Source organism: Rhinolophus sinicus, linkage group LG04 (genome assembly GCF_036562045.2).
Source record: "Rhinolophus sinicus isolate RSC01 linkage group LG04, ASM3656204v1, whole genome shotgun sequence".
In the NCBI taxonomy this organism is placed as follows: Eukaryota; Metazoa; Chordata; class Mammalia; order Chiroptera; family Rhinolophidae; genus Rhinolophus; species Rhinolophus sinicus.
The window spans coordinates 188045688-188156509 of NC_133754.1; the positions used below are offsets into that span (position 1 = coordinate 188045688).

The following is a 110822-nucleotide window of genomic DNA, read 5'->3' on the forward strand; positions in this document are numbered from 1 at the left end:
TGGATGGTAGCTGCACTTGCTGTGGTCACCACTTCACAGTATGTACACATAGCGAATCACTATGTTGTATGCGTAAAACCAGGGCCGTGTTATATGTCAGTTATGTCTCAATAACACTGGGAGGGAAAGGCCGCATGCTGCATGATTCCAACTGTATGACATTCTGGAAAAGGCAGAACTATGGGGACAGTGACAGGATCCGTGGTTGCCTAGGGCTGGAGGTGGGGGGTGAACACACGGGTCATGGGATTTCCAGGGCACTCTGTGTGATACTGTGATGGTGGGTACATGTCATTAGACGTCTGTCCAAACACACAGAAAGTACACCACCAAGGGTGGCCCTAATGTCAACTGTGGACTCAGGGTGATCATGACGTGTCAACATAGGTCCATGAGCTGTAACAGATGAACCACTCTGGAGGGGTGTCATGATGGGGGAGGCTGTGTGTGTGGGGTCAAGGGGTTCAGGGAACTCTGTACGTTCCTCTCAATATTGCTGTGAATCTAAAACTGCTTTAAAAATAAAGTCTATTAAAAAAGAAGAACTCACACCCTGTACTCTTTAGCTATTACTCCTGACCCGCCACTCCCACCCCTTGCAGCCCCTGGTCTGCCGTCTGTCCCTGTGGATTTGTCTGTCCTGGACAGTTCCCATAACTGGGGGCAGTGAGCGCGTGGCCTTCCATGATGCTTCCAGGCTCATCCATGTTGTAGCACAAGACCCTTGCACTGGGGTCTTGGGGAAACAGGGAAGGCAGGGGACGGTCCACCCATCCCTTCACGGGGACTACATTCTTCTTTCTCCAGAAGGCTGGGAAACAGTTAGTGTTTAAAAATCAATAATAACTCCGGCTAAAACCTGTGGCTAGACAGAGACGCTGAAGGGAAGTGACACAGCCCATCCTCATCACCGCTCTAAAGACACTTTTAAGAGGTGCCTCTGGCGTGGGCATCCTGTGGGTGGCCTGAAATCTATTCTGAACGCGCACTTGGAAATTAAATTCTCTTTAGCCAAACCGAGCCTGGCTTCAATCAGCCTGAAGTACCTCCGTCCTCCCATCCTCAGCCCGCCCCCACACCGCGGCATCTTTTAAGCATGCAAATGGGGACACCTTGCTAAATGGTCAGCCAGATTGATCCTGTTGTTTCATCGGGGAAATGAAATTAAAACGGAGCCTTGCCGCTGGGCTGCCCCTTGCGATTTGCCCTTCAGCTGCTTGGGTATTCTCCAGACGCAGCCCTCCAAGGCTCCGCCTGGCCCCTGACCCACTGCCACCGGGAGGGTTTGGGCCTATCAGTGGATGTCCCCGACCTTGACAACTTCTAGAGGGCACAGTGGGGGGCTGCCTGCCATGGGACCCCTAGCTGGGTCAGGTCCCACGAGAACCTTGATCCCTGGCATGTGGAGGCGGGTCCCTAAAGTGAGGGTTCAGACTAGATCTGCCTCTCGGGGTGCATTCGTGGCCCCCCTGATCAGACTGGCCCATGGCGAGTGAGATAGGAATTCAGGCCCCAGGACCCACGGAAGACGCAGAATGGGGTGAGGGTTTGCAGGGGACCCATGCTTCCCGTCTCCTGGGGGTCAACACAGGAGGCCTCATTTCCTAAGGTGCTATTCATTTATGTGCCCCTCACTCATTCCACAGATGTCCAGGGCTCTGCCCTGACTCGGGCCTGGCACTGAAAACACAGAAAAGATGGCCGCCGCCCCCCAGCGCTGATCGGACCGCAGCTTCCAAAGAAGGGCTCCTAGGGGAGGGAGCGGTCTGTAGGACCCACCGGGATGGCTGGTGGTGGCATTTCAGGCTGGGGCGTAGAGGGGTCATGACCACGCCTCTCCCGGTGTGACACACAGGCCAGGACGCAGCTGCTTCTGTGGGCAGGAGCGACATGAGAATGTTGGAATATACCTGCGACGAGGATGGCCTGAGATGGCTCCAAGGGCCTCCAAGGCTGTGGTCAACTTTTCTAGAGCCACTTGGTACCCGGTCCTCACTCAGGCTGACCTGTGCTACACCGGTCACGCCCACACCCACCCACGTGATGAGGGGCAGCACGGAGATGCGGTGTGGAGGTGCCAACTGGGAGAGACAGGATGACAGCCGACGCTCACCCCCGCCTCCTGGGCACCTCCTGTCCCCACCACAGGGACTTTGCACTTGCCTCTCTCTCTCCCAGCCACCTGTGTGGCCGGCTCCTTCTTGCCACTCCCAGGTCACCTCCTCCCTTGTGGCCGACTGGATCAGCAGTGGCCTGTGCCCTCATCACGACACCCTCGACTTCCTGGTTGTAAATATTGCTGTCTGCCCCACCCCCACCCCCACGTCTGTTCTGTGAGGCTCACTTTGTGCAGAGCAGAGCTGCTCCCAGAACGAACCCTGCGTGTGCATCTCAGCCCCACGGCCTTGGTTCTGTTACTGCCCAGTTTGACAGGGCAGAACGTACGTGAGCCCCGCGGGCCATTCCAGGAAGCACTAAGGCTTCTCTCCCCTGAAGGGAACCCACGGCCAGCCCACCAGAGGGGGTGGCGCCCTGGAGGCTGGTTCTGGCTGGCCCAGTGTCCTGGGTCTCTGGGGAATCCCTGTGAGTCTCCCTCCTGTGCCAGGGCGGGGTTTAGAGCTGCAACCTTAATTATGATGCCTGATTCTCACCACAATTAAACTGATTCATTCCCAACAATCCGGGCTACACTGCATAATATATTTAATTAGTCAGATTTCCTGTGCATGTCGGTGGGATGGGGCTGGCACGTTCTTGGTGTAATACACTTAATTCTGAAATAAATCAATGTTTGGAGAGAGGCATGCTCTGCCCACCCCCTGCAGGGGACCAGGGGCCCTGGGGGGCTCCCAGCTGGAACGGTCTGCTCTTCCTCTTCCCAGGACTATATTCTGGGGTGGAGTCCTTCCCGGTGGTGTGGGAGGGGGGGCAGTGAAGAGGGCTGGGGTCCCTGAGGCTGGTGGATGGGGGAGGTAGAAAGAGCACAGCAGCCATGTGCAGACGGGGCTCTGCCCTGTGGCGTTCCCTAGAGCCTCCTAGGGCACTGAGGCCAGGAGGTGTGCCCAGCCCTCAGGGCTGCCATTTCAACAGCTCGAGGACCAGAAAAAGTCTTGCAGGTGTCAGGGCTCTGGGATGCAGGAAGAGGAACAGGGGCTGCGCTCAGTACCCAGGAGGTCATGCTGGCAACAGGCGTCGCCCCACATCGTGCCCTGCACCCCCACGGCAGGCTTTGGACCTGGGCCCTGGGGGCAAGAGTGCCCACTGCTGCTCCCAAAGATGCAAAAGGCAAGATGTGCCCCCCTCAGCACCCCGCGTTCTCTTCCTGTCTCACAGTGACTGAGCATCTATCTAGCCCCAGTGTCTTTGCTCTCACTTCCCTGGGAAACACCCTCCCCCCTGTGAGTGCCAGAGGGATGTTTATGACTTTGGTGTTTCAAGGAAAGACAGGTGTTGCCAGGCTCCCCTGGGGGCTGGGAGCACCTAGGGACAGACAGCACCGAGTCCAAGGACAGCTGGGTATGGGGTCCCTCATCCCAGGCTCATCGGGGCAGACTGCCCTGCTACAGCCCAGCCCTGGCTGCCCAGCTAGGCGGACACCTCTCCCAGGAGACCCTGGGCGTCGGCTGGCAGCCTGCCTCCCACACCCTTCCCAGGCAGGGCCAGGAGCCGCCTTTTGGGTGCCCGCATCCACACCTGAGCTTCGTGAGGAAGAGGCACCTTCCAGAACCAACACCGCGTCAAGACTGAAAGCACAAGAAAAGAGCGAAGAGGGACATCCCTAGGCCCAAGCTTGCAGGCTTTGTCCCTCCCAGTGGAATCCCAGGACAGGAGGGGCTCCTGTGTGTCCACTGCCCCCTGGGACAGGCAGCAGGGGGCCTGGTGTGCCCCCCCTCCCCACCGGACTGCCTGCCTGCCCCAGGCTCTGGTTACTGTGTGCATCGCCAGCTGCCACCCTCGGGGCCGGGTCTCGTGCATAATTCAGGTGCCTTGACAAGGCCCCAGCAAATGGGTATCGACGAGGCCCAACCAGTCGGATCAGATGTCGCGACATTGGACACTTGATGAACAGGACATGTGTCCTTTTGCCCTGTTTGTACTGTGGTGACAGGCCAGGCAGAGGGCAGTGTGAGTGGTCTTCCCGGGCCTGGTGGGGGGGACGCGGTGATGCCCCAGGACACAGTAATGTAATCATTGGGCTGCTGGGGGGTGGGTGGGGGTGGGTGGCGCTGCACTCTGATCCCAGCCCCGCCCCTCACCTGCTGTGTGGCCTTGATTGGGTCACTGCGCCCTCAGGCCTCAGTTTCCTTATCTGTGAAATGGATCCAGGGTTGAAGGGAATATGAAGATGACCACTGAGTCAGGGCTGCCTCACGGTGCCCTGCCAGCCATGGCGCCTACAGGCCAGCAGGCTAGCGCTCAGCTTGAGGCTGGAGTCCTGGAGACCAGGGCTGCACCCTGGGGCTGCTGCTCTGGGCCCTGGGCACCAGTTGCCCTCCCCACGCTGTCCTCTCGTTCTGGGAAACTGGAGAGGCAGTTTGGCTCTAGGATGAGGTCTCAGGCTGTGGTATTGCACCTAGAACCCATTACCACCCCACATGGCCACCCAGCGTCTCCGGGGGGACCCACTGCTGCAGCCGAGGCCTGTGTCACACACTCTGTGGGATGACCGGCAGCTCACTGCCCCTCACTCCATGGAAGATATAGGGCAGGCAATGACCCCAATTACACTTTCTGCCAAGCCAGAGGAGAGAAGGGACCCTCTGGCACCTCCCTCTCTGTCCAGTGGTCGACTTGAAGGGCTGTGTGAGGATCAAAAGACATAGATATGGGGGGGGAGAGGCTCACCAAGGACCCACGGACACTCCCACGCTGCCCAAGGCTTGGGTGGCTGTTTCTAGGACGCTGACTCTGACCCATCGTGGCCGGGGCTCAGCCCTCCCGGCACCTCTCTTGTCAAGTGGGCACCTGCAGAGCAGGTAACCTGAGCCGGTTCCTCTGATGCTTTTTTAAGAAAAGGGGGATCTGTCCCTTAAATAATTGATGACAGCGTTAACAACCGACCCTGGAGGACATCTGGCAGGTAGGCGGCTTTCACCGTCAGCAGCATCAGGTTAAACTGACTGCTGGCTGGTGGGAGGGGCGCCTGAGTTGTGCCCACTCCCTGCCCCGCTGCCTGCAGGGTGGGGGTGCCTGGGGCAGGGTGTTTATCAGCTGTGTTCCCAGCGATGCGTGTGGGCTCAGACAGGTGCTCCGCAGCACACACACTCGCACCCTACATGCAGACAAACAGGTCACACGCATCACACGTGTCCATGTGCATTCCCCCCCACACACAAGCATACCACACATGTGCTGTGCTCTGTGCACTGTGCATGCCACCCACGCGTACTTGCTTGTCCATACACACATCACACGCATGGCGTCACACACGTGCACACATTCCCTTCCATGAGTGACCTCCACCTCCACCCTGACTCGGGACCTCAGGGACCCCTTCCAGCCCCAGCTGGAAAGTTCCCTTCCCTGTGCGGCCCTGATAGGAAAGGAGACTGGCAGGTCTGGCCCGGGCCTGCACCCTGGTGCAGGAGCAGCAGCTGGCAGACCTGGGCGGTGTCTCTCCTGCTAAGGTGTGCCAGCACCGGACCAGCCAGGGCGAGGAGGGGTCCAGGCGGGGTTTGGTGACTTCCAGGGGCTTATAGATGACTTGACATGATGTAGCACCTCGGTGCGAGGGCCAGGGGGGGCGGCCAGACCCCGGGGGGCACGTGGGTGTTGCTGCCCACTGTTCCTCTGGCAGGACTCTCCTAACCTGCCCGACCAGGGACGCGGTCCTCCAGTTCCCACACAGGGAGGGCCTTCCCCGGAAGTGGTCGTGCTCGAGAGAACGAGCTGGCACCCGAGCCAGCCCCTTCTGCTCATTCCCTTCCATTCAGTCCTCACAGGCCGGCCTCGTCACCCATTTTACAGCTGAGGACACTGAGGCTGGGGTAGGGAGAACCTGCCGAGGCGGCCAGGTGCCCGAATCCTCACTCTTACCCTCCACCGCCTCCACCCTGCCCAGGTCATGTGGCAGATTCTCACCAGCTGGGCCTGGAGGCCCCAAGGGCAGGCAGCCTGAATGCGGGGTTTGCCACCAGAGGGGGGGTCCCACCTGCGGGCTGAGGGGCAGCCTGGCTCCGGAACCTTCTGGGGCTCGGTACTAGGTCTGGGAGAGATGTCCGTGGAGAGGAAATGGAAGAGCCCTCCAAAGCCAGGCAGCACCCCTGCTTTGGGGGGAGGGAGGGTGTGGGGACAGAGCCAGGAGTGCAGTTTCCAGGCTCTCGGCCTCACGTGGAAAGGTGCTGGCTCAGGTAATAAATGGCCATCAGCTGTGGCTAGTTGGCCGTCAGCTGTAACCAGTGAGCTATTGGCCACTAATATAACTGCTGTGGCTACACTAGCAGAAAATGGGGGCTAGCAAGAAGGTGGTGGCTGAACTGGCAAGCGCGGATTGCAGTTAGCACGGCGGGTTGCGGACAGTGTGGCTCCTGCTTCATGTGTCTCCAACCCAGCTGCCAGTGAGAATATAGTGGTATGACTCCCCTATCTATGGCTCCGTGGGTGTTCCTTTTTGGCCTCACCATGTCCTGCGTTCTTATGTGGGGAGCGGGACCAGAGACCCCGCCTGAGTCCCTGCATGACAGAGGGAGTGGGGTTGCACCCTGAGCCCAGGGGGCCAGAAGGGGAGTAAACGACCCAGCGCCAAGGGAGGGGCCTCTGCAGTCTTGGCCTCAATTGGCCTCAAGATGCCAGATTCTGCCCAGAGCGCCTGCGGCCTGGGGGCCTAGGATGGCACCCCTTCCTTCGCCACCCCAGTCTGGCCCCACCCCAGGACATCTCACACTCTGGGCCCTGCAGGACCTGCCCAGCAGTGGCAGGAGCCCTGCCCGCCGTTACCCTGGCTCCCCACAAGGGCCCCCCTTCCAGTGTGCGCCCCACCTCCCCACCCCAGCCCCGAGTCAATGATTTCTTCATTACGGAAATGCTGCCACGGCATCCCTTAATTGTGCTGCCCTGCAGTGGAGCTGAGGGAGAGCAGCAGGCCTGGCCACCGAGCCCTGCCAATCCCCTCCAGTTCCAGACCGACTGCCAGAGCTGGACCATGTGTGCACTGGTGAACCGGCCAGGTGGCCATTTCCTGGCCCTTCCAGGGGGCCAACCGTCCCAGCACCCAATTTCAGTCAGCCCAGAGGCACGAGCCCATTGCACTGAAGGGGAACTGAGGCCAAGGGCTGGACTCGTGTGCTGGGGCGACATAGTGGGCAGACCTGTGCATCTCATCTTCCTCTGTTCCTCATTGAGACCCAGGTGGACCCAGCATCCCGCCAGGCAGACTGCTCGTGTGAGGGGCACAGCAATCACAAACAAGGCCCACCCCAGGGACGTCCTCCCGCTAACATTATAGGGTGTTTGGATTGTGCCATTTGAACCCAGTCAAAGTACTCATGGCAGTGATGCAGGTGTTTTGGAGGTCGGGGCGGAGCGGGTTAAGCTTTCAAGCATTTCCCAGGGTGGGCAGTGAGCTTCTGTGCCCACATGGCTCAGCCACTCCCACCCACTCAAAACAGGGGTCCCCAGAGTGTGAGACGGAGGTGGGGCAGGCCATCCCAAACACCATCCTTGCTGGTTGAGAAATGCCCTCCGTGCTCTGAGAGCCTGCCCCCCATGGGACCGGATCTCCCGGGAACAGCCTGCCCTATAAGAGGGGGATATGGAGGGCTGGGTGGGCTTCAGAAGTATGCAGACCTCTGTGGAGCAGGGATTCCAGCTGCTGAGGGGCCAGGGCACCCCCACAAAGGCCTGGGGAAGGACCTCCGCTCAGAAGTGGTCCATGTCTCCAAATGGACAGTTATGTTGGGTCTGAACTCATGAACCCCAGACAATCCAGGGAACGGGCTGGGGCTGGTGGGCAGAAGGCAGGACATGCCCCTTGCCTGCCACACGTGGGGCTTTCCTGGGGAGGGGGTCCTACCCCAGCTTTGTGGAGGCACTTGGACATTCCCACTCGGGCCTAATGGGGCTCAGAGATTGATTTCCCACAACTGGTCTCAGCTGAGCCCAAACCTTCCCAAGTGATGCTAATGAGCCGTGTGGGTGGCGGCCTGCCCCCCCCCAGAGCACTGCCCAGCCTTGACCCCCCACCCCCACCCCCTGTGTTGGGCCCTGGGGAGGGGCTGGGAGGGGCCCCTTCCTGGGCCTCAGACTTGGGAGGGACAGGCCTGGCTTGGTGACCATTGTGCAGTGGGGGGTCCTGCCATGATCTCCCCCTCCTGCAGGGCTGGGGGCAGATCTGGGAGGCAGAGGGAAGGGGGGCATTCCCTGTTTGTCCTCTCTTGCTCACCCCCACACCATGTCCATTCTTGTGAATCGTCTGCCTGCCCATCAACTTTAAGGACCCAGAGCTGTCTCTTGAGCGCCCACAGCCTGGAGCCCCAAAAGGTGGGAGCCTTGCTCCAAGTTTCCTGTCTGGGCCACTGCCTCAGCTTCCCCTTCCTGAAATGGACTGGCGCTTCTGCTGCCCCTGGACCCTGGGAGACCCTGGGGTCAGAAAGGCAGCCAGACCTGGGGGTGGCCTCCATGTGAGCAGGGGGAGTCCTCCAGACTAGGTGTGGGGAGCAGTGGGAGGCACTCCAGCCCATCAGAGACGCAAGGCGGGACCCTTGTGGTGGCTTGGGCTGAGGGCCTTGGTGCCTGAGAGTTTCTAGGAGGCCTCCTGGGTCCATATCCACACACAGGGCCGGGGTCCACAGAGGTAAAGATGGTTTCCACCCCCGTGCGGCCACCTGCTCACATCCCCCTACTCATCCAGAAGGGAACAGCACCAGGGCCCTTCTTCCTGGGGCGGCAGTCCCATCCTCCAGACCCCGCCCAGTGGCAGCCCTCTCCTCCCGGGACATCTCCATCCTTGGGGCCCCAGTCGGCCTCTGAGGTCACTGCGGGTGGAGGCCGCCTAGGACACGTGCAAGCATGAATCACATGTTTAGAGTCTCCCAGTTTTACAACCTGGAGACAGGCTTTTAAATGGCCTCACTGGAGGTGAGAGGTGGGGTCTCACTTTATGAGGGAAGCCTGTGGGCCCCAGGCACGCACGCCCAAGCCCCCGGGGAACCTCTGGCCATGAGCGATGACGCCAGGCGGCCCAGGGGACTGTCCCTTCAGCTTCTAGAATAGTGATTCCGGCTCTCACTCATTGATCTCCCTGAGTTTTTAAAGGAAATTTTATTTGTTTGGGGTTTCTAGTCATTAGGTTAAAACCAGTAAAATAGAGCCAGATCAATACCTATGGGACACAGCACAGCCAGCCTGTGTTACGATGCAAAGCAGGCGGAATAAATTGCAGCCAGGATCCAGCCTGGGGGAAGGGCTGGGTGTGCGGGCGGATGACCTCAAGGGGAACCGCGGGGTGGTGGTGGGCCCGCCTCAGAGCCGGTGCCCTGGGCCCTCTGCTTGGCTGGGGACTCTTCAGTCCCAACACCAGGTGTGAGTTTGGGGACAGAGAGTCATGGGGACAGCTCCTTAGAGTGTGGCCTGCTTTGCAGACACTGTCACCTGCACAAGCCCACATCTGCCTCTGCGTGCGGGCGCCCAGCCACCGTGGGCGTGGCAGGAGGCCCGACCCCATGTTGGTTCCACCAGCCCTCCACTGGGTGCCAGCCATGCACCAGGGCTGCTGTCTACTGCTGTCCACTCAGTCTTCTCGTCACCAGGTGCCACGTGTGCTGCCAATAGGAACTGGCTGGAAAACCCATGACCTCTGGTTTCTAAGCTCAGCCTCCCACAGGGCAGGGGAGGAGACAGGGCAGCAGCTGGGACCCAACCTACTGGTGAGTCACACGCCACACAATCCACCCAGTTAGGTTGTATAATTCAGTGGTTTTTAGTATATTCACAATGTGTGCGACCATCACTGAGGCCAATCTGAGAACATTTCAGCACCGTGTAAAGAAACCATGGGGGATTCTGACACCCGCTACCACGTGGGTGGAGCCTGAGGACACTGTGCTCAGTGAAACGAGCCAGTCCCAGGACAAACCCTGTAGGACCCCCTCACAGGAGGTCCCCAGAGGAGTCATATCGATAGAGACAGGAAGTCGATGGGGGCTGGGGCTGGGGGAGGGGTGGGTGTGAGTGTTTAATGGGAACAGGGTGTCAGTTTGGGGAGAAGAGAAAGTCCGGGAGATGATGGAGGAGGTGGCTGCTCGACAGGGTGACTACACCTAATGCCACTGAGCTGGCACCGATACGTGGCTGAGATGGTCAGTGTTACATTGTCTGTATTTTTACCACAATCTAAAATAGAAGCCGTGGGGGACCCTGTCACCAGAGCTGTGGAAGCTCTGTGCTCTTTGTGTGTCTATCTCCAGCCACCAGAATTTGGGAGTTCACACGATAGAAGTGTTTGGCACTTGAATTCCACAGGAAATTAAATCAATTACCGAGTCTAATGAAGAATCCCAGATTTTAATTAAACTAAGCTTAATTAAATGGCAAGTGCAGCGCTGTCGATGCCCTGATCAGGCCCAGTGGGGGGGGGGGGGCTGGAGCGTCTGAGGAGCCCAGGTTAGGGCTGGCTGGAGGGACTGATGGGCCACATGCCCTAGGGCTGGCAGCAGGTGTGGCATGTGTCACTGGGCAGCCAGGCACTGCACGCGTGTTCCTGCCCCACAGCACCCGGCCCTGCTGAGGGACTAGAGGGGCCAAGGGGAGACCTGAGAGCCAGCGACACAGCAGCTGGGACTGGGGGTGGGCTGAGGGCCTCGCCTCTACTTCACCTGGGGCAGCCGATGGCCTGGCTCCAGGGTCTCACTGATGCCCTCGCCACAGCGGTATTCACAGGCATGCAGCACGGGCTCTGTGTCCAGCCCGGCCTCTCTGCCCACAGCCCCCTGCAGAGCTCTGTGTGGAGAGGATGGCCCCTCTGCCCACTCACCCCGCCCTGCCTGGGCTCCTGAACCTCCCCAGCCCTGAGCCCGGGTCATAATGGTCGGTGCAAGCAAAGGTCTGGCCAGGCCAAAGCGGTGTGTTTGCATGGACACTGGCAGTGTCAGCTGGCCACTGCTGCCCACTGGGCCTCAAGCCTCCCCCTGCTCAACGCTAGGTGACCTGGTGGCCAGACAGGAGGGGGCAGCTTCCTGGTCTGCTGTGGGCTGGGGAACAGGCCTGGGGCAGCTTTTGGGGGGTCAGGAGCTCAGGGTACATGAGGGAAGCTTTGCTTCAGAGCTCGGGGAGGCACCAGCAAGGGCCCATGTGGGCAGTGAACGGACCTGTGTTGGAGTCCTCGTGGCCTCACACCTCAGAGCTTCTGTAAACCCGGAGGTGGAATCAGTGGGATTTGGGCCCATCGTGGGCACGGAGCCCCTTCGCAAGTGCCTGAAAGGGCGAAAAGAACAGAAGCTAGAGTCAACAAACCCAGCAGGCCGACCAAAAGACCTCCAGGAGGACCCCTCCCACACCAGCCTGAAACGCCAGGGACACCAGGACACTTGTGTTGTTTCCAGTGAATTGTCCCCTGGGCAGCAAAGTGGCCCCTCACCCTGGGCATCCTTGGCTCAGCAGGACCCACCCAGCAGTTTGGGGTGACTCCAACTCCTCTCTGCCTTGCAACTCCAGCTGTAGCACCCCAGAGGGGACCCGACCTCCCTCCCCACTGGCGCCGCCCACCCAGCTATGGGGAGCCCTTCAAGAGCTGCTGAGGCCACTTGGGGCCTTCAAGCCTCACCCCTGCCCTGCAGCTGTGTTGCGTGGTCTCTTTCCCAGTTCTCAGTCTTGTGGCTTACGAGCCCCACCCCACCCCCACCTCCCAGACCCCGATTCTGATGGATGTGTGTCGCTGTGACACTGTGCTGGAAGCAACCTGCCCCAGGCACCGAGAACCAAACTGCATAATAAAAAAGAACCTTCACTGCGATTGTCTGATCTATATTTATTTCATAACATGCAGCATTAATAAGACGCCGGCTTTAAGGCAACCATGGCAACCGAATGCACGAAGGCTTGTCCCGGCAAACAGATGCATTCATAAATAACTCTGAAGTGCTGATATCAACAGTCGGGGGACCCTGCTGCAATGCTAATGCAGCAGGGGCCAGGGCCACTGTGGCATGTCCCCCAAGGCTCACAGACCCCAACTGCTACCTGGAGCTGGCCTGAGTAGGGTGAGTGTTCTACGGCGGGTCAGACGGGAGCTCTTGTGGAGCTCTGTCCCCCGTGGGGACCGGGTCTACAGACAAATGGTCCTGGGGGTGGGAGGGGTGGACACAGGGGGCCACGCCATCGCTCTACAGCTCTGACAGCCAGGTGGCGGGGCCTCTGGTCCTGCCTTCCAGGGATGCAAGACGATTCGTGTAAGGAGGCATTCCTCCATTCATGCAGTCATTCATTCGTTCCACAGCTGTCTGAGCCCATGCACAGGTGCCACTCACCACTGACTGCCAGTGCCGTGTGGACTTCCCTGCCTGCACTTGACTGAGGGCCACCGTGTGTCCCCCAGGGCCTACTGTTTTGCTGCCCTGTCCCTTCAATTAGCATTTGAACAACTCAGTGGGGCTGTGGTTCTGCCCATGGATATGAGCAGCCCACTGGAGGGGCCACGCGCAGGACCTGGGGAAGCCAGACTTCCCAGGTGTGTGTCCTCTGCCTGGAATTTGGGCACTGCCATGGGTGGAGCTGTGTGCCGACGTGGGTGGTCAGTCCTGAGGATGTGGGTTTCTTCGCCCCCGAGCCTGCCTCTCCTCATCTAAAGAGTGTGAATCCTAGTCCATCAGGCCATATTCCCATGAGAGAATTCAAATGAAAGGGTGAAACCCAGGGTTGGGGGGGCGGGGCGGGCAGGTGGGGCACAGGGGACTCTAGAGCAGAGACTGCTCTGTGTGATGCTAGAATGGTGGGCACAGAACATGAGACATTTGTCCCAACCCATAGAATGTACACCAAGAGTGAGCACGGTGTCAGCTATGGACATGTCAACATAGGTTCATCAACTGTAATAAGTGGGCCACATTGGCAGGGACATTGACAGTGGGGGACATTATGCATGAGTGGGGGGAGGGGATAAACCGGAAATCTGTTCCTTCCTCTCGATTTTGCTGTGAACTAAAACTGCTCTAAAATATTGTGTGTGTGTGTGTGTGTGTGTGTGTGTGTGTGTGTGTGTGAAGTGAAACCCTCAGGGGTATAACCCTTCTGCCATTATTACTTAAAGGCTTTTATCAGACCGTCTCCTATAAGAGGCTTTTTTAAACTCACTGAGTGGTCCCCCCACCCAGACCTAATGGAACTGTCTTTCCCAGGCATCGCAGGTCTGCGAGCGAGGCACCGTTGTGCCAGGAAGACTCATTCACTCAACAGATATTTGTCTCAAACCCAAGGAGCTAAGTGGGACAGACAGGGCACAGTGGGCCGGATTGGGGCTGCCTGGGGGGTGGGCAGACCCAGGTTGTGCCCCAAAATCCCCTGGGGAGAGGATGGCCCGAGCCACTCAACGGGGCTGCAAGACTCCAGCAGCTCTGACCACCTGCAGGGAGACCCTCGGGCAGCAGTGCCAGCGGCCAGGCAGCCGCTCAGGATGGAGTAGGGGGCATCCCTGGAAGGCTGGCAGCTGGTCCTCAGGACCACTGACTTTCTCAGCAGCACTGCCGGCAGCCAGGCGGAGGGCTCGTTCAGCACCCAGCAGCCTGAGTGGCCAGCCACACTCACCTCCATTAACAGGGGGTCATTTAATGCCCATCTCTCCCATGCGCCCCAACCCTGGGCTGGGGGACTCCATGAACATGCTTCTGGGCCCCTGACCTCGCCCTGTTTCCTCAGTGGGTGTCCGGTGCCAGCCTTACCCATCCTCGCCCTGTCCACAGGTAGGCTTCTCATTCAACCTCCATCTTCTCACTTGCAAAGTGAGGTCTCCCGCCTCTTTCCCTCTGTCTCCCTGTCTGTTTGTGTCTCTCTATCTCTGTCTCTCTGCTGTTGATTGAAGGATGAACCTTGTGCTCAGTTTCTGAGCACACACAAGCCGCAGCTTGCAGCCCCTCCACGCCCCACCTGATGACAACCTTGTTTCAGGAGGAAGGCAGCGGGTGCCCCCTGCAGGCTGCTAGAGGGGCACGTCTTAGCGCTGGGAGCGGCGGCTGCAGAGGGAGTCCTGCCACCCCATCCCCACTATGACCACCCTCACTTCCGCGGCGCGCTCACCAGCGCCCCAGGAGCCGGGCGGAAAAGGGAACGGCCGCCCACTAGCACGGGCGGACTGGGCGCGGCTCGAGGCCCCCGCTGACCGCCCAGCCAGGGTGTCCGAGCCCACCGGGGGTGTGGGGGCAGAGAAGGACATGGGCCTCCAGGGATGAGGACTGCCTGGTGAGATCCTGCAGACCCTGGTCAGGCGGTGGAGACTCCGGCCCGAGACTCAGGGAGTGGCCTGGTCGGGACGCACAGCCCTCCCCTCGGTGTGGCCCAAGCCCCCCATACCTGTGTTACCCCTCCTCTCTGCCCCAGGCATCAGCATGTAAGAAGGTGCACGTCCCTTCTGGACTCAGCGCTCTGTTCACCCCTGAAAAGGGGGCACCCAAGGGGCTCCAAGGAATCATGGGATCCCAGAGCAGCTGCACCCCGACCCGCAGCGGCGCACCTCTCCCCCGAAACGTGCTGACTCCCTGAGCCAGGTCACACTTAGTTGACCCCAGGAGGAAACTGAGGTGCCCCAGGATCCTGAGCTGCCCAGCGTCCGCGCCGTCTCGGCGAGGCGCTGCCAACCCCGCGCCCCGGGTGACCGAGGCTGGAGCTACGCGCGAAGTCCGGGGCGCGGCGGACCCCACGCTATAGGCGGCGGAGGCCCGAGCGCGCATCCCGGCCCGGGGGCGCCCCTGCCGGCCGCCGCGCGCCCAGCCAGGCCGAGGGGAGGCGGCGGGACCCAGGCGCTGCGCGAGATCTTCGTTAGTCCTCGCGTGGAGCATGGGTGTCGGCGGCCACCCCTGCCCTCAGAGGGGTCTTCCTGTCCTGCGGCGCCGTCACCCACGGCAGTGGCGGCGGTAGGCGTCAGGGAGCACTCCTGCCGCACTGCGCAGGCGCTGAGATGCGCACCTGCTCCTGTGAGATGCACACCTGTCGGGCTGACAGCACCTGCGTTCTACCAGGGCAGGGGCGGTGTTTGGCGATATGTTTCCTTTCTCCGGCGATGTAAATCGGCGGTGGGCCTGCGGTCCACCTGGTCTTTGGTCTATGGAGTGGGCAGGCTCCGAGTGCTGCGATTATTCGCTTTCACCCGGAGAACCTGCAGGAGGACGCTGGCCTGCGAGCGGCGGGATCTCCCACACGTCCGACCCACTCCCGGGAGGGGTGGGGCGGACTGTGGGCGGCCTCGCTCCAGACCCAGACCCGAAAGGGAGCCCCGCTGAACACCCTGCCCTGCACGACTCGCAAAGGTGTGTGCGGAAGAGCCCTGGAGCCACCCATCTCGTGAGCCCTGGGCCTGCCGACCCTTGGCGCTCCCGGGAGCTGGCAGCGGGCCTCTTCCGGCCCAAGGACATGGGTGGGAGTGACGGGAGGACTTCGTCTGCCCTAACATCAACCCCACGTGGATGACTTAATGCCCTTGGACATCTGACTTTTGTCCTGTCCCAAGAGCACTTGGTCTTGATTTCACTGAGGGGAAGCGACCACCCCTCCAGTGATATGGAGGGCTGCCCTAAGTGGTCTGTGCACACTGACCCCCTCCCCCCTGCACAGAGCCTATAGCTGGGCCCCAGGGGTGGCAATATCCAGGGGTTTCAGCAGGATGTAGGCGCCCCAGCCTGAGAGGGTCAGTGCTTGGGAGTGTCCTGTCTCAGCGGACACTGCCATGGGGGCACAGGAGCATAGCCCTGAGGCTATGTCCAGGGCACACAGATTCCACTGCTGTCCTCAGAGGGGCAACAAACCGGCTTCCAGGGCCCCTTTCTTGCTCATGATGCCTCCACTCTGGCACTTCCAGGGGCTTCTCTCCCCCATGGGAGCTGGGGACCCCACGAGGACACTGCCTTGGTGACTGCTCCCCAGGCCCAGGCTGCTGCCTCGCCCAGCCAGGGACTGGAACAAAGCCAGGGGTCCCCCAGCAGCCGAGTCCCTGAGCACTGCACAGTGACATGCTGCGTCTGTCCCTCCCTAGGCTCAGTCAGGATTATTTCCTCTACCCAACCCTCAAACCGCAGAGGAGCTGGAAGGCCTAGGACCCTTGGTGATACTGCCTCTCTCTTTTATACCCAAGGTTGATGCTGAGAAGAGATGGGTGACATTCGACAGGAAGAGTCCGGGCAAACGGGATAGCTACATGTCCTCCCACATGGCCTCTATGTTCTCTTCCCCAGCATCCCAAGAGCAAAGCTTCCTAACCCCACTGCCTAGAAGACCCTCCCTCCCCTCTGGCGTGGCTGAGCCCCCACTCACCCTCCAGCCTGCCCAGAGCTTGTTCCTTCCCCGACTCCCTGCTCCCTGTCCTCGGGCTGTGGGGCTGTTCTTTCTCTGGACCTCCCTCTGCCCCCCATCCCTGGGCAACTCCCCCCACCCCACCCCCACCCCAGAGGCAGGGCCAGCCTTGTCTTGGCATCCAGGAGGCCAGCCGGGATGGGGGAACACGGGGTCTGGGCAGGCCTCTGGAAAAGGCGAATTGCTTTATTTAGTGGGCAGTGTAGAGACAAGAAGGAGTTAGGGAGGCCACTTTTAGCGGTTCCTTGAGGGTGAGTTTTTGCTTGTTCCAAATGGGGAGCTCAGATTCTGCTCAGGCAGCCTTGGGCCTTTCCTTCCAGAGACATCCCTGAGGCCCCAGAATGAGTGTCACACCACAGGGCATGTTGGCAGGTGTCCATGGAGCCCGCCCCTCGCTGGTGGTGATGGGGAGGCGCTCTTTTCCCAGGGGTTGGGGGTTCTTTGTGGCTTGTTTTGGAAATGACAGGAGGCATGATTTCCTTGGCTGGTTCTCAGGGGACTGTCTGTCCCAGGAAAAGCCCGTGAGGGTGGCGATGGCAGAACCTCAGGCGGGGAGACCCCAGCCCAGAACCTTGCCCCTCAGTTGTTGGCTGTAGCTGGGCAGCAGGGGGCGGGGCTTGCCATAGCTAGTATCAGGAGCCTTAAAAAGAGCCCACATCAGCCATCCATCTGGAGGGACATGAAGTGTGCGAGCACACAGCATTGTTTATAGAACAAAAACTGGGGCCAACACACATGTCCAATCGGACAGGGCAGGTCAGGTAAGTGACGGGGCGCTGGGTATGGGATGCACGTGGCCCTTACATGCCAGATACGTGAAGAGTGTTCACTGGCATGGGAACTGTTCATTATATGAGGTCAAGTGAGGGAGAAGCACCAGGTGTGCAACATAATGCCTATATGGACAACTAAATAAAATAAAGCAATTTGCCTGCCAGAGAGCAGGTGCCAAGAAACGCAGGCTACTACATTGCTGTCCAGGGTTCTAGAGCTGAGCTGGCCTGTCCTCCTGGGAGGTCCTGCAGGCACCTGGGAAGTGGGGGAGGCAGAATGTGTGCTGGTGGCTTAATAGAAACTCTGCCAAAATGGGGGGAAAGGGGTACAGAGGGGCCTTGGGGGTGTGGTCATGGCCCCAAGGTAGGGTCTTAAGATCCGGGTGGCAGTGAGGAGCTCAGACTAAACCAAAGAGTGATCCAGCCCACCCATGGTCAGCTCCAACGAGCTGCACACGAGCCTCCTGTCTCTCTGTCTCTGTCTCTCTGTCTTCGTGCTTTCCCTTTCTTGTAGGCTAGAATTACACAATAAGCAGATTTGGTTCTAGTTAAAATAGATTCACCAAATTTTACAAAAAGAAACAAAATACCCCAAAAAGCTTCAGTTCCCTTCTTAAAGCACAAACCCTTGTGCGGGTCTCAGACCATCTGTGCTCTGCTGAGGTCTGGGCGGTCCTGTTGGACCAGAGCAGGCACTGAGTGAAACCTGGTGTGCGGCCTCAGGCAGACAGGAAGCACAATGCATGGGTCCCCCTATAGGGACCGCCTCCCCTCTGCGGTCCTGCCGCGCACTTGCTGGTGGTATTCGGCTCACAGTCATTCATCATTTCGGGCCTGCAGATTATTCCGGGGCTGATTAAATTAGCAAATGCAATCACAATCTGAAGGAAGTTAATTGAGAGGATTTATTTGGGCCTGACAGTTTTATGCATGTTTGATTAAGTATTATAAGGTTGGTTTTTGATTTTGCATAATTTAACTTTAAATTCTGCACTGGGGGGCCATCAACCATTAACGACCAAAATAAACCTCTTTTAAGATGCATCTATTTATGATTTATTTCTCAATGCAATATCTTCCATGTTGGTTTTTTTTTTTTTTTTTTTTTTTGGTGCTGTTGCCAAAGTGACAAATATGTAAAAAGTAACATTTTGAGCCATTGCGTTGGCTCTATAAATCTTCTGGAATGTATGCAATTCATTAAAAGTTTTGAAAGAAGTACAAGTTAGCATTTATATTGCAACAAGTGACATATAAATGCGTATGTTTGTCTTCTGAGCGTGCTGTAAAATACATCCTCCTGGCAGTGCTCCTGGGACCAGACAGGTCGCCCACGCTCTGGGTGGTGATAACTTTGCCACAGATCTTGCCTCCTGTCAGCGCAGTGCTGCTCAATCAACAGGAGGGTGAGTTGTGTCTTTAGTGAAATTAGTGCGAGAGGAAAATACAGCCAGGGCATGTGGGCGGCTGGAAGGGGCCAAACCCGGGTGAGCGCTAACCTTGGACGCAAGCCTCTCGGGCCCCCTTCACTGCCTGGGTCTGGGTTTTAGGAGGGCATAGCCATTAAACGACCAAGGGGTTGCTGCCCCAGAGAAGGTCAGAGCCACCGAGAAGCTGGGCTGTGGCCTCCTCCTCACCACCGTGAGAGGCTGGGGTCCAGGTGCTGTCCCTTAGGAAGGTGAAGTCGTTGACCCGTCCTCAGAGCTGCCTCTTGGAGCTTGGGGGCAGGTGAGGGCACACTTCTGAAATGAGGGCAAACCTGTGATCTATAGACTATAATCTAGCGGCCCTGGGCAGTCCCCAGTGTCACTCACAAAGCCCCTAGACGTGGGTCCGATTCCCCAGCGCCCTGTATCCTGCACTGTGCATAGGCTGCGTGTTTGGGGCCTGGACTGAACCTGGATGGGTTAAATGTCATGATGTCACCAGGCGATGCTAGGCTGAGGCCTGTTGCTCTCCAAAGCCTGGGCCTCCCATTTGGAATGTCCAGCACAAATCAGGTGCTTTAATCAACCAACCCACCAAGCCAGTAGCACTGGGCCCTGCTGTGCCAGGACCAGGGAGACAACAGGGGAGCAGGAGCTGTCTGTCCCCAGGAGCTCCAGAGGGGTGGGATGGGGGTGGGCAGTGAGAAGCCTCCCAGCCCAGCACAAACTTGCGAGAGTGCGTGACCAGCTCTAGCCAGCCTTGGACTTGGAAGGATGGGGAGAGCCAGGGGCTGGGCGGAGAGCAAGAAGGGGAGGAGCAGGTGGGGGTGGGATGGGAGGCCACCCTCCCTCTCCCCAAACACCTCAAAGGCGCAAGCCGGCCAGGAGAATGGAAGGCTATTGCCCCAGCTAGAAAGGGGTGAGGCCAGAGCCAGACCTGGCAAGTGGGTTGTTCCAAGAATCTGAGGTGATACATTGTTCTGCTCAAACCATTTGGTCATGGAACAGACCACCCCAATTTCCCGGAATATAGCAACCAGTTTATTTTGCTCACACAGTCCATGGGGCAGGGACCCGGCCAGGGTGCAGACGATGCTTCTCTGTTCTGTGCCATCTGGGGGCTCAGCTGGGAAGACTCAAGTTGGTGGTGTGTGACATGGGGCCGGGGCCACAATCACTGGAGGCTCCCTCACTCACAGGTCTGATGCCTGCATGAAACACCCAAAGGCTGGCTTTAGCCGGGCTCAGCACTGGAGCCCCCCACCATGGCCCCTCCACATGACATCTACATGTCCCCAACATGGCTCCCATTGCTCCCATGTGGCCCCACATGGCCTCCTGCATGTGCCCCCTTCATGCCCCCACATGGTCCCCAATTGTCTACCACGTGACCACCCACGTGGTACTCACCAGGCCCCACTGAGTTCCACATGGTCCCCATGTACTACTCAAGTACCCCCCATAGGCCCAGCATCTCAGCAGCTGGGTGCTGCCAGGGAGTGTTCAGGAGGCCAAGGGGGATTCTGTGCTGCCTCTGACCCGGCCCGGAAATCGCGAGGCATCCATGGTCCTCAGGTCCTGGTCCCTAGGCAGCCCAAAGCCGAGGGGAGAAACTCTCCTGAGGGCAGGTGATGACAGAGCCGTGATGGGGACTGTGCCTCTGTCCCAGCAAGTGGAGGGATGTGGCGCCCGTACAACCGTCCCAACCCGGCACCACACAGTGGGGATAAATGCCCTTTTCCAACTGGGTCAACCAACTTTCCAGAAAGGCCAGAGTAGAGGTTTCTGAGTTTGCAGGCCCTTGGGTCTCTGTCAGGACTGAGCTTGGCCATAGCTTGAAAGCAGCCACAGACAACTGGGAGCAGTGGGGTTTGGCCCTGGGGTGACCCATTTCCAGCTCTGCCTTGAAACCTGTGGCACTGCATACACTGTCCCAGCAGGTGGCGCCAGGCCACTGCCAGCAGCGAGGCCTGGGGCTGACCTGGGGAAGGGGAAACCCGGGAGGAGATGGGGACCCCCACACCAGGGCAAGCCTGCAACCAAACAGCATGTGTGTGGGTCTCTGAGGCCCTGCCACGGAGCTGGCCCTGAGGACATAACCCCGTCCTCGGGGCTCCTGACATGGAGGTGGTCAGGAGACGGGTCGGTGTCATCTAGTGCTTCTGCAGAATGAAGCAACAGAACATATCCAGAGTGTGTGAGATTGTTCTGTGAAGCTTCTGGAATTTTTAAAACATGGGCATGTGTGGACTGGGTTGCAAGGTAGAAATACATCTTACTGTGGTAAGAAAAGTGAGCTGGTGGGAGAGAAGGGTCCATAAACGAAATAAAAGAATCTTTGCAGCTTCGGGGGTAGAGAATAGTTAGAATGCCTCCTGTTGGGGGTAGTGAGTACCAGGGAAGGCATGCCACCAGGTTGGAGGCGGATTCCCAGAGAAGGGGATATTTACTCAGGGTCCTGAAGGGTGAGTAGGAGATTGGCAGGTGGAGGAGGGGCAGTAAAAGCAAGTATGAAAGGGCAAGCCACGGACTAGAACAATGGGGCTTCCTCACAGAGCTGAGGTGGTGCCTGGGAGGGGCGTCCCAAAGGGACTGCGCTGGTCCAGGGGCTGGAAAGCAAAAGCACCACGGCGCATGGGTGGGTCAGGGCGCAGAGCAGAGGGCCAGTGCAGAGACCAGCCCGCAGAGAAGACGCGTTTGAGGAAAACCTCTTAAAATACTCCCTTTCTCTCCCTCGTCTCCTGCTGCTGCTTCACAGCAGCTCTGGACACTTTTCAAACTCTCTGGGCCTTAGGCTTTTCGTCCCTTCCTCTCCTCTCCGTCCTGACCCTGCAAGACCGTCCTCACCACAGGGCAGGAGCCCACGGGTCAGGACCACACGTGCCACCAATATTGGCCCTTTTCCACACAACAGGGACTGGGTGTGGGCGGGTTGGGGTTAGGGCTCAACCACAAGCACTTAGCTCCTGTAGGTAAAGAGGCTGCAGCCCTGGCGGTCAGCCAAATGGGGGCGACGCCCGGTTGTTTCTGTGAAGGACCTCTGAGGAGATGGCCTCAGGGCGTCTAGCAAAGAAAACAGAGACTAAGACCAGAACTCCTGTCCCCCCTCCCCTGGGGGGACAGACAGTGCTTCCACGTGTGTGGAACTTGCAGAATCTCTGAACTTGATGGAATTTAGGTGGATGGAACTTACCAGCTACATCCAAGGAGGAGAAGTGTCTCCCATTGCTGACACCTCGGTGGGAGTAAAATATTTAAAAACATCTGCATGGGCCTTTCTTCCAGGGGACACCACGGAGTAAGATGGTTAAAGCCTCCCCTCCCAGGGTCATCACGTCAAGGTCAGAGTCTCCCAACAGCTGCGGAAGCTCTCCATCGGAGGTGAAACAGCCGCTAAGAGTGTGACGCGAGGAGCCATTCTGTGGAGGGCAGGAGGCAGCCATGAAGGCCGCACCAGTGGACAGCAGAGCTGTGGGGCCAGAGGGCCAGCTCGAGAGAAGACTCTCAAAGACCTGGTGTGTCCACCTCACTGAGAAAAAGACTGCTGTTGGCGTCAAAGAAGACGCTGGAGAACATCGTCTAAAAGATGATTGTGAACAGTGTGGGAGAACTGAGTGACTGAGATCATGACTGACCGGGGCTGTGGCAAGAGAGAGGCTTTGCTTTTGTAAGGTCTGATGACCATGACTCTGTAGCCAGAGCTGTCATTCAGGATGACCAGTGTCAACGGCCACAGCTGTGAAGTAAGGAAAGCCCTACCTAAGCAAGAGATGGCTAGTGCTTCATCCAGACAGAGGTCAGAGTGGGTCCGGAAAGTTTAGTGGTGGTCAAGGTGCTGGTTTTGATGGGAATGACAGCTTTGGTCACGGGGGAACTCAAGTGGTCCAGGTGAGGTGGCCTTGGTGGCAGGTGTGGTGGTGGCAGTGAGAATGGCTACAATGAACTTGGTGACGATGGAAGCAGTTTTGGAGGTGGTGGGGCTACAATGATTTGGGCAGTTGTAACAATCAATCTCCACCTTCTGGACCCATGAAAGGAGGACTCTTTGGAGGCAGAAGCTCTGGCCCCAGAGGTGGTGGAGGCCAGTATTTTGCCAAACCACAAAGCCAAGATGGCTACGACGGTTCCAGCAGCAGCAGTGGCTATGGCAGTGGCAGGTTTTAATTACTCCAGGAAACAAATCTTAGCAGGAGACGAGAGCCAGAGACGTGCCAGGGAAGCGGCAGCTTACAGCAGATTTGAGAACTGAGCCAGCACAGCGGTGGCCGCGCCTCGCTGCCACCAAGAAGCCATGTTTCAGACAATACTCGTGTGCACGGTAAAAAAACTCGGACTGTATTTGTGCCTAATTGTGTAACAGGTTATTTCAGTTTCTGTTTTGTGTAGTGTAAAGCGCTCCAACAAAGGGTGTTCATGCTGGTCTTTTTTGCACACACGCTGTTGGTCGCCAAATGTGATAGTCTGATCATGACGCTGAATAAACGTCTTTTAAAAACATATTTACTAGGTGTACTTAGAAATAAAAACGTCTGCATCCTTATTCTCCTGGGAAAGGGCAACCCCAGAGCACGCGGGTACCACGCGGCCCGCCCGGGCTCCCCACGTTTGGGGACGCGTGTTCGTGGACGGCATCCGCCAGCCCGCGCCAGACTCGCCCCCGCCGCGCCCACCGATACCGGTCCCCTCGGGCTCCGGCTCCCTGTCCCACCCCAGCGCCCGGCAGCGGCGCTCCCGGTCGCAGAGACTCGTAGGGCCTTGGCGAGTCCGGGACCCAGGATAATCCCGCTTCAGGTGCAGGATGAACAGCAACCTCCTCAACTGGGCTCACGGGACCCGCGCCTGCGCACTGCAACCACCTCTGACGGGCAGCTGCCAGGGGCCCGCACGCACAGGCCCACCGTCTGAGCCTGCGCAGGACCGGCCGAGACGCCGGCGGCGTACGCGGGCGGTGACGGCCGTGGGAACGTCATGGGCGCGCGCCTCGCACGCGCGCGCGCACGCACGCACGCACGCACGCCCCGAGAAAGTATCTAGTTCCGGGCGTGCAGAGTCGGCCCCACACTGGGGGGAGGGAGGCGCTCTCGGTGTCGGAGCGGACGGAGGGGCGTGAGGAAACTCGTACGGTGGCCGCAGAGGGACGGCGCTACGGCTCCCACGCTGGGCCAAACGCCGCCGGCCGCCGGGCGCGGGAGCCCCTGGCCCTTAGGGGCGGGAGGGCACGCGTGAGGCACCGGGCCCCGCAGCCGCCGCGCCGTCGGCACCATGCGGCCGCCCTGCTCCTGGAACCCCGAGGGACACGGGGGCCTGCAGGCCGGGACGCCGGCGCGGAGAGGGCACCCGGTGAGCGGGCGGGCAGGGGTGTCTCGGGCGTCTCCAGGGCAACGAGCTGGGCGCGGGCGGCTCCCCGGGGGACCCGGCAGGTCATTCCTTCCCCCGCGTTCGCCGGCTCCTCCAGAGGTGAGCGAGCAGAGCTCACCTCGTGCCTGGGACTCGTTGATCCGAGATTCGGTGCCGCCTGCACGGCTGAACGTCCCGGCGGGAAGGCGCCTGGGGCCCGGGATGGGCGGTGGGCGGCGGGATGGAGCTGCTCGTGTAGGGCCACGCGCCTCGGCCTTGGCTTCCTGACCCCCGTCACCGAGCCCGTGGCGCGGACGTCTTCGGGAACCAGGAGCTGCCTTGCCCGCGGGCCAGGTGGTGGTCGGGGAATGGCCGCATCCCCGCAGCGTGAGGGAGTGAGGGACGCCTGTTGAGTGACCCTCCAGACGGTGGCTCGACTCTCTGAATGCCATTCCTGGAGGTGGCGGGCTGAGCCCCAGGTAGAGCCTGGATGGAGCAGCTCAGAGAGCGGACAGCTGCTTTGGGCCAGGTTCTGGCCAAACCCTGCGGGAAGTGCTGGGCCTGTGGGCCAGGGGAGAAGTGGTGCCTGGCCTCCCCACTCCTCCGTGTCTGATGCAAGCAGCACTTGGGCGGGCATTTGCTCTGCCCAGCGGCCGGAGGGGGAGCTCGCAGAAGTCCCCTCTGCAGGGCTCCCGGCTGAAGCCCATCTGATGGGAGGCAGCCGCCCCTGGCAGTGTCTCCTGGTGGCCTGTGAGCAGCTTTGCTGCTTTGAGTTCACACATTCTGTGCTTCCATCCACAGATTATTTGGGCGAGCTATAAATGGCAGTTACCGGGTAAAACTAGCCCCACTTGCTATTTCTCCCCTCCTGCAGCCCATCTATGGGGCCCTGTGCCCTGCCATGACACACAGCCCTCAGCTGTCATCCGTCCAGCCAGGCATAGCCAGCCTCCTCCCTCCAGATCCCAGATCACAGCGCCTTGGGCATCTCCGTTTTGCAGTGTTGTCTGGTCCCCAGCACGTGGGTGTCAAGTTGCTGAAGCGAACTGCTTGCTATGTCAGTGCCCTCTCCTTCATCCGGGTCCTACTGTGAGGGATGTCACCGAGGGACTTGTATTCACCCTGGATAGAATGGCCTCCGAAATCCAGGCAGTACCGGGCGCCCAGATAAAAGCGAGAGGGTGGGTCTAGTGAAGTGGCCTGGTGCCAAGCCTATGGAAGGGCCCTCGGTTCCAGCATCCACTGCCTCCAAGGGGGCTGTCAACCACCATCCGAGCCCTTCGTCCCAGCGACACTGCTGAAATTGGCACTTTTGTTTTTCACGTGATTGGGGGTCCCTTGGGAGTGTCCTCATTAGCGTTTGTGGCAGATCCTGTGTTCTAGGGCTAGCTGATGTCCCTGGTGGGGACAGTTCATTAGTTGTCCTCAGCTTGACTTGGCCCTCTGCTTGTTGCCCTCCTGCAGGCCTACGCCTCCCCCGGGGCTCAGCTGCGAGCTCCCAGGCCTAGGTGCCCATGACGCCTCCGCTGACCGCCGCCTGGACGCCGCCTCCGCTGCGAGCTAGCGCCGCCGCCCAGGCTCCAATGCCGGTCATGCCCATCCCGCGGCGGGTGCGCTCCTTCCACGGCCCGCACACCACCTGCCTGCACGCGGCCTGTGGGCCGGCGCGCGCCTCCCGCCTGGCGCGCACCAAGTACAACAACTTTGACGTGTACGTGCGGGCGCGCTGGCTGTACGGCTTCATCCGCTTCCTGCTCTACTTCAGCTGCAGCCTCTTCACCGCCGCACTGTGGGGCGCGCTGGCCGCCCTCTTCTGCCTGCAGTACCTGGGCGTGCGCGTCCTGCTGCGCTTCCAGCTGAAGCTGTCAGCGCTGCTGCTGCTGCTGGGCCGCCGTCGCGTGGACTTCCGCCTCCTGAACGAGCTGCTGGTCTATGGCATCCACGTGACCATGCTGCTGGTCGGGGGCCTGGGCTGGTGCTTCATGGTCTTCGTGGATATGTGAGGGCCGAGCACCTCGGCGCCAGCCGGGGCTTGTTTACTGTGACCCCTGGGGTCGATGCCTGCTGCCGGGTTCTTCTCTGGGTGGGGTCGGTCAGGGCCCGTGTCTGTCCCACTCCATCCTGCAGACAGGGGCTGCAGACACAGCCCCACTCCCAGCCTCTGGCCTGGGAGAGGAACAGGCTGAGACTCCTGTAAAGGGGACACTGGCCTTTCCTCCTGCTGATTTTTTTCTCTGGCCTGCCTGTAAGCTCATTTCGTCACAGTGTCCCCTTGGCTGCCTCCCTGTGGTCCAGCCGGTGCTCTTCCAGGCTGTGCTGTGGGGGTCCATCCGTGCGTGTGCGCTTGGAGAGCCTCTGCAGCCCTGTGCCTTCTCCAGGACACTGGCATCACCACTGGTGTGGGAGGCCTCAGGGAGGGCTGTGCTGCCCAGGAGCAGATCTGGAGGGGGTCCTGGCTGCACTCCCCGGCCCTGCCCCCGCCTTAAGGAAGCGTCGGGTGCCACTAGCTGAGGCACGGCACTGCCACAGAGCTGTTCACTGGGGACCGTCTGACACCCTCCACTTGTCCCCCTGAGCTGTGGGGGTCTGGAGTCCCAGGTCACTCTTTGGGGTCGCCTTGGTTCGCAGAGGCGCAGTCCGGCAGGGATTATGACCTGGCCCAGGGCAGACCCGTCTTCGTCTTGGGCAGGTCTGTGGAGAATTTCAAGCCTCTTCAAATGTGGGTTCAGGAGGCAACTCCATTTCTTTCTGGCTTCCAAGGGGTGCTTTGGTCTGTCTTCCTTTGAGGGAACACCCAGAATTGAGGCTTCTGTATCTGGGGACAGATGTCACAGGTCTTGGGAGGTACACCAAGGCCTCTGAGTGTGCACCACGAAATACGGTCCCACCCTGTGTTTCAAAGCACCTGTTAGGGTAGAGGGTGTGGGCCAGGGCTGGCTCTGCCAGCGAGGGGCTCAGCTTCCCCTTTGTCCTGCCTCGGTGCCGTTCGAGCAGCCAGGGCATGCAGAGCAAAGATGAACACAGGCAGGGGCTGGTGGCCAGGAAAGTGCAGGGCGGTGGTCTGGGGGGGGGGGGGGACAGGCTTTTGGCCAGAAGGGCGCACTCCAGAGGGCCAGCGTCTTGCCCAGACCCTTCACTCTGGTCTTCTCCATCGGGGGGACAGGGTGGCCATGTGGCTTAGTGGCCACCGTGGGCCTTGTTGGCAAGTGAGAGGGCGCCCTGAATAATTATGCTGGGACAGCAGGCAGAGACCAGGGACCAGACATAGGGCTCTATATTGAGGGTGACAGACTGCCACTGCTTCACGCCAGGTTGTCCCCACACCCCCTGGGCATGGGCGGCGGCCCTGGGGGTACTATCAGGACAGGTGTCTGCCAATCAGGCAGAGAAAGCAAAAAATACTCGGCTGTAAACCGTGCTCTTTAATTTATAGCCAGCTCTGTTGGGCGACTGTCTCCCTGAGGTCGGTGGGAAGGCTCCTTGAAGAAAGGGACGAGCTAAGTCTGTCCGGTTGCTGGGCGATAGGCGAGGAGCTGACCTGCGCGGCCCCACTTGTCGCGCTGCAGAGAATCTCTTGCACTAAAATCGTGGTGTTTCTTTCCTAAAAGCTTTGTTTGTGTTAACTGTCGTTGCTGAGCTCCTCTGAAGCCCCTCACTGGGGTGGGCGCATGTCCACACCCTCGGGACGGACGGAGGGGTCTGGCGCTGCCACCTCAAATGTCAGCGTGGCAGTGCTGGGCGTTGACAGCTCAGCAACGCTGCTCGGTGTCTGGAGTGCCTGTTCAATCCTTGTGACATGAGCCACTGCATTAAACTTATTTTTTTAACATGTCAATGGAGTGACTGCCTAAAGCTCAGAAAGTGTATTCCTTTTTTTAAGGATGTGAACAACCGAAAACAAGTAAAATTGGATGCATTTTAAAGTGGTTGTCTGCAGTGCTGGGGAAGGGTAAGTGTGACGGGCTGCAGTGGGGCCTGCCTTGACCTCGAGGCCGGGGGCTCCCTGGTGGGAGCCTGCCCCGCGGAGGGGGCGGGGAGGGCAGCGAGAATTTGTCAGTGCTGCCGGGGAGGGAGGGGGCGGGCATGACGGGGTCCACGAGGGCTGAATTCAGCCGACAGAAGAGCTCACGGCGTCCTTAAATGAGGTGGGGCGCCCTAGGTTGAGGGGCTGTGGAAAGGGTGTGGGCCGGGCTCTCACCGGCAGGGACGACATGGGCACAGGAAAAGAGGCAGAAAAGCAAAGTTACAGTTCTTGTTCAGCCAAAGAGTAGTTTGAAGAATGAGAGACATGAGATTGCTTAGGATCTATTTCAAGAAGGTTGCCGTGGCTTCTGTACGGGGACACACCCTGGTGATGAGGGGGGGTGGTGTCCTCGAGGCAGCCCCGATGGCTAGAAAGTGTTTGGGGAAACGGGGCCCTGCTTGAGCCGTTCATCTGCTGTTTCTGGAATTATGAACTAGACGTTTCAGAAGAAAACTTGTTTTGGGGTTTACCTTTTGATGGCAAAGTTGGTGAAATTCTTAACAAAAGCCTTGGCCCCCGAAAACAGCAGAGGAGGCGGGGTTGGTTTCACAAGGCCTGACCGACGCTCTTGGTGCTGCCAGGAGCCCAGGTACGGGTGCAGGAGTGAACCCCCAGAGAGCACTCTACCACACTTGTTTCCCTTTGAGTGAGTGGTGGCCATGGCCCTGCCATCACTGACCCAGGGTGGTCCTCCTACCACCCCAGGGCCTTCCCTGGGCATCCCCTCAGCTTTGCCTTGTTTTCAGCAGGTGGGAGTGGATTCCTCTGTTTCTCCAGGCCCACGCTGTCCAACAGGACTTCCTCACAGGGGACACACTTGTCTGTGCAGGAGCTACCAGCCCCTCAAGGAACCGGGGCTGAGCAGCTGAAGTCTGATCAGACTTGGCCACATGTGGCTCGAGGTCACTTTAGTGGACGGGACCTTGCAGGCTGGTTATAACCATGTGCCACCAGTTGATCCCATCCTCTTGGCTGAATTAAGCAGCAGTCCTCTTTGCCAGTCACCATTTTCAAGGACAATGGGTGGAGCTGCCGGGCGATGGAAGGAAGTCAGGGACTGTGCCTCATTCCCCCAGACAGTGCGCTAGTTACCAGCTCAGGCGCTGCCCAGAGAGGGTTCTGGGCCTTCAGGGCGCCACAGCCTGGGAACCCCAGCAGCAGTGTGGTCCCAGGAGGGGACCCGTGAGGGCGGCTTCTCCGGCTGTGGGCGTTCTGCTGAAATGTCATGTAGGGCACATTTACTTGTTCGTCACAGGCTCCACGTCTCTGTGAGAAACTGGGACTGACCTACATGAGCGAAGCTTCTGGGGGCTTCCAGGGGCTGTGGGAGGAGCCCCGACTCATGAGTCTTAGTCACACCAGCAACTGCAAGGGGTGGGGGCTGGTTTCCCAGACAGACAGGTTTAACCCTTACAGCCCCCCTTCCTCAGCTGCTCCCCATCAGGCCCCAAATGGCCGGGACCGAAAAGCCTGGCTGCCTTCCTTCAAGGTGAGGAAGCGACGCAGGAGAGCTGGCAGCTCAGACAGACGCCAGTGACCTGGGAGGGGCGAGGCCACTCACCTGCCGCCCGTGCACACCAGGAAAGGAAGGCCAGCTGAACACACAGGAGAGTGCCAGAAGGTGTCACCTGGTGGGGACAATACCTGACTGGCGATAGTGGCAGTGAGCTGTTGTGGATTTGGGGGTCGAGCTGGGTGCCCAAGCCCCGTCTTCAACCTGGAGGGTGGAGGAGGGTGGGCAGGCCTGGACCCAACTCTGCAGGATGAACACAGAAGGCAGCCTGCCAAGGGCACAGGAGCAGCAGCCAGGCAGGGAAGGTGGTCACGTCCGGGGAGGGCGATGCCTGGGCAGGAGGAGGGCGCCAGGGGTGCTTTGGGCATTTCTAGAAACGAGGGTTCTTTGAGAAAGTCTAGGGGCCATCGAGGCCCGGGCAGGGCTGAACGAGGTGGCCTTGGAGATGCCCGTTGTCCCTGCAGCTGCTGCTGGCAGCCCCCTGTGTCCCCCCCCCCACTTCCCTGTCCTGGCTGGTGGCAGCCAGCTAGAGAGCCAGGGGGAGGGTCACAGCCCCCACCCGAGAGGGTGGCCCAGTGGGGCTCCCTGGTGGTGGCAGTGGCGGGTATTGATATTCCCTGACCTTGAGAGGTCCCTGTCACTTCCAGCCTGTGATTGGACAAGGGAGGGAGGGAGCGGATGGCAGGCACTGGTGCTGATTCAGCACTTTCTGGGAGGGCATGTGCTCGCTCCCTCTGCAGCAGCAGCGTCTCTGGCGGGCTCTCCCTTATTGGTGTGTTTGCAAAGCCGCCCCCCCCTTGTTGCCTCAGCCCCTCCAGGAAGGCCCTGCCCCTCAAGCCCAGGGAGACCAGCTGCCACTGCACCAGGCTCCATGTGGGAGCCACTTTCCAGTCCCCCCCCCAGGCCGGCTGGCCTCCCTGAAGAGCGCCCGCCTTACCAGCATCCTTGCCGGGCAGGGGACAGGGACATACAGGGACATACGGGTGTGCTGATTCAGCAGCTTCTGGCCTTACCCCGCCCCCAGCCCCAGCCGGGCAGTGTGCCCAGGCACGCTGGCAGCTGTGTCACCCGGGGCCTCTGGCAGGGTTGCTGTGGCTCTTGGTGTGTGGCCCGCACTGTCCTTGGGGGAGGGGGCACAAACATGCTGGGGGCAGGGCTGTTGCCACCAGGCGCCCCCATGCAGTGGCATTTGCGGCCTGCTGCAGGAGAGGCCCCACAGGAGGGTTGTGGGTGAGCTCAGCACTGTGGGCCCCAGGAAGAAAGTGCATCCTCAGCCAAGAGATGGCAGCACACAGTGTCCCAGGAGCCCAGGTTGGAGGCAAGAGTTCCTCCATCCCAGCTGGCCCACTAACCCTGGTCACCTGCCACCCAGACCTGGGACAGGCTCAGGCTGAAAGGGGTGGAGTCCAGCCAGCTGCTGGGATCGGCCTCGGCGGAGGGGGCAGGGCGCGAGCCCGAACCCCAAGGGACCAGCATGAGTTTGGTTTGCTCCTAACTGCAGAGGGAAGCTCCGAATGACCGGTGGCAGGGTGCACGCTGGGGCAGGAAGGGACCCGTGCATTGTGAAGTGGGTCCTGTGAAAGGCGTGCGTGGGAGATGGGGTGATAGTGTCCCCAGTACAGGAGGTCAAGGGCCTGGGGTGAACACCCGGAGGAGGGTGGGGAGCAGTGCAGGCCTGAAGCCCAGAAAGATGGGGGAGAAGGAGGGGACCACAGGTGCCCCCCCGGAGGTGGCAGTCGTACCCCCACCCTTCCGTGGTCTTCAGTCGGAAGCCCAGGCTGATGTGCACGTCTGAAATGCCCAAGCCACTCTCCCGCCAGCTGTGTGTTGGTGGCTGTTCGTCTGCGAGGAGCAGGGCTCCATTCTTTCTAGAATATTAATGATGAGTCCTGCCTGAGATGCCACGTGAATATCAGGCATCGATCAGTCCAGCCTGACAGTGATGTCATGTCAAGGGCAGAGGAGCAGGGAGTGGCCAGGAGCCTTTGGAGGAGCTGTGTCCCCTGTGCCGTGGGGGACTGGGCTCTGGACTGGGTGGAACAGGTGACCCCCTGGGAGCCCAGGAGCCTGGTGGGTGGCCCCACAGGTCAGCCTCCCTGCAGTGGATGCAGCTCCTCAAGCAGGCAGGGAGTGACCCTCACAGGTCAGGAGAGCAGGAGGCGGGGACATGGATGCTCGGGCCCCAGGCCAGGCACAGCCAGGTGTGTGGGTGTCGCGCTGGTCCTGGGAGCCCTCACATACAATCTGGGGCTTGGTTGCTGCCCGTCCCTCGCCGCCGCGTCCGCACTGGTAGGAATGTTTATGCCACTCTGACCACCTGATGCTCCAGAGAATGGACCGCATGACAGAGCGTGGACTTCCAGCTCCTTCCGTGGCACCTGGGCGCCATGCCCTCTACCCGTGCTGTGTTCCATCTTGGCTCACTGCACTGGCCCCGCTCTGGCCCCGGGACCCAGCCGGCTCCCCTGCTTCCACGAGGCCTGGGGGTGGGGGCTCTGCCCCCCCCAGCTCCAGCTCCCCCAGGGCCTGGGCTGCTGCCCGGCTGTCCAGCCGAGCCGTGTGCCCTGCCGCCTGCCCTTCAATGATGTAAAGCTGGGTTTTAAGTGTGGATTCATTATTCACAGCAACACTGTGACAGACGTAATGGTGACATGAATTATTTGTGTGCTTTTCCGATTGCCTTGTGATAACCGTCTGTTTTCCCTGCTCCCTCTGTGCATAAAAGGGCCTGATGAGCACGATGGCCCAGCCTGAGCTGGCTCAGCAGCCACCTGTGTCCTGACCAGGTGTGCCCGAGAGATGCTTCTGAGCAGCCGCAATTCTGTCGACTCCCACCCTCCTGCATGCAGCTGGTCCTGGGAGGGTGGGCCTGTGCACACATGTACGAGGCCGTATGTGTGCCCGTTTTCCACTGTCCTCACATTCCAGTCCTGGCCCGCTCACCCGGAGCCGGCCGGGCAGGGTGGACGGTCCTTACCTCTCACCCTCTGCACTCAATGCTCCCTCTAGGTCCTCTTGAAGAGAACGGAGGGGCTCGGACCCTCGGGGAGCGGGCATGTCCATGGTAACCATCACCCCCCCATTCCTGCCGAGAAAGCAGCCTGCTGTAAAGGCCGAATGGCTAGGCCACAGCCTTGTTCACCTTGCCCGCGTTTGGGTCCGATGGTCAGTGTCGCAGCAGATTTGCGTGAAGAAGGGCATTGTTCCCGGCTGCCGTGCTGCGTGGGTGTCTGCTGTTCTCCACGCCTAGCTCTTCCTGTGAGATAAGGGAGAGGAAATCGAGGGGCAGCTGGACTCACAGCCCAGAGTGGACAGAGCTGCTGGACACAGCTCTTCCCAGAATGGGAGGGGAGAGGGCTCTGGGGAGTGCAGCCCAAGGCCACTGTCTCCTGTCTCCTTCCGGGTGGGCGGGAGCTGCAGAGGGGGTGTGGGCTGCAATTCTCTGGCCTGCTTCTCAGGGGAAGGTGCTAGAAGCCAGGGCCTGAGGCTGCGTGCCCTGCGCCAGGGCAGACAGGCCCTCCCAAACCCATTCCCTGGTCTTGACCTCCGGGACACATGCCATGAGGTCAGCCAGTAGAAGGACGGCAGATCGTCTTGTGGAGGCTGCATGCTCCCACACCGTTGTGGGATGAATGAATGAACAAATGAGTGAATGGGGTTGTCCTGTCTCTATCTGTCCTGGCTGCTGTGACGACACCACACCCTGGGGCGCTTACAAATAACAGACATCTACTGCTCACAGCTTTGAGGCTGGAAGTTCAAGGTCCTGGCTCCGGCAGATTGGGTGCTTGCTGAGAGCCTGCTTCCTGGTTGTGTCTTCTTGCTGTGTCCTCACAGGTGGAAGGGGCACTGGTCCCATTCACAAGGCTCCTGCCTCATGGCCTAGTCACCTCCCAAAGCCCCGCCTCCTAACACCATCTTGGGGATTAGGCTTCAGTATGTGAATTTTGGGGACACACATTTAGACAATAACACGTCCCTGTCTCTGGGGCCAAGCACTCAGTAGACCCTCCGTGCTCACTTTCTGAGTGGCCATGTCTGTGGTCACTCAGTGCCCCGTGAGATGGTCCCACAGGCAGGGCGTCTCCCACCACAACTGTCCCTAGGAATAGGTGCTTGCCTTTTGGTGGCGTATCCTGGAAATTGGCCCCACCATTCAGGACCTGGGCCCGGAAGTTCTTCCACTTGTCTCACCTGGGTGTCTCCAGCTGCTGCCGCTGAAGCCTTTGCCAAGCCCTGTTCGGACTCCTCCCGGGAGTGCATGCCCAGTTCTCAGCTGCGTCCTGCAGAGGGCACTGACTGCCCTCACACCACTGTGCCCACCTGCCTCGGCCAGGGGAGTGGTGGTCAGTGCAGTCGCCCCACCCTCAGCCTTCTCAGAAGCAGGAGGCAGCAGCTGCTTCAAGCTGCGCAAAATGTGAGAGGGAAATTTAGGACAAAAGGGAGAAAATTGGAGGATCCAATTTAAATGGAGGGGTACAGAAGGCTAGCCTGCGGCCCTGGCTCATGAACAGAGATCCATGGGCGCTGCAGCTGCTGGCGGGAACCCACGTACCCAAGAACCCAAACCTGCCTGACAAGAGCCCGCTGTCTCCTGTCATGTCCCCTGGTTCCTGTGGCCCGCCTTCACTGGCCCAGGGCACAGCAGACCCCTGGGGCTGTGCTTACTCTGGCCAGTGCATCTGCCCTACAGGCCAGGCTGAGGCTGGGACGGGTGGGGAGCATGGACCACCTGGGCAGACAGGTGCCCCCGTCCAACTCCCGCCCTACCCCCTGGGCCCAGGCTGCCCAGCCCAGGGCCATGCAGGGCCTGGGAGGCGGGACCTGACCGCAGTGCCTGGGCCCATGCACTGGCTTTAGTGAGTGCTGAGCACCAGGCCCGCCTGGCAGGTCAGCTCTGCGATGCACCCGGCCAGCCGGACAAGGTGGTCCAGTGGAAGCAGAGGCTGCAACCGGAGAAGGGCTTTTCGGGAGGAGTCTGGGGGCCAGGGGAGCAAATCTTCACTCCCAGAGCAGCCTTCAGCAACTTCCAGCTGCTAGATGAAGGCATAGCCTGGTGTAGCTGCGGGGGCTGACGGTGGGGCCTTGGGTTCCCTCCCCAGCCCAGACCCAGCCCTGCCCTGCAGTACAGGTGTTGGCTGTGTCTCCCTTGCTGGGTCCTGGCTCAGCCTCCTCTGGAGCAGGGTCTGTGCCTGGGACACTGGGGACACTGGGCCCCTGTGTGTGTGTGGGGAGGGTAGTGCAGCTGAGGGACCCAGCGCCGACCTCTCTCAGGAGTTAGGGCTCTTTGGGGATCTGGGCTCTCTGACACTGATTTCTGCCTCAATGACAGACCCGTGGAGGGGTTTAGGAGGGACTGAAAGGGATGGGCGTCCCTGCCCTGGCCTGTGAGGTGAATGAACATCATAACAGTGACCGTGCCCTCCCAGGCCCTGGCAGTGAGGTGAGCTGTGGAAACAGTGGGGACCCTCTGCATGCTGATACTCCCGCCCGAGTAAAGCGCCCCGCGCCCTCCCTGTGGAGAGTGAAGGGCAGCTTTGTGGTGGCTGAGGAGCAGCCGTGTCTGTGTCTGCACATCGGCCGCACCTGGTGAGCCAGGTGAGTGTCCTGCCCCAGGAGCAGCCCTGGGCGGGCGGGCGGGCAGATGGGGTGACGGGAGCAGGGCAGACTCCTCCATCGCTCAGGGTTGGAGGCCCCGAGTCCCCAGCATCCTGCTCTCTTTGCCCATGATGCCCTCACCTGGCTCCTGCCTCCCCTGGGTGTGTCCTGAGTGCATGGTGACACGAGTCCTCATTGGTTCTGCTCCCCTGGACACACCCCTGGCCTCCTGGTGACCAGGGTCAGGAGCAGTGTCAGGCTGCTTCAGCATCAGGGTGGTGTCCCTGGGCAGCGTCCAGCAGGTGCTAGGCGGTACTGGCTTCCTGGCCCTGCGGCAGCCCGTGGAATGGAAGCTATGTCCTGGCGATGCCCTCTTCCATCCCCCAACCCCTCCACCCCACCCCTAGTTGCAGCGGCACCAGCTCCTTTGCAGGATGTTCTGGGTGGTCTGGGATGCGTTCCTGGAAGTGTGGGCTTCCTCCTGGCCCTTCCAATGGCTTTGTAGGGGCCTGGTTCCCTGCACTGGCTCTGCCCACGTGAAAGTGCCTGGCGGGTTTGGCTCCGGCCCCCAGCAGCCCTGACTGGGAGCTCCCTGGTGACGCTGGGGCTCCAGCTGCAGTGGGACCAGGGATGGATGGGGACTCATCTATTAGCGCAAAGCCCAGTCCTGAGCTAAGGCCACACCTGGTGCCCCCGGAGACCTGCTCTCCCCTCCCCCGGCCTGAGCGCCTCATTTAGGCACCCTGATTCTAAGCTATCAGGTCCTTGCCCAGAGTTTTTCAGTACAAAAGAAAACGGACAAGGATGACGATGGTCTGTGGGGACCCCCGTAGTGCCCCCAGGGCAGGGCTGGGGTCAGTCATCCCGAGGCTGTAAGCGCCACCCAGGGGACAGTTGGGGCCTCCAGGGGCAGCGGCTGCCCTTCCATCATCACTCAGCTTCCTTCCCTGGGGGAGCCCATGGGCCATGGGGCGGTGACCACATGACCACACCAGGCCAGGGAAGTGGCCCGGGAGGTGACATCATGAGCAGGAGGACCCTCCCCTGATGACCACGTGGAGTGAGTGACAGGAGCTCACTCAGTGGGCCCTCCTGCCGGCTCAGGGCCACCCTCATGCATGACTGGCTGTGACCTGGGACCATGGCTTCCCCTCTCTGCCATTCTGAGCCCTGCAGATTCTGCGTGGGGGTGGGAGGGTCTCACTGGTTTCAGGGCTTGCAGAGTAGCGACCTGTGGCCTCCCTTCTCTGTGCCACCCCTCTAAGCAGAGAGCAGCCCCAGACCCTTTGCCGGACCTGGGAAATGGGGGAGGACTTGGCTCTTTGAGTCAGAACAGTCAGGTCAGGGGAAGGGGATGGAAGCCATGTTGGGTGTCCCTCGGACTCCTCTGACTGCCCTTCAGGCCTTGACGCCACCCACCATGCCCCACGCCATCCCCAGAGGCCAGCAGGGCCAGGCTAGGGCAGCACAGCCCCTCCATGCCCCTCTCCTGGGTCAAGCCAGGCCTGCAGTGGACCCAGGCCAGGGGCCCAGCTGGGCCGTCCCCAGCAGAGAGCAGGCAGGACCTGGGAGGGCGCAGCATGTGCTCATCAAGGGCACGGATGCTGGGCGCTCGCTTCCCAGAGGGATGGGTTTCAGTGTGGACCCCGAAGGTGAGGGATGGCCCTGCCCGTGTGAGGCGCTAGGTGCTGGTGAAGCTATGGAGAGGAGCCGCACCAAGGGGCCCTTCTAGGGCGAAGAAAGACGTTTGGCTTTTGTTTGTTTTGTTTGTTTTTTTTTTGAAGATTTTATTGGGGAAGGGGAACAGGACTTTATTGGGGAACAATGTGTACTTCCAGGACTTTTTCCAAGTCAAGTTGTCCTTTCAATCTTAGTTGTGGAGGGCGCCGTTCTGCTCCAGGTCCAGTTACTGTTGTTAGTTACAGAGGGCGCAGCCCACCATCCGTTGTGGGACTCGAGGAGTCGAATCGGCAACTTTGTGGTTGAGAGCCCACTGGTCCATGTGGGAATCGAACTTGGCAGCCTTTGGCATTAGGAGCACGGAGCTCCAACAGCCTGAGCCACCGGGCCGGCCCTGGCTTTTGTTCTTGTTACCCAAACCTCCTGACCCCTATTGAGAAAGTGAAATTGCCCTTGGAGAGGCCTACGGGGTGGCAGGCCCACCTGGTGGCAGGGGTGGCCCATGGTTACACGGGAATGAGATCCAGCGGGGTCAGGGGCCAAGAGGGCGGCATGGACACATCACCTCCCCCACTTTGCGAGGCCCCGATTTACGGGGCATGGGTAGCATTCAGCCCCAGGACGCCCAGTAGCTGCTGTGGGCTGACCTTGGGGGCGCCGAGCCGGCTAGCCCCACAGGAGGTGCCCTGGCCCCGCCCTGAGTGGAGGTTCTGCTAACAGCCCTGCCTCAATTCGCTGTGCACACCCTGCCACCTGTGACCACCCTGGAAAACATATGGTTTTAGTCCTGAAGGCACCAAGTCTCTGGTTTTCCTCCCGGAGCAGACCCTGATCCGAACATGTATCTGATCCCGTGGGGCCCAGGTCTCTCTGTGGCGTCAGGTGGAGGTTCCAGGTAAGTGAGCTGCCGCCTACACGTGTAGACCCCAAGCCCCGCAATGATGCCTGGGGACAGCGTTCCTTGGAGTCCGGGGTCTAAGCTGCCAGAGTGTCCCCTGTCAGTCCTTGGACTGCCTGGGCCCACAGCTGGTGGCCCGCAGGAACTGTGGGTCTCAGGCAGGGCCCAGGGGTGGACAGAGGAGGTGGGGCAGTGAGGAAAGGGACCCAGGACAGCAGTGTGGCTCCAGAAGCCACTAGAAGGTGTTTGGAGGAGGAGGCTGGGCCGGCTGTGTGGTCAGATGCTGAGAGGTTAAGACAAGATAGGGGACAGACCACTGGATTTGGGGCACTGGGGACAGTGGGGCCTCCATCCCTGTGCCTTTGACCCCCAGCCGCATGTGGTCTGACTTCCCAGGGCCTTGAGTCTGGAGCAGCAGCTGCCACTTGTCAATTCCGCCCAGAGGGTCCCACCGCAGGCTTGAGCCCCCCAAGTGTTCTCCCATCTTCCCCATCTGAGGAAATGGCCACCACAGGCTACCTGCCCGGCCACAGTGTGGGTGCTCCCCTCCTCCTGGCTCCACCTCCAGGTCCAGTCCAAGCCCACTCAACCCTCCCTGGGCCCTGGTAGAGCCATACACAAGGGTGGAAGGCTCACTGGACATGCAGAAAGAGGCAGAGTCCAGGCCCGCTGACCGGCCCTGCATGCGGCCCCTTCCCGTGCCACCCCCCTTACCCCCCTCCCACTGGGATCCTGTTCCTGGCGACATCTGAATAGCTGTGCCCCTGCCCTATCCACCCACCTCCTGCTCACCTCTCAGACCACCCCTCCACCAGCCTCCTCCTCTCAGGGCCTGCATTGCACTTGTCTGGTGGAAAATACTCGTAAGAGTAACCATCTCAGCCACGTTTCGGTGCCAGCTCAGTGGCATTAGGCACAGTCACCCTGTCGTGTGGCCACCTCCTCCGTCATCTGCAGGACTTTCTCATCTCCCCAAACTGACACTCTGTCCCTATTGAACACTCACTCCCACCCCTCCCCAGCCCCGGCCCCCCATCTACTTCCTGTCTCTGAATCTGACTCCTCTGGGGACCTCCTGTGAGGGGGTCCTGCAGGGTTTGTCCTCCTGGGACTGGCTCGTTTCACTGAGCACAGTGTCCTCAGGGTCCATCCACGTGATAGCGGGTGTCAGGACCTCCTTCCCTTTCAGGGCTGTGACATTCCACTGTGTGGAAGGACCCCGTTTGGTGTATCCGGTCCTCTGTCAGTGGACACTGGGGGTGCTCCTACCCCACCGCCGGCTGCTGTGGACGTGGGGTGCAAATCTCCCTCTGAGACCTGCTTCCAGTTCTTTTGGTTTGTACCCCGGAGTGAATTGCTGGGTGACAGGGCCATTCTCTGCTTCATGTTTTGGGAGCCGCCAGGCTGCTTTCTACCCGGCGGCACCATGGTACGTTCCCTGCAGCGCTGCCACGGTCCAGTTTCTCCCCATCCTCCCAGCACGGTTGTTTCCTGTTTGTTTGTTTCGAGCCATGCTGATGGGGGAAAGTGGCATCTCTGTGTGCACAGCACTTTTTAGTCTGTGGTACTTTTCAGGTTTGTTTTTCACAGGAGCCCCAGGAGAGCAGCCCTGGCCCCGGCTCCCATCCTGTCCGCGGCTGAGGACCAGGCCGGCACACTGTGCTGAGGACCTGGGCGTCTTTCTGTTCCCTCGGGAGGCAGGTGCGCTGGCCTCTTCGCCCCGACCACCAGGAGGCCTCGCCTGCAGCCCTCCCAGGCTGGCAGAGCTCCGTCTCCCGGTCCTAGGGGCCTGGTGAATCCATCTGCTCACAGTTGGAGTAGTTCAGCTGTCCAGGGTGCCCCAAGGAGGGGCCCAGCGCTATAAAAGACAGCTGGGGGTTGGTGGCTTCCCTCAGGACCCCAGTGGCTTCCCTCAGGCCTCCAGTGGCTTCCCTCAGGACCCCGGTGGCTTCCCTCAGGACCCCAGTGGCCTGCAGGATGAACCAGTGGGCGTTCACTTGCTAATACAGGGAGAGATGTCCCAGGCAGGGGAGTCTTGAGTGGAAAGGCTTGGTGACAGCGGGTGCAGGGGGAGCAGCCAGCAGGACAGGTGGCCTGTGTCTGCAGGGAGAGAGGGTCTGGGGGGAGGACCAGGCTGGGGAGGGGGCAGAGGCCCACCGCTCTGGCCTGGTGCGAAGTCACTGAGCACAGAAGGGACAGAGGCCTCCCAGCCCTTCTCCATTTTGGCTGCCCCGCCCCCTGCCACACCTTGTCCCCAGCTGTGTCTGCAAGACAACCGGACTCTTCCATCAGAACACAGGAGCTCAGCGTGCTCCTTCTCACATGGGGTCCGGTCAGCCATTCCACCATCTGAAGGGGGAATGAGGGCTGGGACCCCAGGAGTCTGTTGCCAGATTCCCTGGAGGACAAGCTGGGTCTAGTGTGGGTTAATGCCCCCCAGCAAGGCCGTGCAGGGGTGTTGGGCACCCGACCTGCACACTGTTCTTGCTTCAGAGCAAGCACAGCAATGGCACCCAAAAGAGCCACCAGTGGCCCCAGGTGTCTTGAGTCCAAGGCCACAGAAGTCGTGCAGCCCACATGTCCCCAGAGGGGAGCAGAGGGACTCTGGGGGGATGTTTTGAAGGGGGTGGGTTGCCCTGTCTGGGGTTCTCACTGATTCTCCAGGATCACATCCCAAGAATGGAAATGGCAGTGGGAGGGTCCCCGAGCCAGCAGCCGGGGGCCACCTGCCTCCAGGAAGCTGGGCTGCAGGCCAATTTGTTGGTGGTTCTTGGGGGGCAGGGGCAGGGCCCTTTAGACCCACAAGCCCCAACAGCACCTTCCCATGGTTTCACCCCTAAAGCAGGAATCTCCACACAATGCCACCCTACGGGCTGGCACCTCAGCTCGTCACCAGGGCTCAATGGGCAGGATCTAGGCTGGTGGGTGGCCTGTGAAGCCCTGCCCGTGTCCAGAGCGGTGTGAGGCATGGGCAGGTCTTATCTCCCTTGGCCCAGGAAGCCTCCGATGATCCCCTCAAAGGCTCAGCAGGTGCCACCTGGGGTCCTCGGCAGACTTGGGGGGAGTGCTGCCTGCCCAGGGTTGGCCACAGGGTGAGGTCAGGACGTTTTAGTATTAAAAGAGGTGGTGGCCTCAACTTGAACCCTGAGCTGGGGGTGGGACAGGCAAATACCAGCTGCTAAACTGAGGGCCTGACTTCCAGCCCTACTTAGGTCCCAGAAGCGCAGGGGAGGTTGAGGGCACGCTCAAATCCTGACCTCGAGGGGATGGCTCGGGCTGCTAGCCCCCCTGCACTGCCTGGTTGGCACAGAGCAGGGTCCTAACAAAGGGGCGCTTTGTGGGCTGCTGGCGTATGGCCCTAAACCGGGCGGCTGTGCCTATCCCGGAGCCCCACTGGGGGGTGGGCAGAAGGGAGCTTTGGCTCTTTTGACAGCTGCTGGGTCAGTCGGGGTTGGGTCTTTGATAACTGCCCCTGCTCCTGACACCTACAGAAAAGGCGCCACGGCTCCACCCCACACAGGCTGAGGAAGCCCCCCGGCAGCTTCTGATGGTGGATTGGGACCCGAAGTCTGCGGGAGCTAAAACAGATTAATACGTTTCCTCCCACCTCCTAAATTCTTCTAGCTGGGCTAATAATCACACGAACAGAGACAGATTAGCAGGAGAAAATCAGTTTTAACGCACGTGCATGGGGAATTCACGTAGCATGAAAATCTAGAGGCAGCGAGGGAGGCAACACTGGGCTCTATGACATTTTGGACACAGGATAAAAGGGGGTTGTGGTCTCATTTCAGAAGTGGAATGCGCGACTCACAGGGAGCTGAGGAAAAGTGGAACACACATGGCAGGGACATGCTTGCTGGGCAACCCGGAAACACTGGGGCTGGGGCATCTAGCTACCAGGCCCTGCCCCAAGGCCCCCTACTCACCACGTTTAATTCCAATTAGGCTCAGGTGAGCACCCGAAGACCCCCTCCTGCAGCAGCCTTTGCACCTGAATCTCTTGGGTAGGAAGAGGAAGGCTCAGAAAGGTTCTTTCTGAGTCTTGCATCTTAATAAACAGCTGAAATATCAACACCCCAAAGGCAGCTGCAGGGAGGCCAAACTTTGGTTTCCTTCAAGCCAACGGGTCCCTTTGCCCCAGTGAGGTGCTCGTTGGAGGATAAGAGACTGCTGCGTGCGAAGGCCGGCCATGTCCCCAATGGCCTTTCCATGCCCTATGCCCCTAGCAGGGAGGCCCTGGGTGCCATGGGCTCCTGACCAGGACAGGCTGCCAGGATGCTGGGCGGGCCTTCGACCGCTGCAGTCTGTTCTCAGCACGGCAGTCAGAGCCCAGAGTCTGACCCTGGGTCCCCTGCCTGCCGCTTCCCTTCCTGCTGACCAGGTACCTGGACACTGAGGATGGGAAAGAGGCACCAGAACTCAGGCAGGTGGCACAGGGCTCTGGCACCTTGTCAGCGAGGGCACAGCACCCCTCAGGCTCCCATTCTCTGCAGCTGTGCCACGCACGCCATTGGGCCAGCAATAGGGCAGTGAGCAAGATGGGGAGCCTGTCCCTGCAAGGGCTGTGAGTGTCAGAGTGGATTAGTGCCAAGGCTGGGTCAGGGAAAACCGAGGCAGTGGCCTGATCTGGGAGCCCCACGATCCAGGGACATCTGGGCAGAAACCCAAAGGAAGTGAGAGAATAAGCTCAGGGATACTGGGGGAAGAAGCTACAGGCAAGTGGGAAAGCAGGTGCCATGGCCGCAGGCAGAGGCTGCCAGCAGTTGGGGGGACCCGCGCAGAAACCAGCGTGGCTGGAGCTGCAGAGGTGGTGAGCAGGGTGAGTGTGGGCTGGGGGACCAGGTCCTGACACCGTGAAGACTGGGGCTTGTGTTCTGAGGAGGGAGGGAGCTGAGCAGGGGAGGGATGTGTGCTGCCTTGTTGAGAAGCATCTCCATGCTGCCGAGTGGGACAGACCCAGGCAGGAAAGACAGGGAGGTGGGGGGACCAGCTACGGGGCTGCTGCAGTAACCTGAGGAGAAGGGGTTGCACTAAGAGAGTAAGAGGGACCTTTATAGCCAAGCTGCCAGGCTGGGGGACAGACTGGATCTGCGGTGTGAGAAAGGTGACAAGGAGAAGCCCAAGGCGAGGGGAGAGGGGGAGGCCTGAACTGCTGCAGGAATGGAGCTTCCAGAAGGATGAGCTGCCATGGAGGTGGGGGGAGCAGTTCTGGGGCTCCGCCTGGCCATGTCACGTTTCAGATGGCCGTCCACCACCCAAGTGGACAGGTCGAGGGGGCAACTGGCTAAGTGAGTCTTGATGGGCCTTAATCCTTCTATATGAGCCTTGGCTGGAGGAAGTAAGCTTCTTGCCAGAACTGACGCAGCCGTACATGCAGACCTACCCTCCCACTGCATTCAGTGCGAGGGACCGTGCACCCCTGAGGTCCACACACAGCCCTGGGGATCCCAGCCCACAGGGTGGGAGCCTCTGAACGAGTGGAGCCCAGGAGCACAAGAGTGCAGCCGGCAGAGTTTGGCTGTGTGGTCGGGATGGTCTTGTCAGGATCACTGTGAAAATGACGGACTGGTGTGGACACCAGAGCCCACAGCTCCCTCCTACATGGGAGCCCAGCTCCATTTGGTTGCTTCTCTGACAGGTCTCACTGAGCACTCAGCCACCACAGGACCTCAGCAGCGGCACCTGGCAGGGAACCAAAGTCTTCCACCATCTAGGGGAGGACAGACAGATAATCAGGCGAAAGCATGGCTCCCAGTGCACCCAGAGCCCCACCCGACACCCCACCTTGGTGGCTCATCAATTTGCAGATTTATGTGACTTCACTCTTCTCTCCAACTGGATGTTCTCTGGATAAAAGGGGGGGGGATTAGGCCTCAGGCCATGGAAGCCCAGGACCAGATGCCTGGTTGGGCCTCCCTGAGTGGAAAAAACCCTTGTCGGCATCTCAGAGGGGCTGCGGGGCTAATCGGGTCTCTTGGGAGGGGACTGTGGCCTCTGGCCTGCGTGTCAGCCAGCAGCAGGCTGACTGTCGTGGAGTGATGGAGCTGGGCAGGCACCATGTGGCCTGGGTCAGGTCCCGTCCTGCCCTGCCTGCGTGGGGACCTGAATGAGTGAGCCCTAAGCTGACTGCATTTTCTTCCTAAGCTGCATCGTTCTCACCAGTAAAACAGGAATAAAAAGAGAGCTAACCTCACAGGATCACTGTGAAAATTAAGTTAGATAACGTGCAGAACACAGCAGAGGCCTGGAACTTGGAAGGCGTTCAGCATCAGCGTTTAAAATGTGCGGGTGTAGGATGCGTCATCCTTGGGGGACAGGTTCTGGTTATCTTTTGTCTTCTAAAAGCTTTCCTTTTTCAAATGTCCTTCATTAAGGAAGAAAGAATTTCATTAGTATTTGGAGAATAAAAGTGATAAATCAGATTGTACTAATATGGGAGCCATCTGCCCCCAGGCCTGTCCTCACCTGGTGACACAGTCACACCTTCAGACCCTGTGTGAGTCCCATCCACACAGCCGCCTTACCTGGCCACGGGAGGACCTCAGGGCCTAGTGAATGGCTTCTTGGGGCCTGATCCCTGGGCTAGAAGCGCCAAGCCGTCTGCCTCTGCTCACACATGTCATTTGTAGAAGCCTGGATTGCCCAGGGGCCCCAGGGTTTGCAAGCTGAGATTCTAAATAGCGGGGAGGAGCCAGAATCCTGGGCTGCTGAGCTGTAGGGGTGGGGGGGGGGCAAGGGCAGGCACCGGCTACCCCCACCTGGCCCCAGAACCTCTGCTGCTGGTCCCTGTGCCGAGCAGGCTGCTGTGTGGGCAGGTTACCTGTCCCTCTCACCTTGCACATCCTGGACTGGAAGCACACGCCAGGGACAGTGTCCAGAGGATGGAGTCCCCCCAGCACAGTCAGGGTGCCCTGAGGTCTTAGAAGTGGCAGTGGGCTGGGCTGAGGGGTGTGGGACCTGGGACCGTGTTTAGGACCTGGGACCGTGTTTAGGTGTAAGAAGGGTTCTGAGGGCACACCGGGAAAGACCTTGAGGGTTCATCCCTATCCCCCAGAGGGCAAGGCAGGGGTGAGCTGGTAGGGGGATGTTTTCTGTGCAGACCCTGAAGTTGGGGTTGGGGGTGGGTCTACAACCAAGGTCAGGACCTAGTGTGAGGCTGGGAACCAAGCTTCTGACCTTTGTCCTAGGAATGACCTTGGCTCACTGTCCTGCAGGGCTTTAGCCTCTGACCCCAAGGGGCCCAGAATGTGCTCTGGGAGGATGGGCTGGCATCTTGCTCTTCCTGTGAACCCCCTTCTTCTAGGGACCCCATGCTCAGGATCACTGTCCTGGTACCGCCCCCATTTTCCTGGAGGACCCTTGTGAGGGGGAGGGAGCTTTGGAGGACCACTGCAGCCTGTCCTGACTCCAGGACCCAGGTTAGGGTGGGACGACAGAGGAGTGGCGTTTGCGGATCCCTTGGAGTTTGCGACCAGTTTTATTTATGCACACTTGTTTTAAAAACCGCACCTCTGTTCACAGGTGGGTGGTGGGAGTGATTAATGAGCCAGTGCGCCCGGATCACGCCGGGCCTGAAAGCAGACCGGGCCGTGTCTCCGCAGCTCGCATTTCCCGGCCCTGCGCAGGAGACGCAGGCGCCCCGTGGTTCGCCCGAGGGCGCTCCCGCATCCCCGGTTTCCATAACCGGCCCCGGTGTCAGTGGCGGCGGAGGCCGCGCACCCCTTCCGGCCAGCAGCCCCACTTGGCGCCGCATCCCGGAGGCTGCTTGGTGCAAACGCGGGGCGTGGCGCTCCAGGCCCCGGGGGAGGCGGGGGCCGGGGCTCCGCGGGTCCGTGCGGGTGCCGCAGGGCCGGGGAAGCTGTGGGTCCGAGCCGCGGTCCTAAAGTGCCCGGCAGCCGAGTCTGGCCCCGACCCAGTGCCCCGCGCAGGGTCGGACGCCCGGAGTTCCGGAGGGCGGCGCTCAGGGGAGTCGGGGAGCTGCCGCCGCCCACCAGGCCCGGGACCCTCGCGTCCGGGATCCCCTGGCCCAGCCCACTCCCCGCCCCCTCCCCGGGACAACCCTCCCGGGCGTCCACCTGGCGGCGAGTGCGCGCGCGCTCGCCCGGCGCGCTGTCCCTTTAACCGGCCCGCGGCGCCTCCCCCGCGCGCCCCGCCCCGCGGTGCGGCCGGTGCTGGGCGAGGCCGGAGAAAGTCCATGTGAGCGGAGCGCGCGGACGCCGGAGCACTTCCTGCCGCCGCGGCCGCCGCTGCCGCAGGCCGGACCGGGCCGGGCGCCCGCAGGTACGCCCAACTTGACGCCGCGCGCCGGGGTCGCCGCCGCACTTCCCCAAACTCCGCGGCGCCGGCCGCCCTCGCTGCCGCAGTGCCTGCCGCCGGCCCGCAGCCCAAGTTCGCGCTGCGCGTCGGCCGGGCCGAGGTAGCCGCGGGGCCCGGGCCTGGGGAGGCGTCCGGATCCGGGCCGGGCCGCACCGCCGCCCCACCGAGCGGGCAGCCCGGGCTGCGCACTACGGGCAGACCCCAGCCCAGGGCGTCTCCCCTCCCGCCGGCTTCTCCAGTCACTCGCCGCCCACACCGCCCCCCCATCCCCGCGCTGGGTGGACGGAGACCGGCCCTCAGGGGTGGGGAGGCCCGGGTGTGTTTGGCCCCGGGCCGGGGCCGAGGGGACACACACCTCCCTCCCGGGCGGGGGTCCGACGCGGGCCGCGCGGCTGCGCATCAGCCCGGCCTTGCGCCTCTCCCTCCTGGTCCCGGTGGGCCCCCTTCCGGGGGCGTCTCTGGACCCGTTCCCCCCTTCGTGCGGACCCCAACCTGGGAGAACGTGGGGGGCGGGCTGCACTGGGGGGCCTCCTACCTGAAATTCGCTGCTGTGTGCCTGCGTGGAAGCTCTTGGGGCCCAAGCCCTTTCTCCAGGAAAGCTCAGAGGTGAGCTCTGAGCCTGTTACCCACTGACCGCCTCCGCCAAAGCCAGGGCAGGGGGCCCAAGCCTGTCTGATGGTGTGGGGGTCGTGAGGTCAGAGGGCACTTCCAGTCTTCTCTTGGGCTCCTCAGAAGTTTGGTCTTGGGGCTGGCCATTGCCAACTCCACCCTTAAAACCTGTGGGTTTGCAGCGTGGGTCGGTCCCCTGGAGCTGGGCTCAGGCCATTCCCACAGCCGCCATCCTCCCGCCCCCCCCACTGCCCCCAGGGCCCCTGATCTGAGATGTTTCGCCCACATGGGCATTTGGCTTTTTCTTTCTAGTGGTATTTTTTGGGACCCGTTGGGCATCCAGCTGCGGGTCCTCTGGCTGCACATTGTAGCTGAGTCCATTCTTTGTGTAGTAGGGGGCTGGGTGGGAAGGCCTGAGGCAGCTCTTCTTCCTGCCCCCCCTGAGGCCACCATTTGGTAAAGCACACCCCTGTGCCCCCATCCTTAGCACCACCCCCACCTGCTCTGTGCCTGTCTGTCTGGTCCGCCCTCAGTCTCTCTCCAGGTCTCCCCTCCTTTTCCCTCCCTCCGTCCAGCCTGTCCAGATGATGACAGTGTAGTACAGCGGTTCTCAGCCAGCTGATTGTCTCTGGGTGAGGTGTTAGTAAGACTCACAAGGACGCCAGGAGGGGCAGCTTCCATTATGGCCCCGTTTTACAGATGGGGAAACAAGGCTTGGCAGGAAGGATTAGGTGAAGGGTCAGGCAGCTGCCAGTCCTTCCATCTTCCCACAAACCACCTTCCCCTTCTCCCTGTGACCCACCGAACTGCTCTGTGGTGCCTGTCCCTCCAGGAGGCCTGCGGGCATTTCCCTGTGGGTCATTCTGTTGTTGGATGGCACCTTGGCTGGAGCCTGAGCCAAGGAAATAGAAGGAGGTGAGACCCAGGGCAGTTGGCCCCCTGATGTTTCTGTGAGCCGGCTGGAAGGAGCACAGAAGTAGCACAAGATACCACTTGTCACCTTTCCGCGGCCAGAGGTCTATTCTCCGTGGTCACACCCAGGGCGGGGACGGTGCTGGACGAGGTGTCTGATGCTGTGCTGGCCGTGCCGGGCCCGTCCATCCCATGGAGCCATTTAGAGCCTCCTGAAGGCTATGTGAGGGTAACTCACATTGGAGCAGCCGACCATCACTTGTCTGCACGGAAATACTTCCGGGCTCTTTCTCACAGATGTGCTCAGAGGGGCCCTCTTTGGGAGGTGGGCTCATGGGTGACATTTTACAGAACCCTTTAAACCTCTCTATTTTCCAACTAAAACGTGAGTGTGCATTATTCACATCAAAGGGACGATGACAGGGACCTTTGCAGCCTGGGTTCCTTTTGCCGGGTTTGTGCCATGGGCTGGGGGGTGCCCAGTACGCCTCAGGGGACAGAAGGTAAGCACTGTGACACTGATCCTTTCAAGGATGTTCCCAGACTCCCCTCTGACCCCCGATGGGATACCCAGGACAAAGCCACTGCCCGCCCCGCTGTCCGTTGCATCAATTGGGTCAGATCTCAGCCACCTGAGGCCTCATTGCCTCCACCCGTGACAGCACGTCGTGTCCACGCCTCCCCTGCAGCCCACCCCAGTCTGCCCCTTCCATCTCCCCCTGTGCTCTCTTGCCGGGGCTCAGCTCCGTCCTGACCCTCCCTGGCTGTGTTGTCCACTGGGCTGCAGGAGTGGCTGAGCCACTCTGGCTGGGGGCAGTGTGGTGAAGCGTGAGCTGCAGCCCAGGTCATAGCCCCTTGCTCCAGAACTCTCCAGCATGTTTCTCGTGAGATCAGGGCCTTCTGCACACCCCCCGTGTAAGGGGCATAGTTGGGAAGTGTTAGCTGGCCTGGGCCGGCCTCATGCCTGTGGTCAGCATCCCCAAGGAGTGCCCTGGGCCCAGGAACTCGGGGCTGGCCTTTCAGGCCTGGTCTTTTGAGGGAGAGCAAAGCCCTGTGGTGTGGTGCCACTGGGGGACGTTTCCCAAGAGCTTGTAAAGTCGGGTTGGGTGTGGGGTCTGCCTGTTTAGGGCTGGCTTACTTGGGCCTCTGCCTGTGGAGTCTTTGTGCCACTTGTCCCTGGGAGCTCTCCGAGCACCTCCTTCCTGCATGGCATGCTTTTCCAGGGACCCCTGGGTGCTCCCTGAAATGAGCAGTCTGGCCCTCAGGTGCTGCCAGGTGGGGCTGGAGCTTGTGGTTAGAGCCAGAGTCTCTATTTGGCTCTGTACCCCAATTCAGAGAGGCATGGCCCGCACCGTGACCCCTGGGTGAGGCCTGTGTCTCACCCGCCCCTCCCCAGCCTTGGACCCCAGGGTGCTATCTGGGGAAAGCACTGGGCTAATGAGGCCCGAGGAACTGCCTACCTCCCGAGCAGGGCGGGCATCCTGTCACCTCTTCTTCTCGTTTAGCAAATCCTCGCTCTCACCAGGCCTGGCTCTGGATGAGATCATTAGCAAAATATGCTCCTGGGCTGGCCGCTGGGCTCCCCCACTGTGTCACCTGCAGCTGCTCGTAGGGCTGGTGGCTGGCCTTCCTCTGCGGGGGGCCTCTGGCTTTTCAGGTTTTGAAAGTGGGTGCCTGTGGGTGAGGGTCTCTGAAGGGAGGGGCGGGGTGGGCACCAGGGGGTCTGGAAGTGTTTGGGACGTGAACTTTGGAGCATGGCTCCCTGGTGGCCTGTGGTTGGCATTCTCAGGATGAGGGCAGCACCCATGAGGACAACGGGTCCCATCGCTGCCGGCCTGAAGCACATGTGCACAGGAGAGGGAATCTGGGCTCTCTGGGTCCCTGCTCAGAGGTCTCTCCAGGGTCCTCTGTGGGCTTGGGTGGGCTGCTTGCCCTCTCTGAGCCCTGGCCTGGCCTTTGTGTTGTGATGTACTTAGTGGCTTCCTTAGTTCGGGCCTAGGTGTTGGTGAGCAGGACCAGCCTGGAGCCTCTGTGTAGGATGGGCTTGGCCTGGGGACCCCCTCAAGATACCCCCTCCCAGGAAGTGGGCTGTGGCCAGCGAGGGGCGTGTGCCCCTTTAAGGGGAGGCTGCTTCTCAGTGTACAGGGAGGATGGAGGCATACTTTTCTCTGAGGCAGCGTCTCTGGTCCCATGGGGAGCAGAGGCTGGCTCTGGGTCTCTGAAGGAATCTTTCCCCTCCCCCTCGGCCCAGTGCCTGGCATCCAGGAGGGCACATGGCCATGGATGGGCCGGGAGCTTCTGGGCCCTGCCCAGCGCCTGCCTGTGTGCCTGGGAAGCAGGCAGGGCCGGGGGCGGGGACCACAGGGGCCTGAAAGTGTCCATATATAGTCACTGGGGTGAGCAATGAGCTGGGCTGCGGGGCTGTGTCCCAGGCCCAGGGTTGGCCGGCCCCTAGGCCCAGCCACCCGGTCCCTGAGGGCGGCCTGGATCTGGGGGAGGGGGTGGTGCTGAGGGAAGCTGGATTTGGGGCAAAGCGTCAGATATAGCAGCAGGCACAGGCTTAGTGCTGTAGGAGTGTTTGTTGATTGAAAATAAAAATTTCCTGGGCCCATAGTAGTCAGAATCAAGTGTATTTCTGGAGACAACATCTTTGAAAATTGGAGGCAGTAATGTGTGGCTGCCCCGTCCAGGGCCATCTGGGGCCCCTCACTGTGGGTCTTGGGGGCGGGATGCCTACTTGTCTGCAACCCCAGTCCTTGCCCCACAAAATGGCCCTCTTATGATGGTGGCACCTCCAGATGTCCCCTCCCCATCCCCACGGTACCAGGGGCTTCTGCCCAAATGGCTGGTATTTCCAGGGGTCCTCTGGGCCATCCGCTGTGGCTGTGAGTCCCCATCCTGGCTCTTGGAAGCTACCACTCAGCTCCCGGTCCTCGCCTTTCCCTGTCTCTGTGCCTAGAAGGGAAAAGTGACAGCCTTTGCTGCATTCCTGACTTCTGTGCTGTTAAAAAATCACACTGTTAACATAGTTTTGCTCATTTAATTTAGTTTCCATTGCACTGCTAAGCGCCTTTGTTAAATTTTGTATATTGATACTTTTTGTTGTTGTCAGCAGTTTTTTCTTTCTCTTTTTTGATATAAAGCCATTAGGGTGAGAGAAGATTAAAAAGATACATTACAATTAAAATGTTAATGAAATCTGCATCATATAACTTTTGAAACCCTTTAGGCATTAATCTTGCCTGTGTCATGTCCATTAACTTTGGCTATTCTTATTCCACACTGACCCCTGCTGAGAGATTTGGGCTATAATTGGATTTTTTTTAATACAAAAAGAAAAAAAAAGGCTTTTAAGAAAATAGAGGTTGAGTGGTGGCCTTGGCTCCTGAATGTAGAGAAAGGAGAGGCGCGGAGCAGGGGCGTCCTCTGTCGGGCTCCCATCTGAGTGGGCGGTGCGTCCCTCCCAGGCCCTGGGCCGCCTGCCCCTGGAGCTCCTGGCCTGGCCCTCTCTCCTTCCCAGTGGTTCCCGGTCCCTCCATCCACGTGGACCCTTCCCCCACCCCGTGGCCCCAGGGGGCACCGAGTGTGGATGTGTGCTCAGTGCTGGGTCTGTAGTCTTCCAGGTCACTGCTCCCAGGCCACTGTTGTGGTGTGGGTGTGCGATGAGCCCTGATGTGGGGCTAAGGGGTGACAGATCACCCCTGGCCCGGCCTGAGGTGGAACATGGACATTCCAGTGGAACTGGAGCCTAAAGGCTTGAGTTCTCAGGATTCTGTGTCCCCCACATGTCGCATGGAAGTCTGGCCTCGTGGGTGCTGGGATCTTGAGCATGAGGCTGGGGAAGGGGGAGCCCCCCTTGCCTATTCCCAGGGCACTTGGGACCCCAGCATGACGGGCAGTAGATGCCCCGTGAACTTCTCAGCACAGACTCACCTTGGCCGTGGCCGGAGCCAGTGGTGGTTCAGACCTGGGCAGTGCCCTCGCCTGGGTGAGGCTCCGGCAGTGGGGGCATGGGTGGCCTGTGGCCTGTGGCCTATGGTGTCCGGGTCCGGCAGCTGGGTGGGCTTTGGTGGGCCCCGCTGCTGCAATCACAGTCGTCACGCTGGGAAGCTGGTCATGTGGTTGGCAGTGGGGCTGCAACAGACAGATTTCATGTCTGTGTGTTTTTGCAACACCTTTCTATAAAGGGAAACATAATTTAAAATATGATTACTTAGTGTTGTAACAGCCGCCTCAGCGCTCCACGCTATGTCGAGATCATTATCAGAGGTTGATATTAACTTGCAAAGAATATTATGCAAATTGCCCGCTGGAAACCTTCTCCCAGGATGCGTGTGGGGCGCGGGGCTGGTCCCTCCAGGAGTGACATGGTCCCGGACTCACCAACCAGTGGTCCCTGGACTGAATCTCAGGACACTGTCAGGAGTGTATCCCCTCCCTCCACACCTGGCCTCGTCCCTTGTCTGTGGCAGGGAGTACATGGGAGGGACACGGGGAGGCTCTGAGCAGGAAGAGAGCCGGTCGGTGATGCTTGTGGAGTGACTGTTGCCTCCATGCCAGGACCTGGCTGGCAGGTGCGGGGCTTAACTGAGGTCAGGTGTCGTTAACTCTGATGGGCTTTGGCTCTAACTGGACCTGGGGACTCATAGGTTCCCAGTGCTTGTGTGTCGGTCCCTGAGGAAGGGACTGAGGTCACAGCCCTGGCCTCCCCATGCTGCTGCTGACCCTGCTGACTGACTTAGCACCTGCCTTTGCAGCTTCCGGGAGCTGGGGCAGCCCCTGAGGGAGGTGACAGCCGTGGGGCGTGGACTGCCCGCTCACATCCAAGGCCTCTGGGAGACAGGCAGGGGGGCCGGAATGCGAAGTGGCTCCCTCCCTTATGAAGAGCGGTGCCCCCCACCCCCGCACAGCCCCCCAGCTGTTCTGATTGACGGGGCCTGCAGTCTCCCAACTTTAAGATTCCTCCTGAATGGCCCCCCTGTCCCACCATAACAAAGATATGCAACAGAACAAGTTTGGGGTAAAAATGCCCCTGACCCTACACAACAGAAGCACTGTTCCTGGGTTCTCAGGAGCAGTGTGCACCTGGCATCCATAGAAGCCGTGGGTACCCCAGATGCTCGCACCCAGTGCCAGCTGCTGTCGTCCCTCTGTGTCACACACCCGCACTTCTTGCTAAAGCTGTCTTGAATGGCAGGGCCTGGCATGGGGTGTTGCCCCGTCCCAGGGCAGAGGGCAGACCCTCACTTCTCAGGGCAGCTCAGGGAGGAGGCAGACACAGCTCTGGGGACCCTGAGACCGGATGGGGCCTTGACAGCTCCCAGGATCCTGTTGGGACCGTCAGCCAGGGCCATCTTCAGCTGAGCGGCCGCTGCCCACAGAGCCCGACTTTGGAGGGAGTGTTGTCTTGTGGTTTGACCCCCATTTCTCACTGCATGCTGTGGGGTCCTGGGCCAACGCTGAAGCCTCCCTTGGCCTCAGTTTCTCCACAGGTGAAGTGGGAGAAGCAGACTCTGAGCTTTGAAGGAGAAACAGAAGTGGGGTACATCGCACTTCTCGTCACTAGAGTGGCCTCCAAAAGGCCATCTACAGGCTCTGTGCCCAGACACACTGGCTGGAGGGCTGGGAGGGGTCCCCATCTGCTTCTGCCCTCTGCGACCTGGCTGTTCTCCCTTTCCCACAGAGCCCACCCCTCTCCTGTTGTAGCTTCACCCCCACTGTGTGACTGCTGCTCTGGGGGTTCCCGTGGGGTCTGCCAGCTCCAGAAGGGCAGCGATGTTTATTTCCCTCTGAGGGGTGACAGGCTGGCAGGAGGACGTGAGCCTGTGAGCACCCTGGAGTATTGAGGGCAGTATCAGTGTCCCGGGACCCGTATGTCTGTAAACCTGGGGCTTAAAGCAACAGACATTTACTCTCTCACAGTTCTGGAGGCTGCAGGTCCAAAGTCAAGGTCTGCGCAGGGCTGGTTCCTTCTGGGGGCTCTAGAGGCAGATCCTTGCCTCTCCAGCTTCTGGTGGTGCCAGCCATCCTTGGTGTGTCCCTTGGCTTGTGGACGCATCACTCCCATCTCTGCCCCCATTGTCACATGGCCGTATTCCCTCTGTGTGTCTGTGTCCAAATTTCCCTCTTATAAGGACACTAGTCATTGGATGTAGGCCCCCCTCATCCAGGGGGAGGTCCTCAACTAACCACCTCTGAAAGAACCTATTTATAAATAAAGTCCCATTCTGTGGTTCTGGGTACACATGAATTTGGGGGGACCGTATTCAACCCAGTGTGGTGGGGGTCATGTAGAAGTCCTTTCGTGCCTGCAGGGGGCTGTCTCGGATGTGGGGCTGGCCTTGCTGAGATGGGGCCATGTGGGTTCAGCCCTGTGCTTGCCCAGGAAGTGGGCAGCCAGACCCACGGCGGTGCGCCCGGCGGGGGTGAAGGGCCGTGTAGGCCAGGGAGTCTGGGAGGAGCTTTGTTTTCAGGAGCTGGGGTGCAGGGCAGGAAATGGGGCCACTGATGGAGGAGGATCTTCCTGAGACCGTGTCTGTGGTTATGTAAGTTTGGGGACAGGAGGCAGAATTTGTGTTAATTGTCGTAACCCAGTTTAGTCGGCATGTCCATGTCATGTGAAGGGACCGGGAGAGGAAAAGCCTGTGGTCACAGTGGGGTCCCCGGGGCTGGGCCTGGCTGCTCGCTGGACCCAGGCTGTAGCACAGACTTGGGCCGCCGTGGTCTTCGAGCCCTCCCTTCCCGTGCGTCTTCCATGCCCCAAGAAGAAAAGTAGGACCGCGAAATTCAGGGAAGTAACAAAGGAATCAGGCAAAGAGAAAAAAGAGAGAGGTGGGTGGGTCCCCACGACGGGTCTGGAGGTGGGGGCCGGGGGGTGCCAAGGAGTTGTGCCATCAGTGGAGTCCAAACAAGCACAGCCTCGGGGGGCCCTGCCACTCACCTGGGACCGTGAGGAGCGGGCGGCTGCAGCGGGCTTGAGAGCAGGCATGTCAGCAGGAGCCGGGGCTGGTGGGATGGGCCACGGGCCTCTCCTGGTAGGGAGCAGAGTCCCCTGGGTCTCTCCCACGCCTCCCCCCAGCTCTCCAAGCCGAGCAGACCAAACTCACACCCCACCCCACCAGTGCAGATGGATGACCTCTGGGTGGGATGACAGGCGGGGGTCCGGAGGTGATGAGGGCTGGCCAGCGATGTGCTCTGGGCCTCTCCTCAGACGCCTAATAACCAGGAAAATGGAAAGCACCCCACGCAGCCCTGGGAGTCGGCGCCCAGCCTGATTGGGGGACTTCTGGTTTTCGGGGTGCTCCCCTGATACGGTTTCTGCAGGGAGGCAGGCAACGAGCTTCTGCCACTCAAGCCTGGAGGCCTGGCCACGTTCGCAGACTAGCTTCTGAAGGCTTTTACTCCGGCCAGGCATTGGGGTGAACCCCAGGGGGCAAGGGTTCCCCAGGATCAGGCACCCTCCTCGGGCTGGGGGCACGGTGACAGTTTCCTCCAGCCCGAGGGTCCCGAAGGTGGCCTCCTGCCCAGGCAGGCCCAGCCGTCATGTCACAGGCGTTCTGTCCAACAGTGAGTTGGGTTGAGAAGCTCCAGCCGTCTGCCCAGCACGGAGAGCTGGGGAGGTTGGTTCTGATGTCTAAGGAGAAGGTAGACGGTGACAAATAGGAATTTACAGAGAAACTGCATGTACTGAACAAGGAATTTTTCCAGAACCGTTTGAGAGTAGGTTACCCCACAGTTGCCTGCTTCCCAGCCTCACGCGGCCCCAGTGGGCACCGTCACCAAGACCCGGGCAGTCCTGCTGGGCGCCCGGCAGCCCTCACCCTGCCCCGCACGCGTCCTTTGCAGCTGGAGAGTTGGGTGAAGTCTGTGTTCCAGGCACTTGTCTGGTCGGCTTTTAAAATGTTAATTAAAAAAAATTCTATTTACTTAACATTGATTATCTCAGCCACGTTTTGGTGCCACCTCAGTGGCACCAGGCGCAGTCACCCTGTTGTGTGCCCACCCCCTCCATCATCTCCAGGACTTTCTCGTCTCTCCAAACTGACACTCTGTCCCCATTAAACACTTCCACCCCCCCTCCCCAGCCCCGGCCCCCCATCTACTTCCTGTCTCTGAATCTGACTCCTCTGGGGACCTCCTGTGAGGGGGTCCTGCAGGGTTTGTCCTGGGACTGGCTCGTTTCACTGAGCACAGTGTCCTCAGGGTCCATCCACGTGGTAGCGGGTGTCAGGACCTCCTTCCTTTCAGGGCTGTGACATTCCACTGTGTGGAGGGACCATGATTTGCTTGTCAACCCCTCTGTCAATGGCTCCTGGGTTGTGTCCCCCTTTTGTCCTTCAGTACAATGCTGTTGCGGACGTTGTGTGCTCGTATTCGAGTCTTGTGTCTCAGGCTCCTTCAGTCTGGAACGTTCTGTGGTCTTTCCTTGGCTCTTGTGACCTGGACTCTGGAGTCCTGGCCAGTTTTGCAGGATGCCCGAGGCTACTTGGTACATAGCAATGTGTCTCGGCAGTGACGTGACAGCCTTGTGACTGTCCTGTTGTGGGTGTCACGTCTAGTCACTTGGGGCAGTTTCTCTCTGACGCTGTGTTTCCTTAACCCCTGGCAGCTGGGCCTGTGGTCACGGTGGGGGGTGTGCGTGGGGCCAGGACAGAGGGTGGGGTGGGGGGGAGAGCGGAGAGGCCACACCAGACCTCGTGTGTGTGGAAGGATTTGGGTCTTGGGCCCAGGCTCGGAGAAGCTGTTGAGTGGTGTGTGACGAGGGACCTGAACGAGTGATGCTGGGGTCATATTGGAACCAACTGCTCTTGGACAGGCAGGTCTTGCCCTGGCTCGGAAGTGGCCATGTCCTTCCAGTGTCCTGAGTGTAGGAGCCGTGAGCCAGGTGCTGGGCTGGCGCTGCTGCCACTGTCCCTGGCTGGCTCTTCCTCTGGGCTGTGGGGCTGTGCCCAAACTGGTGTCCCCTTCTGCTGTTGACAAGCGTGAGCAGAACTGGGGTAGGAGGCACGTGGTTTCCTCAGACCTGGAGCTGCTCTGGGGCCACCCTGGTTCTCGGTGGACATTGCCTGAGTCTGAGCAGCTCTGTCTGAAGCCAGAGGGTCCCTATTCCCTCTGAGCCAAGGTCAAAGTCAGGGTCGGTGGGATGGGGGTTGTGTGTTTTCTGGGGCTGCTGAAAAAGCGGACCACAAACTGGGCATCCAAGAAGCAGAAGTTTATGCTCTCCCGGTTGAAGTCCCAAATCAAAGTGCTGCAGGGCCACGTTCCCTCCGGAGGCTCAGGGGAGGGAACCCCTGCCTCCCCCGGCCCCTGGCGCTGGGGTACGGGGACTCCGTGACTCCCAGCCACATGGCTCCCGTCTCTGCCTCGTTCTCACACGGCCTTCTCCTCTGTGTCCAGATTTCCCTCTCAGGAGGACACTATCGTTGGATTTAGAGGTCACCCGAAATTGAGTAAGACTTCAACTTAACTTGACTGGTTTCACCTGCAAAGACCCTCCTTTCACATAAGGTCACATTCTGAGGCTCCAGGTGGACATGAATTTGAGGGGGACCCTAGTCAGCCCAGTACAGGCGTGAAGGCCAAATTGTCCCCCTGCCCTGGTCCCTTTTCTCCGTGGCTGCTGCTCCTCCCTGTCACCCCCCAGTCTCGGAAGGAATGGCCATGCTGTCTCCCTGAGCAGGGCGATGGCCGTGTCCCCGGTCTGCAAATGGGTCCCCCGCCCTCTGACCTCCTGTCTGCTGGGGGCTGGGGAGGGTGCCATGACCTCCTGTCTGCTGGGATGGCTCCATTCCCGAGTGGAGGACGAGGGGCGTGAGGCTTCCAGCCCAGTGCCAGGGGGCTGTTGCGCACGCGGGGTTCTCCGTCAGACAGGAGGGTGTCAGCCAGATCCCTTTCATGTCAGCAGTGTGTCTGATGGGTCAGAAGTAGCAGCCGTAAAACACACAGGATCACTCCTCTCACTCTGAAATCTGACGGGATGGAGGCTGTCAGCACGAAATCCTAGTCATATCGTGGGCCATGCATGAGGGTAAAATCAGCAAAATAAAATCAGCTGCTTATGGTAAAGGTCATCTGGTTTTCTTTGTATGGAGAAGGAAAGCAGACCCTCAGGGTTAGTGGCCGCCAGTGGGACTGTTCTAGCTCCAAGCCCCCCGACCCTGCAAGCTCTGGGGGCACACAGGGTGGGGGCCAGGGCTCTGCAGTGGGCCGGGCAGTTCCACCCACTGGCGTGTCTGTCGGGTCTGGGGATCCCAGGAGATGGATTGGGGTGCCAGCTGGTGGCAGGTGGGGGCCTCGCCTTGGCTCCGTTTTTGTTTTGTTTGTGACTCTGAGGGCCAAGGCTTACATGCTTCGTTGGTGAGGGCGTTCCAAGGTGGAGTTTGCATTGGTCGGCATTCCCCAGGGAGTCAGGCCGCTGTACCCACCATGGATACCTCACAGGTACCCGTGTGCTAGAGGTCCCGCCACCAGCTCGAGGCCATAAGGCAGAGGCTTGGTTGGGATGGCACCACTGGCTGCTCCACCGTCATCAGACCCCTGTCGCCCCTTTTAGGAGAAGCCCTTCCTCTCCCCCCATCCATATAGGGCATCCTGGGTGGTCCTGGTCTTGTTTTGTGATGAGCTGGCCCAGAGCCTCTGGCCAGTCACACCAGGACTGAGGGTCTCTGGAGAGTATCACCCCCCCACACACTTCACGGAAGGGAAACGGCACAGAGGGGTTGGTGGCAGAGCAGAGCGTGGTGTGGGGACATCCATGCCCACAGATGGTTTTCTCAGGGTTGCAGGGTGCTGCCCTGGGTGGGGCTGGGCTGGGCAAAGACAGCAAGAGCCCAGGGCAGCTGTGGCCCCAGCTGCTCCCAGCCCTGACCTCACCCTGGCGCTGCCTGCTTACCTGGGCCAGGTGCCTCCAGCTAGAAGGAGCCCTGGATCGGGGTGGCTCTACCAGGGACCAGAAGGAAGGAGCAGTGCCGTCACGGCCCGGGCAGGGGTGAGGTGGCTGCCCCTCCCAGGGCTCCTGGGTGTCCCTCAAGGTTTCGCTTCCTCCTTGCTGTGTCTGCACTGCGCTTTCGTAATAATTATAACGGAACGGAGCCACCGCGCGGGCTTCTCAGAGCCCCGGCCGCTGTGATTACATTACAGGCACTGATTTCCAAGAAACATCACGGGGGAATTCGTTAGAGCCGGCGGTGTAGGCGGAAGCCCCACAACGCATGCTGTGCCCGCGCTGCCTTCTGGATGGACGGACGTGGGGAGAGTGGCGCCTGAGCCCCGCTCCTGCAGGGAGGAGGTGCTCACAGGATTCCCCATGTGCTGACCTGTCCCCACCCGCTCCGCCTGCTGGGGTCGCCTGGGGGAGTGATGTGTGCAGGTCCAAGTTCACACGCTGACCCCGTCTGCTTGGAGCCCCTGGGGGCTGGCTGGCCCGTGTCCACCCACAGCCCTTGCTCTGCGTTTCCAGCAGCCGGGGGCCCTGCAGGTCCCAAAGTGGCTGTGTCGTTTCCCAGTTTTGTTTGCTCACCCTCCTTGGGGACTCTTTCCTGTGCTCCTCGCGGGTTCTGGAATTTATGAGCACAGACGGGCATATTGTTTCTTTTCCCGGAGATGATGTGAGGGCTTTGACCCCGGGCTGTGGTGTCCCAGATCTGCGCTGCTCTGTCACCTCCATTCCTGCGAGCGGCCGCCTGCAGGGTCAGCCATCCCCAGGCCTCTTGGAGGGCACAGGGGCTGGCCCTCCCAGGCCTTCCTCAGGCCTGGGGACAGGCCTGTCCTGCTGCTCACACTGGCTCCTGCCCAGGCTGATGTGGAGATGGCCTTCCTGCTTGTGACAGAGCGAGAGCCCAGTGGGCCCTCCCAGTGCTGTCCTGGAGCCCAGAGAGCTGTCCTCCTGGAGATGAAGAGCAATTCTGAATAAGTGGTCACTTATTCTGAATTTAAAGTCAGCCTAACATGAGTGCTGGAAACATTGACCTCTCACTGACTTCCGGCCCTGTCACCCTGAAGGGCGTGTCTGCAAGGCCGTGCAGTGGGTCAGTGTTGGTGCCACCCTCTGGCCGCCTAGCTCAGGCCTCTGGCGGGTGTCCTCTCCCGAGCCCCTTCTGCTTGGAGTGTCAGAGCCCTCCCCCGCCTCCATGTGTCTTGAGAGGAGACCCCCTGACCCCGTCCACCTCCCCCCCAATAAGATAAGCGACAGCCTCACACAGTGTCCTCTGTTAACTAAATTCTGTGCCACCTGGACTGGAGGCAGTGTATGTGCTGAGGTGGAGTTGACATTTTTTGAGACCCCATCAGAGTTCTCAGTGAGCTGATGTGCGGGGGTGCTGGCCATGCAGGCCCCCTGCAGAGGGCCCCATGGGTAGATGGAAGGGATGGAGGGTTGCAGCTGGTGGCCTGAGGGCTTTTCCACTCCACCTGTGTGTGGGCGTTGGCTTCCACCTCCACCCACGTTATTCCTCCAGTCCAACCAGAGGTGAAGAGGGCAGCCCGGGGTCCCCAGGCTGCACCTTGACAGGGTCACAGCCTGAAGGACAAGGGAGCCATGGTGTCCTGGGATGCAGGCTCTGCTCCACCTGCTGGCCCCCAAGGTCCAGCCTTGTGTTGGTAGGAAGCGTCCCCTGCCTAGAGGCCAAAGCTGACAGCCTGCCAATTCTGTGGGGCTGCGGCAGCTCACGCCTGGGGAGCCGGCCGGCGGCAGCCTCCCCCTCGCTCCCCTTGTGGGCTCCACTCTCACCCCTCCCCCCTTGTACTCTGGCCGCCTTTGCCCAGGACAGTCGCTCAGACAGTCAAGTGAGCCGGTTCCAGGTGCTGGGCCCTAAACTAATGGAGTGTGCACTTTATTTTAAAAAGCCATGATTGAAGTCAAATTAACATATTTACCTTCAGTGCTCCCACGGGATCGCTAGGGAATTGGAGAGGTGCGACAGTGGCTCCAGCATGTGGTGACAATGACAGGGATGGTGGCGCCCAGCAAGTGATCCTCAGGAGTGCTGGCTCCAGTCTCCTATAAGCTTCCTCCCCTGCTCCCCGGGGCAGAGACTGGGTGGGGGCTGCACGCTGCCCCCCAGGCTGCTGGGACCAGGACTGGTGGCCCTTCCGAGCCCTCGCCCTCGCCTCCAGGCTTCACTGAGCCCGCACATGGCTGACACCTGGTGCCCTCCCTCTTGCTGGCACTGGGCTGGGTCCCTCCGGCCTGTGTGCCCAGCCAGCGTATGGCCCAGGAGCACTTTGGCCTGGAATCCTGCCTGTGGACGAGGCCGCAAGACCCAGGTTCCTGGTCCTGGGCCAGTGGGCAAGCTCCGGTCTGCTCTGAGCCTCAGTTTCTCTGTTTGTAAAATGAGGTGATGCTGATTCTCCTGAGCTTTTTAAACTCAGGAGAAATGGATAAGATATGTAGGACCTGGGAATTTAGGCCATTGACACAAGAGTTAGGGACACCCCCCCCCCAACATGTATTTCTTATGGAAACGATTCTGAGGTCAAAGGGACTGAGGTTTGGGGGACTTTAGGCTGAGGGGAGTGTGGGGCTGGCGGCCCTGGCTGCGCACTGCGCTGGGGGTGTGCCTGGGCCCTGGATCTGTGGGCGCAGCCTCTGTGGGCGAGCCTTGTCCCCCACCAGCCTACCCGCCCCCCGGACCGTCAGCATCTTGTTTTTGAAACTTGAGTATGGATTGCTTAGCTATAATACTAAAATTTTATAATGAAAACTAATAATAGAATGATGTTATTTACCTTATTTTCTCCTTCGAAAAGCACGCATTTATGTAATGAAGTACAGCCCAGGGTTTACACTCATCGTTCAGTTCTCAGACTGCTTTCACTCAGCTTTTATCACCATACAAGTGGCTATTTTAAGCACATGTGGCCCTGCAGCCTGCAGAAAAGTGCACAGATCCTAAGTGCAGGGTTTCGTCCATTTTTATGCAACCCACACGCCCCGGGGAGTGGGGTGAAGGGGAAGGCCAAGGTCAAGGTGCTGCCCCCAGACGCCCCTCCCCCCCACCTTCTAGCACCCAGAGGAGTTTGCTGTCCTTGAATCTCATGTAAATGAATGGGGTCTGGCCTCTTTTGCTCAGTCCTGGACTGGCAGGTGTGCAGGTGCGTCCTGGGGACAGGTGGTATTGGGGAAGGACCTTGGCAGGTGTTCCGTGGGGACTCGTCCACTTTTTCAGGATCTAATCTGTCATTGTGGGCCCTTGGGTCCTTTCTGCTTGGGTCTGTTATGGCACCCTCTGCGCCGAAGGATCAGGGTGAACAGCTGGGGCAGGAGCTGCACACGGGTGACCCCTCAGAAGATCCTCCCGGGGCCTCGTTTGCATTTCCCTGGTGACAGACACCTTCCCGCCTTTCCTGGCCTTTGCCGTCTGGATGTTGTGTCTCATGGGTGCCTATTCGAGCCCTTAGCCTCCCGCCCTCCCGTCCGAGTTTTCTGTTTCTTCATCGACTGTAGGATCTTTCCCCTGCTCAGTGCGCATCCTTCCCTTTACGGGAATCGCAGATGCCTCCTCCCTCCTGTCCTTTCCATTCATGGGCACACTTTTTAGTGAAACACAGTTTATCGGCAACTTCCTTTGTGATTGGTCCTGTTTGGGAACTTGTTGCCAAAGGACACGTTTCTCTTCTGTTCTTAAAGCTTCACGCTTGTGCCTTTCACATGTAGGTCTGATAAAGTAAACTTAAAATTTTAAATTGTGCTAAAAATAGATAACGTTGACCATCGCAGCCACATTTCAGTGCCAGCTCAGTGACATTAGGCACAGTCACACTGTCGTGCGGCCACCCCCTCCATCATCTCCAGGACTTTCTCATCTCCCCAAACTGACACTCTGTCCCCATTAAACACGCACACTCCTCCCTCTCCCAGCCCCCCCCCCATCTACTTCCTGTCTCTTGACCTCCTGTGAGGGGGTCCTGCAGGGTTTGTCCTGGGACTGGCTCGTTTCACTGAGCAGTGTCCTCAGGGTCCGTCCACGTGGTAGTGGGTGTCAGGACCTCCTTCCCTTCAGGGCTGTGATGCCCCACTGTCTGGACAGGGAAGCTGGCTTGGAGCATTTGAGGAACTGAGTATAGTCATTGAAGAAAGAATTGTGGACTCAGATTGTTCAGTTGGCTGCACAATTGCTGAATGGCCCACAGGAAAGGAAACCATACCCTTTGGGCTTCTCTTTGCTACTAGACAGAAATCACTTGCATCTCTTTGGGTCACAAATCTAAGAGTTAGCATGTCACAGAGGCTGGGATGTAATCAATATCACGTAGCAAAAGACACGTGTGACGTAATCCTGGTGGACCTGCTAGACAGTCCTGTGACACAGGAAGGGCAAGCAGTCGCCCTTTGCCGTATTTCCAAGTTTTTTGTCATCGTTCTTAGCAGCATCTCTTTGTGATCAGACATGGTCGCCAAGTATAGTTTTAAAAGTGGGTTTCGTTGTGTTCTGTTTCGTCCTCCCCCCAGCAGGTGGGGCCCTGGGGGTGTGGCCTGTGGCTCCAGAGCTGTGGGCCCTGGGCCGCTGGGAAAGCTGGTCCCCTTCCGGCTGGCCAGCTCGTGAGCCCGCACAGGTGGCTGTCAATGGCCTCGATGGCTCCAGAGCTGATGTGTTTGCTTTCCCCAAGTCATGTCCGTGGGCTCCCACAGCACTGCGCCCAAGTTCTCAGCTGCACAGTCAGCTTGTCTGGCTCGGTGAGGGGGGTAAAAGATGCCCAGTTCCCAGGGGACCAGCGTCATAGCTGTATTGTCTGCTGCAAGAGACAGGGCTCTGCAAGTAGGTGTTTCTGATCCTGCGGCCAGGAGAAGGCACATGTGTGTGAGCATTTCCTGTGGTTTGCAGAAGCCAGGCCACATGGAGGACTAGTGGTGACCCAGACGGAAGAGGAAGCATGTCCCTTCACATTCCAGGATGAACCCCGTTAGATGTCATACCGGTTCTCTCGCTCATCGCAATTAGCGGGGACCTGTCAGCAGCCCATGACTTCATGGACCTCTAAGCCGTCTGGAGACCTGGTCCTTTCCCTGTGGGGTGACAGCTCTCTAAGGGCCGAGCCCGTGCAGGGTACCCCCTTGGGAGACGTGAATGGACAAGTGTCCAGTGTCCCTCTGTGTGGACAGCCTGTTTCTGGCCTCCAGCAATAAGATGCCACCTGTTGATGACCAGACAGAATCGGTTATTTCACATGGAAGCCAACAGCCACAGCCCAGAGGAAGTCACTGCACAGGGTTGCACGGAGCCACGGCGTCAAGATGTGGCCACTGTGTCCCCACAGTGAGAACTTGAGTGGACGGCGAGGACAGAGCCAGTCTGGATGGGAACTTGTGGGAGTCACATTCTCACGAGTCACACTTGATGGTCAAGCTTAACCCCGGAAGGTTGGCCCTGGACTTCACGCCTCCTCCTGGGCGCGTCTTACCTCGGAGTCGGGCATCACGGCCGGTCCCATCCACCCCGGTACCCCCATCAGAAGCTGAAGGCAAATGTTTATGGTGGACTGTGGGCCCTCCAGGAAACTCCAGACAGTCCAACCTTGTTTATCGTAGGCTCTGATTTAGGGAAGGTGAAATGAGTATCATCAGAAGAGATGGCGGCCTCCGGTTAGTAGAACGATGTATGGTTTGAGCCTGGCTTTCCATTAATCAAAGGGACCGTAAAGTATTTCAAGTCATCTTAGAATCAGGAACACCTTTGTAAGGAAGCTTAACCGCAGGTGTGAAGAACTTTAAGAAAAGCAAAAAGTCAGGGATGTGACCGTGCGAAGAGGGGAAAATCTCTGGGGAGACTTGGGGTCAGCTGTGGGGCTGAGGGGACCTTTACCACCCCGTCTGCCGCTGACTCAGCACCCCGGCACCAGCCACCAGTGGGACAGACACCAGGCTCTGGTTTACAATAACACGTATAGCGCTGGGCCGTACAGTGCACCACCACCTTAAAGAAAACTATCTTATGGGTAAACCCATCAAAACCAAGCCAGTTTTGTCAAAACTGTGACATTGAGTGGCTTCTTTTCAGACTCAGTAGTTATAGGTATTATAAATCCAGGGAAATAGAGGTCACTTTCAGCACACCTCCCAGTTTTCCGTACAGTCACATGAGTTTACCTTCTATCCCTGGTTACATTCAGGAACAACCAGACTTTTCATTTTAAGACAAAATACCTCTTTTCCCCACGATAATAGAAACATCCTTTGATATACAGTTGATCCTCGAACAATGCGGGGTTAGGGGCGCTGACCCCCATGCAGTCGAAAATCCACGTACGACGTTTGACTCCCCAAAATTCAGTGACTGACAGCCTGCTGCTGACCGGAAGCTTCACCGATAACAAAAGCAGTCGAATAACACGTTTTATATCTTGTATGTTTTGTGAGGTTCACCCACATTGTCTCCTGACTCAGCCCTTCATTCCTTTTCGAGGCTGAATCATAGTCCACTGTGTGTACGGACCACCTTTTGTTTATCCATCATCCCTTGATGGACACCTGGGTTGCTCCCACTTTTCGGCTCCTGTGAGGAGTGCTGCTTTGCATCTTTGTGTATGAGGCTTTGCGTGGACGTAAGTTTTCATTTCTCTTGGGTAGACACCTAGCAGTGGAGTTGCTGGGTCATACGTTTAACTTTTTGAGCAATTACCAGACTGTTTTCTAAAAACAGCTGTACCGTTTTACATCCCAACACAGCTTCACTAACGTTTTTATTTTTGTCTTTTTTATTCTGGCCGTCCTGGTGAGTGTGCAGTGCCATTTGACTGGTTTTGATTTGCATTTCTCTGATGGCTGCTGGTGTCGGGGAGCTTTCCATGTGTGCTCACTGGGCATTTGTGTATCTTTGGAAAATGTCTTTTTAAATTTGGGTTGTCTTCTTATTGTTGAATTGTCAGAGTTCTTTATAGTCTTGTATATAGATGCACAAGTCTCTGACCTATATGATTGGCGGATATTCCTTTCCAGTCTGTCTTTTCACTCTCTCAACGGTGTTCTTTGAACACAAAAGTTTTTAATTTTGATGACGTCTAATTGATCATTTTTCCCCCTTTCATTGCTTGTGCTTTTGTTGTCATGTCTCAGAATCCATTGCCTATTCCAAGGCCACCAAGACTTGTACTGTTTCCTTCTCAGAGTTTTACAGTTGTAGCTCTTACAGTAAGTCTCTGATTCACTTTCAGTTTTGTGTGAGGTGGGGTCCACCTGCAGTGCGTGACACGTGGAGGGATGCCCAGCTGTCCCAGCGCTAAGTTGTGAAAAGACCGTTGTTGGGACCCTGGGTCCTGTTGTTGAAAATCAGTCGACCCTACACACATGGGTTTATTTCTAGACTCTCACTTCTATGGCATTGACCCGTCTGTCCATATGCCAGTGCCACACTGTCTTGACTACCGGAGCTTTGCAGCCTCTTAGGAAATCAGGAGGTACGAGCACCCCAACTTTGTTCTTTGTCAATATTGTTTTGACTATTCTGGGCCCCTTGTATTTCCATGTGAATTTTAGGATTGGCTTGTCCCTTTCTGCAAAGATGTCAGCTGAGAGTTTGATGAGAGCGCCTTAACTCTGTAGATGAATTTGGGGAGTCGCCCCATCTTAGCAATAGCAGACTTTCTCATCCACCAACGTGGGTGGCGTTCCACTTGTTTAGACACTGAGTTTCTTTTAACAAAGTTGCATTTTCAGAGTGTAAGTTTTACACTCCTCTGGCTGAGCTCATTCCTAAGTAGCTTACTTTTTTTTTGATGTCTTACGTGGAATAATTTAAATTTCGTTTTCAGATTGTTCATCATATGTGTATAGGAATACATTTGATTTTTGTGTCCTGATCTTATGTCCTGCAACCTGGCCGAACTTTTGTATTAGTTCTAACAGTGTTTTGGTTGATTCCTTAGACTGTTTGATACACGAGATCATATCACCTGTGGACAGAGATAGGTTTACTTTTTACTTTCCAACTGTCTGTTACTTCATTTTCTTGCCTAACTGCCCTCGCCAGGACCTCCAAGACAGTGCGCCCTCCCTGCTTGTTCCTGATCTTGGGGGGGGCACCCTCGTTCACCATCGAGTGTGATGTTAGCTGTGGGTTTTTCACATGCCCTTTGTCAGGCTGAGGAAGTTCTCTTGAGTGTTTTCATGTGTTGTTTATGTGTTACGCATTTTTAGATGACAGATGTTAGAATTATCTGACGGGTTTTAAAGCCACGCTCCAGTATTCCAGCATTCCACAGTCCCAGAAGTGTAAGTCCAACACAATTAATTTTGATATCAGTTTGTCAGAATCATTCAGTGCAGTTGACGATATACTTTTACATTTCTTTTCAAAATCTTGAGCATGACGTAAAAGTAACACTAGCCTCTCTGATTGGCAGAACAGTACAAAGAGTTTGGGAAATTCACATTACTCTCCTCGCGAGGAAACACATCCGGATATGCAAGATAAAACATGAGCTGGGTTTGTAAATCAGGGAAAAGACAGCAAGTTGTTTTTTAACCCAAGTTACCAAAGCGGTCTGATTTGTCCAGGATTCCCCTTGGTTACAGGAATTTGGGATACTGCATGGAAGTGCTTTATGAGCTAGTAGTTTCTCTGACTAGGGTCCCCTCCCCCTTAAATGCTAGTTCATGAAAAATATTGGAAGTTCCGTTTCTTTGTGTTCTGGGAATTCTGAAAATATTCAATGTATGAAATTGCTTATTATCTACTGGCTCCCGAGGATACAACTGTGTAAGAGACTCTGTAAGTCACAGACACCCTGAGGCAGGAAGACATTTCACCCTCGGTGTGAGGAAGGGCTGCTCTGGGGTCCAGCCATAGGTCAGAAGTAAGCCCCGAAAGCGGCTCACCTCCCTGTGTCTCAGGGAGATGGTTTTTTTTGCAGGCATGCGAGTTGTTGCCTTGACTGATGAACAGACAGATGACCGACAGGAAGAGTCAGGTTTCCCTCATTCACCCTGCAGAGCCTCCCGTGGTCAGGCTGGAAAGCCAGCCCCCAGCCACTGCCACCCCTGCGCACTGGCTCCCAGGTCTCGGGGGTTCTGGACCAGCCTGGCCCTGCTGGTCACTGCCCCTCCATGGTCCTTGCCACCGAAAAGGTACATGGCCCAAACCACAAATTAGACAGGATACAGATGGACTGACAGACTTGGCTAACAACCAAAAGCAAAAACAGTCTCGGGAGAAAAATATAAACAATAAAAACAGAAAAAGATGTCTGCAAAGGCCTAGGGCTGCCACCTGTTGGGTCCGCTGGGAGAGGGAGACTGGGTGGGGCAGAGCTCCACCTGAGTTGCTTCTGCTGGTGAGCGCATTTGGGCACCTGTTGAGTATAGTCGCGATGAGTTATACTCAAGACCTGTACAAATAGAAAGTGAGCGCGTGTCAGGGATGTGCTGAGCTCGGTGTGAAGGAGCCGGCAGGTGGGAAAGCTGGCTGGGAGGGTGTGCACTGGGGCACCGGAAAGAACAGGCCATCTCCACGCTTGCCAGGCTGGACCTAAAGCCAGTTACTGTTCTGCAGGGCAAACCCTGCAAACTTTGGGGCTGTCCTCCCTATGGAGCGAAATCTTTGCATCTTTCCTGGATGAAAGGAATGCGTTTGCATGGCGCTGGACAGAGCCCAGGAGAACGTGAGTCCAGGGTGGTCCTCCTGACAGTGGTCGTGGGTGGCTGGTCGGGCTGTGCTTGCCTGCTATGCTCAAGGGACAAGTGGTGACACTTTGCTGTGGTTCCAAACTTTTGGTAAGTCCCTGAGCAGTCCGTCGTCCGGAGCCGGCAGTCACATATCTCCTGAGCTTGCTTCCTGCCCAGGCTGCCTGCTTGTCCGGCCTTTCTCGGTCCCAGCAGTGTCGGGGCTGGAGGCTGTACCCCAGGAGTGGCCTGGGCTTGCCCCCGACTCCTCTGGGGCACCCACTGCTCCCTGCCCTGCCTCTCTTGACTCTTTTCCACTCTGCTGCTCTCAGAATGAGCTGCTCCTCTCTGCCTCCAGCACCCCCTGCAGGCTGAATGCCCAGCTGACCCTTGCTGGCCAGGGCGCGCTGTGAGCAGGGCTGGGCCATCAGCTTTGTGCTCTGTAGGGAGAGCGCAAAGCAGCGAAGGGAAGCCAGTGCCCGGCGCGTGGAGCGGCCGGCCACAGTGCCCATTGTGGGTCCGAGTGGCTGGAGGCGGCACGTGACCCGCTCGGGTGCGCCTGGAGTGTCAGGAGCACCTACTCGCCACTGCCACCAGGCGGTAGGGGCCACCTGGCGTTGGGCAGGGTGTGAGCCTGCTGACACCCACAGGCTTCCAGGGCAGTCAGGGACCAGGCCGGGGAGCAGCTGAGCCACCTGGCATTGCTCCCGGTCCCCTAGCCCCTGAGGGAGGGTCTGTTCCATCCCAGAATGTGGTCGCATCAGCGGACCTTGTCCCCACCCTGTGATAGCCCAGGATGAACAGTGGAACCTCAGGCCCAGGGACCTGGGGGCGACACACATGTGCAGCCACCCCCCTGGTCTCTCGGGGCCCAGTGTGTCTGGGGCTGGCTGGTCTGGGTGGGCTTCCAGGATACAGAGGGGGAGGCTCTGGTGAAGGGGCCGGAATGCTGCTGGGTCCCTGGACAGTGGATACCTGGCAGGTGGGAACGAACAGGAGGGCTGGGGTCCCAGAGGCCTGAGGGCTGGCGAGGATGTGCCCCAGGGCTCCTGAGGGCCTTCAGGGGACGTGGTGCCCACGCAGCTGCGTCTCTGATGCCGTTTCCCCGGGAGCGTTCTGGCCGTCTTCTCCTTTGTCCTGGTGACATCTCTGACGTGCGGTGAGCGCCAGCCTGCAGGACGGAGGCCAGCGGCCTGGGCCTGATCCTCAGGGACCCAGGGAAGGCCTTTCAGCCCCTCACCTCGGCCCACCAGCTTGTCCTGGGGTCCTGGCCCTTCCTGCTGTCAGCACTGAGCCCCTCGTCCTGGGTAGACCCGCTGGCTGGGCCGCTCAGTTTCTGGGAAGTCTGGGTGTCTGCAGCCCCCACCTCCAGGCTTGTCACGAAGCCACATGAAACAGCAGGGCTGAGGCTGGAAGCTGGAGAGGCCCCGTCCCAGCCTGGTGCCCCCCCACCCCCATGCTGCCTTGCAGACGAGCCTCCTCTGGGAGGGGAGAGGGGTCCCACCTGCTGTGCTGTGGGTGCCGGGCCATGAAGTCGGTGTTGTGTCTGAGGTCTTTATTTTCCGTATCAGTAATCACCTTTTACGGCCGGCCCATAAGCCTTTGATCCTGGTGCCCAGGGCCCCCACCCCCACCCCTGCACCCTCTCCTCTCCTCTTTAACACAGTTCTCCTCCGAGCCACACAGGGCTTTGGGGAGATCTGGGTTTGTGGTCCAGATTCTCACGCTGGAACACGAGGACAATTATGTGCAGCTTTTATTCGGCCCTCAGGATTCTTACTGCATTATCCGTATTTCCTTTAATTTGTGGGATTTCTAGTAAATGGGCTTAAAAATAGGTCTGGGCGTGATGCCAGGCAGATGTGGGCAGCAGTCAGGCATCTCTGCGTTTCTCTCTAAAGGCAGAGCAGGGCAACCCTGGTGTCACTTTGGCCCGTGCCTCCTGAGGGTCCCTCAAGGTGGCCCTGCCCTTGCACCCCAGGAGCTGTCCCAACTCCTGGACAGAGGTCAGGCTGGCCCTGCCGTGTTTGGGAGGCCAGGCCCAGTGCTGGGTGTTGGGGTCAGTTTGAGAGGCTGGCAGCAGTGCCAGCTGGGCTGTGGGACTTGAGGAGGCCCGGCTGCGCGGAGGGCTGCTCACCTGCTCAGGTGCCAGGCTCGCTGGATGGTGCTTTGCCCCCAGAGGCCCCTGGTGTCGCAGCTGCTGCCCAGCCCACAGGGGCCCTGAGATCTGTGTGTCAGTGCCACCCTTGGGTGTCCCAGATGCCCCTCTAGACAAGAAGATGGAGATAGTCCCTGCCCAGAGGGTGACCCACATGTGGCCCGGGGAGCCCAGGAGCTGGGCACCTCTGTGGGATGGGTGGGTGGGTGTCCCAGGGGAGTGGGTGGGAGGTCCCTGAGGTGCTGCGGGCCTCTGTCCTGCCCTACACTTGTCTCTTACTTGAGGGCCAACATGGGTGTGGCTGGGATCCCGCTGCCCAGCTCCAGGCCAGGTAGCACTGCCAGCAGCAGCCACCTTGCCAGAGCATGGTGTGGGGGCCTGGTGTGCTGTGGCCCGACTCACTGTCATTGGATCCAACCCCCAGCGGCTGATTTAGTGTTTCTGTGTCGGTCTGATTTACATTAGGTTTTTAAGCATAATTAGAAATGCAGGGGAGCTTTGTGTCTTACCTCGACTATTTATGGCACGATATGCAGATGAGGGGAGCTATGAATATTAACGATGGGAGTGTGTGCGGAGGTGCTGTCTTCAATGAGTTGGGTGACCATGGCCTGGCACGCCCCACTGCCCTGGGGCCAGTTCCGCCAGGACCCCCAGCCCGTCCCCAGCTGCTCTGGGACTCCACAGGCACCCCCGAGGGGGAAAGTGAGGTGCTGCGTGGGTCAGAGGGTAGTCCAGCTCCCAGGCCACTGGCCTGCTCAGCCTGGGCCACCCTGCTCTCAGGACCCCCCTGGCCCCCCAGTGTGGGGCTGAGAGGAAGACCCTGCTCGGGCGATGAGGTTAGAGGAGGGCGCTGCCTGCACGCAGAGAGGAGCTGGCTTTTTAAGTTATTAAACTGTGCCCCAGGGAGACACTCTTCAAGCTTACGTTATTTAAATTACAAATACGGGTGAGAGATTGTCGGCTCTGTGCAAAACACTGCTTCATTCTTTGGGAACCTTCTGGAACCGTTTTGTGGCCAGTGCAGGGACTTGGTGGGTCTCAGGGCTTGAGGCGGGGTGGGGGCAGCAGGGTGGGGGTGGGCTCATGGCTGGGCCACCTGCCTGCTGCCGCCAGCCCTGCCCCTTCTCTGAGTGAGCACCACTCTTTCTTTAGGGTTACACCCTGTTTGTTTGGGCCCCTGACTCCCCTCCCACACTAAAGTCAAAATATTTGAGAGTGGAGGGTGGGAGGTGTGGCGAGTTGGTGGCAGGTGGTTGTGCCTGGTGGGTGGTGTCGTGTCAGAAGGAGCCACAAGCTGCGTGTTCCCAGACATGGGCCCAGCCTGGCCACACAGACCCCGAACTGGACCCTCATTGAGTCTCACTGCATCGGCCACGTGCTGTGGGACACCGGGCCCGCTCGCGGCCCCTTCTGATGGGGTGTCCACCCAGCCTGTGCCCAGTTCTGTGGTCCTGCGGCCGTAGGTCTGATGGAGCCTGGCTGTTGGTGGCCTGCTGGGTGCCCTGAGCCCTCGGGGGCAGGGCTGGGGTGCTGGGTGGTGACGCCCCTTGCTCTGCTGGTATCTCTCTGAGGACCAGCCCTGGCTCTGTGGCTCTCTCCTCCTTGGGATGGCATGAGGAGGACTGATAAGCACATTTCTGAATTTACAGATTCTGGCATGCTGCCCTTCTCTGTTTCGGAAAAAAAAGCTTCCAGGCAAACATTTGTTAGAGCAGTTAAAACCGGCTTTTACGCTTGATGCCGGCTCAGGCTGTGGTCTCCGGCCGAGGCTGCCCAGTGGCCGGGCTGGACCCAGCAAGCAGGCGTCTCACCTCTGTTTCTCAGCCTCAGACACAGTGAGCGGGATGGGGTCTTAGACGTGGGGCCCCAGCCAGGGACACGCTGAGCCTGAAGTTTCAGACCTGCGCCCACGGAACACCATAGCAGAAAACTCAGGGGCTTTGGTGGAATTCTCGTGTGTGGCAGCGTCCTGGGGCCCTGGGCAGGTAGGGGTTTAGTTGCCCCTGTGTCCAGTGGGGTCCGTCCTTGCTCTCTTGATGATCAAAGCCATCCCAGGACACTGGGTGTGGAAAGCAGGAAGCTAGGGAGGGTGGTGACGGGCTGCAGGTTCCAGCCCGTGGCCTCGGTGGAAGCTTGTCCTCTCAGTGCCTCAGTTTCCTTGTCTGCACCCACCCAGAGGGGCTGGGGTTTGGGATGCGAGCACACAGTAGGTTCGGTTGGTGACTGTTGGAGACCGTGGGGAGGGGCTCCAGGGACCCAAGCCCCTACTCTGGAGCCCTGCTTCTGCCTGCCCAGCCGTTTGCTAGGCAGCTGGCACTTCCATTAGCAGTGAAGCCCCGTGGCGGCCCAGCATTTGCTTTATGGTGTATTGAAAGTTTAATGCAAACCTGAAGCCTGAACCAGTTAGTGCCTCGCCCAGCCCCCAGGGGACCTGGCACGCCCAAGCTGGGCAGCCTCCATGCAGACGGGCACCTTGACCCCAGGGGCCACCTCTGGCCGCTGCCCCTTGCTCTGCTCCTCAGCAAAGCAAGGGCAGGAGCGAGTGGGTGACGGGAGGTGGCGAGCTTCTCCCACTGCGGGCCGTAACTGGAGCCTGTGCTGTCATTGAAAAGCAAGGCCATTGCTCTGCAGGCTGCTGTCCAGAGTGAGCCTCCGGCCCGCCCTCCCCTCATCTCTGCCTCGGCAAAGCAGCCCTGCTGCCGGCCGTGTCATTACTGCCCCGTTTGCTCACGTGTGTTCATGCTGACTCACAGAGTCACCTGCGAGCCTCCCTGCCACACACCGTCCTGGGGGATGTGGCTGCAGGTGCCTCACCCCAAACTCGGGAGCACCTGGGCTTTTGAGAGGTGTCCTTATTGCCAGGCTGGCTCCTGCTGACATGCAGGGCTTGGCCGCTGGGGATATGGGGCCGCCACGGGGATGGGCCCCGACTGGGGGCAGGGCAGGCGGGGCAGTGAGCCCGCTCCTTTTCCTCCTGCCAGAATGTTCCCTGCGCACCTGCCTCCCTCCTTCCCTGCTGTGGGTGTGTTTGATGGCTCTGCGCTTGCCGAGGTCCAGACCTCTTATTAGATTGGTAAAATTAAATCCTGCAAAATAATTTTACTTAATTCAATTTATCTCGCCTCCCTTTCCCTTGCTGGTAGTCGTCCTGCAGAAATTAGACTCCGCATTCCTGCGCCTTGCCATGCCCTTGCCACAGGAGGCTGTGGGCACGGGGAGCTGGGGAGCAGTGCATGGGTCCTGCCGGGCTTCTGTGGCACTCCGACCCCCGCCACAGCCATCGGCCTTCTCACGTGCCTGCGCCGGCATGCCTGCAGCTGCTGGGCCAGTACCCGCCCCTTTCTTGTGGGGATGTGTGCTGCCTGGGGGGTGGGGCCGGGCCTGAGAAGACCTCTGCTGGTAACCCATAACCCCTGGCTGTCCAGAGGGAGGGTCCACAGAGAAGAGACTCCTCCCCTCCCGCCGTCCACGTTTTTTTCTCATTCTGAGGGAAGTTGTAGAGTCTGTGAGGGATGCCTCCCCCAAAGCTGGCACAGTTTGGGGCGGGGGGGACGCTGGACTCTGGCTTTGTAGTGTCAGCAGGGGTTTTCCAAAGGGGGTTCCATTCTGAAGGGTGTTCTGAGGGAGAGCATTCCGTACTGCACTTGCTTTGAGGATGGCTGGAGTGACCCTAGTTAGGGACCTATGACATTCTGGCTTTTCCTGACCGTGCCTGGCGAGTCTTGCTTGGGCAGCAGGGGGTGGGGAAATGGAGGTAGAGAAGGGACAGGGTGGTCACGGTGGGCCTGGCCCCCTGGACATGGAAAGGCGGGTGGTGCCTCCCTTCCTCGGCAGATGGCCATCCGCGCTGCCCCCAGCACGCTCAGGCCCCGGCCCTCTCCTCTCTGGCCGCCACACAAGGGTCGGCCCTGGGCATGTAAACCAAGCCTTTATTTTATTCTTTTCTCCTAAAGTTCAGCTTTGTTCCTGCCCCAGCCGAGGCTTCTAAGAAAGCAACCTAAAACCAGCTCATGTTGGGCTCCCATGGGCCGGGCTGTGGGGCGCCAGCCTCGTCTGCACAGGTGGCATGAGGACACGGCGGCAACAGCACCAGTTGTCCTCGATCCCCGGGGACCCAGACAGCCTCGTCACCTTCCAGGGGAATAATGGTCCCTTCTCTGGGCGAGTGGTCTGGTCCCAGCCCTGGGTCACAGGCCCCTGAAATGCAAGTGCGGGCTGAGGCCTGGGGGTGGGGGGACTCATGAGATGCCCACCTAGACCATCACCCTCCCGCCCAGGTCACTGCAGGTAACAGTTGTCGGTGCAGCTTCCCTGGGAGAAGAGTGTGCTAGGCTCCAGTGCAGGGTTTTACTAATATTCTCTCCCTCAACCCTATGGTAACCACCCAAGGGTACCCCTGACCTTGATTGACAGATGAGCATCTCATGTGAGGTGTCATTTGTGTGAGGCCACAGGACGCACGGCTATGATGTGGCTGGGGCCCGGCCTGGCATGTGGGGGTGATGCCCAGTGGGCCCGAGGACCCACTGCTGGAAGGGACAGGCCCTGGGGGTTGGTGCTTTACCCTGCTCTCAGTTTAGGTCCCAGCTGCTGGCTTGCTCAGCCCTGGGCAGTCGGGACCCTCTGGGGACAGATGCACAGTGTACACCTTTGCTGGCCTTTGCCCACCTGGCCAGGCTGGGTTACCCCTCTCATGACACGAGAGCCCTGGTCTGGCTCAGAGGACTCCGTCTCGCTCTCTGGGAGGCTCCAGCGGTGGGTCTGTGTTGGCAGCAGCACAGCCCTCTCCTGCTGCTCTCCCCAGTCCTGTCCAGCAGTAGGTGGAACGCTCACTAGGCCTTGGGCTGCCCCGCCTGCCCCACCCTTGCTGAGCTCAGGGGTGCACCTGGCGGGCTTCCCTGAGGAGGTGGAAGCAGGGGCCTGACAGCGGAGGTGGCTCTGTACCAGGGAGGGCAGAGTGGGCATAGGGGAGGGGAGGGCTCCTGCAGGAGCAAAGGAGGGCTGTGTACTGAGGCCCCCACTCTCCCTCCCCATCACCGGTCCTGCCATCCCTTGGCCTCTGGGTGTCCTCCTGTTTCCCCATCAGCTCTGCCTGTGTCCCCATCTGGCCCTCTCTGTGGCTGGGTGGGCACGTGGGGCTGTGCCCCCACCCCCCACCCTAAGGCCCCAGCCCTTCATCTTGGGGCCACAGATCTTCTCCTAGGCCCCAGGAAAGGGGGGCCACCAGGATGACACAGCCAGTTTGGGGGGCCTGACACAGGGCTTCTGGCAGGAGCTTTCCAGGGCCAGGCTCCCTGGGTCTGGATAAAGTCGGGTTGGCCAGGCTACCTGGGGGCGCAAGGGGTGCAGACAGAGGCCTGCCTGGATGTGGCGGCCTCCTAAGGGCAGTGAGGACAAGTCACTGAGGGGTGTGACCGAGTGTGCTGGGCGCTAGGGCCCTTGCTCTGCTGCCCAGGCTGGCCCAGTGGCACCTCTGGACTTGTGCTGCTTCCATCTTATCCAGGCACAAACAAACAACGGCCCGAGGTTTGGGCTCGCTTGGCCACCCCGTGGGTGAGGGCCAAGCCAGGATCTGAAGCCTGGCTGGTGCCAAGATGGAGGCCGCAGCCTGTTGGGAGCCTGAGCAGGGGCCTGGAGCAGGAGGAGGTCCTGCCGAGCCCCCGTCTCCTCGCCCCCAGGTCCTTGGGCAGCCCTGTGGGAACCATTTCTGACCATGCCCCAATCACAGCCCTTGTGTCACCCAGCCAGCTGCCATCAGCCCGTGTAGGAGGCACAAGGCCACCTCTAGGAGCCTCTGCCGGCCCTGCTCCGGCAGTGCCCCTCACCGGGGTTCCTTCCTGCTCCCTGGTCAGCGGCTTTTTATCTGGTCCTGGAAGTGGAGCCCACGGTGTGCGATGGGGAGGTACTGGTGGCGCTTCCTGGTACCCCAGCCTACGCTCTGCTCCAGCTGCCACGGTTCATTCTTGGGTGATGGCAGTGATGCTGCCACCACAGGGGACCAGACCTTGGCCATCTCCCGTCTTGACCTTGTACCTTCTTGCCAGCTGCCTATTCTCTTCCTAGGGCCACAGTTGGTGGCAGGTGGGGAAACCGAGGCTGGGCAGGCCAGTGGTTTGCCCCAGGGCCCACGAAGTCCAGCACGTGGCGGCTGGAGCCTAACACAAGGCACCTACCCTGTAGAGCAGGACTGGCCGTGTGCACAGTACGCCCTCCCCCCAGGAAAGGCTCAGTGGAGGGCGAACACTGTGGACCTGCCGGCTCAGGCAGCCCAGCCGGCTCATTCCCTGGGTGGGGTGGTGCCTTCGCTGCCACCTCTGCTGGGGCAGGACCATCAGGGGCTGGGGCTGGGTCTTTGTGGGGGGACAGTTTGCGGCCACTGTGGTCCCGTTGTGCCACAAAGTTGCTCTTTTTCAAATGCGCTAACCTGGCCTGAGGTTGGGAGACAGGGTGACTACCCTGCTTGAGTGGGGTGGGAGTGTTGGGGCTAGACTAGCTGGGCCTGCTGCTCTGGGACCCCAAGAAGCGGGGAGGCGGGCACTGGGGCCCTGCGGGGCGCTGGGGCAAGGTGTTCAGGCCGTGGCCTCCTCATCCATGCAGGGACCTCTTCCTCCTGTCCCCTTGCTCTCCTGTTTCTGCCTCATTTTCTCGTCTCCCCCTTTTCCCTCCCTCCTGGGCTCCCGTCCGTCACCCAGCTTCTGTCCAGTCTGCCCCACCCCTGGCCCCCTCGCCAGGGGCTCTGCCAGCTCTGCAGACTGTTTGGAATAGTTTAAATGCTTTGACACCCGGGCTGTGCTGGATGGCAGGGCGGCAGTTTACTGGGCAATTCATATGCAAAACTGCACTATAAATTTCCAGGCTGTCTCAGTTGCCGTGGCACCACGAAGCATTTCTCCACGTACAGTACAGTATTTCTGCCATCTTTGTTTGCATTGCAGTGAGTCATCAAAAGTCTGTCTTGTACCAACACTCGGAGCCGTGCATTCCTCTGGCACCAACACTCCACTGTTTTTAAAGCCGGGGCTGGGAGCTGGCATTTACTTCGGCTCCCAAATCAAAGGCAGCTATTCATTCCCGGGAGCTGCCTGGATGTCCGTCTGCATCCGGCCTCTTCATTTAGATGCCGTGCGCTGCCCGGGAGAGCCGGGCTGGGTGCAGCTGAGCTGCGGCCGCCCAGCCCAGCGCGGAGACTCTCTGCCCCCCTCCCCCTCCCCCCTCCTCCCCTCGTCCTCCTCCTCTCCCGGCTCCTCGCGCCCTCCCCACCCCAAGGGCTCCCGCTCCGTTTGCTGCATTCCCGGAGCAGCTGGCGGCTGCGGGCTGCCGGCGTGCGGGCGAGCCTGCCCCTGCCAGGCTGAGCGGGCAGCGCCGGGGCCACCAGCGGAAGCGGCCAAAGGTAGGTCTCCCCCGCCGGCCGGTGCCACCCGGCGGGGCCGGCAACTTCTCCGCAGTGGGGGCACTGCGGGCCCTCCCCCGAGCGGCCGCCCACCTGCCCAACTCTGCCGCTGGGTCCCGGCGCTCCGCCCTCGCTCTGCCCTCCCTACGCTGGCCGGCCGGCGCCTCTGCGGCCGCTTGCACTTTCCTCCCGCGGGACAGAGCGGCCCTTTGTGCGGGCTCCGGCTGCGCGAGTTGAGCCGGCGTCTCCTCCGGCCCGTCGGTTCCGGCCCCCCTTCCCGGAATCTGGCTTGGGCTTCGCATCAACAGTGCTGGGGCCGGGTCCCCAGCCCTAGGGTGCCCTGGCCGGTCCCTCCCTCCAGTCTCCCCATGACCCCTGTAGTCACCTGGGCTGGGAACCAGCCAACGGGGATTGGCCTGTGTTGGAAGCTGGCGGGGTCGGGGGTGCTGTGCAAGTGGGGCTGCGACTGGCTCCCAGCTGGTCCCGCAGCGGGGTCCTTGACGGCAGCTTGGGGACCTGGGGAGCCAGCGCAGCTCAGAGCCGCTCTGGCCCTGGAGGTCTCCTGGCAGGACAGGAAGGGGAGCAGAGGTGGGGGGGGCCCTTCGGAGCCTGCGGACCTCCCCTAGCTTCAGCTCACTTCGCTGGGTGCCCCTACTCCTTGCCCCCCTGTGGCCCTCTGCACGCTGCTCTGAGAAAAAAGAGGAAAACCAACCAGAAGCCAAAAGCTTCAGGAAAGACCTCCCACCAGACGCCCTGTGGCACTCTGCGTGGAGGGTGGGGGGCTGCACAGCTGCTCTAGCGTCTGGCCCCTCCCAGGGGAGAGGTGGTGAGGGGCCCCTCTGCTGCTAACTTTTTCCTGGGAAAATAGTTGTGCAGAGCGGCCCCTTTCCTGGTTTCTTTCCCTGCTGCCGTGCAGGCCTCTGTTCTGTCTTCTGCTGAGAAGGGTGTCCCCCGCCCAAAGGCTCCGAGGGCTCTGTCTGTCTCCTGGGGTCTCTGGGGCAGCCCCCCTCCCCCGGGGGGAACGCGGCTCAGGGCTTGTAGTGTCCCGTGCAGCTCTGATTCTTCCCTCAGCCAGGGTCCCATGGGAGCGAGGTCATCCCAAGACCTCTGGATAGTTCTGGGTGGAGGGAGTCTGGGGGTGGCTCAGCAGAGGGGGGTCGAGCGCAGTTCCTTGGCCTTTCCTAGAGGTCAGTTCGGGGCTTGGCCCTTTGCAGGTCAGCGCTGGACATCCAGGAGGCTGACCACCGTTCCTCCTGCCTTCTCTCCCGCAGATGTGCCTGCTCAGGCCGCTGCCGTGCTGAGTGTGAGGCGAGCCCGTGAGCGCCTGGCCGCCATGTCACAGACGCTGCACATTGAGATCCCCAACTTTGGGAACACCGTGCTCGGCTGCCTCAACGAGCAGCGCCTGCTGGGGCTCTACTGCGATGTGTCCATCGTGGTCAAGGGCCAGGCCTTCAAGGCCCACCGCGCTGTCCTGGCCGCCAGCAGCCTCTACTTCCGCGACCTGTTCAGTGGCAACAGCAAGAGCGCCTTCGAGCTGCCGGGCACAGTGCCGCCCGCCTGCTTCCAGCAGATCCTGTCCTTCTGCTACACGGGCAGGCTGACCATGGCGGCCAGCGAGCAGCTCGTGGTCATGTACACGGCCGGCTTCCTGCAGATCCAGCACATTGTGGAGCGTGGCACAGACCTCATGTTCAAGGTGAGCTCGCCCCACTGCGACTCGCAGACCGCCATGATGGAGGACGCCAGCTCCGAGCCCCAGAGCCCCTGCAACCAGCTGCAGCCAGCCGCCCCCGCCCCCCCCTACGTCGTGTCCCCCTCCGTGCCCATCCCGCTGCTGACCCGCGTGAAGCACGAAGCCACGGAGCTGCCGCCGGCCACCGGCCCGGGCCTGGCCCCCAAGCGCCCACTGGAGTCGGGGCCCCGGGATGGCACAGCAGCGGCGGGCGCTGCAGTGGTGGCCGGCGCGGCCCCTCTCAAGCTGCCCCGGGTCTCCTACTACGGGGTGCCCAGCCTGGCCACCCTCATCCCCAGCATCCAGCAGGTGCCCTACTCCCAGGGGGAGCGGACCAGCCCGGGGGCCAGCAGCCTGCCCACCACCGACAGCCCCACCTCCTACCACAACGAGGAGGACGAGGAGGACGATGAGGCGTACGACACCATGGTGGAGGAGCAGTACGGCCACATGTACATCAAGGCCACCGGCAGCTACGCAGGTAACATGGCGGGGCCGGCCCGACCCCAGCCTGCGGTGCGCGCTCGCCAGCAGGCGTAGGGGGACCGCCAGGCCCGGTGTGGGCCCCGAGGCTAATCTGACCCCCACCCCGTGTCGCTCACACCCGGCTGGGAAAGTAGGCAGGTGGGGGCCCAGGACAGCTGGGGAGGCCACTGTGCTGGAGATGTGCAGGGGGTCGCCCCCAACCCAGGCTGGATGAACTAGCGGGAGCTGAGGCCTGAGGCGGAACCGTCCTAGCTCAGCCTAGCAGGGCCTCAGCTAAGGACTTTGAACTTGATCCTGGATGAGACAAGAAGCCACGGGAAAGTGTCTAGCTGAGCAAAACCCACTGGAAGCTACAGTGTAGTATGTGGGACTGGGCCCTGTCTCCCATTGGACAGATGGACACTGAGTGCCTCCGTGGCCCAGGGACCTGCCCGAGGGCTCACAGGGTTCTGTGTGACGCAGGCGCGTCACTTATCCTGCTCGAGGCCTCAGTGTTTATGTCTGTGAAGTGCCAGGCTCCACGGGCGCCCCAGCAGGCCCTCAGCCCTTTCTCCACCCGCATGGTCTTGCCTCTCAGTGAGGCCAGAGATTTTCCTGTACCCTTCGCATTTGCTGCCACCTCCCTGGGCCCAGCACCAAGGGACAGACCAGCAAGTGCCTGCTGCTCTGAATGAGCTCCCCCCCGAGGTTAAGGGGGGCTCCCCCATTTGGGATCTACAAACCCGAGATGCCCTCATTTGAGATGCCTGGCACTGCAGACTGCGTCACAGTCCCAAAAGACAGTTCAGGAATTGTTGGGCAGAGGGTCCCGTACTTGGGGCCCCAGATCGGGTGTCCCCCTGCCTTCTGTGTTCCCCGAAAACTGGCTGTGCGCCTGGGCCTGCTGCCTGCACTGATTTGCATGCAGGGCCTGTGTCCAGTGGACTGGATCCGGACACATGGTGCCAGCGGGAAGTGACGTCCCAGAGCTGAGGCCCCGAGGAGCAGTGTGGGGACTCTTTCTCCCCTTTGCCCCCCCCCCATGTCCTCATGCCCAGATGGGGCAGACACTGTCACCCCTCCTGTGCCTCCCTCATCTGTGCTGAGGAGCAGGGCCAGGGGGATCAGGCCTGGTGACACCTGGGTCCCCAGGACGGCCTCAGCCTCTGAATCCAACCTGTACCCCTCTCAGAGCTGCAGGGAAGGCACTGCCCTGGCCCCCCCTCCCCCAGCCCAGGGGCTCTGGGGATGGTTTTTCCCCTAAAGCCATTACTTTAAATGCGAGTTGTCACATTTGCATGAATTCCATAGGGTACTGGCAGGTAGACCTCCTCTATTGAACTTGGTTTTTCCTTTCAGTGGCAGAGGAAAGGCTTTGCTGTTCCCAGTACCAAGAAACCTGAGAGCAATGGCTGGGCCTTCTAAGGGTCCACTGGGCTCAGCCTTGTGGGGTCCCCTGGCAACCTGCCCATGTACTGACAGCCACCTGGGAGGAGGGGAGAGGGCCACCTGGAGCCCCAGAGTGGACAGCTCCCAAGGGCGCCCCTTCCCCAGGAGTGCAGGTCGCGTGGACCTAGGGCAGACCCTGCAGCCTCTGAGGGATCCCCCCTCATGCTACCCCCTGGAAGGGGCTCTGTGGAGGGGTCAGGGCAGAATCTGTCAAGGGCCCAGGGATGGGGGCTGCCCACTGGTGGCCCATGGTGGTGCGTGTCTCCCGAGGGTCCTCCCTGCACAGAGTCTACTCCAGCCAGTGTGGCCTTGGGCCACGGTGTGTTTGGGACACCGAGAGATGGCTAGGGTGTCGGGATTGCTGGGAGCGGGTGCAGTGGCGCGTCTCAGTACACCTGCCTCTCTGGCTAGACGAGCCTCGAGCCCTCTTCTCACCTGGACAGTTGTGGCCCAGTGTGTCCTGGGGTTTCCCGAGGAACAATAGGACAGTGGCCATGGAAGGGCGAGGGTAGGGGTTGGGAGGCCGAGCTATGCCACTGCCTTGACTGCCTGGGCCTTCTCGCCAGCGCCCCACCCCCAGTACTCAGACTGGTGCGGTGTCCCTCTGCGGCCAGGGAGCAGGCTCACGCATGCCGTGGGGGACAAGAGGGAGTCCCTCGGCCATCAGAGTCCCTTGCCTCTACCTCCCGTGGGTGTTGGAGTTAGGACTGGGGGTGGGAAGCTGAGAGGCCAGAAGGGGAGTGGGTGGGGGGACGTGGGCCAGGTGTGGGGCGGGCCCTGTCTCCACCTGGCCAGGGATGCTAGTCTGGGTTTTCTCCTTGGTGAGCCCATAAGTGGGGCAGGGAGTGGGGGGTGTGACTTCTTGGTTAAAATCTAGGTTATTGGCAGTGACGTCGCTGGCATCATTGGGCGACGGGCATGCTGGGAAGAGGGTTGTGGGGGAGGGGCTGTGGGGGCGAGCGAGCAGAGAGGGGCCTGTCCCCAAGGGCTGGCTGCCTCTCGGGTGCTGGCCGCCACACCGTAGGCTCCCTCCTGGCCAGGTCAGGGCACATCCTCGCATGCCCTCAGGTAGCCGTGCAGCCTGCTGACCCCAGCCTGGGCCCCAGTGAGGGTGGGGCAGGGCCCTCTTTGGGCTGGTGGAACCTGGAACGTTCTCAGGTGCACCCTGTGACATGAGGACACTTGGGAGTCACTTCTCCTTTCTGGCCTCCGTTTCCCCATCTGCCAAGGGTGGGGTTGGCCTGAGTGACCTGCAGGACTCTCTGACCAGCACCCCATGTGCAGGACCCTTCTGCGCCCTCACCCTCGCGGAGAACTGTCGGCAGCTGCCACATGGCCAGCCTCTTGCTTTGGAAATCAAGGAATTAAATTTCACAGATAAAGCTCGCTGAGCCCCCGGCAGCCCCTGCCACGTTTTCCACCTGTTTCTGTCCCACGCATCTCCTCCATTCCTCCGAGTCCCACATCTTCGTCCGTCGATGGAGACACCATGGTGATGTGACCAGGCCCCCAGGGAAAGACAGTGGGTGCTCCTACTTTGTTGCTGTCAGGACAGATGCCACTGGGAAGGCCTTGACTGCGGGGCCAGGTCACACTCCCTGCCCCGCCTCACAGTGGGGTCCCCTCTACCCCCTACGGGGTGCGGGCTTGGCTGGTCCCCCTCTGGGGCTTAGGACAGCTCCTGCTCCAGTTCCAAGGGGCACAAGAGGTGGTAGGTGCCTTCAGGTCAAGGCCGAGGCGCTGGGGGGGTCAGTATTGGCTACGCGGTGGGCGGACACAGAGGTGATAAGGGGCCTGCCTCTGTGGTCCCTGTGCTCCTTGGGCACGTCTGTGCCCACAGGCTGAGAGCAGTGGTGGCTGAGATGGGTGTGGCCCCTGCCCTCACACTGGGAGAGACAGACAGCAAACAGGACCCTGGACAAGTGTTTAATCATGGCAGGGTGGCTGATGTCACCCCAGCTGAGGGTGGCAGCCAGGCAGGCTCTCCCTGGTTCTGTGTGTGGAAGGGCCCCTCCCGTGTCTGACCGCCCTCCGAGCCCTGCGCCCTGGGCCAGTGTTCCTATAGTGCCTCCACTACCGGTCAGCTCCTCCTGGCTTGGGTAGATGTTTGCTCATCTGGCAGGTGTCACTCCCGGTGGATGTCTGAGACAAAGGCCTGCAGCCTTGTGTTTACAGCCAGCCACGAGCTGCCACGTTGACCCTTTCAGAGGGGACCCCCGGGATGCTGTACTGCTGCTCCAGGATGCGCCTGGTGGCCCTGTGTGGTCTTGCTCCTCCTTCCACTTGGGGGATGGCCAGCTTCCGGGTCAGCCCACTGTCCCCTGTGAGCCACTCTGCAGGCGGAGGACTCGGGCAACCGTCCCTGAGCTGCAGGTCCAGCTCCGTGAGACAGGCCTATGAGCTGTGGTGATACTGGGACCTCTGGAAGTTTGAGCCTCGGCCCAGCTGTCCCAGCACTGGGACACAGGACAGACACTGGGAGTGGGTCCTGGCACATGGCAGCACATCTGTCCCCGGGCGGGCTCTGTGCTCCCATGTGCTCTGGGAGGAGAAGGGCAGGCCCTTTCCAGTACCACCTACGAGGGCAGTGCTGCTGCTGTCCTTTCCTATAGCTGGGGCCAAGGTTCAGAGGGGACCTCCAGCAGGGCTCCACATAGAAGGGAGAAGAAGGCTGCTTTGTTCTGCAAATCCCAGTCCCCACTGCCCCACACTGACTCCTGGCCTGGGCCTGGCGTGTCCACACTGTTGCAGCCCCGCCCAACCCCTGGAGAGGCCTCGGGAGCTGGGCCTGTTTGTCCCTGGCTTGGCTAGGATGGGACCCAAATGGAGGGAGGGGGTGTTCCCTCCCTGCTATGGCTTACCCTGCGGCTCCTGTGGGCTAAGGAGTCCCAGCGTGCCTATCCCACCAAGCACCCAGGGGGCTGGCCCCTGAGAACCTCCAGGGCTGGGCTCCTGGCTCCCTGGCTCCCTGGTGCTCGGCTTCTGCTAGTGCAGCACAGGGCCCGGGCTTAGTTTCTGTGCCTGTCACGATAGCCCTCAAACCCGTGAGCGCCCTGAGAGCGCTTCTGAACCCAGTTTCATTGAGGTAGAGCCTGTGTATCATAATGGAAGGGGTGCAAGATGCACCCATTTGAGCCTGGGCTGAGGCACCACCAGCAGTGGGATGGAGAACAGCCCGTCACCCCAGCGGCTCTCACGCCCTGACCCATCCCCCTTCCCCACCCAGACAGCCTGGATCTGCTTTCTGTCACACTGGACCCTTTGGCTGTTCTAGAATGTCCCATAAGCAGAGTCTGGCTTCTTTCATCAGCAGAATGCATCTGAGACTCTGTGCCTTGTGGATCAGGCCTGCCTTTTTTCTCCCTCTTTTGTTTATGAAAGGGTTTATATGCAGAAAAATGTACCAATTTCAAGTGTGCAGGTGATAACTTCGGTAACTGTAATCAAAATCAGTCAGTCAAGACACAGAACACTTGACTCCCCTAAAAGGTTTCCCGGGTCCAGCCCACCCCACCCTACCCCGAAAGCCACCCACCTGCTCTGCCACTGCAGGTTTGCAGGTTTGTAGAATCTCTGTAAATGGGATCATACAGAACAGTCTTTTCGGTTTTCCTTTTTTCTTGAGATTCATCCGTGTAGTTCTGAGTGTTGGTCCTTGCCCTTGACGGATTGCTCAGACTTCCCCCGTGCTGTGGGCATGCCACCAGTGTGGGGCCGTTGTCACCTTCCCCCCTGTGCCCCACAGCATGGGCTGCTGTGAACATCCGTGTGCAGGGGCACTGCTGGGTCACACCAGAGGTGCGTGTTTCCCTCCCAGCTGCCCACCAGGTCCCTAGTTTTCTTTCTTTTTAATCACAAATGAAGCTTGAATTTCATCAAATGTTTTTCGTTCATCTATCAAAAGGATTATGTGGGTTTTATCCTTAATTTTACTAAGGTGGTGTATTGCATCAGTTAATTTTTAGTTGGACCATCCTTGCATTCCTGGGCTAAACCCCACGTGGTTGTGATGTATTGTAGTATTTTTGTGGTTTGTTTTTTTTTGTATCGCTGGATTCATTTCATTAATATTTTCTTAAGGGATTTTGCATCTGTGTTCATGAAGGCTGATTATCTGTAGTTTCCTCATCCTGGCATTGTCTGGTTTTGGCATTAGGGCATTGCTCACCTTGAGTTCCCTTTCCTTTATTTTCAGAAAGACTTTGTGTCATTTTTGTTGTTGTTTTGTTTTAAGATTTTATTGGGGAAGGGGAACAGGACTTTATTGGGGAACAGTGTGTACTTCCAAGTGAAGTTGTTGTTCTTTCAATCTTAGTTGTGGAGGGTGCCGTTCAGCTTCAAGTTGTTGTCCTTTCAGTCTTAGTTGTGGAGGGTGCAGCTCAGCTCCAGGTCCAGTTGCCGTTGCTAGTTGCAGGGGGCGCAGCCCACCATCCCTTGTGGTTAAGAGGATGCGCTCCAACCAACTGAGCCATCTGGGAGCTCAGCGGCAGCTCAGCTCAAGGTGCCGTATTCAATTTTAGTTGCAGGGGGCGCTGCCCACCATCCCTTGCAGGACTCGAGGAATTGAACTGGCAACCTTGTGGTTGAGAGCCCACTGGTCCATGTGGGAATCGAACCGGCAGCCTTCGGAATTAGGAGCATGGAGCTCTAACCGCCTGAGCCACCGGGCCGGCCCCAACTTTGTGCCATTTTGATGTTCCTTCTTTCTTAAGTGTTTGATAGAATTCATATTCACAGCGAAGCCACTGGGGCCGGCAATTCTGTTATTAATTGTGGGAAGATTTTTAATGACAAATTCTATTACTTTAGATATAGAACTATTCAGATTTCTCTTTCATCTTGCTGCAGCCCTGGTAATTTGTGTCTTTCATGGAATTTATCCATTTCTGGTCAACTTTGATATTAATATAGCCATTCCAGTTTCCTTGTATTTAGCATTTTCATCTTTTTACTTTAACTCACTGAGTCTTAAAGTGTATTTTTCGTAGATGCATGTGGTGGAGATTTGCATTTTTATCCAGTCTGACAATCTGTCTTTTATTTGGTGTCTTGAGACCATTTACGTTCGACATAATTTTCAATGGAATTAGGTTCAAGTCTGTCATCTCGCCGTTGGCTTTTTATTTGCCCTTTCTTCCCTCTTTTCTGGCACTTTTGTTGAGTGACTTTTTTCTATATTCCTTCTGAGCCCCACAGTTGACTTCATGATCACACCTCCTTCGTGCATCAGCTGCGTGGCGTTTACACTTGCATCACTGGCTTATCCCGAGGTCCTTTCTCAATCCGATCACACCCTCATGTGTGACTTAAGACTGTTTGAACATGTGTCTCCTTTCCCCCTTCTGGTCCTTGGTGCCACTGTTGTCATGTGTTCTACTTCTTCATGTGCTATGAGCCTCATAATACGCGTATGTCCTTATTTTTACTTGAAACAGGTAGTTACCCTCTTTCATGCATTGATTTGCCATCGTATATCTGCTCTGCTCTAAGGCCTCTTTCAATCTTTGCCCCCTTTTTAGTGGGTTGTGTGAGGCTTGAGAGGATTGAGTATTGTTGAGTTTCCTGCATTCTTTATGTATTCTAGATCAAAATCCTAGGTTGGATATGTGATTCATAAACATTGTCTCCCAGACTGGAGTTACCTTTTTATTCTCTTAGTAGTGCCTCTTACAGACATTTTAAAAATTTCTATAAAGTTAAATGATTCTTCTTCTAGATGCGTTGGTGTTGTATTTGGCTGTTTACCTAAGAAGATTAGGTGGTGAACACATAATGCAATATACAGAGGGTGCCAAAAAAATGTATGCACATTTTAAGAAAGGAACAAGCTATTAAATTGTAATACTCAATATATACCAATAACAAAAGATGAATACAAGTCATGTTTGACTTCTGCAATTACAAGAGTTGCTCAAAGTGGTTACCATCAGCGTCCAGACACTTCTGATGATGGTGAACTACTGCTTGAGCAACGTTGACCAAAGTGTCCACTTGTACACATTTTTTTGGCACCCCCGGTATAGATGATTATAGAATTATACATTTGAAACCTGTATAGTTTTGTTGACCATCGTTACCCCAATAGATTTTAATAATAAAAAAAATTTACAGGATATTTTCCTATTTTTTCTTCCATGTGTTTTATGGCTTAGGTTACATTAATTCTACAACTCATTTTGAGTTAATTTTTGTGTAGGGTGTAAGGTATGGGTCAAGGTTCCATTTTTTTATTTTAATGTGGGTGTCCAGGATGTCCAATTTGCATTTAAAAACATTTAAAATATGAAAAGAAACCTTTTTTATTTACCCACATATTTACCTTGTTCCTCATATTTTGTACAGGTTGGAGTTTCCATCTGGTGTCACTTTCTTCCTGCTCGAAGAATTTCCTTTCATGTTTCTTACAGTCTTAGTGATGGACTAGTAATGAATTCTGAAAAGTTATAAGAAGGTCTTTATATCACCATTAAAAAAAATCTGCCTTATCAAAGTATAATTTATGTTCAGTGAAATTAATCAGTTTTTATTGTACAGTCGTCACCTACATTTTTGAAAGGTATTTTTGCTGGATATAGAATTCTAGGTTGGCAGTTATTCTTCTCTTTCGGTTGAGGTCATTCTCTTGTCTTCTGGGTTGCATTTTTTTTTCTCATAGGAAACTAGTCATTTCTTTGTTTCTCTGGATGTATTGTGTCTTTCTATTCAGGCTGTTTTTACCTCTGGTTACGATGTGATTGTGTAGTTTTCTTTGTGTTTGTTCTGCTTCGGATTTGCTGAGCTTTTTGGACATGTGTTTACACCCTTATTTCTTCAGATATCTTTGTGCCCCTCCCCATGGAACTCCAGTGAAACGTGTTTTTGTCCCTGAGGTCACTGAGGCTCTGTTTACTTACTGTTTAGCCTTTTTCCTGTCCAGGCTTTAGGTTGGATAGTTCATCTTGCTCTTTCCTCATGATGACTGATCTTTTCTGCAGTTCCATTTTGTTCTCATTTATACTTGTCATTTCTCCCCTCACTGAGTTCCCACTTTTGCATTTTTTTTTTTAAGTTCTGGTCATGTTTTATAGCTGGTGGAAAGCCTTTGCCTGCTAATGCCCTTCTCTTTGTCATCTCTTCTGACTGGTTTTTCTCCTCCTTACCACTGCCCTTTTGTGGGTCTTCATGTGTACTAATTTCTTAATAGATGTGGGACATTATGAATATTACATTGATGAGCGCCTGCAGGCTGGTGCCGGGTCTCACAGTGATATTACTTTGAATTTCCATAATGAGTGGCAACATCAAGAACCTTCTCGTAGTTGTAACCGTTTCGATAGCTCGTTTGAGAAGTGCCTGTGTTAGTCTTTTGTCCCACTTTGCATAGAGTGAGTTGTCTGTCTTTTTCTTACAACTTTTCATGCTCTACGAACTCTAGATAGGCCTCTTGTCAGATTCTTGTGTCGTAAGTATCTGCAAAATGCCATTTCATTCTCTTAATGTAATTTTGATGTAGTGAACTTTATTAATGTTTTCTCTTTATCAATAGCAGTTTTCACATTTTGTTGAAAGAGTCTTTTTTTTGGTCTGAAGAGCATTGTGACATTCCTCTGTGTACTTTTTTTTAAAAGTTTGATTTACAGTCATTTTAGATTTACAGAAATGTTTAAAGATAAGTACAAAGAACTTCTGTATACTCTTCAGTCACTCACTGGTAAGAATTTGCCGCATTTGTTTTCTCATTCTTTTTCTCTTTCTTTTTTTTTGAACCATTTGAGAACAAGTTGCAGAGCTTATGCCCCTTTACCCCAAAATACTGAGCATTTCTTGTAAACAAGGACATTCTCTTGCATAAACATAATACAGTGTTCAAAACTCAGGACATTCAATTTCAACTCAGGGCCGTTATGTCATCTACAGTCCATGTTTAAATTTCTCCAGTTGTCTCATGATTGTCCTTTATAGCTGCTGGTTTAGGTCCAGTATTGAATTCAGAATCACACATTGCATTTTGTGGTTATTCTCTTTGGTCCTTTTATTCTAGAATAGTTTCCCAACCTCCATCCTGCAGGACACTTTCCTTTCTGAAGAGTACGGTTCAGTTATTTTGTAGAAAGTCCCTGTGTTTCGGTCTGTCAGGTTTTGTCTCATGATGGGCTGCAGGTTGTGCGTTTCAGCTGGAATTCTACGGAAGCCATGCTGCGTCCTTCTGAGTGTGTCGTAGCAGGAGGCACACGATACCAGTTTGGCTTGATGTTGGTGATGTTACCCTTGATCATTCGGTTAAGGTAACCACTGCCAGGTAAAGTTACTGTTTTCCCTTTGTGAGAAGAGACTGTGCATCGTCAGCCTTTCACCCATCAGTTAGTATTTATTGATGATTCTTTCTACGTTTATCAGTTGGCAGTCTTTTGTGGGAAAGAGCTTCCCCATGTCCCCTACTTTTTAATTTTATTCCACCGTTTATTGCTATTGTTTATTTAGTGTTAGTATAGAGGATTTTATTCTAAAGCATGTTTCTTATTGTCTTGTTCAGCAAAATCATCCAGGCTCATTTCATACTTCCTGTTCCCCAGCCCTGGAATGAGCTGTTTTCCCTTCTAGTGGGAGTGGTGCTTAGAAGCCAAGATCTCGGTGCGAGGCTTACTTATTGCAACTGGTGTGTCATTGTTCTTATTCCCTTTTAACAGTCAGAGCTGGGGATTTATATATTTCAATATCATGGGTTCACACTGATATCTAGAGTCTAATGCAGCACCGCTGGTGCTTCCTTCTCTTCCTTATGTCTGTTTTTCTCCTCTGTCAGTCAAGATTCTGACTTTCCTGTTTTCTTATGAAAGGCTTGTATTTCTTAGTACATGTGGAATTGATTTTTTTAATGTGGTGTGACATGGGGCTCAAGATTTACTTTTTCCCATTAACTTTCCAGTTGATCTACCACTTTTTATTGCGAGGACCACCGTTTTCACACTGCACTGTGACGTCCCCTCTGTTGTCGACCAGATGTCTATAAAATGTGTGAATTCTGGCTGAGCTCTGCTCGGTTCCATTGGTCTCTTTGCTACCGTGGCAAATGCACATCCTCTTAATTTCTCTGTGGTGTCAGTCTTTCAGGTTTTCATTCCTTACCGTTGCCTTGCCTGGGCTATTGTTTGCGTTTTTATATGCCTTTCAGGATCAATTTGTCAAATTCCACACAAGTTGCTGCTAGTTTTTGGTTGGGATTTCATTGACTTTGTAGATGAGTCTGGGATGAACTGATATCTTTATAATAGTGGGTGTATCCCTCCATTTATTTACATCTTTTTCAGTTTTCCTTGGGAATATTTCGTAGTTAATTCTCTGCCCATCTTTTGTTAGATTTATTCCTAGAAATTCAATTTTTGTTTTAATCTACGTGGTATTTAAATTTTTTTCATTGTTTGTTGCTATATAGAAACAATTTGGATCATTTAAAAAATCTGGCCACCTAGATAAAATAACTTACTCTTCTAGTTTACCTACAGATTCTTTTGGATTTTCTCTGCACACAATCATGTCATCTGGTAACAACGGCATTTTTATTTCTTTATTTCTATTCTTAACCTTTTTATTTCCTTTCTTGCCTGACTGGACTGGCCAGAACTCCCAGCCACCCTTGTCACATTTCCAGACTCAGGAAAAGCTTCCACTATTTCATCTTTAAGGAGGATATTTGATATAGGATCTTTTTTGTGATACACTTTATCAGATTAAGGAAATTCTTTCCTTTTCCTAGGTTAAGGGTTATCCCCCCTCCATACATACATAAGTGTTGCATTTTAGCAAAAGCTTTTTTGCTAAATATTGAAACGTTCATATCGTTTTCCTCTTCTACTCGAAATGTTCTAAATTACATTGATTGCTTTTGGAATATTAAACAAACAAACAGACAAAAAAACCTTGCCTTCTTGGCATTGGTTTGCCCTAATTGTGATGGAGTGTTTTCTTTACATCTCTGGAGTCAACTTCCTACTTTTTTAGGGTTTTGAGGGTTTTTTTGCCCTTTTGGGGGTGACTGTCCTGAGGTGAGAAGCCCTCCTTGGTGTCCATCTCCTGGAAGGGGCCTCGGGCAGCGAAGGCAGGCGGATGCCAGGTATCCAGCAGTAGCCACATGGAGAGGACCCACCCCCTCTGGCCAGACCCTGAGCACCGAGGATAGAAGACTCTGCAGAGGGTACCCTCCCCTCCATGTGTCCCGAGCTGCAGCCTTAACACGAGGAAACTTGTGAAACGCTCCCCCACAGACAGCACGTGCAGTGTGGACGCTGGTGTAGATACCCCAGACCCACGTCAGAAGAGGCGAGCTTTCAAGCCGGGGCCCGGGGACAACAGTAAAAGCCACGTGTGTTCGATCAGTGCAGTGAGTGGTCACCAGCCACGCGGCACAAGCCATTCCTTTCCTTATTTGCTAATAATTTCCTGAGGATTTTTGCTGCATGTCGACGAGAGAGCGTGCCCTCTAATTTTCCTTTAAGGGAACATTTCATGGTTTGCTATCAAGGCTATCTGTCTTCATAAACTGATTGGAGACTGATTTCCCTCTTTTTCTTTCAATGATTTGGAAGGGTTTGTATCAGATCGTGCTATTTCTTTCTTAAACATTTGAAATAAGTCACAGTGAAGCCAGTTCAGCCTGCGTCCTTTGCGGGAAGGACAGGTTCAGTGGTCTCTTCGTTCTCGTGTCAGTTTTGGTAAGCTGTGTTTCTCCAGGAGCTTGTTGGCTTCGTCTAACTTTCAGATTTATTGGCATGCATTTGTTCTTAATATCCTCATAAGATCTTTTTTCAAATGTATTTTTCAATTACAGTTGACATACAATATTATATTAATTTCAGGCGTGCAACATCGTGACTTGACGTTTAAATACCTTCCCCGTAAGATCCTTGGAATGCCTGTGGCAGGGAGGGGGACATTGTGACATGGGCAGAACTGTCCCCGGGCCTGTTTTAGTCTGGCCCACACACTGAGGACACTGTTTACATTTTTGAAGAGGAAGGCTATGCAACAGAAGCCAGATATGGCCCAGGCAGCCTCAGAGCCTTGCTCTCTGGCCTTCACAGAAGGGCTGAACCTGACCTTGGACTCTGCCGTGTCGTGCTCTCCGTGTTGTTAATTGTGCCCTTTCTCCTTTTGTCTTCATTCAGACTTGCTAGAGATTTTCCATCGTACTAGCCTTTTCAAAGAACCAGCTTGTGGATTTTTTCTCTACTATATATACTTATATGTGTCTTGATTTCACTTCTCCTTTGAACTTAAATGGCTCTTTCCTAGTTTTTGAGGTATTAATACTTTAGATCATTGATTTCTGAGCCTTTTAACGTATATGCACGTAGGGCTGTCCATTTCCTGGTCGGCACTGCTGAAATTCTGCCCCGCAAATTATGAAATGTCATATTTTCATCATCATTGAGTTAAAAGTGTTTTCTAATGCACTGGCGATTTTTTTTTTTTTTTGACCCTTGGGTTATGTAATGGTGTGTTGTTTCGTTTCCAAACACGTTTTGGATTTTCTGGTTACCTTTTTATAATTTCTAAATGAAATTCCTTGCGGTCGTAGAACAGACTCAGACCACTTCATTGCTCTGAAGTTTGTTGCGACTTACACACTCTGCGTTGTTGAGCCTAATAAACGTCACCGCTAAGGCGCGTCTTGCGTACCCTTTCATACCTGCTTTTACTCCTCAGGTTGGCGGAACAGATGGGGTGCTGAAGCCTCCGACTGTGGGGGCAGCTTTATTTGCCCTTCCTCCTTCAGTTCTGCCAGTCGTTGTGAGGGTTTGACTTGGGTGTGTGTTCACTGCAGGCTTGTCTCGTCTTCCTGTTGCGTGGGTCCTCTGATCACTGTGGCATAGCCCTCGGTGATACCAGGCGTGTGTCTTGCCGTAAAGTCTGTGTGTTCTCTCCTTGGCGTGGCTACCCCACGCCCTCGGCACCGAGTGACATACCTTTTCCCATCTCTTCCTTTCAAGTGTTCCTTGTCCTTTTGTTTAAGGCTGTCTCTTGGGTTTTGTTTTTTAATCCAGTCTCCACAAACTTTAATTTTTAATTGTAGTATTTAGTCCAGTTACATTGCATTGGTGACATTTTTGAGTTTCGTCTCCCATCTCACTGATCGTTTCCCACGTGTCCCCCTGATCTTCTGTCATTTCTCCACTCCTCCCCTTCTTTCTGGTTAACGAAGTGTTTTATCCGGGTTTCGTTCCCCCTTTCTGAGGCTATTACAAGTTTGCAAGGCCTGGAGATTGCAGCACTCATCCTGACTCACATTTTCCTTACAGGAGAGGCCTTCTGTCACTTTGGGCCCCCGCCCCTCCTGTCACGCTGTCTGTGCGTTTTCAGCTCCACCAACCCTTTTGTTGTGTTGCCGTTTTAAATAGTGGTTTTATATTTATCATTTCTCTCCTCACTCCTCCCTGCGTCTCCCTCTTATCGGGTCCCTGTCTTCACGTGCTTCATGCCAGTGGATTTGGGGGCCTCTCAGTCACGGCAGCACCACACCGCACCCTCTGGTCTCCTGGGACTCCTGTTATATGTGTGTTGTGCTCTCTTCCTGGCCCACATGTCTCAGTGATTTTACTGTTTTCTGACCTGCCTTTTTTTCTGTTTGTTTGTTTTTTTCTGCTTCCACCTGGATATTTTGTATTGTGTTATTTTCCAGCTCAGACATCTTGTCTGCTCTGTTTAATTGTCTTTCTAGGACTTGATGCTTTCTGTTGATTCTCATTGTCTGGTGCCATTCTCATGTCTTGAACAGTGGGAGCAGTGTGGGGCACTGCCACCTCTCCTTGGTGAGATGACCCGGGGCGTCTGATCTAACATTTTCCAAGTTGCTTTTTAGCATTTGATTCTGTTCCTTGTATTCCTGGTAACGTTTAATTGATGCTGGACTTTGCATAAAAATGTTTGTGAGCTCCAAGTAGGCCCCTCCCATGGTGCTGTGACCTCCCAAGCAGGTCAGCCGGTGCTTTTGGGCACAGCCGTTTCTGGGTCTCAACTGAGTGCCTGGGGGTTCCCCAGAGCACCTCCTCCTTGGCAGGCCCCCAAATCCAGCGTTTGTCTATCCGATACTTGAGACACCAAATTCTAGATGTACTCTTTTTAGTTTCTTGGCAGTTGTTTTACTGAATCTCATCTCGCACACTCTGCTTCGTGGTCAGCAGGACCGTTGAGGGAAAGCTGGGAAGACACAGCAGATGCTGGTTCCCAGGGCTGGGACACTGCACACTTGGGGCCCTGCAGCCCCTTCCTGCTTAGCCCGCGGCTGCTGTCCCCTCTCCTGGGCCCTGCAAGCCCAGGCGGCCCTTTTAGATGCAGCTTTTGGGGTTGTTCTTGGTGGGGATTCATCCAGTGGTGGCTGCTCTCTTTTGGCCGCAGTGGTGGCTCTGGGGGGTGATAAGTTAAGTGCATTCGGTTTTGCACAGCTGATGCGCACGCATCAGATTATAAAAGCTCACACAGTGGGAAGCCGTTCTCCCTGCTGCCCCTCTGCCCCTCGCTGTCTCTCAGAGGTGCCCACAGTCCACTGTGCATCCTGGGTCTTCCATCTAGCACACGGCGTGCAAGTGTGTGCGTCTCACATAAACACGTTCCCAGAGCCCTGCTGGGTGCCCACAGTGACTAGTGTCACTAGGTCAGTGGACATGGAGGCTGGGTTTGTCTTAAGTACAGCACTGGACGCGCCCAAGGAATTCCCAGAAAGCCAGAGAGCAGAAAGGGGCGGTCAGATGGGCACTAAGAGCTGGGAGGGCTGGGGAACCAGCAAGGGAGCAGGAGACAAAGCAACAAATCCACTGGATCTGGGCAGGGGCAGCAGCCGGGGCAGTGGGCTTGGTGGCGGCGGTGCCACCTCTGATGGGGATGGACTGAGTTGGACGGGGAGCTGCCCAGAGCGAGTTTCGAGTATTCTGAGCTGTGACCCAGAGGGGCCGGTCAGCCAGACTGGTGGCCCACGGTTCACTCTGGGGTGCTGTCCAGGGTCTGACCTCTCTGCCTGGCATCTTCCCCAGCCCGTGTGCCTGGACCTTCCTGAGCATGGGGCCTGAGACCCCTGCCATGTCCCTTTCCGTCTTGGCTCCCCTGGGGCTCAGGACAGTTGGTGTTTGCACACAAGTCCTCCCCCGTCATGACCTCCTGTCTCCACCTTCCTTTCTGCCTGGCTCTCCCCGCCTGGTTTTTGTCATTTTCTACCCGACACTGTATTTCACTATATAGATGGTTTGAAATGCATCTAGTCCCCACATTTTAGCATCCATGAAATGGGGTGCGTCTTACATTTGGTGGTGTGCCACGGTTACAGTGGTGGCATTTCTGCCTTTTGGCACATAAAGGACAAAAGGATGACAGTGTTGACCGTGACCCTGTCCCTCCCACTCGGGCTTGAGTGCACCTGCAGGAACCGCCACCTGCTGTGTTCCAGGATGCTGGCACTGTGGTGTTCATACAGACGGATGTCCCTGGCGGGTGTGGCCTTTTCAGAACTGCCAATCTGCTTGGTGCTGAGCTGGCAGCTACAGAGATGGCTGACACTGTCCACTGTGCTCTGTTTGTGCGTGAGTGGAGACCGCCTGGAGCAGAGGCCCCCCTGGCATGGGGTCGTGTGGCCTGAGCGTTCACGATACGGGACAGCTCTGTCACCCCAGGGCTCCTCCGTGCTGCTCCCATAGTCACCCTCCCCATTTTTGGCAGCCACTGATCCGCTCTCTGTCCCCATATTTTGTCTTTTGGAGAATGCCATGCAAAAGAACCGTCCTGCACGTGACCATTTGAAACTGGCTTCTGCCCTCGGCCGCATGGATCTGAGTTCATCCGAGTTGTACATCAATAATTGGTCCCTTTATACACATAGCAATCACCCATCGAAGGGATGGTTCCCAGTTTGTCTGTCCCCAGATGCAGGACACTGGGGCTGTTTGCAGTTTGGAGCATTTGAGGACAGAGCTGATGGAAAAATGCCTGCATGGTAGAGGGAGGGGTGTTCTCGGTGGACAGTCCTCACTTCTATGCTGCGTAAATACCTGGAAGTGGAAGTGCCGGGTCACGTGCTCAGTGTACGTCTGACTGTCTAAGAAGCGGAGCAGCTGTTTCCCAGTGCGCCTGTCCATGTGCCTTGGTTCCCACCCGCTGGGGTCGCCGGCCCAGCGCTTGCTGTGCTCATGGTTTTCAGGCTTAGCCCTTCTCAGAAGGGCAACATGCTGTCTCTTGGTGGCTTGAATTTGCCTTTTGCTGGGAGCTAACGATGTGGCGCGGCTTCTCATGTGCTAATTTGCCATCTGGATCTTCTCTGGTGAAGTGTCCATCTAGATCTCCAGCCCATTTTGAAAACTGGGCTGCTTGTTTTCTACTGTTGCGTTCTGAGAGCGCTCCTTGTACTTTGGACGTGGCTCCTTTATAAGACGTGGTTTGCAGACTTGTCCTCCAGTCTATATCTGGCTTTTCTTTTCATCTTTTGAGACGGGAGTTTTTCATTTTGATGAAGTCTGGTTTATCAGTGAATTGTTTTATGGGTTGTGCTTTGGGGGTCATATCTAAGCTTCTGGCTGAACCTAAGATCACAGGTTTTCTTCTAAAAGTTTTATTGCTTTGTGTCTTGCATTTAGATCTACGATCCCTTTTTGGTCATTTTTGTGTGAGGGGTGAGATTTAGATCGAGGCTGTTTCTGTTTGCGTTTTGCCTGGGTATGACCAGTTACTTGACACCATTTGTTGAACAGGCTGTCACCCCTCCACTGAGTGGCATGTGCACCTTTGTCACTAATCAGCTGAGTGTACTTGAGTGGGTCTGTGTGTGGACCATGAACTGTGTGTGTCTCCATTTACCTGTACATACAGGCTTGGTTACTGATGCTGATAGTCGGTCTTAAAATCAGACGGGGTGATTCAGCATTTTTCTTTCCATTTTTTTTTTTTTTTAAAGATTTTATTGGGGAAGGGGAACAGGACTTTATTGGGGAACAGTGTGTACTTCCAGGACTTTTTCCAAGTCAAGTTGTCCTTTCAGTCTTAGTTGTGGAGGGCGCAGCTCAGCTCCAGGTCCAGTTGCTGTTGCTAGTTGCAGGGGGCGCTGCCCACCGTCCCTTGCGGGACACGAGGAGTTGAACCAGCAACCTTGTCAAGGCTGAGAGCCCACTGAACCATGTGGGAATCGAACGGGCAGCCTTCGGAGTTAGGAGCACAGAGTTCCAACCGCCTGAGCCACCGGGCCGGCCCCTCCTTTACGTTTTTTCGTATTGTGGGAAAACACACATAACATTGACCATCTCAGCCACGTTTCCGTGCCAGCTCACTGGCATTAGGCGCAGTCACCCTGTCGTGCCGCCACCCCCTCCATCATCTCCAGGACTTTCTCGACTCCCCAAACTGACACTCTGTCCCCATTAAACACTCACACCCCTCCCCTCCCCAGTCCCGGCCCCCCATCTACTTCCTGTCTCTGTTGATCTGACTCCTCTGGGGACCTCTTGTGAGGGGGTCCTGCAGGGTTTGTCCTTCTGGGACTGGCAGGTCTTGCTCAGCATGGTGTCCTTAGGTCATAGCGCTTCTTTGCTGGTTGGATTCATGCAGAGTCACAAGGTCACCAAGGCACACGGGGACCCTTTTGGATCCCCAGTCAGAGCCCCGGAGGGCCCACCCACGTGTCCCATGACTGCTTATGCTTTCTTCAGGCAGTGTGACCTGCTTGCCTGCCTGCGATGCTGCTGCCCCATCCACCCAGAGTAGCTATTGTTCCGGATTCATCCATTGAGACCTTTATGACCATGACTCACCTTTCCCACATCCAGAGCGATTACTCACCTCCCAGTACAAACAGCTAACTGCTCTCCCCACACTTCTCTCCACATTTCACGGTGCCAAATATCTGGAGCCCACAATCCTGGAAACCAAGTTGCTGCTGGTTGAAATTGAGCCATGGATGGTGAAGCTGGCAGCTCGCCATATGGCTGGTCCTGGAAGGAGGGGAGGCCTCAGGTCCCCTGTGCCCACCAAGGGGCCTCCTACCACCCTGAAATCTGGCTGGAGTGAGCCGCCCAAAGGCCACCAGGGACATGAGAGCGACCCGGTCACTGTGTCCCCCTGCCCCCACCTCACCCTACACAAGCTCTCCTGGTTTCCAGAACCTAGTTATACCTCGTCCCCTCCGTCCCTGGAAGGGGGAGCAGGGTCAAGGCAGGGGCAAGGAAGGAATTCGGAGCACCTTTCCAGATGCGCAGCTGCCCCCCTCTAGGTATTTTTAGCTGGCGCGACCGCACGTGAGGGGCAGGAATAGAAGGCTCTGCCAGTTCTGGATCCAGCAGCCTCAGGCTGTGCGGGCGGCGTGAGGGCACAAACAACGCGTGCAATCTAGAGAAAGCATAGGGGGGAGTTGTGGATCCAGTGAGCGCTCTGTCAATGCCAGGCGCCTGGCGGCCGCTGCCTTTGTGGTCACAGCTGGCTGTGGGGAGTGCAGGGGGTGGGAATTCTGTTTGAAAGTGTCCTCCGGTTGTTTTTCCTGTGCTCCCCAGCCCCCCAGGGGTGAGGGGTTGGGATGGGAGATACTTCAGGAACTGTCTGCTGGTCCCTCCCCCAACCCTGCTGTGTCTCACCGGCATGCCTGGTGGGAAGTGCCACTGCCCCAATAGCCCCTCTCTGACTCTGCCCTGATCTGTGCACTTGGAGGGTCTGCTACCTGGGGAGAACTCCCTTCTTCCGCCTGGAATTGGGCTGCAGCTGGATTTAAAGCACATCATGCGCCCCCCCACACAGGCTAGCAGGTGTCCCTCTGCCAAGGGGCTGAGCCCAGGGCATAGGATGCAGGAGTAGCCTGGGGTTCCCTGGGTGGGAATTGGGGTGACTCCAGACCTGGGCAGGGGCTGGAGCAGCAGGTGGGTCCCAGGGACTCTCCTGGGGTTTGGGGGATACTGGCCCTCCAGGGGCTGTGCGCCCCCCCCCCCCCCCCGGAGCTTGGTGCGAAGATAAATTGGGGCTAATTTCATGTCCAGCTGCTCCCGGTTCTGAAAGTCTGGGGGTCAGGGGTGAGGGGAGAGTTGCCAGGGCACTTCCTTGCCTTCCGTCTTCCTGAGGCCCCTTTACAGCAGCCCCCACTCGGCTTCCCCAGGCCCTTCTCCCACCCGGCCTCTCCCACCCCCAGGCTCAGGTGCCTCTGCTGAATTTTCCAGTGACCTAAGAGGGGGTCACAGAAGAGAGGGGACAGGGTCACCTACCCTGAGCCTGCTTGGGGAGCAGTTTCCAGCCTGGCCCTGCCCTCTGGGTATCCAACTTACCGGAAGGTTCTGCAGGCCGTCTCCTGCCCAGGGGCCACTAAGGCTGCTAAGGAGAGCCACCTTCCCCGCAAGGATAATCCAACCCGAGTGGCCATTTGAGCAGCCAGGGGCCTTTCCAACATGCAGACCCTACCTGTGGCGGGTGAGGGAGGGAGGGACGGGCCCTGGGAGCCTCTACCCGCAGGCCCTGCTACCCAGCCAGGTGTGCAGGGGGCCACCCTGGAGCAGGTGTGAGTCCTCAGTGATGACAGCTGGCTGGGAGCAGGTGGCCCTCCCAGGAGATGACCCAGAATCGCCCATATACAGGGGGCATGCCTTCTGTCTGGGCCAGGTGAAGAGTGCTAGGCTGGTGGCAGCGTGCCCTGTGAAGGGGGGCTGTGGGGGGAGGAAGGCAGTCTGTGCCCTGGAGCCCTGGTCTGTGCAGGCCTCCCGCTGATCCTGCAGAAAATGAGGAGGGTCTGTAAGGAAATGAGGGGGCTCTGGGAGCTGGAGGTACGGGGCAGGACGGGGTATAGAGCCCGGTGGGGCTGGGTCCTCTCCATGCAGTGTTGGCCCCCACCCTGCCTGGCTACCTGAACCCCTGACTGGGCACTACCCCCTCAGCCTCCCAGCACCTGATATAGCAGTGGGTGTGGGGGTGCCAGCAAGTGCCCAATGACTTGGGGCCTCTGTGTGCACCACAGGGGAACCCCCACCCTGGCCACAGGAGAGAGACCCAGAGGGCACATGGCAGGCCAGGCCCAGGTGGGTGGTCGGGAGGGCAGGGGCAGACCTTCCCACTTGTGCCCAGTGTGGCTTGGGGACATCAGAGGGGCCTTACTCTCCTCACCTTTATAGCTGCAGGTCTGGCTCCTTCAGGGATCTCTGACTATCCCTCAGTAGTGGTTTGTCCGGAACATTCCCAGATGCCACATCTGCCCTGCCAGGCTATGCCCCCACCCGACTTTACTGCTGGCAAATACTTACGGAGCTGCTGCTTGGCTAGGCGTCTCTGATGTAGGCTCAGGGAAGTGCCCACTCAGGAGCCCACTCTGCTGCGTCCCCACTTGCAGACCTGCTCTGTGCCCTCTGCCCTCGTTCCTGTCTGACCCGCCAGCCCCCACCTGGTGGATGTCTCCCAGGAACCTCCCAGGCCCTCAGCAACTGTCATGTTTCCCCGAAACTAAGACCAGGTCTTATATTAATTTTTGCTCCAAAAGATGTCATCCCGAAAAATCACGCTAGGTCTTATATTCCGATTAGGTCTTATTTTTCAGGAAACACAGTAGTTCCCAGGCCTGGCCGGGCAACTGTCACCTGCCTTCCTCCTTGTTTACTTGCTTACTCTGGTCCTCCCTGCAGAGGGTGGGACCAGGCAGGCAGGGAGTGGGTCTAACCTGGGCCCCAGGGACCATGAAGGGTGGGCACGGGAGCGGGTCTGGCTGGGCCTGCCTGGGGCTCCTCCCGGGGACCCCCTGAGTGGGTCGGTTCTGTGCCCACAGTGCAAGAGAAACCAGAGCCTGTGCCGCTGGAGAGCCGCTCCTGCGTCCTCATCCGCAGAGACCTCGTGGCCCTGCCCGCCAGCCTCATCAGCCAGATCGGGTACCGCTGCCACCCCAAGCTCTACTCAGAGGGCGACCCCGGCGAGAAGCTGGAGCTGGTGGCAGGTGAGGCCTGGCGGTGCCCCGCTCTTATATGCAGATGCCCCCTCGTGTATTTGTTCTTTAGCACTGTGAGCGATGTGCTCATCACCGATCAGTCACAAACAGAACATCTTATATTTCCCCTAATTTCCTTTTAGAAGAATGTATCATTAAGAGGAGTTATTCAATTGAATTAATTTAGCATTTTAATTGAATCCCCTGGGCTGATCTCGCTTCTGATTGGCAGGCCAGCAATCCTGGGGCGGCAATCACGACTGTGTTTTAATTTAGGTCACAGATAAAACCAAGTGGAGTACAGTTTACTAGCCCCCCGTCCCCCGCCCCTGAGGTGTCCCATTGCCTCCGCTGCAGGGTGACGGCTAAAGGCATGGAGTTGGCGCTTTTCTGTAGCAGAACCAACACGATTGAGTCAGAGGCGCGTTAGGGCTGGTGCCTCTGTCAGAAATATTTCTCCCTTCAGTGTCGGGATCTGGTTTTTAGATTTTTAAGGATATTCGAGTGGAAGATGGAAATAATGACACTGCCACTCTGGCTGGTAGACATGGAGCATTTTCCAGGGATCGCTCCCCTCACGGGGCTGGGGCGGGGGGGGGCCCAAACATGGGCTGCCCAGGACCATGGGCACCTCCCACCTCCTCAGGTCTCTGTGTGGGTCCTCCACCAGCCGCCGGGTCCCCTATCAGCCGCTGCACCCCAGAAGCATCGTGGGGCTCTTTCAGACCTGTCCCCTCTACAGGGAACCACTGGCGCAGAGGGTGGCCTCCTCTTTCAGCTGACAGGACAGCAGCTGGGTGGTGAGGCTGGTCTGGCCAGGCCGGTGGGGTGGGACCACACCAGGCTGTGCCCTGAGCCCCTGCCTCTGCTGCTGTCGCTGTTCTCGGCAGGGCCTGGCGGGGCCCCTGTCCGGGAGGTGCCAATGTGGGGCTGTGATGGGTAGTGAGAGGCCGTGGGGTAGGTTCCCTGGCTGAGGGCTCGCTGTGAGGGCATGGCCCCAGGGGGTGCCTTCCTGCAGCAGCCTGTCCATCAGTGTTTGGGGCTGGGTGGGGGGCAAGGGCTAGCCGCCTTCCCGGGTCTGGCCCGCAGCTGGACTTCAGGTTGTCGGGCCCCACCCTGCCCCAGCACCCCCTTTGCATATCTCCCCACAATGAGGGGGTGTCTAGCTCTTGTGTCTCAGGGTGACCTACTCTGCTATTGAGTTTGAGGCTCTGCAGACATGAGATGGGTGGACGTGAGGCCCTCAGGGACACCTGGCATGTCGTGGCCGGGGACTGTGGGACACCACTGAGCAGACGCCCTGATAATAATAGCCTTGTGTCTCTTGAACCCATGGCTGCCAGCTCCCCAGAGACTTGGCTCGTGGAGGAGACGTTGCTAAGTTAGGAAAGGCCCCCTCTGTCCACCAACCTGGGAGCCCCCCAGGAAGAGCAGGGCCTTGTATCGTCCTTCCAGCGGCCCCCCAGGAGGGAGCCCTGCCTTTCCTCTGTCCCAGTAAGCATATCGGGTACACACTCAGATCACAGAGAAAGGCCAGAAAAGACGTGGCCGTCCCAGAAGAGAGCCCCTGAGGCCGGGAGCACCGTGTGTGCCCTTCGCTGCTTTTCACACTGTTTCTCCTCCTCCTGACTCGTGTGTGAGTTCGTTTCCCACAGGATCAGTGTAAGTGGACGCCTCCCCGAGCTCCTGGCAGGTCCCACCTGCCATCTCAGCCCTTTGTGAGCAGCCTGGTGAGGTGCCCGGGCCTGTCAGGTTTCTCAGGCTAAAGAGCACTGCGTGGGCTTGCTGGTTGCACCTCGGCCCTGGGCTGGTGGTTCCCTCCCTGCGCGCCCCACGGAGGCCCCAGGCAGGCCCCCATGAGCCGGCCCCCCCTCACTGTCTGTGACTCTGGTCTTCGGGAAGGGATCTTGAGACAGGGTAGAGTGTTCCCTGACCCCCACCGAGCCAGGGCGTTCCCATGAAGCTGGAAGGGTAGTTTGGGGATGGCCTTTGAGCGTGCCACCGAGGCTGCCTCCTCCAGTGACAGTGCCTCAGCACCCCAAGGCAAGTCTGGGGCGACATTTCCCGCCCGCGAGGCCCCAGGCCTGGGTGGGCACCTGCTGGGTGGCTGTGGTCAGGAAGGCCGCCTGCTGCCCAGTGTGTGCCCCTTCCGGCCGTAGCAGCACCCAGGGAGGCCATGCCCTGGGCCTCACTGTCCTCTGTCTGGCGGTTGCAGGCTCCGGGGTCTACATCACTCGCGGCCAGCTGATGAACTGCCACCTGTGTGCGGGGGTGAAGCACAAGGTGCTCCTGAGGCGGCTCCTTGCCACCTTCTTTGACAGGTGGGTCCTCGGCTGCAGAAGCTCCTAGAGCCTCCTTGAGCGGTGAGCTGTCGGCCTCAAGGCTTCGGCTTCACACTGCAGTGTCGGACTGAGGGCCGCTCGGTCCCGGGCAGGGGCATGTCCACCTGGCCAGGACCTGGGTCTGGGGAGGGCTTGGGCCCCCCCCAACAAAGTGACACGGGTGGGTCAGAGCAGCCCCTTCCCCTGAGGGGCTTTCCGTTCTCCCCTCCACGGGACTTGGAGGGCACGGGCCTGCTCCCCCCACTGCACCCCAACCCCTGCGAGTGAGCACCAGTCCATGAGTGAGACCAGGTGGCCCCCATCCAGCAGGTGAGCGGGAAGTCCCATCCTGCCGTCACCTGTGGCCAGGGACTCACTCCGCCTCCCTCTGCTAGGAACACGCTGGCAAACAGCTGTGGCACAGGCATCCGTTCCTCTACCAGTGACCCAAGCCGCAAGCCACTGGACAGCCGGGTCCTCAATGCTGTGAAACGTAAGGGGGCCTGGGGCCTGGTGCGGGTGGAGGGTCTGGAGGAGCTCGGGAAGCCCCTCGGTCTCAGCCTGGGAAAGGCAGCTTCTCTCCAGCACCAGAGAGGGGAGAGCAGCTCCCGGGAGCAAGTCTCCAGGTGTGAACGTCCCTGGTCGGTTTCCAAGCATGATGAATTCAGCTGCGAAACTATTTTAATATGTGAAATAGATCTAATTTTCCTTTTTGAACAAAACCCCTTATTTACATTTGGAGGTTATTTTGAGCCTTTGCCATCTGCTCAGCGGCTTCTGCCTCCCGCGCCTGGGCGCGCGGGGGTGGAGCCCGGCCATCTCCGTGGCTGACGCCTCCCCGTCCCGCAGCCCCATCTCGGAAGAAGCCAGCCGGTGCCTGGTGAGGGCCACCCTGACCAAATGCACGTCCTCCTGTAGCTCTGGGCACCCGAAACACTGTCTCAGCTTCTTGCTTAAAAAACATCCCTTGATTTAGAGCAAAGAGGGGCCTTTGTGGTAGGGGATTATGTCCCAAAGTGTGGGGTGCTGGGAAGGGGGCGTGTCTACCTGGACAGGACTGGGTCTGGGGAGGGCTTAGGGGTGTCAGTGGGGGCTGGCATGGGGGACCTGCCTCCTGGCTCCATGCTCTTGGAGAGCTGGGTCTTGTGGCTCCTGGTAGAGAAAGGAGGGGGGGTTATTGTTAGTAATGGTGTAATGATGGTGATGCCATGGCTGCTTGCTCCCTCTTCTGTCCTCACTGCTCGTCCAGGCCCTGCCCTGAGTCCTGTTCTGGCCAGGGCGGGGATATCAGTCAGGCTTGTCTCACCCGGCCCTCAGATCCAAGGTGGGCGGGACAGAGGGGAAAAGTGAGGCCCGGAGATGCCAAGGGGCCTTTCCAAGGCCACACAGCCATCCAGTTGTCAGGGAGGGGCCGGAGCCCGCTGGGCCCTCTGTGGTCACAGCCGATTGTCTCTCCTGCCCCGGACATTCTGGTCAGAGACTGTCCCAAAGTGTGGCGTGGCCATCGGGGCTGAGCTGTGAGAAGGGTGACTGCTGGTCTTCAAGCTGAGGTCAGAACAGACCTGCATGGCCACGTGGTCTCGGTACCAGTGGGGAGCACGATGGAGGGCAGTCCCTGGAGGTCCCCCATCCTTTGTGCCCCCTGGCCCAGGAGTGGCCACTCTCACATGGCTGCCCTGACCCCGAGGCCCATGCTGGTTGTCTCGGCTCCGTGGCCCCTTGGGAGGCAGACCCGAGGGTGAGCAGTCGTGGCCCCCCGCAGCGGCCCCCTCACGCCCGCCTCCCCCCTGTCCTCGCAGTGTACTGTCAGAACTTCGCCCCCAGCTTCAAGGAGAGTGAGATGAACGTGATCGCTGCGGACATGTGCACCAATGCCCGCCGTGTCCGGAAGCGCTGGCTGCCCAAGATCAAGTCCATGCTGCCCGAGGGCGTGGAGATGTACCGCAGCGTCATGGGCTCGGCCGCCAGCGCGCCCCTCGATGCCGAGTTCCCGCCAGCCACGGCGGCGCAGGTGTTCGAGCAGCGCCTCTACACCGAGCGCCGGGGCGAGGCCGCCACCATCGTGGCTCTGAGAACTGACAACGTGAATGTCGATCTGGGCGCCACCGCCAATCCTGCCTTTGAAGCTGGCGAGGAGGCCGACGGCGCCGGCTCCGTCATCCAGGAGGTGGCAGCGCCCGAGACGCTGCCCCCCGACGGTCAGAGCCCCCCGCAGCCCTTCGAGCAGGGCAGCGCCAGCTCCAGCCGGCCCCAGACACCGGCAGCCAGGAGACAGGAAGGCACCTATGCAGGGACCTTGTAGAGGGCTCGTCAGGGACTGTGCTAGCTGCTTGCATGCGTTACTAATACAAACAAATGTGATCAAGCCACTTACCTACTGAACTGCTGTTGCCTGAAAAAAATGTGATTTTTATTCTGCTTGTATTTAAAATCTATGAAGGAAACAAACGCATTCGTGACACTGTAAACAATTAGGCCACTGGCGGCCTGGCTGCGAGAAAGACCCCAGGGCCCCTTTTGATACCCTAGGTCAGTCTCCAAGTCGTAGCTGCCCCTCCCTCTTCTTGGGGAGGGGGCGAGAGGCAGGCCACCAAGCCCTGGTGCCCAGCCCTGTTCAGCCTCCCACCCTTCTTGCTCTCTGCCTGGACGAAGCCAGGGGCCTGTGGCGTGGGGGCATGTGTCCTTACCTACCTGTGAGGACCCCCCCCGCCACTCCACCCCCTTCACCATGGCCAGGGCTGGGCCCCCAGGGGCCAAACTCCTTGTTTTTCCTTCTGAGAGACTCGGGGTCAGACCTGCTGGGTCCATGTGGTGTGTGTGGGGTGTGGGTGTGTGCAAGCGAGTGAGCGTGTGCGTCTGAGTGTGTGCGGGGAGCAGTGGTGACAGCACAGGGAGGGGCGAGGGTGGTTGGCTGTGTCTGCTCTCCCGCCCCCACAGCTCACGGGCCCTCCGTCCGCCTGAGTCTCGCTGTCCTGTGGGGCGGGAGACCATCACCCCATTGCACCCACACCGTCCTCGGCCTTGTTGGGATTTTGTTTTTGTTGATTTGTTTTCGTCCTGATTTAGATCTATTTCATACATGGTTTGGGAACTTTCAGACCCAAAGAGCAAAAAATTGGGGAGGATTGGAGGTCCCTGCCCTCAACCCACTGTGGCTTCGGGTAGGGTCATCTGTATACCATGTCCCTCCACCCTGGGGCCAGGTCCCACTCACCTCCCACTGGGGACAGGCAGTCCCCAGAAATGCAGCCGGGGTGTGTGACAAGGTGGAGGCCACTCAGGCCAGCAGGGCAGGGCTGCTTGGTTGAGAGCAGGGGCTGGGAGGGCCTTTCCATCCTGTGCTCTGAGCCCTGGGGTACGTGCCAGAGGCTGTGGGTGGGTGAGTGGTGGGTACAGGCCTGAGGTGGGGCAGTTGGCAGGGGTACCCAGGGCAGCAGGTGCAGAAGGTCTGGAATGTGGGGGGGAGGAGCAGCAAGGAAGGGCCCTTAGAGTTTGGTGGTTTGTTTGAGGCTGGAATGTTCCCTTTGAAGCTTAATTGCTGGTTTTGGGGGGAGAGGGGCACAGGTTGTCCAAAGTGCTCATGTAGCCACTGGCCCAGGGGCTCTACATCAGCCCTCAGGCATGGCCAGAACACCTCCTCCATCCCAGACTTAAGGGAGCTCTTGTGCCTCCATCCCCAGCGCTCTGCCTGTGTGTATGCACAAGGCTGGGCAGGGGGCGCTCAGCCCCACCCAGGACCCACAGGACACCCGGGAGTCCCCCAGCTGCAGAGCTGTGTGCCGGGTCCCACCGTGGGCAGCCTGGGGTGGGGGTGTCTGGCTCTTTCCCACTCGAGTTCCTCATGCCTGCTGACCGCCACCCTTTCTGTGGGAGAGGCCCTGGGGGAGATATGGGGGAGGGGCTCCTTCCCAGACTGCATGCAGCGTCCTGGGCGCATCCAGCCAGGCCAAACACATGCCTGCCCTCCAGAAAGATCTGACAGCTTCTGGAAAGGGGTGGGAGGACCCTGGGTGGCAGGCAGGCATGTGGACGCTAATCTCAGCCCCTCTCCTGAGTAGAGAAGTCCAAGCTCTGGTCTTGGGCCTGAAAGGGCTCCAGCTCCTGCTGGGGCTTCGAGTAACCACCTGGCCCCAAGCCGGCCTCTCTCTGCGTCTTCCTCCCCTGTCTGAGCCCCGGGCCCACAGGCCACTAGGAACCAGGACCAAGTCCTCCTGGAATTGGGAGGAGGCCACAATCCCTAGCATCCTCGGGTGGCCACAGGGCAGTGGAGGTGCCCGTGAGTGAGGTTGACCCCCGCCCATGTCCCCTCTGGAGTGTCCCTTTATCTGCCTCTTTCCCCACCCCCCCAAATTTGCACTTTAATTTGAGCGTCCCTGGGGACCTTCAGGAGACAGGCCCTCCTGCCCTGGCTGTTGACAGAAGGGCTCTCTCTGTCTCCCTCTCTCTCCTCTGCTCTAAAGTGGGCATGGCCCCCCACGCGGGGCCAGGACAGAGAGGGGTGCCGCACAGAGAAGGCCTGACCGCTGCCCAGGCCAGCACAATGTCCTGTGACCTCTGCCCCTTAATTGTTTATAATCGCCGTCTGTTTTGTGTTCTGGGTAAGGAAGGCAAGAGCTATAGGTGACACTTTAATCATTAAATGTGAATGGGTTCTGAGCTCTCCGTGCCCCCGGTGGGCCGGGCGAGCGTTTTGCACTAAATGTGTCCCGCGGTGGACCTGGTCCGGAGCGTTTGCAGACGGGCATGGCTGATGATTGTATCTGTGGGGCGTCTCTCCGCGTCCTGAATGTTCCGCGGGGCGGGCGGCAGCCTGGGCTCGGAGGGGCCTTCCAGAGTGCCTTAGCGTCTTTTGATCATTTTTCCCAAGGAAAACCAATTAAGAAAACGGACCCTCCCCCTCCTCTGTTTACAAGACGACTAATTCCTGTCCTGTCAGCGTGATCCTGACACCCAGACCCTGATGTTGGAGAGACGAGCCACTCAGTATTTATGACGTGTCTGCACCTTTATTCCTAAGCTTGACTATTAGCAATACACATATACTACATAGAGACTATTATAGAGCTAAGTCATAGCAGCGCCTTTTTGGGGAGCAGAGGGGACTGGATGGCATGGTAGCTGATGTGGCCGCTGGCTGGATGGGCAGCTGCCCGTCCCCAGCCCCCGCGGGATGAGAGGTGCTGCAGGAGGCGGCTGGGGTGGAGTACACGAGGTCCCTCGGAAGGGACCGGGAAGTGACAGATACTGTGAGCTCGGGTGGGGCCTACCCCCCTGGCCTGCGTGCCTCGGTACTTGAACTCTGTCTGTTTTCTGCACTGTGTCTGGCCTCGCCCAGAGTTTTCTGTGGTCGCATAACCTTGTGTTGGATTCTGTTGTCTTACCTTGCCCCTGAATGTGGACTAGAGGCCGGGGGGGAGAAACTCCAGGCGTGCAGCCAGCGGCCCCCGCCCGGTGTCTGGGGCTGGGTGACTGTGGCCTGGTGGAGGCTTAGGAGCCTGGTGTACTTCTCCTGCGGGGACACTCATTCTGTGTTTGTGTTCAGAGCTGGGAGGAGGGCAGAGGTGTGGGCTGGGAGGGGCAGGGAGGCCCAAGCAGCCTGCCCCGGGCTCTGCGGGGACGCTGGGGTGCCGGCCCTGAACGGCAGGAACGTTCTAGCACCGGCCCAGTGCACCCCCAACCATTTACCCTTAGATTCCCCTCAGACAGCTTGGTTTTGTGGAAATAAGTTGCTGCGGTAGAAAAAGACCGATTGCTCATTAACCAACTGAAAAGTCCGAGGGGCCTGTGTCTGCCTCTGCCAGCAGCGGGTCCTACACGCAGAATCGAGAGTCCGCAGCCCTCTCGAGCTTTAGCTTCTGTTTCAGAGTGTTGCTGCTGCCGAAATCCGTCATTTTGTCTGTCGCCAGCCGGCTCCGAGCGTCGCCTGCCGGAGACCCGAGGCCGTTAGGGCTTGGTACAAGATGTTTCTAACGTGGCAAAGGTTTGGGGGTTTTGTTTGTTTGTTGTATTTCTCTGAAAAAAAAAGTGAACAGGAAAATGATACAGAATCTAGAGCATTCAGATCGGACAAACCTGCTTGAATTCTGATCAGTCGCTTTGCTTCATTGTTAGCGTTTTGCACATGATTGTAATTTTTATGTCAACAGAAGCCAAAACCTGCAATACTATTTTTAGCAGACAAAAAAAAAGAACCAAGTATAAAATGTATACATATTTTTGACTTGAACATTTGGATGGCACGGCTGCAGACAGACCATTCGCCCTCTGCACGCAGTGTTTGGGAAAAGAGACTTTTCAAAGGAGCCGGTTGTCGAGTCTGCTGAGGGGTTAGGTCCTACTGTAACTCACGACTGTTAAGAAACAAGGAAATCAAATAAACTGTTCCTGTTTAAAGGCTGGTTTCACATACCACTGACCGATTTCAGCCACAGAAGATGCTAGCTGTGTTTTCGTTGTTGTTTTTTCTCTAAAGATGGGGGAAACCTTTGTTCTTCCTGTGTCCTCAGTCCCGGTGCTGCCACTCCGCAGTCGAGACTGTTGCTTCTTAGCCATGGCTGACGCTGTATCAGTAACTCAACCTACAGAAACGTCCGCCAGCGACCAGGAAACAGGGCTCCTAGCCTGCTGAGAGCCTCTAAGGTGGAAATCCGTTACAAAGAGACAACAGGATGTGATTGTTAATTGTAAAGCGCTTTGTAAAATTCACATTTACAGAATAATAAAGTCAGTTCAAACCCAAGTTGCCTGCACTTTGCTTGACCAAGTGCTTGTGGGGGGAGGCATTGAGGAGCCAGGGAGGGGGTTTTGGGCCGTTGGAGACAGTGACCAACTATCCCAGGATGACATCAGGATCCAGGAGCCCCAGTATGGGAACGGACCATCACCAAGCTCACTGCCCACTGTCCACCCCCCTTCATGTCTTATAAGGAAAGGGGGCTGGCGGGCAGGAGGTCCTGGGGGGATCACGTGTCTGAGACAGGGCCTCTCCTTTTCTTTTTATTGTCTGCCACCTGGAAAAGCCACCTCACCTGGCTCACCTGCCAGCCATCTGCCAGGTGTGCAGATGCCTCCCGGCCCCCTTCTGCTGCACCGGGCTCGCCCCCACGTGGACGTAGGGGGAATTGCAAGTAGGTGGAGCGGGTCACCTGGCCCACTGGGAGGCCCTGGAGCCAGGCCCATGCACTCCATCTCCCAACTGTCTCTGTAAGTGTCCTCCCCACCTCCCCAGTCCAGGCCAGG

At 58.1% G+C, this 110822-nt stretch overlaps 2 protein-coding genes and 1 long non-coding RNA gene across 6 annotated transcripts; all 3 read left to right on the top strand.

The window, feature by feature from the left end:
• The first annotated feature begins 23698 nt into the window (after positions 1-23698).
• Positions 23699-27860, top strand: TMEM250 (transmembrane protein 250). 3 transcript variants are annotated; one of them, XM_019756757.2, is made up of 3 exons: positions 23699-24028; positions 24900-25082; positions 25490-27860. In XM_019756757.2, the coding sequence occupies exon 3, from the start codon at positions 25540-25542 to the stop codon at positions 26026-26028; it is 489 nt and encodes a 162-aa protein (XP_019612316.1). In that variant the 5' UTR covers positions 23699-24028; positions 24900-25082; positions 25490-25539; the 3' UTR covers positions 26029-27860. The 3 variants fall into 3 exon arrangements, with proteins under 3 accessions (XP_019612316.1, XP_019612315.1, XP_019612317.1); XM_019756756.2 differs by lacking the exon at positions 24900-25082 and having other exon boundaries at positions 23700-24028; XM_019756758.2 differs by lacking the exon at positions 24900-25082 and having other exon boundaries at positions 24018-24145.
• Positions 27861-33007: 5147 nt separating this feature from the next.
• Positions 33008-41871, top strand: LOC141571214 (uncharacterized). Its single transcript, XR_012496011.1, has 3 exons — positions 33008-35160; positions 37561-37735; positions 39329-41871. It is a non-coding gene; the product is annotated as an uncharacterized LOC141571214 (long non-coding RNA).
• A 3993-nt stretch (positions 41872-45864) lies between these two features.
• Positions 45865-110322, top strand: NACC2 (NACC family member 2). Of its 2 annotated transcripts, none has more exons than XM_074331369.1 (6): positions 45865-46021; positions 78994-79938; positions 101107-101271; positions 103478-103583; positions 103979-104076; positions 105383-110322. In XM_074331369.1, the coding sequence occupies exons 2-6, from the start codon at positions 79056-79058 to the stop codon at positions 105883-105885; spliced, it is 1755 nt and encodes a 584-aa protein (XP_074187470.1). In that variant the 5' UTR covers positions 45865-46021; positions 78994-79055; the 3' UTR covers positions 105886-110322. The 2 variants fall into 2 exon arrangements, with proteins under 2 accessions (XP_074187470.1, XP_019612314.2); XM_019756755.2 differs by lacking the exon at positions 45865-46021 and adding an exon at positions 77287-77722.
• The last annotated feature ends 500 nt before the right edge of the window (positions 110323-110822 follow it).

Bases quoted from the DNA above. Each gene is read 5' to 3' on its own strand.
- TMEM250 (XM_019756757.2), top strand. From the start codon at position 25,540: ATGACGCCTCCGCTGACCGCCGCCTGGACGCCGCCTCCGCTGCGAGCT.
- NACC2 (XM_019756755.2), top strand. From the start codon at position 77,419: ATGTCCGTCTGCATCCGGCCTCTTCATTTAGATGCCGTGCGCTGCCCG. The intron at 77,723-78,993 runs GTAGGTCTCCCC...TCTCTCCCGCAG, and splicing joins ACCAGCGGAAGCGGCCAAAG to ATGTGCCTGCTCAGGCCGCT. The intron at 101,272-103,477 runs GTGAGGCCTGGC...TGGCGGTTGCAG, and splicing joins GAAGCTGGAGCTGGTGGCAG to GCTCCGGGGTCTACATCACT.